We start from the raw sequence: 144179 nt of genomic DNA, 5'->3' as shown, positions 1-144179 counted from the left end.
ATTTTATACAAACAACACAAAATGATATTGTAAAAGTCACAACAACATCATAATTGTTTACGACATTAACTAAAAATGGATACTGATTATTGTTTCGTAGAATTCATGCAACTGATTATGAGTTTTAGGTACATAAAAAAATGTTCGGTGTGCCTATGTGACTGAGCAGTGAGCGCGTGTATCTTTATATTTCATCTGAAACATACTATATATTTTCTTCTGAGCTGATTTGTCGATTACATTAATTCCTTTCGTATAGTGAACATCACAGGGTCATCCTACCGCTTTACATTTGTATCTGAAGGTGTAATGCTGTGTATATTTGTTAGTTTTACTGCTCCAAGTCGGAGACAGGCTGGATAATATCTAAATAAAACTTGGTCTCTTACAAAACGCGAACAAATGCATACTAGGATGATTACAGACTGTGAAGTGTTTTTGCAGTGTTCATTTTCCACAATGTATGAAAAAAACGAGTCCGCTCTTAGTTCGGCTATGTGCGTCTTACAAAAGGTCACAAACTCATTTTGATATCTCCATCAATTTAAGACATTTCACATTAAAGCTACATTCGGTCAAATAGGCACTCTCATGGGTTGGTATTTACAAGTTATTTACAATAAAGCAATATCATATATTCACCTTCCAGGTGACCACTGTGTTAACCACAAGTGTTAACCACAAGTAATAAATCTTGTTCCCCTGACAGTCTCTTTGCTGCGTGAGTGACAAATCTTTTCACGCATAGTAGTTGCGTGCATGTATTGCTGCTCAACCTGTTGAGGTCAGTTCATTCACCTGTCGTTTCATCGTCTTGCCTTTGTATTACCTAAGGCGAATGCACAGAGCATTAAGTAAACAGATGTTTTTTTATACTGTTTTAATGCTGTACGTATGGTTGGTTTTCATTGTCTCTCGATTGTATGCTGAGATATTGCACCAATGAGATGATGTAGCGCCTGTAATTAAACAGTGTGGACAAGAGAAGTCTGGCATACAGGTAAGTATCAATTCCCTCATGCTATGATATGCAGTCAGTCAAATCACCAAACCTGACAGTCAAATCCATCTATTTATGGAGCATAAAGTTTCTTTTGGCGTTTAGTGTAGTTATTGTCTCCTCGGATCCCCGTTTCCCAGGAAGATGTGAACAAATAGACACGATAGCTACGGTGTGGGAAAAAGACATAGCAGATTTTGTTCTAACAGACGCTGTTTCAGGTTCGGATAGGTCCGAGTCTGGAACCAAAGGTATTAAAATTACATGTCATGGAATTACCTTTTAGATCTCCTGATACTGTACTTAATTACATGTTCAGGGCTTTTTCAAACATTGCATATTTCTATGGCAACTAGGTTCAAAGTAAAATATGTGTCCTTCTTTGATAGAACAGTTAGTAGAAAACAATGGCATGATTATACCATTTAAATTTTTAGCGATAATTCTTCTCAAATGAAGAAACCTTTACTATTTCAATCTGGTATATGCTGTCCTAACATTCACTCAAAATTCACAGGAATATGCAATACGCTTACGAATAGTGGTCTAAGAAAAGTTCTACGAATAGTTCAAGAGGTCATTTGTTTCATCGTATTTAAAAATAATTAATTTGGAGAAACTTTGTGAAATAATAGAAACGCCTAGGGTATGGTGTGATCATTGATGTATTTAACAGTATGTCTGACCGAAATATATTTTAATAAGGAACCCGTGAACAGTCAATTATAATGTAAAAAATGATAAGAGTCCATATGTAAAGCATTAGTATTGTCACGAAAGGTATGGGTGTGGTTCACTCAAAGAAAATAGACGCATAGTTATGTGAGACAATGTGTTATTAGTCATTTGGTTTGTCCAGTGTTATCAGGGTTTATTGTGCAATGTCGTCTTCTCAATTAAAGAATTAAACAACGGATGCCTTTCTAAACTAAAAATGAAAGCAAAACATGCTTTTCGTCGTAAACGATAATTTTTTTCAGTTAAGGTGAACACGGCAACGCTGAAGCTGGGTTCTGTCTTTAGATGTAGCAAGTTGTCGCAGCGCACATTGACTCGGGAACCAGACCGGATGCGCGAAGTTGGACCGTCGCTTATATCATTTTAAAAGAAGAGTTATCGCCCCTCACAACAAAAACACCGCCCATTAAGCATCGTGTTTGGGGTAATAAATAACGACCCGCTGACACACGGCTTAACATGATGACAACACAATGAGCCGCTAGCATGTTGCGTTTGTGACATAATGACATAAAACCTCTTCATGTGTTGAAGTAAGGGATGTCTTGCACGTCAACCCGATGAGGTCATTTCACTCACTGGTCAATCTACCTTTTTCTACACTTTGAAACCTAGTTCTTAAGCAATAGTCTCCATTAGTCCTTATAAAACTCTAATTTTCACCACCAGCATAGCTCATATCGATAGTCCAATCAGGAAATTTTGCAACATCAGCATCGAAAAATGTGGTCCTTTGTATGGTTGTAGTTGTCGCCTGTAGCTCTATATGCATTCTCAAATTTCTCAACTCCTTCTTATTTGTTTTCAACCAGCTCGTCCAAATACAAAAGTCATTAATATTGATGCAGAAACATCATTCATCTTGAACGCTTTTTCCTTTGCTATCGGATGGCTGAAGCCTTATCTGTGAATCCATTTGAAAATATAGATGATTATCTGACTGAATATATCGGGACATCAGTCATGATCTCCACGGACTAGCAACATAACGGCAACAAGAGAAATAGAATTGAATTATCAAGGGTAGAACCTATGACTGGCCATCGACGTAGATCTTAGATATCGATAATCACTAACTACATATACGAAATATATATCGATAAAAATATATCGATTATCGATAATATCGAATGCGTATCTTTGATGAAAAATGCCGAATATGTCTGAAAGTAATAAGTATACTTCACATCACAGGTGATAGGTGACATGTTGGTGGGGTTTAAATGTGGCGGATATGTAAAGAAATGTATTTACGGCTGGCAAAATGATGGAACATTCGTTCATTTATTCAATTACTCAATCACAAGCACAAACAGTTCATTTACAAATTGATCGCTTATATTGTACATATATTTCTTTTAAGCATCTTCCACACATACATGACACGCATTTATTTTTAGCCCTTTTCAAACAGAAGATGTACAGATGTACAGCAATGGGAACATCGTTTGGATGTATTTAAGTGCTATGCTGGAGGATTACCAAAGGGGAATGGATAAAATACCTACAGCCTGGGCTGTTGCTAGAGCAACAAGGCATACAGAGCAGCTTTAGTGACGTTGCTGACGTCCACTAAGAACTGTGAAACATAATCAATATTGAAGATTTTTACACGTTCCTATACATTGATGCACAGTGTTCAAATTTAATTTATATTGCATACAAATTCTTCGTAGATTTTAGATTGTAGTACACGTTGGTCATGTCCGGCCCACGTGCTTATTGCAAGGATCCTAATCGCCAGTACATTCAAGCCAGATGCCTAATCCAACCAGGAGCAGCGTAATCGCCTCAACCATCACTCAAAACTCGTTGCATCTTGTCTGCGTGGCATATGAATTTCACTTAATGTAAACAGACATATGCTACGTACCAAAGAGTGTATGAGTGTCTATGTGGGAAGTGCTACATGCCATTTTCTTACAAGATGAGAAATATGTAACATATGTCATATTTGGGATTTCACTTTCTTAGTAAAGTACAAATTCTAGTACTTTTTTTCGGTTGAGTCCCATCCGGGATTCGAACCCGCACCCTCAGAGTCAGGCACCTAATCGCCAGCACACATGGGACTCAACCGAAAAAAAGTACTAGAATTTGTACTTTACTAAGAAAGTGAAATCCCAAATATGACATATGTTGCATTTGACCACTTTCTAAATGGCATCGTGTAATCAGAGAAATATGTGTTGCAAATGAGTTGCTTTACCACGGAATAAGAATCTATCTGTCTAATAAAGAATGAGTGAGTGTCTTTGGCCCCTCCATACTTGGAGATATCAAAAGTGTATTTATCCGATTCGCTTATTATTATAAGTTACCAGCGTTACGTACTATAATACTACAAAAACATTATGTATAATGCGCCTAGTCCATGCCCTAATGCATCTTCAATGCTCTACAGAATATTTACACTGGAGTATTTACATCTGAAATTACAAGTAGCATGGTGAGAAAAGGTGGGTTTGTCTGAACTTTAAAATGTCAACTGCGTCAGAGCTTGTAACTGCACAAGGGAGAGAATTCCAAAGCACAGGTGCAGAGCAAGAGAAGGGTCGGTATGCAAAGGAGTTTGAGCGCAAGTTGCGTGCTATGCCATGCAGATGTATGAGTGCAGACAGGTTGGTGGTAGAAACAGGTAATGTAGAAATGCACTTCAGAATTTGCTGTTTTATATTTTGCTGCAGAGCGTTGTGAGCAGAGCGTTGTGTCCTCAGGCATCTGAGACACCGGCCATGGTGGGAGTAAAATTCACCTACAAGCTCAAACATCTCATTCTCGGCGTAGCTTTAGTGCTGTGACCAAACTAAAGGGAGCAGTCAGTAACTATTCTAAAAACGACAATGCATTTGTGAATTAGAATGGTAGGAAACACGACACTGTTACTGATTGCTAATTAGATGTTCGTTATGTGTCAACGAAGTCTTACCCAAGATATAGAAGACGTTAAATGGAATTACCTTTTACTCTACATCGCCGAGAAAATCAATCTTAAATGTTGTCCAACGAAAAAAACCATTTTGAGGGTTCATTCCTGATCACGCAGCATTGTAATAACGACACTTAACATACATTGCTTGTTCTTAACGCCACACTCAGCAGTGGTAATGATTTTCGATATACAAAATCGAGTGTGGACCACCACTAGTGATCCATAGCACAGTGATCTGCCGAATCTGGATACGATGAAATGACTGAACCTGGCCACTCGAATCAGTCGCCTCTTAAGACAAGCATAGGTTGTTGAAGAATTCTAACCCAGATCCTCACTGGTCAAATAATATACATGAATGCTGTTCTGGTAGTATGAGTATAGAAGGACGACAAAACAAAATATGATAATAAATAACTGGTTTATTTAATATAAAGCTACAGCGTTTTAGACACCACCCACGCCTTTTAGTGTAGCATGACAATACACTACTACACGATGACTAAGTGCTATTTAGCATATTGACCACAATGGACCGGAGAAGGTCGCTTAAAATCCCCTATAAGCCGGGACATAGGCGGTACCCAATGGAGCACCTGCAGCATCGGCACCAGTAGCGGGAGCAGCAGCAGCAGGAACAGCAGCAGCAGCAGCAGCAGCGGAGGCCCGGTGTGCATCGAGATCAACAATGTAATCATGACCTGTAACAGAATACATAACAACTGATGTATCACTTGATACAATATACCCTTATGTCAGTATATAGAAATGCGGTTTTAAGTTCATGCAGGTGCTACCCGAGAAGTTAGGCCATGCTTTTGCTACCGTTAAGTGCCACCAATGTTTTTCTGTGGTTCAAATATGCCAATGCCATTGATATTTTTTCTGAATCAGTCTATGAGCAAAATCAAGACTGCCTGAATGCAGTTTTATATGTCTTAACAGCACTAGAAGTCACTTACCGTAGTCGTTTGAATGAACGTTACCGACGCTCTTTAATCCTGGCTGGACTAATCCTGAACCGATACCATGAGGCACTCCAAGGCCCATATGAGGAATGCCGAGCCCGAATGGAGGCACTCCAAGGCCAAATGGGTGGATACCGAATGGGGGAATACCGATCATACCGATAGGAGGGATACCAATGGCAAGACCATGTGTTGTTGTTATAGCAAAAAGGCAGATAGCGGCAAGAGCAAGAAGCTTCATCTTTCTTAAATCTATGGAAATAGAAAAAGGAACTGACGTTATGTGTTTGATAACAGTTCAAGTGCACAGGACAATCACATTCATTCAGGACGTTATCTTCGTTCTGGGTCTACATCCACTATATCATACCTTGAACAAAAACACATACAGGCAAACACTTATAATTAGTAAGTGAGTTTAGTTTTACTTCATACTCATCAATATTCCGGCTATATGGTGGCGGTCTGTAAATAACTGTGTCTGAACTAGACAATCCAGTGATCAAGGGCATGAGCATCGATCCAGGCAAATGCCATACGATGACGTGTGTCAAGTTAGCTAGTCTGACCAGCCGATCCCGCTAGTCGCCTCTTACGACAAACATGGGTTTCTGAAGACCAATTCTGTCCCGGCAACATACATTGAACTAGTTCTGTTCATTGTTGGGTATTGGCCTAAGAAACAGAACATTTAATAGTATTTGTAATCCTGGAAATTGTAACAAAGTAAGTGTGCCATCCATGTTGATAAACATCTAGGTAAAAATAAATTAAGAGTGAGAGAGTGTAGAAAAGTTTGTACTCACACGTAACTGTAATATGAGATATAGGAACTTGCGAAAAAAATTAATAAAGGAAAAAAATACTTACTTCTGTGTTGAGAGTAGTGAGGTGTACAGGTCCTGACCGATTCAGAAGGTGAAGTCTCAACCTCAAGATTCTTCTTTTATACCAACATGCATGGACAAATGTACAAAGCCGGTGGTAAATTGTAAATATGTCGAGAAAATGACCCTCGGCAACAACATGTGGCAGAACAACGATGGCTGTGTTGAACGGACAGGTGATTAATGCAGGGTGAGCTGGCCAGTGATTACGTTGCACAATAACAACGAACAATGAATTAGATCACGTCTTGGATGTTTATGACGTTCTATCAGTTCATTCCACCCACTGTTCATTCTACTACACCCCAGTGCACAAATCTCAGTTCATCTCATATTTTATCCTCGAGGGAAAGAACAGTCTTACACTGGTTGATACATTTTCATAAAGGATAAAATTTAGACAGGAATGTCGAGAAAAACATCGGGCAATACAGTCAATAAATTTAACCCAAACATGGCATGTGATGATACTGGCTATAGTGCGTGTAGATTCATAGCAGTATTTGCAATGACACATGGATGTTCTCTGTGAATGATTGTTTTAAACAAGGGAGAGGATTCGGTACAAGTTATACAACTTAGAACACCCTCTCTGTGGTATTTACATAATATTATTTACATTCAATATGCAAGGTGTACAGACTAGTACAGAAAGATGGGAAGGAGTGGAACAACTGTACGGTTAATGTTTTGATTGCCAAATGTTTGAACAATTTTAAATATTTTTTAGATTTATATCAACAGTCAGATCTGCATTGCCGTGTAATGTTACATTTGTATCCAAATTGGTAACACTGCATAAATTAGTCATCATGGTAGTTCTCTGTACTTGACAGTTAGGTAGGTAATGATACGACTTGGGTTATCGATCATACCATCACAGAATAGATCAAATGACAACACATGTAACCTAGTCTTGTAAAGATGATATTAGTGATTCTTGGTCCAAATTCAATGTCTTGAGGATCATTTTCATGTGTTAAAACAACAATGAAACGTTTTTTCTCGGTTCAAATGGAAATTCATTCCAAATTCCAAATGTGGGTGGAAACAGGAATTATACGAAAATGTAATCGTTACGAAGTCAGTGAGGAAGATTATAGTCCCTTTTTCTTTCCAGGAAAAAGATCATTAAGGAAGGATGATCCCATATTATGCTGTATTTGGTAAAAGAACGACAACGTTTGCACTTTCTTCTACGTTCTGCTAAAGATTCCCAACCAGTTTCATAATACAGCTGTTCATGATGAGAATATTTAGGTAATCCTGTTACAATTCTTTTTGCTTCTAATTGCAGTTGTCCTAATTTATTTGCTTGATATTGAGCAAATCCTTCTTATGCTTCACACGCATATTCAAAATGTGGTCTTATAAACATTAATTCTATTCAATACAGAGTGCCGTCATACGAAAATGAGTTTACGCAGGGACGATATTAGTTTTGAAGTTATTTTACAATGTTATCAACGTGGTCAGACCATTTACGATCTTTTGAAAATGTTAATCCCAAATGTTTATGATCATTACCTGTTTTTGACAAGAACCCCATGGAAGTCGAGATTAAGTGAAACACTCTTATGCACGGACAAAATAGTTGCCTCAGCAATATCGTTGGCATTAACAAGAAATAGGTAAGGACCGAGGACTGACCCTTGAGGGACACCAGCTGGAAATACCTCGGCTTGGATAGGGTTCCATATACAAAGACGCTCTGCGAACGATTACTTATGTAATCAGCTAGCCAGTTTAACAATGAACCATGAATTCCTTATTTTTCTAAAAAAAATCGTTTGGTACGATTAAGGTGCTAATGTGCAGCTCTTACCCATCCGTAACATTTTAATCTAATAGATGCTGAAGAAAATTTCCTTCATGATGGGTGTATTCCTTTTAATGATTTCCGACAATCAGGCATGTCCCGTCAATCATGTATGTATGTATGTATGTATGTATGTATGTATGTATGTATGTATGTATGTATGTATGTATGTATGCATGCATGCATGCATGCATGCATGCATGCATGCATTACATACATACATACATACATACATACATACGTATGCATGCATGTATGTATGTATGTATGTATGTATGTATGTATGCATGCATGCATGCATGCATGCATGCATGCATGCATGCATGTATGTATGTATGTATGTATGTATGTATGTATGTATGTATGTATGTATGTATGTATGTATGTATGTATGTATGTATGCATGCATGCATGTATGTATGTATGTATGTATGTATGTATGGATGGATGGATGGATGATGGATGGATGGATGTATGCATGCATGCATGTATGTGTGTTTGTGTGTGTGTGCGCGTGCGTGCGTGCGTGCATGCATGTGTGCATGTATGAGGTTTAACAAATAATATGCAAGCTCATACTGACACTTTGGCATAGAAAGCACATATTCAAACGTACAAGCTTACATACAGATTCGTTAGGAAATAGCATAATTGCCCCAAACAGTTAATCCACAAGAATAGGGATATGTGCATTTAACCATGTAGATGAAAGCATTCGTTGATTTGTCTGGTTACACGATGTGAAGTCCATCCTTCATGTTCCATTTGCATATGACATTATTATGAAAGCACCTTAAGCCCAAACTCTAATCTCCGAGATTCTATGGAAACATAGTATATGTACTGATGCTACATGCTTTGGTGTTAGTTCATTATCTTTAAACAAGACAAAAGTTGAAACTTAATATGCATATACATTTTGTATGGAGAGCCCAAAATGGATTCTACACCATAACGTTCGACAGAAACAATAAATACTCATTAACTGCTTCTCTGGTCTGTTCAAATACATGTTTTGAGACTGGGCACTTTGCTTCAAAAGTTGTGTATAAAATAGCAGGAAGTCGTTGAATCAGCTCTTCATATTTTTACTTATGTTGTTTTATCTAAGTTGTGTCACCAGTAATGTGTCTTACAATGTCAGGTACAATGTGTGATGCTTGATGATTTCCTGTCCTGTGCGCGTATCTGTACCTTGAGGTAACTACCCAAGTAGCATGACAGCATTGGCTCAATGCTGGTATTAGTGCCACGAGTTACGCGTGTGCCGGCTCACAGCATTGGCACAGCAGTGGACCACATATGGGGCAGCCACTGTCTCTCAGCCACCAGCTGGTACCAGCAGATTCCCAGCACTGACCCATGAGTTCTAAATTTAATTTAATTTATCAGATCATCTGCTTGCCCGGAGCTACTTTCTGTTGTGAAACTTGAAGATTAACTTATAAATATATCTAAAAACTTGTCCAGTTTCAGACAATCAGTGCACAAGTGTTTTGACGAATGACAAACGTTTATAGTCTAATTATAATTTAATAGAAACTACAGACAATTGGACACATTTGAAACAGACATTTGCTGCAAACTATCAACTGAAGAATTTCTTCTTACACCACTGTTCACTCTTGCACTTTACAGATTTCAAGTCCTTTTTCCACGTGATATACCAGGATTATTTAAAGAATATATAGTGTATAGTCTACCATATTTTCACAGTATTAGAACATGTTACTAAAGGAGAAATGGGTTATTTGGAAATGGTTGCAATTTGATACCTAAGTGTCAGTGAGTTAAACATGGCCATCCTCTCCATTTACTGCAGCATTTCACTACAGTATTACACTTGTCACCGTTTTCTGTAATCAGAAATACATATCCTTTTCGATCAGTACCACTTTTGGTAACAACTGCATACTTGACTGATTGGAATTGTTAAAATTTCAAATTATATTACAAAACGAAAGTGCTTGAAACATACAAACTTGATTGAGTGAAATTTTCTTTTTTAAGATGAAATAAAAAAAAGTATCCGTAGAGGTATGACAATGTTTAATGCAATTGCAGAATTATTAATACAGCAGCTGTAGTTTCTTTTACGTCCAAATTCAATTTCCATTTCAGAAGCACCACCGAAGAACCCTGTGTGTATGAAGACCAGGCGCGAACTGAAAAGCCACATAAAACTGTGGTTTGGGTATGCTCCAGACAGGGACGGTGGGAGGAGGGAAAGGACACTCCTCGCCAAGCAGAAAAAGAGCGTTACTGCTGCTGCAGCGGCGACAAACGTGCAATAAACAACTCCTTCATCAAAAACTGTGTTCCACAGGAGATTTCGCTTTTATGAGACCGTGTGATAGCCCCTGGGAGATTTCGCTTTGACCGTAGATTTTGTACAGTGTCCTGTCAATGATATCACATCATGAACTTGATGACGTCATAATGCTATGGCATCACTGCACTGCAAGTCTAATGGTAATACAGTTTTGAGAGTTGTACATTTTTCACTGAAAACTAATGAAGCATGATTTTTTATGATGCATAGAATCACATTTCGTTACATTATATTATAAAAGAGAGAATTAAGTTAAGAAGATACATTTAATTACTTTTTCAACCGCATAGATTCAGCTATTTACGTTATACACACATTTCACCACTATTGAATTGCATATCTTAAGACAATTCGTGGATATTTGTTAAAGTTCTATTTTTTGTAAGATATATAACGGTATGTGAATACATGTTCAGTTTGTTTAAACGTTTATTTTTTCTTGTTCAGAAACCTTAGAATTTAATTTACAGTGGGTAATTGCTTTAGCAAAAGTGTTTTTACAGTATGTTTACAAATGCTGATTGTCACAATGACAATAGATGGATGGTAGAGAAAACCAATATACGATTTCTTGGCCTTAGTCAATGAAGAATCTTATATGTAGATTAAAAAGCCAAGATGATATGATCGGCAAAAGGAAGGCACAGTATTGGCTACAGACTGGCACGCCATCATTGGACCAATGATGGGCCAGTATTAGCTACATATTTGCCTGCCATCATTATCAACGTTGATCATTAACGTTGGCCCAGCATCGGCCCAATGCTAAAAGCCAGCAGTGGCCCAATTTTTTTTTACAGCAGTGGCCCAATGCTGCCATGTTACCTGGGTACATACAGAACAGGTCTTGGTCCCAAGGTCAGGTTCCCTATGGGTAAATTTTGAACTGCACTATCTTCTTAAGCTCAGTGAAGCTGTGGTATGGAACATAATGTTTCGGAAATGGAGTTCATCCAAAACATTTTTTCCGTTGAGTACCTCCTGCACATTTCACCTCTTACGGTTTCGTAATGGCACGCAAATGAACGGACATAATAATCTGATCTTTACTCCGGAACAATAATACGACTGTGTACACATATACGTGTGTATTCCTTGATTGTCCATTTGTCCAGATTTGAAATTGTCATAAGTGGAAACATTATATGCAGATACATATAGTATAGAAAGCCCAAAATGAATTCTACACGAAAGTGTTCAACAGAAACAATGAATAATCATTGACTGCTTTCCTGGTCTGTTCAAATACACAGATGAAACATGTTATGAAACTGGGTACTACTTATATCCGTTTGCATTAGTTTATGAAACGTTGTCATAAGTTTATCAGTTGCCTTGCTATAATTTTATGGTAACTTATTGACACTATCACAACTTTTGAATCTTGCGATCCTTTTTATAATGTGTAAATACTAGTATGACTGAAAGTGCACATCATGTACGTGCACGTGCGTACACATGAGTGAAAAGTCATGAAACCTTAACATGTGCAGCCGTGTTTGGTAATATTCATGTAAAGACTGGAACTAACAAAGTAAATATCCAATACACAAACATACTAATACTTAATACTGTTCATTAGCGTTATACAATCTTTCACAGATGCAGAAAGAAATGCCAGCTGCCGTCGAGACAACATATTGACTTTTCCATGCCTATCTAAGACACTGTTTATGCCCATTTAGATTGCAATGTAGACAGGCTCATAGGCAAAATGCCCTGCTGGAACAACGGCAGTAGCAGCGATAGTCGTGGGAGCAGCAACAGCATAAGCGTCGAGATGATCATTATCATGACCTGTAACAGAGGAAATACACTCTAGTGTTGGGGCTATGGGGTAACCCAGTCGTTGAAGCCATCAGTGGGGTTCGTTTCCCCACATGCGTTCAATATGGAAAGCCCAGTTCTGATGTTCTACTCTGATATCACTGAAATATTGGTAACAACTCTCATATTTTCCTTGTTTTAATATATCAGATGGACACTGAAGCTTACTAAACTGAATTTATACAAACGAACACTCATTTAATATATGCTAATTTTTATAAAGTACTTCGAGATCGGAATCTGTCGAACAGAAAAAGAATCGTTGAGTTTGGTATTACAAAACGCAACCAATCATATCAATGTCAACGTCATTGTCAACGTGTTGCATTGTATATTGTATTGCACTGATATAGATACCAATACCATGAGAACCAATGACACTGACGCCCTGTGTCCCTGTATGGACTGATCCCTGCTTGACTGATCCTGTGTTGCCTACACCAAGAGAGGAAACACCAAGGCCAGCAGTGGGGATTCCAAGACCAACAGTGGGAATTCCAAGACCGAGATGAGGAATTCCAAGGTTTATTTCTTAGTCTAATCCATATGGACTCCTGAAGATTTCACTATTTCTAAATTTGAATTTAAACGGAAATCATACGAATAATCAGATCTTCCATTTTTGCTGTTTGATACGTTCTTTAAAGATACCATAATGTTTTTTCTTACCTTATTCATCTGCATGTTAAGAGGCACGTCAATGTAAAGACGAGGAACTATTAAAAGGTTTTGAGCCTAAAACACTTCACACTGATGAACGATGGGCAGCAGTAGGAGTACCCATGGGATTCAATACTCGTACTGCAGTCGGTCTATCATCAATGTGCTTCGCCTGGCGAACCTCGAGGACCCAAAATTTTATGACTGCTCTGTGGTGACGCATATACTTTTCCGCCGCTTTGGGGTACATGTGATAAGGTCTGATGTAACCAGAAACGAGCAATATCTGCATGTCATTATTACGTTTATGTGAATGCCATAAACCGTTGTTCATGCAGTTATATTTATCAAGCGCATATCAGAAATATTTTAGCTGAAAACCTTTTCATAGCATTTGTAAAAAAAATTAAATGGGACAACGGACATCGGGTTTCCGTGGTGTGAACACATGCACAGTTAAACTGCAGTAACAAATACTTACTTGTCCGAGGGTTAACGGGGATAGGAAACTGAAGTCTGCACCAAATTGTCCTCCTTATATACATGGATTATTATGGATTATTATGGCCTAGGTTGATATGGGTACATAAATAGTAATTGCCTGAACTACGATGAGTTGTGAAAGTATTATACCACGATGACAAGTCTTTGTTGAATGTGTTACGGTGTCGTTATTTATTGGTCTGTATTCATGCGCCGACAACAATCATTCGCGAGAGCGAGCGATCGGTCGAGAGAGGGACACAGAGCGAGAGAGGGAGAGAGAGAGCGAGAGAGGAAGAGAGAGAGGGAGAGAGAGAGGGGGGAGAGAGATAGAGAGAGAGGGGGGAGCAGAGAGAGTAATTCAATGCACACTCAAAACATCGCCTGACATGCGGTGTCTGTATAATATGTAGCTAGATTTTGTTCAAAACATGATGTGAGCCTTTGCAATTTGCATTATCCCATTGCATTATCCCATTTGCAACGCAAATTAAACTAATTTTCCACAATTACAGTTATTATTTTACAGGTTCGGAGTTCGTTTGGTAGACGAATACACCTACCCTTTTCTAACTGGTCTGAAAGAGGGGCCAAAGTTAACCAAATTGTAAAACCACTATACCTTTAGTTACATTTTGAATAAACCCAAATGTTAATGAAGATGTATTCATCAACCCATAGATCAACGAGTGTGTTGAGACCACCCTCTGATTAGAAACGATTATTAATGCAAACAAGAAAACAAGATGTCAGAATCAACGCGTCGTCAATACAGCGCCACGTATTCACCAAAATGGCAAAACTATACAACATACTAATTTTCCCCAAATCCTTAATCAACACAGGCGTGAGTTTAAAACGAAGTTGAGTCGGACACTACTGTTTCCAATTCATTTAGTACTCCACATTGTGGCAGTATTAATCCCATATGTCCGCGGACCCTTTACAGAGCTATAATAAACAAGCGCAATGGAATAATGTTATTGGCGGAAAATATATTTGTATGCTTGTTATGTCAGTCTCGTTGCAAAGGTAATATCAATTTTATATGCTGAGTGTTGTGTATAATAAAAAAAATCTATATTTTGCATAAAGAATAACATGAGACGGAGAAGATGCCAAAATCAATTTGTATTCCGTTTTTTGTTCGTCGCCCTCGGAAGTGTACCTGGAAGTTTTTCCGTACCGAAAGTTTCTCTATCGGGTTTTAACCTTATAGTTATGGACAAAATGCTTTCAAAACGAAGAATAGCCCTATACAAATGGCATCATCAGTATGTACTAGCACCCAAGTGACCTATAAGTGTCTGAATTTATGGAATCAAACACATACGTGTGAGTTCAACTTGATTACTTTTTATTAAATGTTTATGTGCAGCACAGACAACATATCTCTTCCTTTTATTTACGTACAGGTAAAATTCACGCAACGAACGTACGTCATTCAAAAAGAGTTTTGTATTTATGTCATTTCGGTCTAACGTCCCATCTTTACAATATGATATTTTATCTAGTCAGTTATTTCATGAACCAACTGTCTCCTTATGTTTCGTTATTTATTGCATTTTACTTTCCATTGCTGACGTATCCAGTTCAATAAAGAACCACATCACTGACCTGTCATCGTTGTATAATAGGGTGACAGCTCATATTGGAGACAGTTACAGCTTATGAGCCCGTAAATAGGGCCATCCAAGTATAAATGCGGACGCCTTGGTACAGACTTTACTTTCCGTCTCGAACCGTCCTTGTATAGTTTGGAAAAGTAATCATTCCCCTTTGATAACATTATTTCGAAAAGGAACGTGTTCAAATGGAACACCTTTGCATATATCTTATATGCCGATATCCATGTTCACTTTTGAAACTGTTTACACATGTCCCTCTCTTTCATTGGCGTAATGCATATATTTATGTCTGTTTATTTTTCATTGGTACGAATGTGAGCATACCATGTTATTCCAATCTCAAAAGGTCATACAAGAAACAAGATATTTAATTATCTCCTCATAGATTCGTTTCTTAACTACGAAAAAATAAGACAAATATGACAACGACTGGGCGTTTCTGCATAATTGCCACTTCAAGGGGGAAAAGGTGACTTTTCAAGGCTTTGGCATTCATATCCTTTATTAGATCTTCGTGAATGATATAGAATATAGAGTTAGACTAATAAATAATATTTTCCGAGGCATAGGCAACTAGGAGTAACTACGAAGAGGTTCATACAAAGTTGTTAAAATGTTTATGAAATCGACACTATTTAAAAGTAACCAGCAATAATCCTGTGAAGTGAACATTTGTTTCATAATCAATAAATATATGAGTTTTTTTGTTCTTTGTTAGTATTACTCGTTCATCCAGTAACTGGATATTTCACTTTATATCCTCCATTTGTTTGCATTAGTTTGCAACTATCATCTGAAAAGAAATTGCTGACCAAAACAAGCATATGAAGATTTATCTTTATTACATTTTCTGTTACTTTCCAGACATTTTTGTAAACCAAGAAGGTCCTTGCCGTCACCATTGTTTGCATTGTTGCCATAACAACAACACACGGGTTTGGAATTGGTCTGCCACCTTTCGATATACACCCACTCGGCCTTGGGATGCCCCCTTTAGCACTTGGAATTCCTCCTCTCGGGCTTGGAATCCCCGCTGTTGGTCTTGGAATCCCCACTGTTGGCCTTGGTGTTTCCTCTCTTGCTGTAGGCCACACAGGATCAGTCAAGCAGGGATCAGTCCAGCCCGGAACACAGGGCGTCAGTGTCATTGATTCTCATGGCAATGCTATGTATATCAGTGTTGTGTGATACAAACGCTAACTGTAAATGACAACATGGACATAGGTGCATAATGTTATTGTATTCCTCTTGATGTGTTTGCATAAATGATTTCGGCTCACCCTTGTGAATGTGTAATTTCATTAAAAGAATTAAGAACAAGAAACATGGCAGGTTTTCTCATGTGCTTGTAGAAATTAGAATAACCAGTTCATAATATACTGAACAAAATAGGGATATTGGTATTTTTATGACTGATATTTTGTCAGTGTGTCAATGAATAAATACATCATTATTCTGCATTTCAAAATTTATCTATATCCTTAACTATTAACAGTATATTTTGTGTGTTGCAGGTTATGATAATGTTGATCTCGACGCTTATGCTGCTGCTGCTGCTGCTGCTGCTTACGGCGCTGCTGCTCCTACAACTATTGTGTGTTACCATTAGCCACAGCAAAGGGACTTGACCCTAATAAACTGACCCTAAAAACATAAACACGTTAAAATATGCATTCACAAAATTGTATCCTTTATCGGTATGGTCCCATTGGTCCATGTGGCGGTGGGGTAGCGTGCTCGTCACGCTGAAGACTCTGGTTCGATTCCCCACATGGATACTACTTGTGTCCGCTGTCGTGACATTGCTGGAATGTTACTATAAGCGCCGCAAATCTAAACTCATGGCAATCCGTCCATATATATCTTTGCAAGCAAGGAGGTCATCATGGGCACGGACACGGCATATATACCGTCTTAAACTGAAAACTCTGAACGTATTGTACAAGCATGACAGTGTGTGGTGGTGGTATTGTGTACTGGCCTACGCTCATTGATCCGCAATTGACAGGAGAAACGATCACTGATGTTCCCCACGTTGGTAACGCCAGATACGACACTGACATTCGTAATATCATAACTTTGAATTAATAGACAACATAGGTTAGTACTGGTGATAAGAGCACAAGCATGAGTTCAAACAATAACGGATGGTACATGTACATTTGACTATTTGGAATGGTGTGTAATATACAGAGGACAACACCCTCTTATAAACTAGTGCCGAAGATGAGGTATACCATGGGTTTGCCCAAACCTGAAAAGAAAAGAAAAGCGCATATGAGTAGACATTTGTTTAATGTCAATATAGTATAATTCAATTCTACAGAATGCCAATCAAAGAAGACTATAACAATTTTACACAGTTATATTTCATGCAAACATGACTGACACTGAAAGAATGATATCATTGTCTGGACGATTACACAAATCAACAAGGCATTATTGTTTTGCAAAATGACATCAAATGTTGAGTCATTAGTGAATGTGACCACCAGTGGATTCAATAGACACCAAACCACGTCGACACATTGATGACTTAAGACGTCGAATGACGTTACGCGTTTTTCCAGTAGGAGACATTGCTCCAATTGTTGAGGGGTGACAGGTGGCGTTTGTAGTCCTCTTATCCAGATTGTCCCGTAAGTGTCCTGTCGGATTCATATGTGGAGAACTTGCTGGTCACTGCAAAATGACGATATTAATGTTATGTTACTGTAACAGATATTGCGTTATCATGTTGGTTGACACGTCTCCTTGTGGTGGCTGGATAAATGACAACTTGGCATGAGAACCGAACGCAGAACTTCATCCCAATATCGTCGAGTATTCAAGTTGCAATAAATAATGACAAGTGTCGTTTTGACTTACGTTCGGACTTGCTGAACGTAATTCCACGCTAAACGTCAATCTACACCTCGGTAAACACGAGTCTACTCGAAACTCTACTGTAAAAGCAAAGTGTACTGTCGTTGCGTGTATCGCTTTTTGCAGTTCGTTGTTGACATGCTATATATCTGCAATGTACATATTAACATGTATGGGAAACAGAAGTGTACCAGGCGCAGGTTTTCTTGCACATATATCCGTGTTCATATGTATAACTGTTCACAAGTTCTCTCAGTGACTTTCAGTAGCTTTGGTTTTAATATAACATACACGCCCACGCATGTAGAGTAAAATAACAAATACCTCATTACCAAACTAAAGTGAAGGATTAAGTTAAATTATTATGAATCAAACATGGCCAATATATGTAATGACAACATGGAAAGGAAAATGTGTTTTATACCTGAAATAAGAAAAGATACAAAAATAGAAATGATATATTTCTGACACAGCATTTTGACTTTACTTCTTATAAAATTAAATAACCGATATTACAAAGTTCTTGTTTGTCTTTTTTACACATTAAAACAAAACCCCACTAACTGTACATGGACCCCCTGGAAATTAGTTGTTCGTTTGCATTTGTTCGGAATCATTACCCCATTACCCAAAGAGAAATGATTGACGACAGTAAATGTGTCACGTTTATCATTAATACATTCTCTTTTTCCTCCCAAAAGGTCCATGAAGGTCCATGCTGTCATCATTGTCTGTCACACGGGTTTGGAATTGGTTTCCTACTTTTCAGTATGCACCGAGTTTGCCTTGGGACTCATCCTTTTGGACTTGGAATGCCACCCTTTGGTCTTGCGATACCCCAATTCGGTCTTGAAACTCACCTCCGTCTTGAAACCTATCTCGGTCTGTAATCCCGCCTGCCGGCCTTGGAATCCACTGTTAAGTCCACACACGGTAAAGGCAGTAGGTAAAATTCCTGACACCCGGGAACGATGAGGCTGGTATTAAAGCATGAAAGCAGACCCAAAACAATTGCTGCCAGAATGAAACTGTAGGAGTATACTCGTGTACATCATATGTACTATTCGTAAGATGCCTTTTCAAAACATCCTGTAATAGTAATGTCATCCGAAGGACATTTGTGTTATGGTCTCGTTTACATATATATTTAACAGAATACACAGGCAAATTTCGCGGCCTAATTACTGGCAACAGTGAAATGAAACCAGGGAAGGCACGACTTCATTTGTTTTGCGAAGACATGGAGAATCATGACATCTTTAAAACATACTATTGCATATGTTGCTTTATAAGCCTCAGAAATCACAAAAAAGTTTAACCCATTATATCCTCACACTTACAGATTATCGCATACTAGCAGTATTGGTCAGTACATTGTCCGGTTCACTAGACCTGGCTCAAACTTTGGGGAATCGAAATCAATGTGTATACGCTGTTTAATCCATGTTACTCCTCGTCATAGCTAAGGGCTATGGTTTGAAAATTTAGACAGCTCTCGTTTTGATGGCTTTTATACTAATTAGAAACAGGGGAATGTATTCGTCGAAACAAATGAACTACAAGAAATGAATTAAAGAACCTTTTCACTGTCACAAAGTACTTTGACATTATTTTGCTTATGCCCATAATTGCATTCACAGATACGAATATTTGTTTACCTCACTCGTAGCAAAAATAGATGCTGAAATAGTTTACAAGTTGTGTGCAATGTTTATGAGACAATGAAAACTGTAAACATGTATCCCTCTTTCTCCAGGATAACAAAGAGATTGTACGTCTTGAATAAACTTGCAATATATTGCATGACACAATTTACTGCCGATTGTTGTCGTCGAGTCCAGATCAATAAATAACGACACCGTATGACAAAGACCTGTCATCATGGTATAATACGTTGATAACTCGACATACTGAGTCGAATATAAAAGACAGACGTTTTGGTACAGACTTCACTTTCCGATTCGAACGGTCCTGGAAATGTAAGTATTGTTTTCTTTTTTTGTAGTTTCATGTTGTCATGGTTTATAATTTCGATTCGAAAACGTACATTTTCACTGAAAAAGATTTTGTTTACATTACGCTGCAACCATTATCCAAACAGAAATGGCTGATAAGAGTCTTGTGATTATCATTAAACACATTTTCTGTTACTTTCCAGATTCCAATACACCATGAAGGTTCTTGTTGTCACCATTGTCTGCATTGTTGCCATAACAACAACACACGGGTTTGGAATTGGTTTGCCACCTTTCGGTATACACCCACTCGGCCTTGGGATGCCCCCTTTCGCACTTGGAATGCCTCCGTTCGGACTTGGAATTCCTCCTCTCGGGCTTGGAATTCCTCATCTCGGTCTTGGAATCCCCACTGTTGGTCTTGGAATCCCCACTGCTGGCCTTGGTGTTTCCTCTCTTGGTGTAGGCAACACAGGATCAGTCAAGCAGGGATCAGTCCATACAGGGACACAGGGCGTCAGTGTCATTGGTTATCATGGTAATGGCATGTATATCAGTGCTATGTGATACAACATCGGACTGGCGTCCGATGTCCTTTCGGTGCATAAAGTAATACACCACCTTTTGATGCATTTTCAATTCAACAGATTCCGATGTAGTTGATCAGGATGAAACACTATGGAAGCAAGCATATAATAAATCAATAATACGATGGCATTTTCTTTGTTATCGCCTTAGTCTTTATTTAATAAAATGAAATTTGAAGCTATCAGCGTTAATACAAGTAGTAGAATAGGTCATTATACTTCGTCTGTTACAGGTCATGATAATGATCATCTCGACGCTTATGCTGTTGCTTCCTACGCTGCTGCTCCCACGACTATCGCTGCTACTGCCGTTGCTCCAGCAGGGCATGCTGCCTATGAACCTGTCTACATTGCAGTCTAAATGGATATCAACGGTGTTTTAGATTGGGAAGGACACGACAATTGGGCCCATCGTGGCATGAGTCATGTTTTGATTGCTATACTTGAAATAAATATTTATGATGATCTTTCGTTATGTGTTCTTTCTTCGTTTAAACCATTGAAGCATCATGCATATATATGGTGGCGGGAGAAAATTGATGCCATTAAGTTCTTCATAAACTGTCTTGGGAAATGTGCAAGTATGGATATGACCTACACTTGTAGATCAACACATTATAGGGGATGGTTGTGGTGACGGGTGAAGTGTGACTAGGTGTTTTGAATTATCTGAAGTACGATACCCGAAGTATGATACAATGTATTTCAGTCTGTCTAACGATTTTGCTGTCGTATGGTTGCATCAATACATGCCACTGCACAATGTCACACAGTCGGCCGAATCAGCTTCTTTTTCTTCACTTCTGAAGATCCAGGTTAAAACTGGTCTTCCACAACCCATGCTTGTCGTAACGGGATCGGGTGGCCAGGCTCGCTAACTTGCTTTGCATATGTCATCGTATCCGATGACTTTTATCGATGCTCATGCTGTTGATCACTAGATTCTCTGGTGTAGACTCGATTTATTTACCCACCATCGTCATACAGCTGGAATATTGCTGAGTGAGTGAGATACAACGTAAACAAACAAAGCAAGCATATCTGATCTCCGATTGCTTAGGAATAATCCAGCCAGTAATCGCTACGAATGTCATGTACACAGTTTTTTATATATATGTGGGCATGAATGATAAACTGTCTGTAAATGATAAATGATAAATCCTGTTGAAGAATATTATTCATCATATTGTCTTGCAAGAACAGGTATACTGCTGCTTTTTGCGTCATCACAGATATTTGTACCACTGCTTTTATTTGCACGCTCTATGGAATAACAGTTTTGGTGCATTAAAGAAGTCTAAGGTGCAGAATACATTGTTTTCCGAGTTAGATAGCAAATGTATCCCATTAAATTACATGACTACGGTAGCTTTCGTGGCGCCAATATAACATACCTTACATTTGAACAATGTCTTGATGGGATTGTGTGTTCATTGATTTCGGTATGGGAGATGTGTCAATTTACACTTGACAGAGAGCACCATCATGTACGCAATCTAGAGTACCAACTGTCCGACTTTCTGTTCCTCGGAGATCACGGTGGCTGAGTGGATAAGATGTCTGTCTTTGGCACTGAGAGTGTGGGTTCGTATCTCGGATGGATTTAACCTAACTAAAGTACTCGAATCTTTACTTTACTGAGAAAGTGTAAGCCCAAATGCAGCATAGTTACATTTGACCAATTGTGAATGTCAACATGTGTTCATAAAGTATTGCTTAACGACCGTTTGTAACTTATACACATTTTCATTATAACATACTTTCATACTAAGACACATTCATATGGGCTGACGCGTACACATACACACACGCGAATAATCATACGCACACAAGTACACAATACAGCACACGTACATATACGCATATGCATACATACAAATGCAAATTCACATACATCTATGCGTACTTATACCAAATATATATGTATATAATGGTATAATATACATATAATGTGTGCACACGCACACGCACACGCACACGCACACATTAGTGGTGTGGCAAATTGACAGTGTATCTAATTAGTATTCGTGGATCCGAGCCGAGTATATAGTCTTCTAATATTCAAAAGTCATGTAGCGTGGTTTTCAATATATTTTAATCTTATGGCAATCCGTTTTATTTACCGCTAAATTCTTATTGCTTATGAAAGTGAAATGATATCTGGAAGCGAGTCGTATTGCGCAAAGGTAAATAATTCTCAGCCAACGGTTCCCTTGCGTACCTGAGTCAGCGACTGACTGAAGCAACATAAAATATATGAGCAATGCAATCATCAAGTATGAATTTTGCCACCTTTGTTAAACAATTATCAAACATTTTCGGCAAAAGAAACTGCACAGTAACACCGTGCTGAGACGAGTGACAATCGTTGAAAAGCAAACTTGAATAATTTCTTTGAGACACATGTTCATGTTTGAGGACTACAAGTATAACAGTTATCGATAAAAATAACTTCTTTATTACAATGGGAACTACGTTTCGGTGTACACCGGTATCAAGCACGTGATGAATCACCATGGAAACGTTCATCCTATTGTTACCCTCAGTGAAGACCGCATCAGATCCTAATGTGATGACATGACCCTGCGGTCAATTAACACGTTACGATTGTGTTGACTGTTGACTTCAGGGAAAGTTTTGACTTCGCGGGAGAATATTGCATCACACAGCGCCATTCTTTAACACCTCATATACGCAACATACAAAAACAATGTTCTTGGGCAAAACAATAAAATACGTTTTGCTATTTGGTATACTTGAAAGCTTGTTGTTGTTGTTTTGTTGGGTTTTTTTCTGGATGACAGCAAATGTCCGTAGCTGTAATACGCCGTTCTCATAATGCTATATATCGGGCGGTCGGGTAGCCTAGTGTTTAAAGCGTTCGCTCGTCACGCCGAAGACCCAGGTTCGATTTTCCACATGGGTACAATGTGTGAGGCCCATTTTCTGGTGTCCCCCGCCGTGATATCGCTGGAATATTGCTAAAAGCGGCGTAAAACCAAACTCACTCACTCACTCACTCATAATGCTATGTGATCCTACACTAGGACGCTTAATAAGAAGGGATGTCAATAACTATTAACGTGGGTATACAGTTCATCTGGTGAATATATTTGCTGTACTTGAGACATTTTGTTTCATTTCAAAGACATAAGGACTATTTCCATTATTTTAGCAGTCATGGCTGTCGGCGGTACAGACCAATTTTATGGTGGTGCCCATGGGTACACCTATGGTCCGGGCTTTAGCTCTCACTATTGTCAGGGATTTGGTCTGCGCTTTGGTCATGGACCTGGTCATGGATTTGGTCATGGAGTGAGGTACATCACGCTCCTCATGGCAATCACATCGACACTATCACCAGAGAGGTTCCCCGTGTATATACAGGCAGTGGAGGACATGGTGGATTTGGACACGGATATGGTAGCTGTGGACTTGGATATGATGGCCATGGACTTGGACTCAGTCTTTGCACTACCTCTCTCATACATCACATTGGTTAACATAGATTTTGTAACGTGAAATTGTGAAGCAATCAAAATTTATATGGTATGTAAACTTGCAACATAAGCGACAAAGCGTTTTTGCTGTTGACTAAGGTTTGAGGCCTGTAAACATTCAAGTCTGAAATTTCTTCAGCAAGAGACAGAATTCAGTTACTTACCCCTGAAAACACATGTGACCCGTTTTGGGACACTCTCAACATGACTCTGCTGCTCATGTACATTGCATTACGATTAACACGAACATATAATGATAAAATGAATTAAGCATATAATGAACGCGTTCAATTTTACCTTTATATTTTCACATATTAAAAAGTATTAGTCTTTTGGTATATTTAACAGGTTTTTTTTAGCATGAACACGCAAAAACTGCGAGTCTGGACCAGACAATCCAGTGACCAACAACATGAGCATCGATCTGCGCAATTGGGAACCGATGACATGTTCAACCAAGTCAGCTAGCCTGACCACCCGATCCCGTTAGTCGCCTCTTACGACGAGTATAGTTGCCGTTTATGGCAAGCATGGGTTGCTGAAGGCCTACTCTACCGGGACCATCTCAATTATAATGGTTGTTAAAATTGTAATGGCGGAAATAACTCATATATCTACATATTTGTAAATAATCTTATTTAAGGTATATATCCTTTAAACGTATATTAAACTAAAATATGTTGCATTACAGGCATCCCTGGCGTCCGGACGCGAAACACGATGTCAGGATGACAATGCCTATTAAAAGGCCATATCCTCTTTTCTTTTATTGCGATGATAATAAATGTGTGGAAATTTTGCACGAAATTATGTTTTTCTTAGTTCTCATTAAATGCACCATGAAGTTAAAAATGGAGTGAACAATATGTTTTGGTCACACCGGAATATTACATAGCTGGAAATCTAGAAGTGATACATTATAAGTTGTACTCTCATGTACTCTCGAGGTGTGGAACATAAACAAACCTCGAGTGTACATGAGCCCATGGCCCCCGAGGGACCAGTGAACAACGTATTGATCTTGATTAATTTTGAACTGTTTGAAGCACTTCTGTTGAATTCGAGGCAAATCGCCATTTTGCAGACGACACAAAAAGTAAAACAATTTAGAGTTATCTCCCTTCCATCGATTTTCAATCGCAAAACATCGGTAATTTCCGTGCTTCGTGCGTGAATCAATGTTATTCGAGGCAAAGACGTACTACCACGAAGCACCAGAAGAGTTCGGAATTCCCAGCGATGTACATTGAAAATAATACACCGCCTGTAAGCGGGGTACATTGAAAAAATAGAATAGTGCCTAGCCAACCAGAAAGCGACATTCATGTGTGAGGTAAGATAATTAAATGTAAATAACCAGCGTGAAAAAGAAAGATTCAGGGTATCACATTTTATCATCAACACAGATTCCTGAGCTCGCATTAAATTCGTGACACATTTTTTACTAGAAAAGCGTTAAATTCAAAATACATTCAAGGCCATTCGAACACAGGGGAATAGGTTTGTGGCATACCAAAGGGACAAAGCTTATTGCGGCGCCTTGACCAACTGATCCACACGCTCTGAAGCCTTTTGTAGATTACGTGGTTGCAAATCTACTTCAAAGACTCGACCAGACTACAGACGGGACTCATTTCCTGAACTGGACATGGATACCATTCTTAAAATGTGTGAAACTAGAAATATTACTGTGTTTAAGGCACCGGACATTTGATATTCGGGTTGTGGGTGGTGATACTCGAAATTATGACTAGCCGTCCTTTTCTTAAGAAAAGGATATATCGGATGGTAGCTCACGTTTGGCGGCCTTCGAGTGAGTGAGTCCAGGTATATGGTGGCGGTCAATAAATAATCGAGTCTGGACCAGACATTCCAGTGATCAACAGCATGAACAATGATCTAAGCAATTTGGATACAATGACATGTGCTATTCACTGATGAAGTCTGAATATTTTATAGTAGAATATATTGGAGAAAAGGTGAGTACACACTTTCATCAAACTTGAGCTGCCAAAAATGAGTTTGTTCAAAGTACAGGAGGGATCACAGAGAGCCTCTTCTTCATCAGAGTCAGATCTCCAAGAACCCATATACAGTGACTTAACAGTGTGTGAGTTTAGGTTTACGTCGCACTCAGCAATATTCCAACTATATTGTGGCGGTCTGCAAATAATCGAGTCTGGACCAGACAATCCAGTGATTAACAGCATGTCGAGCATCGATCTGCGCCATTGGTAATCGAAATGTGTCAACCAAGTCAGCTAGTCTGACCACCCGATCCCGTTAGTCGCCTCTTACGACAAGCAATAGTCGCCTTTCATGGCAAGCACGCGTTGCTGAAGGCCTATTCTACCCCGATCGCGTTTCAAAGAGAAGAAAACAAATAATATCTGAAACCTGTAGTATAGTCACAATGCAACGAGTTTATGTCAACATTGAGATAAAGTCTTGGAAACGTCTAAGATGTTACGTCAAGAGTGGAAAGCATTTTATTTACTTGTCTCATATTTTCGACAAAATTTTCGCCCTGCGGAATATAACAAGATGTACAAAAAGTACTTGAAGAACGAATGTTAACATATCTTTGTCACGCCGGGATTCTTAACGTCGTGACATACTGCAATCAAACCAAATACAAGTCTTTTATCAAGTGTAGAGTTTAAGTCTTACACAAAACGTTTTCCACTTTTTTGCATTTTGAACATTAAATGTAGTCCGCATGACTGGATTTCCACATTAACCTCCAATGGCCTTGAGGAACATTTCTTGAGGAGACTTCTTCATGACGTATGGCGGTTACAGAAATGAAAAGTTTCAGCAGAAATTCTTCATGTCACATATCACGCTCTTTGACCAGGTATATCGACTTAGTTTATAGCTCTACCCTTTGACCCCTACTGAGCCAATGTTTAAGTGTTCCTTTTGTTTGGGTTTTACGCAATACTATGTAATGCAATGCAAGGCAATGCAATGCAATGCAATGAAAACGACAAAAACAATGACCACATACCTAACACCTCTGCAAGAAACTCATATTCGTTTGTACTTTTCAGACAACAGCAAAACTCTAATTTTATACATACATTCTAGGATACAGTGCTATGTGTGATTTCAAGATTGCAGCTGTGTTATATGACTTTGTTCTATGGACGTGTCCATTATTTGCGTTCGTTTAGTTATGAGACCAGATGCACTAAAAAAACTAAACACATCCCGTTCCACTAGTGGTATGGTCATAAACACACGCGCAGGCGAATTAATTGTTTAAACACCCGCACAAACGCAAGAACATGTGGTACAAGATCAAATAGGAGACATCTTTATCATAGATCCAGGATGGCATCACCGTAGATAACCTGGAAGTATAAATGTTACATAACTTGATTCATAAACTCCGACAAAGCTTATTGCACATCTGCATGTACTCACTTTTTTAAACATATAAATTGAGATGAACTCGGAAGTCGACTATTGATAAATAACAAATTGAATGCATTTTCACATTGTACATATCTAAGGCATGAAGATAAGGTTATGACTAAATAATCAAATAGCATTTACCTGAGTAATTTCTAAGAGAGTTATAATTCAATTTTAGGCTTAACAGTTACATGCGGTTGCTTATCATAAACGTTCGCAGCTGTTAGGAACTAAAGTTTGTCGGAGAGAGAGGAAAACAGAAAAACACCTACTAGTCAGCGATTGCCAAATTCTTAAAATGGGATATACATGTTATTCGGTACAATTATGTCAGCAAACCTCAATAAATTGTTACTGTGGTTACTGTGCATTAAATTCTGGTGTTTGACAAATTCTTTTAAACATCTGCCTAATTTCAAGAATTTCATAAAAATTGAACCTTGACACTGTTCAATCACTGACATGGTTAGGCCATAAGCTTACTTCATCTATATGTTGCTATTGACAGTACCATAATAACAGGTGACACTGGGCCACAATGATATATACATTGTGCGATTAGCAGTTGACGCTGTGTCACTACCCTAGGGCAATTTGTCGACAGGACCATTGTTGTCTTCTGTCTTGCATTTAACCCCAGGAAGCAATGTCGTAATGGGCACTGACGTCGTGTGTACGTGTGCAATGTGCAGGTTAAATGTTGGATGTGTATAAATATTGCTAAATGCAAAAAGAAGATGCATTCGAAATAACGCTTTTGTCAAAAGGTGAGATTTAGCAGAGTTTTCTTAATACACTCGAAACAAAATGTATCATAGTTTCCCGACAGGTTGTAAGACTAGGAATCGCGTTGGGTTTTTCCGCCTATTTTAACATCATTATATTAAGGTGGGTTTTCACTGTGTACATGGTTTGTGTGGCAGAAATGCCTGAAGACCAGATCAGGGGTTGAGCACGTATGGTTGTGTTCACAGACACAAAAACGCTGAATCCGATATTCAAACCTGATCGTAATTTTCTCAAAGTATAAAAGGCGTCATTATGCACAAGACAAAGACATTTACTGAGCTTTTTGGGCAATGGTCACAGAACACAACTGAATGAACAAAATATATTGTAGTCATGTGACCAGTAGAACATCTGCTTCATTGACAGTTATCAGTTGAAAACTATATTCGTAAAGAAAACTGCTGACTGGTGTTTATTATTATTAGTTTTTCATTGGGTATTTACATAGCCGACATATCCACGTACTTGTGCATGCTCAAGGCGCTGGTATTTGATCATTGGATGTCAGCCTCAACAGCACATCTTATTATCAATCTGAACTCCCACAAGAGTTATCGCGGCTTTCCAATCCTTAAGAGGTATCCATGGTACAGCTTGGTGAACTGGGACACATACTCACAGTTTGCTGCACGTTGCCGATCCCACAACTAGGTGTTTCCACGTATTCGTGTGGCCACCATATGTCAAATGCACAGGACTATAGACTGGGGGCTGGGACGGGTTATTGTGATAACACTGACAGTCTGCACGCAAAGTTGACTCCAAGGCTTTACACCCGATCACATGTGGGCTCTATCCCGGCACCTCAAGCTGTCCACCATGTCCCCAACATAAGGCATTTGATTAAGCCAGCTGTGATTTCCAAGATAAATGAACCGTTTAGAAAAACATTTCACGTTTTGTATGATTCTTGATAATAATTAAACATAAGATTAAGGCTGTTGTGTGTATTGACGCTTTAACAATGTTAAACCAATCTAAATTCCCCACATGGGTACAATGTATGAAATCCATTTCTAGTGACCCCCACGGTGATATTGCTAGAATAGTGCTAAAACCTGCATAAAACCATACTCACTTACTCGTATATTCCACAGATGAGGACCTTCGCCGTTATTCTAGCAGTTCTGGTTGTCGGGACTACATGCCAGTTTCCGGGTGGTGGATATAGAAACATGAGGTTCCGTGGACAAGGAATCAACTATGGTCCAGGACCTGGCATTGGGTCTGGACGTGTTAACGGTAGCCCTGGACTGGGTGTTAATCATGTAGGCCTGGACGTGCCCCATGTCCGGCACGGTAATCATATAGACACCTTCACAAGAACGGTTCATCATGTGTATCAGGGCAATGGAATTCACAGTGGAACTGGATATGGTAATCATGGATCTGCAACTGATCCTGCATTTGGCGGACCTAGCGTCCGGAACTTTGGAGTTCATCCTGGATTTGGTGCACCTGCGATTGGTAACCACGGACGCGGAATTAATCCTAGCTTTGACGGACCAGCTGTTGGTAACCTTGGGCACAGAATTAATTCACGATTTGGTGGACATGGACTTGATAATCATGGGCACGGGATTAATCCTAGATTTGGAGGACACGACCTTGGTAACCATGGACACGAAATTAATCATGCATTTGGTGGACATGGGGTTGAACACCACAGTCACGGACATGCTACAGGATTTGGCGGACACGGGGCTGGACATAATGGCATTGGAAGTCATCATTTTGGAAGTGGAACACATAGACATGAACATGGCACTGACTTTGTCGAGACAAGTCCTGGAGTATATCAGCGTTCGTTGGGACATCGTTTCGTTCACGGTATGTCTATCCATAGTTTTTCAGGAACACGTAGACATGAACATGGCACTGACTTTGTCGAGACAAGTCCTGGAGTATATCAGCGTCCGTTGGGACATCGTTTCGTTCACGGTATGTCTATCCATAGTTTCCTCTCTCATACTGGAATTTGTGTTTACTGCATAAGCATGACACATGTATTACAGTACTTAATCTGTTTAATGAGAGGCAAATCTCAATACCAAATGCAATGCCAGCAATAATATGAACTGACATTACTGAACAAAGTTTAACAGAGAGAGACAGTAATCGACCTAAGTGTTTGATTAATTTACATTTACTTTTAAAAAGCATTGGCAAGGGAACTAAATAGTCTAAAACTTCATTTATGCTTCATGGTTTCATTCAGACGGTATGCCTTAATGAAAACTGCAAGAGATCTTATACTCTATGTATATCCTCCGTTGATTTGTTTTACAGGTCACCATCACTGAGGAACGCGTTCCCAAGTCTCAAGGATTGTGGCGATGAAAACGCGTCTCATGCATAGTGCATTCCATTCAGTCTGTGATGTCAGTGATGAGGTTCTATGTAAGAATAGAAATAACACGTCACAATTTAATTCTGGACTCACAATAGTCCAGAAACTCTCAGCACTGTGGCCACTCTCTCACAAGGGATTTCGCAAAATTAAACAGGCAGCTGTTATGTATATGTGCTAAGGATGAAAAAATGAAAAAAAAATTTTTGGAAAACTCAAAATTTAAACTCGCTCGCCCATGGGCACGCCCATGGGCGAACAGTGACCAATGGGTAGGCCCATGGGCAGGCCCATGGGCGAAAGTGTTTCATTTCATCCAAAATGAATGTTTTGGAGGTTGTAAATGAATGAAAAAATGTTAATAAGTATCATGACACAAATTTCAGCTTGTTGTGACTTGATTCTGCTAACTGACAGCGATTTTAAAAAATCTCGCCCATGGGTGAAAAATATATTGGCCCATGGACGAGAATAATTAATTTCATTGAAACTACATGGTTTGTTTCCAGGCTGTGCAGTTTTTCAATAAATGAACGTGTATTTATTATTGTCTTGACACGAAATTAAGCTTATTTTGACTTAATTCGGCTAATTAAGAGTGATTTTTCAAAAAGACTCGCCTATGGGCGAAAACCATTTGGCCCATGGGTGAGAATATTTACTTTTACTCAAAATACACCTTTTCCCATGTTTTGGAGGTTGTGAATGGATGAAAGTATGTTCATAAGTATCATGTCACAAAATTCAACTCATTTTGAATTAATTCCGTTAATTTAGAGCTATTTAACAAAATCTCACCCATGGGCGAAAAACATTTTGACCCATGGGCGAGAATATTTCCTTTTACCCCAAACACATCTTTTCCAGTATTTGGAGGATGTAAATGAATGAAAGTACATTTATGAGTATCATGACAGAAATTTCAACTCATTTTGACTTAATTCCTCTAAATGAGAGCAATTTTGAAAACTCTCGCCCATGGGAGAAAGACATTTTGGCCCATGGGCGAGAATATTTGCCTTCACTCAAAATACATCTTTTCCTGTGGTTTGGAGGTGTAAATGAATGAGGATATATATATGAGTATCATGGCACAAAATCCAACTCATTATGACTTAATTCTGCTAATTGAGACCGATTTTCAAAAACATCTCGCCCATGGGCGAAAAACATTGGGCCCATGAGCGAGAATATTTCCTTTTCACTCCAAATACATCTTTTCTAATGTTTTGGATTTTGTAAATGAATGAGGATATATTTGTAAGTATTATGGCACAAAATTCAACTGATTTTGACTTAATTCTGCTAATTTGTAACAAGTACAAGAATCTGGATTTCCACTTAAATTTTCATAGTTTTTTTTATTGTCTTGGGGGTTGTAAATTTATGAATGAAAGTGTGTTTATAAGTATCACGACAAAAAAAATGAAATCATTCCGGTCTTAATTCGACTAATCTCTCTCGTGGACAAAAATATATTCGTTTGCTCGTTTTCTTTATTTTGCAAACATATGGTTTAAAAATAGATGAAATTCTAATGAAAATTTAGTTTTATGTCGCGCTCAGCAATATCCCAGCAATATGGCGGCGGCAATCCAGTGACCAACAGTATGAGCATCTACCTTCACAATTGGGAACTGATGACATGTGTCAGCAAAAGTCAGCGAGCCTGACCACCCGATCCCGTTAGTCACCTCTTACGACAAGCATAGTCGCCTTTTATGGCAAGCATGGGTTGTTGAAGCCCTGTTCTACTCCAGATCTTCACGGGTCCCGAACACAGAGCTTTACTTCCAGCAACATATACAATACACTTAGAATACTAAGCCTTGAGATTCTTTTGAATTTAGGTATTCTATAAATATACCAAAATTCAACCTATATCTGTGAAGTTGAAGTTATTTGTGAAAGCCCTAAACAAGAGTGACCAAACTCCAGTGACTATGCTGGGACACAATAATAAACGGTGTTGTGAGATCTTTAAACTGTATTGAAATATGTCTTGTCAATTCCACTGACATTCGCCAAATGTACCTACCTAGTAGTTTTAAGTGTACCTACCCAGTTTAGCATGTTTCGTTTTAATAGTGTGGTCTCCATTTTTAGTAATTCCCGTTTGCCCGTCCCGGCTTTTCTTCGTCCGAGGTTTTATGGGGTATTCTCCTATTTGTCAGACCAGAAATTATCTACAACAGGGGTAGGTCACTCGCTTGTTTTCTTTACCATTTGTACTAATTAGTATGCGCCTCCTCATGCTCCAATGCTCACAGTGACCTGATTCGTCTCCATCGCAACTTAGACTGCATTTAACAGTACTTCAGCCAGTTTACTGTATCAGTCGAAATCTTACAATGAATGAATGAATGAAGAGCAAGAAGTATATGTGAATGAATGAAAGAAATAATAAAAGAAAGAAGTGCATATGTGAATGAATGAAAGAATAAATGATACATCAAGGCCATCCCTTCCAAAACATGCTAAAGAACGCAAAACTATCGTTAGATCACATGTGTTAACATCAGCTTGTTATTGTCTCCCTGGTCAGGCGTAACAATTGTCAGACGGGTTAAAACAACAAACTATCTGGTTGACTGCACAGCTACCTGTTGACGTAGTATACCCACATCACCTACTTTTCCTGCGTAACTTTCATCTACATCACCACCCTTAATATATTGAGCAGAGAGCACAGACGGCCCTATAGCTGTAACCACTGAACCGTGGCGTCTCTCTGCTCCCAAGTTCCCAAGTGGGGGTGTCCTTTTCTACCTATTCCATTGATCTTTAAAACATCTAACAAGCTCAACGCATGCATTTTTTTACTCAAATGTGATGTTATACATATCATAAGAGTATTTCTTATGTATTATTCAGCTGATAAATTATTATTTCCTGATACATATATGTACTATATTTTGCTTCGATTCTGTAACTACCCACATTATGACATTGAGACCATTCTGATTTATCGAGTAAAATACGATTGTATAGTTTTGAGTTTGAATCTTGGCATATTTTACCGGTTTGCCACTTTTGCACTCTACCTTTTTAAAGGGTTTTTTTAGTATTCCATCTATTCATTTGGATTTATTAATTTATTTGTTTTTGTTTTGTTTTTTACTGCTAGTGGGCCTGTTAGTCTGCTTTGATAACTGTAAATTTATTCTGACGTTTGACGAGCGGAACATGAAGTGTTGTTATCATGTATGTTATGTAATTATATTATTGGTATGGAGCGGCATTGATATGCATGTTTGTGCTTGACAATCCAGTCCCGATTACTTGAGGAGATTAGTTTAAACTATACATTAACGTATCCATACTATTAATGTGTAATCATTATATCGGGCTATGAGGAATACGTAATGTAATCAAGATTGACTTTGGGTTTACTTTTCTATTTTTTAAATAAATTTTCACTATTTTTGCTACACTCGAACAGATTTACTTTGGCTTCCGTGATTGTGGTTCCTAAGTATTTTAGAAATTATGTTGTTGAGACAACTGGAACTGCTGATCTGCAGTCTTTCAAAATTCATTTTCACGAGATATATTCTCACTTTTTACCAGTTCTCAGAATGAACATATATCGCTGTTTACACAAAGGTATCTTCCCGTAAAATAAGTAGGACGAAACGTGAAGCATAGCAGCTTTACTGAAGCCATAACTGAAGTTGTTAAAATGATCCTGAAAACTGTCATTTTCAACATTCACTTTGCAAGCAATTTTACCAAGAAACTAAATAACTCATTACTACTGGAAGGAGTGAACTGAAAGCCCATTTTATTAACTGAAGTCACTGATTGAACTCGCTAACATCGATTCACTTACATTCTGGTACACGTGTCTTATTTCGTTTCCTGAGGACACACATTTTACTTTTTTTTATAAAAAATCCGTATAATCCGTAATCTAATCCCATAAAACAACACCGTTGTGACTACACCAAACGATTTTGACCTCGACCCAAAACAAAGGTTTAACTTACAGGACTACCTCGCTGGGCCACTTGCAATAAAAAAAAAACCCAAGCAAAGCAAAAACAGGTAAATCAGTTAATTTAAACCAATAGATGGAATACTAAAAACCACCTAAATATTAGTATGCACGCCCCATTTAAAAAGATAGAGCGCTAAAGTGACAAGATTCAAACTCAAAACTATTCAATCGTATTTTACTCGATAAATCAAAATGGTCTCAATGTCATAATGTGGGCAGTTACAGAATCAAACCAAAATATTTTACATGTTTATGTACGATTTATTTAGCAAAGCCAGAAATATCCCCGACAAACACGGCCACTTCTCCTCAATACGTGGGTTTGTGAGAGTGAGGGTACTCCCTGCAAAGCTCACTCCCATTAGTTAACAAGGCGTCCTCCCATTTTATGTATTTTTTACTCGATAGGTACGGAAAATTAATTAGGCGATGTGGCTATGTCATGACTGGTTGATTTCTCAGGATTAGGTGAATTGGGTATGGCAGAGTCGATATACTATGATCATAGGGGATTTAGCAACCATGTTGGAGTGAAGGAATGACAAAACTCTGCGATAGATTAATGAGTGTCTTTTTTAAGCATTATGAAAATGGGAATGGTAAATTAACACAAAATGCCCTAGACCTGTCCAGCGTGTCAAACATATATATATATATATATATATATATATATATCTGCTCAATATATTAAGGGTGGTGATGTACATGAAGGTTACGCAGGAAAAGTAGGTGATGTGGGTATACTACGTCAACTGGTAGCTGTGCAGTCAACCAGATAGTTTGTTGTTTTAACCTGTCAGACAATTGTTACGCCTGACCAGGGAGACAATAACAAGCTGATGTTAACACATGTGATCTAACGATAGTTTTGCGTTCTTTAGCATGTTTTGGAAGGGATGGCCTTGATGTATCATTTATTCTTTCATTCATTCACATATGTACTTCTTTCTTTTATTATATCTTTCTCATTCATTCACATATGCACTTCTTTCTTTTATCATTTCTTTCATTCATTCACATATACTTCTTGCTCTTCATTCATTCATTCATTCATTGTAAGATTTCGACTGATACAGTAAACTGACTGAAGTACTGTTAAATGCAGCCTAAGTTGCGATGGAGACGAATCAGGTCACTGTGTGCATTGGAGCATGAGGAGGCGCATACTAATTAGTACAAATGGTAAAGAAAACAAGCGAGTGACCTACCCCTGTTGTAGATAATTTCTGGTCTGACAAATAGGAGAATACCTCATAAAACCTCGGACGAGGAAAAGCCGGGACGGGCAAACGGGAATTACTAAAAATGGAGACCACACTATTAAAACGAAACATGCTAAACTGGGTAGGTACACTTAAAACTACTAGGTAGGTACATTTGGTCAGGGAGCCTATATAGAGAGGGGAGTGGAAACTCCTCGAAAAACCGCTGAACGTATGTCTCGCTTTGTCACGTGACCAGTGGAGACAATATGGCGGCAGCTTAGTATTAAAGATTGAGCTCGGTTCATTTTCAACAGCTGATTACATTCGCTGAGTGTTGTGACAACTCGGATCCTACACGTAGAACATAAGTCACCTGTTCTGTTACTTCAGTTCTAGTCACATATTTGTAATTAGTGTCAGTATAAGAAAATATGTTTGTAGTAAAGTTTCAAGTCGGCATCTTGTAACTCTCTGGCTTCAATTATCGGTACACAGCGAAGATAGACTGAGTTTCGTCAATAAAAGCTTCTTTCACACATTCCTTTATGTTTTAGCAGGAAATTGTACCTTTAGTTGAAAGGTATCTGCAAGCAATAGTGATAGTTTTGTGACTTAAAAACATGTTGGGGTTTAATTGGGGTGTGTGAAAAATGTGGCAGATCGCCGATCTGATCTGATGCGCCATTGAAATACTACACGCCGTTGTTTGAAGTGTGTCTAGATATTGCTCAACACCGTCTTTCACATACACCTTTAATTTTTATGAGGGGAATTTACCATCAGGCGAAATGTGTTTGCTGGTAATAGTGATAGTTTCAAAATCTAAAATAAATTGTTAGGACGTACTTGAGGTGTGTGAAATATGTGCCATCTCGCCGACCTGATCCGATCCGCCATTGAAATATTGCACGGCGTTGTTTGAGTGCTTTTGTTTCAGCTTCAAAAACTTCATTCACATACACCTTTAATTTCCATTAGGGGAACATACCATCTAGTGAAAGGTGTTTGGAAGTAATAGTGCTATTTTTATAATTTAAAAAAAATCGGTAGGGTGTTTTTGAGGTGTTGAAAAATGTGCCATCTCGCGGATCTGTTCTGATCCGCCATTGAAATAGTATAACTTTGAGTGTTTCTAGTTATTGCTCCAAAACCTCTTTCACATGCACCTTAAATATTTATGAGGGGAATATACAATGACCCGAAAGGTGTTTGCAGGTAATATTTATAATTTGATAATCTAAACATATTGTTAGGATTTATTTGAGGTGTGTGAAATCTCGCTGATCTGTTCTGATCCGCCATTGAAATACTACACAGCATTTTTTGAGTGTTTCTAGTTATTGCTCAAAAAACTTCTTTCACACACACCTTTAATTGTTAGGGAAAAAAGTTCCATCTGGTGAGAGGTGTTTGGAAGTAATAGTGATGATTTTATGAATTAAAAAAATAATTGGTAGGGTGTATACATTCACAAGTATTTCATGTGTGTGAAAAATATGACATATCGTTGATCTGATCTGATCACTCATTACTACAAGCCAATGTTTGAATGTGTTTAGTCGTCCTAAAATTCATTTTTTTCAAATACACCTCTAAGTATTGAGGGGAATATTCTATCTGGCGAAAGTGTGAGGTATGACATATCTGATCTGTTCTAATCTGCCATGGATGCCTTTGATGCTTGAATGTTTTAGTTCTGAAACTATTGTTGATATTTGACAAAACTGCAAAGGACTTTTTAACGCTTTGTGATGGTTTTAAACTTTCTGTTTTTTTTAGGGGGGAGTGACTGTGTCAGTTGACATTCTGTCAGTATCCATGCAATTGCGCACATGCAGGAAGACATCTGGTCATCTTCGTTAACTGCCCTCTTAAAAAAAATAATTTCGACTTTGCCACGACCGTCCATTTGTCCATTATAGACTGAGTGTCTGTAAGAATGAGAGTGACTGAATCTACAACTCATTAACATGTGCTTAACTTTCCAAACTGTATTCCTGAAGGAAAAAGAAATAAAAATGAGTTCCTCCCTCGTCACATTTTTTCTATCAAAAATTAAAAATCAAAGTCTTACTCGTCACTTTTGAAAAGAATGTGCCTGAGAAACATATTTTTATGCAGCCTAAGCATTCCACACAAACAGAAAACCACTGAAACATAATGAGACATTTTAATTGTGTAACAGGTCATTTCAAATACATATAATAACATAATAACCTTTAGTTTGCCATTTGGCCATCAGGGCTTGCTGCCACTTGCAGTCTTTAAAGTCTGCATACCCATTTTGTTGGAATCAAACCAATAAAATCAAAATAGTCTTCATTGTAGAGAGTTTCACAGTCCCTACAAAATCCATTAGTGAAGTGTATGGAGCACAGAGAAGTTTACAATTAGTCATAGACTGCTGACATTCCTATGCGGCACTGAATATATAATACTATGAAGTGAAACTGGAAGTTATCCTAACATGAGGGATCAAGGATAATTCCTGAACATTAATACAAATTATGGGCACGATGCTAGTTGAAAAGAAATGAGATCTAATTGACAGAAGACCACATGGGCCTGCAGATAACTGAAACTGTTGGCCTGATACATTAACAACCGACGCTGGGCCTCTGGGCTGGCGATCGTTTCGAACGCTGTATCAAAATTGTCACATAAACAGAGAGTCTTTGAACAAGGCAATGTGTAAACACATTCTCAAGTCCTCTCATTAATCCACACATGCATCATTCGGCGACAGGAAGTGTAACCAGCTTGTTGTGACAACATTCAGGGGAGCCTACTCCAATTTACCGAGTATTACTCCGGGAGATGCCGATAGTTTCCGACAGTAAACTGGTTGAAATACTGTTAAGCGCAGCCGATTTGCGCTGAGAACAAACCAAGTCGACGTGTGCAGTGGGGCATGACGAGGCACACGTTAATTAGTACAAATGGTAAGGAAAGCTAGCGAGTGACCAATCCCTGTTATAGAGTATCCCTGATTTGGTGAATGTCAGTGGAATTGACAAGACATATTTCAATACAGTTTAAAGATCTCACAACACCGTTTATTATTGTGTCCCAGCATAGTCACTGGAGTTTGGTCACTCTTGTTTAGGGCTTTCACAAATAACTTCAACTTCATAGATATAGGTTGAATTTTGGTATATTTATAGAATACCTAAATTCAAAAGAATCTCAAGGCTTAGTATTCTAAGTGTACTGTATATGTTGCTGGAAGTAAAGGGCTTAAACAACCCATGCTTGCCATAAAAGGCGACTATGCTTGTCGTAAGAGGCGACTAACGGGATCGGGTGGTCAGGCCCACCGACTTGGTTGACACATGTCATCAGTTCCCAATTGTGCAGATCGATGCTCATGCTGTTGATCACTGGATTGTCTGATCCAAACTCGATTATCTACAAACCGCCGCCATATTGCTGGGATATTACTGAGTGCAACATAAAACTAAACTCACGGCATTAAACTGAATTGTCATAAGAATTTCATCTATTTTTAAGCCGCATGTTTGCAAAATAAAGAAAACGAGCAAACGAATATATTTTCGTCCACGAGAGAGATTAGTCGAATTAGGACCGGAATGATTTCATTTTTTTTTGTCGTGATAATTATAAACACACTTTCATTCATATATTTACAACCTCCAAGACAATAAAAAAAGCTATGAAAATTTAAGTGGAAGTCCAGATTCTTGTACTTGTTACAAATTAGCAGAATTAAGTCAAAATGAGTTGGATTTTGTGCCATGATACATATAAATATATCCTCATTCATTTACAAAATCCAAAACACAGGAAAAGATGTATTTTGAGTAAAAGTGATTATTCTAGCATATTTTTAAAAATCTTCCTGAATTCGCAAAATTAAGTCAAAATCAGTTGAATTTGTGTCATGATACTCATAATGGCACTTTCATTCATTTACAAAATCCAAAACATTAGAAAAGATGTATTTGGAGTGAAAAGGAAAGATTCTCGCTCATGGGCTTAATGTTTTTCGCCCATGGGCGAGATGTTTTTGAAAATCGGTCTCAATTAGCAGAATTAAGTCATAATGAGTTGGATTTTGTGCCATGATACTCATATATATATCCTCATTCATTTACACCTCCAAACCACAGGAAAAGATGTATTTTGAGTGAAGGCAAATATTCTCGCCCATGGGCCAAAATGTCTTTCTCCCATGGGCGAGAGTTTTCAAAATTGCTCTCATTTAGAGGAATTAAGTTAAAATGAGTTGAAATTTCTGTCATGATACTCATAAATGTACTTTCATTCATTTACATCCTCCAAATATTGAAAAAGATGTGTTTGGGGTAAAAGGAAATATTCTCGCCCATGGGTCAAAATGTTTTTCGCCCATGGGTGAGATTTTGTTAAATAGCTCTAAATTAACGGAATTAATTCAAAATGAGTTGAATTTTGTGACATGATACTTATGAACATACTTTCATCCATTCACAACCTCCAAAACATGGGAAAAGGTATATTTTGAGTAAAAGTAAATATTCTCACCCATGGGCCAAATGGTTTTCGCCCATGGGCGAGTCTTTTTGAAAAATCACTCTTAATTAGCCGAATTAAGTCAAAATAAGCTTAATTTCGTGTCAAGACAATAATAAATACACGTTCATTTATTGAAAAACTGCACAGCCTGGGAAAAAAACTTGTAGTTTCAATGAAATTAATTATTCTCGTCCATGGGCCAATATATTTTTCACCCATGGGCGAGATTTTTTAAAATCGCTGTCAGTTAGCAGAATCAAGTCACAACAAACTGAAATTTGTGTCATGATACTTATTAACATTTTTTCATTCATTTACAACCTCCAAAACATTTATTCTGGATGAAATGAACACTTTCGCCCATGGGCCTGCCCATGGGCCTACCCATTGGTCACTGTTCGCCCATGGGCGTGCCCATGGGCGAGCGAGTTTAAATTTTGAGTTTTCGAAAAATTTTTTTTTCATTTTTTCATCCTTAGCACACATACATAACAGCTGCCTGTTTAATTTTGCGAAATCGCTTGTGCGAGAGTGGAGACAGTGCTGAGAGTTTCTGGACTTTTGTGAGTCCAGAATTAAATTGTGACGTGTTAAATACATATATCTACATACGTATATTTGTTGATCTTTTGTCAATGTATCTACACCTTCAGACAATGAGCGAGGTCACGCGATCGATCTTTGATTTTAACATTTGCATGGGGCAGATCAATGTCCGGATCACAAGGATTCTACATCAGTGTTGTGAGGAAATATCAGAAACGCCTGACGACGATTGGCAAGCTCTGTTGGCTTGTCTCATCATACTTGATTGATTACACTATGTCTGTCAGCATTTAATGATACATTCATGCATGCACGCACGCACCTATATACACACATACATACATACATACATACATACATACATACACACATACATACATACATACATACATACATACATACATACATACATACATACATACATACATACATACATACATACATACATACATACATACATACATACATACATGCATACATAGTTTTCTAGCAACTGTATAGAAACGTGTTATACAGCTGTAGCATATCAGCATATCACAGCGTGGCTGGAAGTCGATAAATATCCGAATACAACCTGCAATAGTTCATTATGAAAAATATGAACACATTACTATGAAGTGCAAACTAGGTAGATATTCGTATCAACACGCGCATAAATCCGTTAAAGAAACAATGTCAATGTGTTAAATATTTGCACAGTTCTAGACAGTTCTAGCTGTTTTAAAGAAATGATATTATGTGTTAGCTATTGAACTGAACGTATTCAATACGGTTCGGCGTCCCGTTTCCTCAATGCAATATTCGTGCTACGAGAGTCGTAACTACGAGAGTCGTGCAAAATACATAACATACGGAATGCTGAGAAGGGCATAGTGATGTACAGTCTATGTATAGCATAGTCAGTATGACGCAGCGACCCCAGGTGAACAATGATTGTTCTTTTATATGTATCATGTAGATTTATAATTATGTATCATGTAGATTTATATGTATCGTGTAGATCAAGCAACCCTACAATTTAGCCCTCCCTCTGCAGAGGTTCATGTTTCGATGAATCCACTCGAAGGAAGAGTCAGTTCTCGACTACATTCACAGGCAGACAAAAGCCCAAGTTTGCACAATCCATTACTAACGTAGGAAGTATGCAATGCATCACTGCCAGATAACCACAGTACAAGGTTAAACCGAAACCAAACCAACAAAAATAACCAACAAGCACCATACTTAAGAGCTATTGTTTGATCGGCACTCTAGAATTTGGTGATTCAAAACTCAAGTACACAGTTGTATGGAAGACAACTTCATGTTTACTGCATAGATGTTTACTGCATAGATGTTTACTGCATAGACGTTTACTGCATAGATGTTTACTGCATAGATGTTTACTGCATAGACGTTTACTGCATAGATGTTTACTGCATAGATGTTTACTGCATAGACGTTTACTGCATAGATGTTTACTGCATAGATGTTTACTGCATAGACGTTTACTGCATAGATGTTTACTGCATAGATGTTTACTGCATAGATGTTTACTGCATAGACGTTTACTGCATAGATGTTTACTGCATAGATGTTTACTGCATAGACGTTTACTGCATAGACGTTTACTGCATAGATGTTTACTGCATAGATGTTTACTGCATAGACGTTTACTGCATAGACGTTTACTGCATAGACGTTTACTGCATAGACGTTTACTGCATAGATGTTTACTGCATAGACGTTTACTGCATAGACGTTTACTGCATAGATGTTTACTGCATAGACGTTTACTGCATAGATGTTTACTGCATAGATGTTTACTGCATAGACGTTTACTGCATAGACGTTTACTGCATAGATGTTTACTGCATAGATGTTTACTGCATAGATGTTTACTGCATAGATGTTTACTGCATAGACGTTTACTGCATAGATGTTTACTGCATAGACGTTTACTGCATAGATGTTTACTGCATAGATGTTTACTGCATAGATGTTTACTGCATAGAGCGACGTTTCCTTGTAGATTCTTACATAGAAGACATTTTAGAGAGTGAGTGAGTTTAGTTTTACGCCGCATTCATCAATATTCCAGTAATATGGCTGCGGTCTGTACATAATCCAGTCTGGACCAGACAATCCGGTGATCAACAGCATCGATCTGCCCAAATGGGAACCGAGGACATGTGTCCACCAAGTCAGTGAGTCTGACCATTCGATCCCCTTAGTCGCTATGAAGGCCTATCCTACGGGTCAGAAGACACTTTTGAAAAGCATCAACTCATGATGTAAGGTTGTTGAGTTTTTATTTTTATTTTTCTTCTTGGCACACATACTGATAGCTATCTCACGGCTGACTTTTACAAACAGTAATGTGTAGCGGAAATACTCACTGAACCTATGCGGATGAATCATTAATGTAGAAATAGCAATTTGTATATCGAACATGGGTTTGATGGAGGTATCCGCTCAATAATAGATATATGGAATGCAATGTTTTTTCTGTCTTTCAGCTACTTTATAATGATTTTGTGATTCCAGATCCTGATATTCCCTTCTGTAATAGCTCCTATGGCTTATTGGCATCACACACGGCATCAACATCGTTAGCCAAAAAATGTATCCATATCACAAGCATTAAACTAAATATGTTATCAATAGAAGATTTTAGAAAACTGTCAAAGATTCTTTTTTTTAATGTGGATGATATTTTTTCTAAGAAGAGTGATGATTTGCCCTAATTCCGTGCAAAGTGGTAATATCTGCTCGGTTTATTGCAATCTTAATGTAGTTGTCTCATGTCTTAATCTTGCCTTTTATCAGCACTCATAATACACAATATATCATAGTTTTTGATGAGCATACATGCTATCTTACACATGCTTTAGTACTTTATCCAACAAACAATGTACTACTGCCTTGTATAAATTACACAGAATGGACATTCATACATAGCATGTCTATTGGTACGCTCCCAATAATACATCTACTCAACTTAAATGAGGAAAAAGATTTCCCCAAAACATTAAAGTGACTGCCACCAAACTGACTGAAGTAAACATACATGGTATGTTGAGGCAAAGAACGGATTCTGATTTAAATTCTTATTAATTTACAGGTTGTTGTTGATGTTAATTTGCTGTTCAACCATTCATTTGCATCTCAAAGAAACATGGCATGACAGACATGTTGATCACATGTTGACCAGGGTACATCCCTAATGTTATGTAGAAAATGTTAGGAAAAGAAGGCAACCAGTTGTGTAATGTTTGCAAGCTGTATCCGTTAAAATATTATATATGGCTGTTTCTCTCTCTCTCTCTCTCTCTCTCTCTCTCTCTCTCTCTCTCTCTCTCTCTCTCTCTCTCTCTCTCTCTCTCTCTCTCTCTCTCTCTCTCTCTCTCTCTCTCTCTCTCTCTCTCTCTCTCTCTCTCTCTCCCTCCATCCATCCCTACCCACCCCTCCTACTCCGGACCGGGTCTGAAAATATGGGATACAGCTAACTGTAAACAATATGAGACAGCCTACGATGAACATGACACGGTACATAACGAACTTTAATATTTCTTTAGTAAGCACACATAAGCACAGTACATATTCCACGGCATAAAACAGTATAACATAGCATGGAGCAGCATAAATAAGATGACAAATAAACACATGGATAAATTTCGATAATACTTCTTGGGTAGATTTCAGTTGACGTACCCTTGACGGCCAAAGATAGATGAATGAGTGAGTTTAGTTTTACACCGCATTTTGCAATATTCCAGTAATATTGCGTTGGGGGACACCCGAAATGGGCTTCAGACATAGTGGCCATGTGGGTAATCAAACAGTCGTCTTCGATGTGACGAACGATGTGAAAGTTACCCCCACCGAACCGAGAGGTGAAACTTACAGTTGATACAAAAGTCATAGGCAATCACTTTTTTTCACTAAATGGCAATGTTGGTTTTGTCGTTTTTTGTCCTTTGGCTGATATATCCCTGTCTTATCTGCCAACCTTTCTGTTCTAACCTGTTAAGCGGAAGCAACTCACCAGTAATACGGTGACTGATCAGTTTGCTTTTCAGGTCAATAGTTAGCCGCCGAGCACTCCATTACTATAAAATCCAAGGTCTCGTGTCAATTGAGATTGGTTACCGTCTTATAATTGTCACAAAACCTCCTGCGGCGATGATTTTGACATTAGCAATGACGTCTCACCCACGTAGATGCAAAGAATTTGTAAGCATAAATAGCATCAGAATCACAAATAATTCAGTTGAACACTGGAGTGCAAGAAACCAGATGTGAGTATGGAATGACAATACTATTTTGAAAACAGGCATCGCCGTGCTTGAGCATCAGTAGAACTCGACCATAGGGCTGGTCAAGAAAAGTTGTTAATTTAGTCTTTCCATAAGGCAACGTTGGTATGGTAGTCATTCATGTATATGTCACATATATACCATATATACATATATTGGTCTGTGAAAATGTTGCTCTGTTTGCATTCTTATATCTATATGTATATTTATGCGTGTGCATGTGTGTGTCTATAATATATCTATATATATATACACACACACACACATATACACACACACCACATACATACACACACATATATGTATATGTGTGTGTTGCTTGTCTCGCAATATGGCTCACACACACACACACACACACACACACACACGCACACACACATATAAATATGCATATATATGACCGCGATTGTTTGTCTCGCAATATGGCTCACACACACATATACACACACACCACATACATACACACACATATATGTATATGTGTGTGTTGCTTGTCTCGCAATATGGCTCACACACACACACACACACACACACACACACACACACACACACACATATAAATATGCATATATATGACCGCGATTGTTTGTCTCGCAATATGGCTCACACACACATATACACACACACACCACATACATACACACACATATATGTATATGTGTGTGTTGCTTGTCTCGCAATATGGCTCACACACACACACACACACACACACACACACACGCACACACACACACATATAAATATGCATATATATGACCGCGATTGTTTGTCTCGCAATATGGCTCACACACACACACACACACACACACACACACACACACACACACACACACACACACACACATATAAATATGCATATATATGACCGCGATTGTTTGTCTCGCAATATGGCTCTTGTTCATCATCATTGTTAACCTATGACTTTACTGATGAAACATGTTCGAGAAGGTACTCATAGACATGTCTGACGAAGTAGTGAGTGTTTGGTTAAATATTATAGACATACTGAACTTTGCACTCAAACTGGGAATACTAAGCTATTCACACAGACAGATACATACTCACAGACACAGATCCAAAAATACAGACACTCACACACACACACACACAAACACACACACATCTGCACATCAACCATCCATCCAATTTGCACTTTTATACAGATGTCATCTGATAACAACTTAAATTATTGTCTTTTTGACCATTCAGTTACCACTCAATCGTGCTTAATCAACCAACTACACACTTAGCCATTCTCATGCCCATTTAACCTTTTACATACTGACTCCATTATTCGTCATCCCTTCTAACCTCAACCCCCAAATCGTATGCACTAATCGTAATCTCCCGCTGAACACCAATACCAATCGTAGGAACATCTGTAATTGTTTTTTCCCATGTTTTTCATTCAGACCAAAATATGAAGACTGTCACCTTTGCTCTAGCGTGCCTTGTTGCCGGGGCTACATGTCAGGTATACAACTCGAGATACAGCCATGGCCACCATGGTGAACCTCACGGGGTTGGCGTCAACCACTATGACTATGAAAGACGAATAGGTTACCATAATGGACGAAGGCACAACATCGCAGACCAGTTACCTCATCTCTTCACTGGTAACAGTTACCTGGATGGACATGGACGAAGTCATGGGTACAGTGGTTACAATAGTTATGACGATCGTCTCGGGTATCGAAACGGATACAACTCTGGTCTGGATCTGTCTGGCTATCGAAACGGATACAACTCTGGTCTGGATCTGTCTGGCTACGGACATGACATAGGTCTGGGACATGGCATTGGGAGAGATATAGGACCTCGCTTTGCCAGAGGCCGATGGTAAAACGATGGCAGATATTCCGACAAAGGCTTACAACGGTAACCACTTTTGCAGTGTTATGTAAAAATCTTAGAGAGTTTTTGAAGGTTATATCAAATTATTAATATTGTCAGTTGTGATGTCCATATACATGTATGTAAGTGATTTAAGTCGATGGCTGCGTGCGAGTTTTACAAACCTCTTGTTCGAAAAGAATTTGAATATTAAATGAAATATGTGCAGACGACAGTAACTACTTGGGCGGTGGAGTAGCCTGTGGGTTAAAGCGTACGCTCGTCACACCGAAGACTCGGGTTCGATTCCCTACATGAGTACAGTATGTGAAACCCATGCCGGGTATTCCCCGCCGTGATATTGGTGGAATAAAGCTAAAAATGGCGTGAACCCCATCTCACTCACTCACTCACTATTGAAAGTACCTACAATTATGGCGGTCGCTTAATCTTATCACAATGGATTGTTTGAACTGTACGTGATGCATGTGAACACTGACGCAAAGTGCGTGTAAACGCCTCTTCAAAGACCAATAACGCAATCACAGTTGAAGTAAGCACCAGCATTATGTTAAAAGGGATTTTTTTCATGACTCAAATACAACGATGGACTTGCGTACGATGGGCAGGTTGATGGAGGGATGTCAGTATCACCAGTTTAAATTCTGACGGGAGTGTTTCAGTGTGTCATCGAAGCAACAGGTCTAAAAACATCTGACCACGACTGGTTATTGCACTGAGCAAAAGATACCCATCCGATCATGATTCCAAAACAGTGAGTGAGTGGGTGAGTGAGTGAGTGGGTGAGTGAGTGAGTGAGTGAGTGAGTGAGTGAGTGAATGAGTGAGTGAGTGTGAGTGAGTGAGTGAGTGTGAGTGAGTGACTGAGTGAGTAAGTCAGTCAGTGAGTGAGTGAGTGAGTATGGTTTGACGCCTCTTTAGAAATATTGCAGCAATATCACGACTGGAATTTGCTTCACATATTGTACCCATTTTAGGAACCAAAACCTGGTCTTAGGTGTGGCGAGTGAACGCTTTGATCACTAGGCTTTCCAACTGTCACAGTTTTCAAAATACGCTTGAAATCTAATTACAACAAACACCTTGAAAACAGGGATATGTACGTTTTCTTTCATTTAACACTTTCTGATTTATTCAGCAGGTCATCATCGTGGCGAGGTTGACTGTTCGACGCACAGGTATGCAGGAACAGCGCTTGAATGTTTGTCTTAACGAAACAACAACGATGCACTCATGCTCATTTTTGTGAAAATGTTTTGTATTGACACTTTCAAATAAAAGGTACGAATGACATAGAAACTACTGCTTTATTGTATTGTTATCGCACTACTAACAGGATGGTGTTTCAGGTATTTTAAACCGCGTCAGCTCAGTTAAATTTAATACACGAGATGATATGCTTGAATGCCTCGGGTGCATCTCGGTTCAAGTTCAAGCACATTGTAGGACTCCGAGCTTGTCGGACAGCTTAATTGTTTCAGCGTTTGCTTATCATGTCTTCTCTTCTCTTCCTTATACGAACTAAACTTGTGAAGTCCATTTGGGTTTATCCTGTCGTTATATTGTGGAACTGCTATCAGTAGCTCAGAATCAGACTTACAATAATCCACACTGTCATTCACAACGGCTGATAAATCAACACTATCGCCAACATCACTATCAACAATATCATTTAAACGAACACCTAAACCACCATCTGCACAACAATCTTCGACACCATCAACATCACCATCCTACCCATCATCCACAACACCAACACCCCTCCCAACCATCTACGCTACCATCAACTCCACCATATAAATCACGTAGAGCACCATCATCCGCACAATCACCATCAGCACCTTCATCAGATCACCCATCGTCACCAACATCGTTGCCAATATTATCGCATTCACTCCACTACCAGCACTATCAATACAAAGTTGCAATACCACAATATCATCCACACCACCATTAGCCGAACCATCAACACCATCATCCACGCCATCGTCAACTCCACCATCCACGCCATCATCAACACCACCATCCACGCCATTATCTACTCCACCATCCTCGCCATCGTCAACTCCGCCGTCCACAATCTAACGACCACAACCATCAACTCTACTACCAACATCACCATCAACACTACCACTGGCACCACAATCAGCAACACAGTCAGCACCACCATTCAATCCACAATTAAAGATTTACTATGTTCCACTTGCAGTGGACCTACTGGATCGAAACTTGGCAGACGTATTAGTCCTCCCCTACAAAGCATCCACGAACAGTTACACACTTTCCCCCATCGTTTTATGCAACTATCATCATGGGCTAACTAACAGCCAGTAACTCGGCGATCTTCCAACATGGTTGTCTCTTCTTGACGGACAGTGTCTTGAAGAATGGCTGAATGAGGTTGACCAGGAATGGGAAACTGTTTAACTGTCTTAACGTCCTTCCATAAGATCCTTTCAAGTCATTTTTGCGACCTTATAAATACAAAAACTCGATCATTCCTCGATTGCTCCACTAGCTCCATCGTCATACCTTCAGTATTACGCTTGTCAAAAAAAACCCAAAAAAAACTTCCATAGTTCAATACTGAAAATTACCATATGACCCAGAGACATGTGTGTCATTACTCACATGACGTTTCAGCCACACGTGAAAACCAGAAGTGAATCAGGGGAAATCTGTAATGAACGCCTCTCGCCTAGAGACCACATGTCTGCAGTGACATGTATTTCAACAGGGTTCCCTCTGGCATTTATCACACGTTCCAATTGTTACAAACACAAAGGTGACACACGTAATCGATTCACCGCAGGTAACACAGGCAGCAACGATGAACATCTTCGCAATATTTGGCATCGTTTCGCCTGTAAATTAAAGGCACGATAGTTGCAATTAGGGCATGTAGTTTAGTGTGTCTTCCAAAGAAAGATGATTATGCTTTATGCAAAGAAATCAATCGCTCAACGATAGATTTCTTAGTTTTCTTATTTGCTTATCATGCCTTTTATACGAATATGCACATCCTGTTTTCTTTCTGGAACGACAGACTACTCATGAACATACATGAACGCACGTGCATACCTACACACATACATCTTTCGCATCTCAAACTTGACTGATCTCGAAGACTTGACTGATCACTATAAGATCTTGTATGCGTAAAGGAGATTTTACGAGCTTGTCCATCTGAATATGTTCATAGTTAGTACGTATGCACCTTAATAATTTACATAATAAAAATTATAATACATTACAAATTATGTGTATATAACGTGCGCGATAGTCGTTCACAAGTAGGTATCCGCGTATGATCTCCAACCATACCATACTCACACAGTAGAAATGTCTTACGCTAAACGTATAGCTCAAAAAAGAATGCAGACGAGTAAACTAGGTATCTCACGCTTACTTGTGCCCGTTATTTGTCATGACTTGGAACCAGAAGACAATAATTTGTAAAACAGACAAAGCACCCCGAAACGCCATAATGTACGACATGCACAGACCCAACCCCACACACGTTGTACATACTCTCTTAGACTTACATGGGCACTATTGAAGGAATCCGTGAAAACTGTCTATCAGAAGTCAAACAATGCATCACGGATATCGATATGCAACAGATGCGTACAGTTCATTCAAGACTAAGTTCATAGGTCATCTTCAAGTCATTATGGTATGTGGAATCCTAACTCATCTAGAACACACACAAGAACACGTTTACGGCCAAGCTTAAAGTCGTTTTAGATGTGGTAATCATAATTTATTGGCCTAAGTAAGGCATAGACCTCCTATTGATGTATAACATAGTTTATGTACTCTCCGGTTATGTAATGGATCAGATATGTGCTGTCTGTGTCTGTCTGTCTACCTACACATGCTATAGCTAAGTATTATTTATCGTGACTAGAATGCTGTGATGTCACACATACGGTAGTGTGTGCCGAGACACCTTAGGGCATCTGACTGTCATCAATCAAGGAACATGGTTTCGTCTCACAGGTAAACAATACACTGTCACCCAGAGAGTTATTGCTTTCCCAATTATTGACACCTGTGACGGAAATATGCTCACTATCTATTGTGAAAGTTCTGTATAAATAAAGGCAAAATTTGCTGTTAGCATCATATATGTATTGCTCGTTCGTTGAAGACAAACATCGGAGGGTAAGTTGACTCTGATTGACGGTATTTTTCGTGACCCTCTATTTCTAAGGACTATGTGAATTTCAGCAAAGTTAGTGTATTTTGCAGTTATATCCGTAGAATATCTCAGAATTAATAGGCACTGGATATATTACCAGTTTCTTGCGTTTCTGTAATGGTAAATAGCGTTTCTGTGATGGTATGTGTTAAAATTTAAAAACTAAAAACCGATGGCATCACACCTGTGCTCATTCAAAGGACATTTCTGTAAACAGCGCTTCTTCGTAGAGACCAGTGACCAAAGTACGCATTTGGTCTTTGACCATCTAAACATCTTGATATGATACTTATACCCATCTTCTTTACTTACGTGTACCTCTCTAATGAGTTTTACCTTTCTAATGAGTGAGTGAGGTACTACTTATCGTCACACAGGCTATGTTTCAGCCATATCGTGATTTAAAAAGTTATGAATTGATAATAGATGGAATTAAATTACCAAAACCTCTCTACAAAAGACAGTAAAATAGCAAGATTATCACAAATATCTGTGATAAGTACGTTTTACGGACAGTTTCAGCCATGTGAAGCTTGAATAATGGATATTTTTGGTCAGTTGCAGCTTATGGCATATTCATGATCAATTGTTATTTGGGGCAGTTTATTTAGGTGGGGAATCTTTTTAACTACAAATTATCTGTGGCAATATTTCCTGGCACCATTTTGACATCATTACATCAGTTTTTACATGGAAGTCAATAAAATATTGTTAATGAGAATCAGAATTTATTTAATAGCTTTTACACAAGTTTTTAATATCTTTGTAATATGACTATTTGTGTCTGAGCAATGACCTCAAGCAGCTCATCGGGTTGTCAGGCTGGCTGATGCTTTTGGTGAATGTTGTTGCATCCAAACTGTGTAGATAGATTCTCTTTATACGATCTGGTTTACAAACTGATGTCATGAAATCTGGGATAGTGCTTACCGCGACGTTAAACAATAAAGAAACCTCTTCCTTCACATTCATACTCCTCTCATTTTCTGTGACTCTCTATTTCAGATCAAGCATTATCAATCATGAAATCAACAGTGATTGTCGCCCTTTGTCTTGTTGCCATAACTACCTGTGACGCCTTCCTCGGGCTGCGCCGGCCAGCGATGCTTCCCGGCATGCTTAGACCTCGTCTGGGCATGGGTAGAATGCGCGGTAGTTACGGTTACGACCATGGCTACGACAATGGCTACGACGGTGGCTTCGACGGTGGTTACGACGGCTACGACAATGGGTACCGCAGAATAGGAGGCCGACGCCCATATGGCGGCTATGGAAATGATGATTTTGGACGTGACTCTCCTGACTTCTTAGACTATGGTATACACAATTTTATTTCTAGCGCACTTATTATCAGTGAGTAAGTGAGTAAATTAGTTAACATATAAAGTCACATCACATTTCAACCATATCAAAATGTATCTGTTAATTATGACCAACTTAGATAAAGTAAATGCCTGGTGATGAAAGGCAGTACAATCACTAGATATCATAAAATCTCTTTTGAAGCCAGTACGTGACCATAAAATATATAACTCTAAGCAACAATAAAGAATAAAAATAGGTTAAAGGTTCGCTGACTTGGTTGTCATCGCATCGCATGGGTAGATCGATGCTCATGTAGATCATGCATCACTGGGTTGTCTGGTCCAGACTCGATTGGTTAAGACAGCCACCATATAGCTGGAATATTGCTATTAAACAACAACAACAAAAACAAAAGCGAGGTGAACCCTTTATGTTAATGTTCATAGTATTTTTACTCTATACCGATTTTCATTTAAATGGAGCATTGAAGGTTACGTTATTTATACTCTAACTATTATGTTCTTCATTTCTCAACAGGACGAATGAGGCGTAGAGGCTATTACTGAGCAGCAGTGATGACGATCGAAGATATTGGCCTTGGCTGCTTGTTGGACGTTTGCAACTGGTAACCACTTTCTAGAGGACGCCAGCATCCCTGACAGGTCACCCTGATTGCAGAACGACAAGCAGAACAATGACTCTTTATCGGTGCATGTTTTTGATGTTCCATTACATGTTTCTTTCCCACATCTTTCCCTTTGATTTGTTTTGTTGTTTTTCTTAAATAAAGCAATACAAAACATCCGTGACATTGTTAGTGTTGTGTTGTTTTGACTATGTTCATATGGCATCCCTGAACGACCATTTTTTTTAAAAAAAACGACAACGGAAACAGTATCCCTTCTACGATTCCAAATAGTATAGATATTATATAATAATAATAATTGTCATTTATAAAGCGTCCGTGCCTTCACATTTGTATTTGCTCAAGACACTAACTAATTACTAACTGAGCCGCCTGTGAGTCAGCTAACTAATTACTAACTGAGCCGCCTGTGAGTCAGCTAACTAATTACTAACTGAGCCGCCTGTGAGTCAGCTAACTAATTACTAACTGAGCCGCCTGTGAGTCAGCTAGAAGGTTACTGGTCACTTATTCACTACTGGGTGAAGAGATGCACTTCACGAACAAAGTCACAAGGGCGAGACCATGTGTCTCGCGTGTGCTTCATTGTGGAGCAAGACTGAAGTATACGTCAGGGGACAAGATGTTACCCATTCAAGGAATCTCTGTGACGAACGTTAGCTTTGCTCAACGTGAACTGATTTATGACCTTGAGCTTTTCTCCCACATTATGCACAGGACCACACACAAAATATATATAGCGTCTGCTAGCACAGTACACTAATTGAAACAATGCTCACCGAAGTCTTCTTACATGACGTCCCTTTTTTCTATACATGGGCACAGGAGGTCATCTCCTGATACTGCACCGAATGAAACTCCTGACTGATTCATGATGCTTGATGTGCCAGGGCTTAGATTTTCGAAGTTCTCTTAGCGCTAAGACAGTCGTAAGTGCCATACATTAACATTAACTTACGACTATCTTAGCTCTAAGAGATCTTCGAAAAGCTGGGCCTTGGTAAATATGTTCTCAAGTAGCGGCATTAATTTCACGTACGATTCAAAGACAATCATACATTTTTCTACACTATTGTGGCGGTTGATGTTGTTAAAGGCGACAGACATTTATTCAGTTGCAACCGTGTGAACGCCGGAGCTTGCGACTTTACGGGTTCCAACTGAATGTAGTGATCTCATAGCGGGTATACTGTTCAAACTTGCGGAAAATAAAAAGTTCTAAAATAATTCCATGATTAAATAAACCTAAAAGTCATTATTTATCAATAATAGTAGACTAACGGTCAGTCTCTGAATGTTCATGATTAGATAGAAACAAACAAACCCATTTAAATTGAAAAGGTTCCCCAGTAACACCAGAGATTCTGAAAACGAGGAAATGTAGAATTACTTCATTTAAGGCTTTAGCGTTGCAGTGAGTGCTGGGCAGTAGTCAAATACTGTTTTTAGGGATTGTGAGACACTACAAGGGGAGATGATTTTGTTTATTCAACGTCACAAATGACGTGGCGATAGTTTGAGTCATTGGTATGCAATTAGTTGTTAAGAAATTATGAATTCTGTGTGAACAACATTCAAATTGGAAACTGCAAGATGTGACCCCTCATCAGGCACATGCCTACTTCAAGATGAATTGACGTCTTGAATCTGACGTTCAGCTTGTAAATGCCTCATGACCTTATGCCACTTGTTGACCCTGCAGTGTTCGGCATGAACTAGGATTTGGGGTACGTCGCCAGCCTGGTTTCTTGACTCAACAGGAAACGGAATGTGTCCAAGTATGTTGGTTTCATGTTATTAGAATGTGTAAGCCGGCGTGCTAATGAAACCTTGTGTGAAAATTTATTGTCCGACAATGCCGTTTCTTATGATCGTGGTAAGCACTGGATACAAAGGAGAATTGATATAAATGTGGATTCCGTCATATTATCATGTAAAGGTCAAAGGTGACGATTATACTTTGCTAACGTCACCTTGTGAAGTTGTGACGTTTGTTGAGCTGATTGCGTGATCAGCTAATACACCGATCAAAATAACCAATTAAACTTCACAATAACAATTTATCTGTGTTAATATTTGTCTCGTGGCAGTGTGAACAGAGTGTTCCACTTCTCTATGGATTTCACTATCCTATCGTATCTACATAAAGGGTGACATGTTTTACTGGCCCTCCTTCTATTTCATTTGCATAAACATTTTATTTGCATACATTCTATAGTGTTCGAATATTAGCAAAGTTATCTATTTATTTTTGAGTTTATATTTAAGAAGGGTTGATTAGCGATTAGGATATGTAGATGCGAGTAACTATGACTACGTGTGTGTCTGTTGTATTTTGGACTTCATGCTCACAAAGAATATATTGCTGAAAGTTTGTAAAATCAATGCATAGCTATGAATATGTCAGCAAATGGTATTAATGCATATCAAAATGTATTGATGTTTTTGCAAAATGAAACAATGGTATAATAACAAAGTTTCATGTTATATAACAAGGCTAAATGGCGACTGTATCCTAAAATTGTCATGTAACCTATTAATCATCACAAACTTGTAATGATCGTGGAAATGTTATGTGTTTTGGCAACTGTATTCAAACAAACATGTTTTATAATATTAGCATATCATTGTCTCCAACACATATTTACCATCGTTTAGATTCAATATGTAAATTTCCCCAACATCATCTGCGTGAAGAGAAACGGTTTAACCACGAGGCTCACCAGGAGATACATGCATCAATACTATAAACATGAAAGACTATTAACGCGAATGCTTCTGTTAAGAGCAGACACTGGTCACAGGTCTGTCACATGGTACAGATCACACAACACTTGTACGGTGTCCTCGGACTTTGCTTCTGTTCATACAACAGTGAATGTTAACCCGAGATGATAATTTGAATTTCCATTCATCTTTGGTTGTAGAATCCTTAAGGAACTGAATATGAAATATCTCATACACGCTTATTCACTGACCCGCGAAAGAATGCCAAGCGGATGGAGGTGCACGCTGGTATATTAACGCTGATTATCGAAAATACATTTTCAGCAGGATGTTTAACATTGTACATTTAGAGAAACAGAAACTCAGGATTAGTCAGTGAGTTAAGTTTTAAAGTCACATCGGCAATATATCGGTCATATCATGACTAAAACTAGTTCTGAATTCAGAATGCACACATATAACACATAAATCCGTGTCAACGGACGACAGTAGAAGTACTAGATTATCACAAACTGATTTAAAACTATCACGCATATATGTTTAAAGCTAGAAAGGTAGTTTTGGACAATACAATGTAAAAATGGGCTATTTATCGCCAACAATTGAAGGTCATCACCACATTAGGGTCCATGGGGACTTACAACTGGATTTATACCATCTCTTCAGCTATTGGTGTTTATGATGTCATTTAGCCATACATTAAAATGACAAAAATAATGCGATTGAAGTTTGGTAGAAATAAATTTACATCAAATGTTTTGGGACTGACGTAGCGAAATTCAGGATGAACACAGTCAGCACTAACTTGGGCCCCGTTTCACAAAACTCTCGTAAGCCTAAGATCTCGTACCTTTTCTCGTAACAGTTGCCCATCCTATGTTACTGTATACCAATTACAAAATTAATGCTACGAGAAAAGGTACGAGATCCTATGCTTACGAGAGTTGTGTGAAACGGAACCCAGCATACTAAACTGAATGAGTAGTTTCTCATGGTCGTACAAGCATGGAGATTATATTCTACTTTGCAAGACAAATATATTATTCAAAAGATATCACAATGAGATTCGCATAGACTGATGTTGACACACCTGCTTACTTTTACAAAGAGCGAAGAGGACGTGTGGGTTACTGAAATTTTAAGATCACCACATCAAGACTATAGTTTATGTACATGCAATGCACGATGTAACAACTGGTGATTAATCATGTTTGAGAGGTCTGCAGATGCGTGATTCCGACCAACATACACCTCTCACTGATGGCAGAACGAATTTATTGCCCTCTTCGTCATCTTATGTGTTTGCACATAATTGCTTTCAAATGATTTAGCTGCATGTCAGGTTCTGTGACATTGAATCATAATGCAATCTGACATATTCATTTACCTGCCACTCTACCTCATTTATTTCATTTGCCTCTGTGGTAGAGAAGTTAAAGAATCAGCGACGTGCGTCTTAAGTGCGACGTTAATCCCCATTTCACCTCCCTTCACCTCCTTTAGGCAACTGTGTTGGAATACATATTCATTTACCTGCCACTCTATCTCTCAATTTCATTTGATATTACTACAACCCATTTTGTCTCTCCTACAAGCAACCATTTTGAATTACTGTACTCTGAAATGTATTTAATATAAACCATATAACGTCATTACTTGTCGTTTTGGTATACGCGTGAAGGCTAGGACAAAAGTAACTTATTGTAGCTCCGATTGTGTTTCCCCTGTTCGTCTTAACCGTTATCTTGTCATACATACTGCTTTAGTTTCGATGGACCCATTCATCCTTGGAAGCTAGTATTTTCAAAACCGCCATGACTAAATCCTCCACTAAACGAACATGATCAGTGAGGGGAATCCACAAAACTGCAGATTCGGGGTACTTTCCTGAATGCCGAAAGGTACTCTCTAAGGTAGGCAAAGCAATGAACCGTGCTAATCCTTAGACAGTGGCTGATTGCGGGGATTTGGACTCCTCGTCCTTACGATCCGGGACTTCATGGAGTTTGTAAAGAAAAATTCTTTATGTGCAAGTATATAGTTATATATGTATGTGTGTGTGCGTGCGTGTGCGTGTGCGTGTTTGCATTTGTAAAATATTGTCAAAAATTGAGTTCAGATGGTTGTATGCAAGTGAGGGTGATCTGAATATATGACTGATATTAATCACAAGAGGCACATCTACAAATCCACAACTCTTGTAGACCCAGAATGCAAATTAAAATAACTCGTCCTTACGACCCTGGGTCTTCGTGCATGGACAAGCGTGCGAGCTTATGTATGTACGCGTCCATGCATGAAGGTCTATAATTGAATACAATTCAATAATACAATTATATGCATGTATACATTTATATAATATTATTGAATACAATTATTGAATACAATTATACAGCAATGCAATGTCAAAGTACAGTACATGACCACGAGTTTTGACAATGCTCACTCACCCACATCACGTTCACCCTAGACTATTACTCAAACTACAAATCAGTTTACACTTGATAGATGTCTCTGAGGTTATAAGACAACCGGCTCAAGAGGTACACTGTGTTACATAACTGTTCCTAACTCGAGAGTTGGTATCGTATATAAATACTTCATCCCTTAAAGACAGTGTAGAAACATCCGAAGTCCATGCTGCACCGCGTAAGTCTCGTATTCATTGTCATGTATATGGACGTTTTCAAGATGCAAAGCATGAAGTTCTCAATATGTCAGTAGGGATCATTCTAACTTTAGAGTTCTTCAATCAAGTTTTTAATTATCATTCTAACAAATTCTTAATTTGCTAAACTGATGAAGTGAGAAGAGAGATTTCAACCTTCAATTATAATTGAACTTTATACAACTTTATGGATGACAAATTCGTATTTATGTAGATTGTGACACGGTGAGTTTGTGTTTCAACTTCTAGAATACCGATCAAAGAATTACAAAAGATGTGGTTGAAGAAAACGAATGTAACTCCAGAACATAACTCCAGATTCAAAGACAGGCGAACAGATGATATTTGTCACGTCACCATGGGCAGCAATGAAGGCTTCAGTGCTACTGATGAAGAAGTTAGAAAGCCGTGGTCCATGTTGTCCGAATATCGGACCACCTCTTTCTTTCATTTCAGCAATATTTGTCAGATTTTTCTTATTAACACTTTCCCTCGTTTCCCTCTATTGAATTTAGGTCAGGACTATAGCTTGGTCAGTGTCATAATGTCACAGTTTGGATCCGACACCAGGCCTGTGAATGTTTTGAACGATGTTCACAAAGCTATGATTACAAAACGCCATTTAGAAAATGGTTAAATGTTACACTTGTCAAAGGGGTACACAAAGCCCGCAGTTCAGACTACCAGTCGGCCGGCATTCATTTTTGTGGAAGTCGTGGAAGCTGAGCGGGTTAGGCGGCTGACTTTGAGTGCTGGCGATTAGGTGCCTGACTCTGAGAGTGTAGGTTCGAATCCCGGATGGGCCTCAACTCCAAAAGTACTAGAATTTTTACTTTACCGAGAAAGTGTAATCCCAAATATAACATTTGTTAGATGTTCACAGACTAAGGAAAAATGAGTAACGTTATTGCGACTCTTGAGTGAAACCAAGCACTTGATAGCTAGTCTTGGTTGTTTATACTAGAAATCCAATTAAACATATTCCTAAAATTCTCAATAATTTCTGGTCAAACTATATCAAGGAACTGAAATATCTGCTCATCTTTATCACAGTAGATGAATATATTGTGTGTGTGTTTCTATTTAACACTTTTATCCCATAGTAAGTTGATACATTTCTAAACCTTTTTTTTTTCAGATATATGAGGGAAATGAAAGGTCTCCTAATCCTCATTACTTGTGTGGTTGCCCTGACAACAACTGACGGCTATGTTGTTCGTGTAGTGCCTGTGGCTCCACTATATCGCCCTGTTGTTTTCCGAACACAGCCGGTCCGGGAAAACTACCATGCGGTTCGGCGAACAGTCAAACCGAAAACGAACACCTACCACCCGGTTACCGGCAATGCTGATGCATTTGATTACGGTAAGTTGTAGGCTTGCTCGAACTAAATATGTCGGCCCCCGGGCAGTGGGGTAGTGGTTAAAGCGTTCGCTCGTTACTTCGACGATCCGGGTTCGATTCTTCACATGGATACAGTGTATGAAGCCCATAGCTGGTTCCCCCGTCGTGATATTACTAGCATATTGCTAAAAGCGGTGTAAACTGAAGCCATACCCACTCACTCACTCACTCACTCAAGCAAACGAGTTGCCTTTGCATGTGTTTGTGACGGAAGTCACAAATTGGGAACGAAACACTCGTCTATTAATGAAAGATGTTAATCAATTTTTTTTAAATATAAAGAAAAGGAGTAACTGTGAGACATGCTCATGCTCTGTCTTATTATTTTTCTGCTCTATGTAATTATTTTATGTCCTATTTAGTGAATATTTATGTTCTTTATAATAACTTCATACTCTGTATAAATATTGCATGGCCTGTTTAATTATTTTTTTGTTCTATATAATTATGTTATGGTCTGTATCATTATTTTTTGCTCTTGATAATTATTCTTATGCTCTATATACTTGATTTTATGCCCTAGATAATTATTTTCATACTCCATGTCATTATTTCATGCTCTGTATAATTATTGTTATGGTATTTTGCAGATTATTTTATGCCCTGTATCATTACTCTGTATCATTCGCTCTTAATAATTATTTTTATGTTCTACATAATTCATGCTCTGTAAAACTGTTTATGCTCTGTATGATCATTTCCGTTCCATATACATATTTTATGCTCTATATACTTGATTTTATGCTAAAGATAATTATTGTATCTTCTAGATAATTATTTGTATGCTTTATATGATTATTGTTACGGTATTTCGTTACAGCCGTATCGGGCAGCCTGGGGTCAATACTGAATCTCTGAGCATCTGACCTCCCATGGGTCTTCTTCAAAACGGAGGGCTTCGTTTTATACAGCATGTAACATGAAATAAATATATTTTATTGACGAATTTGTGTCTCATTTTGAAAATGTAGTACACTAGTACCAGCCAGTACACTAAAGCTTATTCTCTCACAGGGTAGCCAAGTGATAAAGTCGTTCGCTCGTCACGGAGAATTCGTGTCCATGTTTTTCAGCCTCACACCTGAGAATGTCTAGTCCTGCCCCACAACGAAGCACCCGTGACACGTGTTTTCTCGCTAAAGCAAGTGAATTCGTTTGAAATTGCCTTTTCACCAAACACTGAATGGGTACCCGATATGATAAGTCATATGACAATTAACCTTCTAGCGGCCTTATAAAACATACGATTATTGAAAGGTATAAATTCGTTCTCTGTAATCCCTCTTGTATATTGAACAGTTCACATTGTGCACTGACCATTTATGTCCTTGAAAATGTTTATTCTTCATCAGTTACTGTCACGTTATCGTAACCCAATTGTGTAGATCGATGTTCATGCTGTTGATCACTGGATTCCAGACTCGATTATTTACACACCTCTACCATCTATCTACAAAGCTACATCGTTAAACTGAAATCGCTCGCTCACTCAATGAATACATGAAATATTTTATGTGCGTTTTATTTACTGGTGCATGTTATTGTCACATACAACAGGACAGTTTTTTACTTGCCAGAGCAGATGAAAGTACTACTGTTTCGCAGTAACTTTCAGTGCATGTATACATGCAATGGAAATACGAACATCTGAGGGACTGGTCAATCATGATAGGTTTTGTAGTTGAGGTTTGTTTGTTGTTTAATGCCGAAAATCAATTTTCCAGCAGTGTTCTATAAATAATCTTACCCCAAGGGGCCGTGAAGGCCCGTCCCGCGTGAAATAGGCCTTCAGCAACCAATGCTTGCCAGAAAAGGCGGCTATTCTTGTCGTAAGAGGCGACTAACGAGATCGGGTGGTCAGGCTCGTTGGCTTGGTTGACACATGTCATCGGTTCCCAATTGCGCAGATCGATGCTCCTGCTGCTGATCATTGGATTGTCTGGTCCAGGATGGATTATTTACAGACCACTGCTATATAGCTGGAATATTGCTATAAATTGCTCGTATATCATACTCTCAGTGTTGTCACGCCTCGAATGAGACTCGATAAGTATATTTTCGTCATTAAGAACGTGCATTATTTCACTGAAGTCATTTATAAGGGACCACTTACAATACAACCCCTCATCAAACATGGTGTGTCGAATGACGCTGAAGGAAAAAATATATGTGATGATATTTTAGACGTCTTTTCAGTACCTACAAATATGCTCTGTCAAGAATCAGGAATCAAAACCACCACCTGCACAGCCGATGCTTGTTGTAAGAAGTGACCAACGGGATAGGGTGGTCAGACTCACTGATTTGGCATATGTCATCGTGTCTTAATTGCATAGTTCCATACTCATGCTGTTGATCATTGGATTGTCTCTTCTAGAGTCAATTGTTACAGGCTGCCGTCATTAAGCTGAAATATTGCTGAGTGCCGAGTTAAACACCAAACAAACCAACCAAACCTTGATTTTATCATTCATATGTACAATATTCCGGTCACGTGAATGTTTGCGCACGCAGCGGTCCGTGTAAAACTAAACTCATTCACGTTCTGACAAGATCAAGGGACACAACTGCGTACGGCGTATTGCTTTATCCACGACAAATCACTCGCTTGTGTTCCCACAGTTTTTATAATTCGCCATAGTTTCGAGGATACTGTATGACATTGTGAATTTCAAAGAAGACGCCGCTCCTCTCGCTTTATGCTACGAGGTGTGTGACGTATCTATTAAGGGGCCTTCTAAAAAAAAATGATTTATGACTTCTTTGGATGAAATCCATCAATTCTCTGACTCAGATTTTGAGTAGCAGGTTGTTGTAATGAGGTGAATTTGTTTATTCTTCTCGAACATGGTGTCTTGTGTCTTGTGGAACCATTCACATGTTTTTTCTCCTACTCTTTCGACTATTATATCCAATGGAATGGCGTTGATAAGCCATGTGTGCTTTATTTATAACGCAAATAAGAACTAACAATTGAACTCGTTAGTCGTTTATTACTCATAATTATTTTTGTTGATAGCTTAAAGGATATGTGGGACGGTGGGGTAGCCTAGTGGTTAAAGCGTTCGCTTGTCGCAACGAAAACCCGGGTTCAATTTCCCACATGGGTATAATGTGTATAGCCCATTGCTGGTGACCCCCACAGTGATATTTCTGGAATATTGCTAAAAAAGATGTAAAGCAGAACTCACTCACTAAAGGATATGTTCATTAATGTTTGTTTGCAACCGGTTCAAACCATGGCCTCATTTAAGTGCAATTTTAAGAGGTTTGTTTTATAAGTTTTCTCAACAGAAACATACTCGCCTGCTTTTTATCTGCCCCACTGAACTTTTGACAAGACCCCAAGGCAAATGACAATAATGAGCAGTGTGTTCAGTCAGCCGTGTCCAAAGCTATGCCCATTGGTGTACTCGTCATAGTTGTTAGCGGAAATCCGTCTTCACGTGTCAGACCAATGAATATTCGCATGCCTTAATCACAAGATTTTCTTGACCATTTTTGCCAGGTGGAATGCACTAAACATATGGAATGTGACATACTTTCTCAATGTGTAGATATTGACCTTTGAATGTATGTTCGCATTATCGCGAACAAAACAATTTGATTTGATCTAATTGATTTGATTGGTGTGTTAAATTATTGATCGAACTCGTCGGAAACTGATGAAAACACGAAAAACATTAGATACACACTTGCGTAACTTTGATTCGTGGATGTAAGGGGAGTGAGGCGGAATTCATATTATAAATGCATGACTTCATTTTGTATACACACATTGATCATTTTATTGATTGATTTAGCAAGTTGTAAATGCCTAATTCACTCATGAATGAAACTTTTGTTCACAGAATCATCATTTGCAATCATCACCCATTCATGTGCCCACAAAATGTGACGTCACCTTGTTTCGTGGATTACGTAGTTGGTTACGATGTACGACTTCCCACTGCATTAAAACTGACACCAAGGAAAGCAGACAAGAAGAAGTGAGAAGACTGGATCTAACAGTGTCTTTTTTAATTGACGTTATGTGAAACTACAACTTGGCAATGATGGTATTAGTGATCTAGGGCTAGTTATCTCAATGCAGGACGATAGTATTTAGTGCACTTGCACGTAATTCAGAGATTTGGAAGTTTTTTTGTCAGCGAAGAGTGGCATTGTATGTACATAAAAAAATACCACGTCAGTCGACACTTGATTTATGAGCTAGTATAATAATTTCCGCGATCAACCAGTCAAGGTTATCCACGAATTTACGTTACGACTCTGTAATTAATAATATAATGATAACATTAAAGTATATACAAACAGTGATAAACTAGTTGAAATGCTATAACCATTATAACTATATTATTACTGCATTAATTATTTATAAAATAGACTAGAATCGACAACAAAGCCTACATAGTTCGAAATGTGAAGTTATATTTAAAAACTCTTCACAGCTCTAGTGATCATGAAAGCAGCTGGAAACTTATGCGTGTTACAATAAATACTGCACAGTACGGTGATGACGTACCACAATAAATCTGTCAGAGTTCTGACGTCATTCAACATTCCTGCTACGCGAGTGCTGTATTAGATACTGTAATTAAAACTGTCGGTATTGTAGCAAATTACCATGTTGTCTGTCTGTGGGAGATGTGGGGTTGCCTAGTGGTTAAATCATTCGGTTCGATTCCCAATATGGGTGAATTGTTTGAAGCCCATTTCTGATGTCCCCCGACGTGATATTGCTGACATAGTGCTGGCATTGCTAAAAGACCACAAAAGACTGGCTGCCTGGCTGTTTGGCCGCCTTAGTCTCTTTCTTTATAATTTTTATGCTCTTAACTTTAAGCAACCCAATTGTGCTGTCGTACCGCAGAAATACTGCAACGACTGTACCTTACTAGAATCTCACAGAGACTGGTCATAGACTGACGCCATACAGCTGGGATATTGCTGTGTTACACATCATTCAAATAAATCAGCGACTGGTAAAGCTTATATAACGACTCCACACTTTATTACAGGGGCTGTGCCGTTTACATTCAAATACAGCAACAGTGATGACGTACACCAGAAAACAACAATGGGCGCTTTGACGTTTGCACCAATGCTGCAATGTTTATTGTGTTAACATCACTAGACAAAGGGTAGTGACCTTTGCCATAATACAGCGACGGTTGTGAATATTCAACAGACATCCACAACAGTACAAAAAAGGGTGTGATGTATATGGCAATTCATTAATATTTGGGACGTTTACAGTAACACACCAATTGTCGTGGCCTTTTAAAATACATAGCAATGTTACGGTTGTGATGCTTTCAACAAATATGCAGCAATGGTTGTGACCTTTCATCCAGCATAGTAATGTTTAAATTATGACGGTTTCAACAATTATGTAGCAGTTGTGGTGATGTTTAAACCAATAAGACGATGCACGAACGTGACGTTTTCGACGTTGTTGTAGCTTTAAATCAACATGGCAACGCTACAGTTGTTACGTCTTTGACGTATTTACAGCAACGTCATTCACAAAAATACAACATAGCTGTTTGTATAAATGTTTCGCCCACGACATATGCCAGTTACACAGCAAGCTATTCCCCACACACGTACACTGTGTGAATCCTATTTCCGGTGTCCCTGCTGTGTTATTGCTGGAATGTTGCTAAAAGCAGGATGAAGCCACACCACAGTCACTCACTCACTACCCAGCAACACCTACATCGTACAATAATGCAGCAACGATGGCAATGTATTGTTCTGGGAGTAACGTATTACAATAATACACAGTTGTCTCCCTTAGTGTCAGGATCCAGTGGTTCGATTCCTTAGTTTGTCAGCACCGTACCCTTCATCGTGGGTTTCATCAAACTATACTGAACAGCAGAGAACTGCAGCCATGGCTTCTGTGTCAAGTTGTTTAATAGAAGATATAAACATGAATATTTACTTTTATGAGGTTTCATTTTTTTCGAAAATTGCGTTTCTCTTGCAGGTCAGCATAGTATGCATGTCCACAGTCAGCATGAGGACATTAGCACTGCGACAACAGTAATAATTTTGTCAATAAACAAAAACACAAATCTTCTGACAACCAAATTTATTCATCATAATCAATATGACAAAGACTCACAACAATAACATATTCCATCTATGTGTAAACATTTTACATTGTTACTAAAAATGTACATGAGATGAAGTTCATGGCAGATATGGATGATCCGTGTGGCTACTGAAATATCACCTGTGTTTTAAAGGTATACACTAAGGTATTTAAGGGTATGTATGAAGGAATGTGTGACAGTATCAAGTGTTCTTACAAAGGACGAAGTAAAACTCTAAAAACAGACATTGGGCGGACAAATAACACCTGATACTGTGATCCTATACTTTTACCAAAAGCGGAAACTTTTGAAATAATTCTTCCAAATTACTATTCCAACCGTCGAGGTATCTCCTCACGTTTCAAAAAATCCACAAGATAAGGATCACTCCATCCACAGAATCTATACTGTCTGCTAGACCCGCTGCACTTACATGAACCTATCGGATCAATGGGACGAAGAGGATCAATAGGGTGCTGCACTACAAAATCATCCAAGGAATCCACACTAATTGCTTCCCTTAACACCGCCTGTCTGCGACCACGCCATAGGCTGTCGCGACAATACCGAGAGCGACTTCTTCTGCCGGACAGACAGCTACTCCATGACCCCCAGCTTGACCAACTTTTGCTACACACGTTACATTTACGTTTTTGAAAGCTCTCACCGGAGCAGCCGCAGGTATTGCAGGAGCGTCTCCTACTCTGTTCGCCGGAGATGCATGCTCCCCAGGTCGACCAAGATCCCCAGCTGACTACTGACGGCTCATTCCAGTGGTTGAGATTAATTTCAGGCAGAGACTTGCATGGAATCCTGGAAAATGGATAAAGTAATTATATTGATACCAGCTGGCAATGAGTGTTGATGGCAGAAAGTGTTATTTGCAGCAATAAATGTCGCAGGTGAAAATAAAGTGTTGAAGAATACTTACGGAGATTTTTTGATGAACGCGTTCGTCTGGATCTTGTAGGTGTCCGTATTGTCGCACACAACCCGGGACAGACTCACCTTCCGGATCTCATTCAACTGGTCTAGTACAAAACACAATTGCACATATCACAAGACTGATACACTGAAATACACTATATAGCTCAAGGGAATTTTTCATTTATTACAGACATACTTGTTCTGAACTGCTCGTAAGTTTCTTACCGAAAGAAGTGATGCCGAACATTCACAAAACATATTACAGGTTATTAAACAGTTGACATCTTGTAACTTATAATGTTGATGTATTATTTACACGTCAATAACAAACTATTTTAGGTAATTACCTGATCTGTAGATAAATAACTGCCTATTGTAACTTTTAATCAAATACTTCATCCAAATGTGTTGCGATTCAAAGCACTGGCATAGTATTATTTTTCAAAAATTGTGGTAGAATTGTTTACTTACTCAGGGTAAATTTGACATAGGCGTTGTCCGCTTCAAACCAGAATCGATCTCCTTCCTTTAGTGCCTGAAACTGTTTCCCCAAGAGACAGGTGAAAGTGGGACCCAGGAGTCCCCCTGGAACAGGTGTTTCTGACAGAGCCCCTGGAAACAGGTCGATATCCTTGATGTGTCTGTAAGGAGACATGTAACTATTGGGATTTCGTGAACCAGAAATTGGCTTAGGAAATTGTACCCATTGTTCCATGCGAACCTGAGCTTTAGATGTGACAAACAACTAGCCCAGTCCTGAGAAACCACAAGCATTATTTTATAGTGCAGATTCGGAAAGATCTGACAATGACCTGATATTCATAATTCATGAGTGGTCGTCGTCCTTAATTTTAGCTGTATTGCAATCACGAGAAACACACACAATGGGTTCACTTAGCATAGTCGATAATGTACATCTGGAAAGTGAGCGAACTTACTTGTACGCTTTCTTCAGAAGGTTTGCTGCCGTTGTTGTGTGAGTGGTGGATGCGAGACCGGAGAAGGATGTCACTGTTGGAACGTTACAGTACTTCCTCCATTCGGTATAAGACGGGAGCCCGTGGTCTCTTCCTCTCTGGATGTTGAGAGCTGCCAAGTCCAGACTGTTGCCTTTACTGTCAGCAAACAGAAAGTCCGTAACCTCCTGTGTCAGCTTGTGATCTGCATTCTGAACACTGTCCTTTACCAATCCTCTACAGTAATGACCAACCTTCCTGTTGTTGGCGTTCAGAATGAGACTCGTGTTACCAAAGGTCTTGCTCAGCTGGTCCTGGCCGAGATAACTATGTGAAGAGCTGTAGCTGGCTAGGTAGCTGTGGATCATTGAGTGTCCCATCCTGAAAGCCGCAGTAGCGAAAGCGTTCCTGATGCTGGCGTCCGTCGTTGTGCTGTACACGTTGGCGTAAGTACTTCCAGATCCAATTGGCAAACCATACTTGGTCATAGCTTGTGGACCCATGATGATAGGCAAGTATTCGTCGTACGTGATTTTCTGAAATCCCGAGTATATCAAGTTAAATTACTTTCAATTTCAGCTGAAAGCCCGACGGACAGATTACCGCGTCCTGTTTCTCAAGTACTGCAGATTTTAGACCCTGTGGTCATTTTCTTGAGGAACATTTTGGTGGTGCAAACGGACCAAAATAATCATGAATCTAAGAGTGTACGTTCGAATTCTAAATGGGACTCAATCCATGAGAAAGTACTAAAATCTGAAAGTGTAGTTCATATGTTGCAAATAAAGCTAGCAGTACAGAAATATCCTCGCAGGCTTGATAAATGTAATAAATCATGAAATATCCATTATCCGAACCTGTACGATGGCGCCGACTATCCTCCTGGTTTCCTGGAAGAGTTTCTCATCGTCCCAGTGACAGTTGAGGTGTTTTAGTTTTGCAGCTATTCGGTTGTGTTCCCTTGCGAAGATGGTATGCAAGCTTTGAAGAGTGGGATTCTCATTCACTCGATGATCACCTTGAAACATGACAATAACACTTGTCTTAGGATTTAAACAATGTTGTTTCTGCTATGTTGGTGTATGTGCATTAGCTGACAAGCCCAGCTGTCCGCTACTGGAACGTACATTTTGAAGTCATTGATCATGAAAACAACAGGCTGTAGCATATTTTGTTGGAAAGCTTATAATTCTGTTTCTTATTTTCAGGGTTCTGAGATTGAATGGAGCATGGGGTTCTAATAACCTGGAACATGACGACAATCTTTGCTTCTTTACATATCCAAACATCTGTCAAGTAGGTGACACATTGGAAGGCATTACATGGTTGAAATTTACATGATTCTATATAATCAAGAAAAGTGCTTTTCCTACCTGCTAGGAAACAGTAGCTTGGACTGTTTGGTGTGGTACAACTTCGTTTTGAATCGCTAGGCAAGTGTGTTGATTTCATCTTCAGCTGACCTGAAAAAAGGTACATCAAATATAACAACTGTGTCTTTAAAAATTGGATTGGTCATGGACAACATGTCTGTGATTCTGTGACCAACCCATTACACCCCTCCCTGTTACACTATAAAGTGAGGTTTTGCTTCTATGGTCCAGAAAAGACACACAAATAATGTCTCATTGAATGGTATGTTCTGTGTCCGATATTTGGCTTGTTGACTCAATCGTTTTAGGCAACACTCAGCAATATTCCAGCTATATGACGGCGGTCTGTAAATAATCGAGTATGTACCAGACAATCCAGTGTTCAACAACATGAGCATCGATACGCACAGTTGGGAACCGATGACATGTGTCAACCAAGTCAGCGAGCCCGACCACCCGATCCTCTTAGTCGCCTCTTACGACAAGCATAGTTGCCTTTTATGGCAAGCATGGGTTGCTGAAGGCCTATTCTACCTTGGACCTTCACGAGTCCCATATGATCAAGATACCCTTGGCTGTAGAATGTGTAATAACTGAGCTGTATCACAGGAATTTATCAGGGTTTTACTCTTCTACGAACTGAACTGTCACATTCGAATGTTTCCCTACCGTCAACAAATGTCCGTAGTTTATTCTGCTCCGCTTGTGATGACCCGTACATCTGTGAAGCGTCTATGTAGGCTGTGATCTGGTTGAGTTGTTCCACGGGAGCTGGAATAGACAGATGTTTACATTAAAACACTGAGTTTGTGTCACTGTATCACACACCTCCCATGGAAGTCAAATTGTGTAAAGTGCCATTATTCGCTGTGAGGAGTTATGATAGGTTTAGGGTTTTGTTTGTATGTTGGTTAACGTACGGGGAGCTTGACCACCAGATCGTCATCGGTTTTCAATGAAAGTACACCTATCATACAACTAGCAAAATTAGATTCCAACTTCAAGCAGGATTAAAGGACGGAGCTACTTAGACGGCTGTGCCATCTGCCAAAATACACTATCATGTTTTATGTACGTATGTTGTGAGATAATACAAATATGTGGGTCATTATGTGATCTATTTGTGTGTCACTGATGACATTATCTACTTATGTGTCACTGGTAATGTTACCTGCTTGTGTGTTATTGAAGATAATACCTGCTTGTGTCTGTCACTGATTAATTTACCTCCGTGTGTGTCACTGATTACATTAACTGCTTGTGCCTGTCACTGGTGATATTACCTGCTTGTGTGTGTCACTGGTGACATTACTTGCTTGTTTGTCAATGACAATACTAGCTGCTGGTATATCTCAGTGATGACACTGCCTGTTTATGTGTCAATGATAGTATTGCCTGCTTATTTGTCACTGGTGATATTATCCGTGTGCTATTGATTATATTACCTGCTTGGCAATCAGCGTTTGCAACTTGGACCGACCGCACGAAGTTCATACAGGTAGACTTGAAGTGTCTGTCGGATTGTGGGATGTCAATGGGAAAGCACTGGGGCCTGAGAGAACATATAGAGAGAGACCGTTGGAACATAACGCAGGCTCAGTATGATGAGTTCAACATTTGAAAGATTAGTTAATCGTAGTAGTAACATCTCAAATAAAGTGAATAACATCTCTGTTTATCGGGATCGAAAGTCACAGTATACACCATTACACAATCTTCTTAACACAGCTTCTCAAAACATATTGAGTCGAGAAAGTGTCACTTTAAGGCCACCATCACTGAAATACTAGTTTTGAAACACTTATATCTGTCATAAAATATCATAGCAATAATATGCTTGGTTTAAGCAATATATAATATAATATGTGAAGCAGTCATTAATTCAGACGGCTCAAAACATTCAACTAGGAGTAACCGCTGGATATTAATACAGGCGAGGTATGCCATTGGTACATATATGTACATAATTTGCTAACCTGCTGAATGGGGTTATTGGAATTCTTCTTCCAAAATCAAGTGGCCCCCCTTTAGGAAAACCAGAACCACAGCACCCAACAGCAAACCCGTAGGGACCTGAAACAAGAAAGATTATTCTATTTATAGCACGTACACAAGATACAGTGGGAACCGAACACTGGGCTTCATTTTTAGCACAGATATGTCTAATTGTTTTAAATGTCGCCTTTTTTCTACGAAAGTTATTTAAACAATATTGGATGGTGTCACATTGTGTACCTTTCGTAATTAATTTGTTCTTATGAACATTAGTTTTCAGTTAGCAGTTCAGTTTGTCTTTTGTAATCTTGATAGATCTCTGAATGGCAAGGTGAACAATAAAAAAACACATGAAATTTATATAACCCACTATACTGGATTCTCCAGTCAAACAAAAAAAATTTTGAAATGCTTGAAATGTTTCCCAAGATGGGTTTCATTAGGAAAATACCCGCAACATAAGGTACAAGCAGTGAGGAAATTCGTTACAAATTGTGTACATATGAATTCCGTTTTATCATTTGGAAATGAAAACAAAAATTACGAAATAAGGTTTAGATATAATATTATTATACCTGCAGACAGTTGCTGTGTGGGTGTGCTGGTGATGTCGTGATCCAGGAACTGACCCCACTGCATCAACATATGGGTGTAGGAGGCGTGGCGGTCAGCGTTTGTTGACGGAGTATGGACAGTCGTGCTAACCAGTCGGGCACTGGGAAGCTTCGAGGAGGACCCTTGGGTGGCTCTTTCTCGTGGGGAAGAGATGCCTAAAACAAATTCCAATTACTTCGGCCCACATAATCAATCAAATGCTTATTCATCCCAAATATTTATTCTGCAAGATCATCACACGATGAAATCACCCTCATAAGATTTCCTATTTTCCAGAATATTGTACAAATTGTAACAGGACATAAACATCTTTCATACAAATTCTTATATGTTTGCGTTGGGAGATAGCCAAGCGTTTATCTGAGTTCGATATGCACAATGTATGAAGCCTTTCCGGTGCCCCCGCCGTTATATTCCCCGATTATTGCTTTAAAACGGCATAAAACAATATTTGCGGTCGGTGACCCAATAAACCTTAGAATAAAGGTTTGAAAAACATTTCCCCTGCATATTCACCATCATCATATGCTGGAGATAACCATCGTCTCATCGGAATTGAAGCCATGCCCCAACTAGTGTGCGCGAGGTTGTTGCAGGAACCATCAGCTGTTCGGTACTTGGAGGACGAACTACACCTTATGTTGGAACCGCAGTTCAGCTTTGGACCGAAGCCTGTTTTCAGCACCGACGGAATGGCCTCTCGTGACACGTTGGCACTGCATTAGTAAACCATGTATCCATTCATTGCTATGAATAACTTGAACACAATCTGCTTTAAACATAGTTTTAAATCTACAACGGGTTGCTATGGATGGGACCCGTGAAAATCCAGGTTAGAATAGTGATCTTCAGTCACCCATGCTTGTCATAAGAGGCGACTGACGGGATCGAGGGGTCTGGGTCTTCCAGCGTTACGACATTCGTAAGCCTACGATTACGTATAGAGTTACGACAGGTCGCAACGCTTTGTGGATCGGCACCCAGGCTCGTTGACTTGGCTGACAAATGCCATCGGTTCCTAACTGCGCAGATCGATCCTCATGCTGTTGATCACTGGATTGTCTGGTCCAGATACGATTATTCATAGACCGCCGTAGGTGAAATGAAAATGTTTCTTTACTGAGAAAGGTGTTGGTTAAATTATATCTATTTACGTTTCCGAGAAATGCGTAGGTTAAATGAGAAATATTTTCCTTACCGAGACAGGCGTAGGTTTAAAGGAGAAATATTCGTACGGATTATTTCACTGAGAAATGCGTAGGTTACACGAATACTACTTTACTAAGAAATGCAAAGGCTACAGATAAATGCGTAAGTACCACGAATCTGTGCAACTCTCTTTATACACGTACATGAACATGTTTAAAATATACACACATGACTATTATTATTTCTAAAACAATGGACGTATTATTATAATTTACAGGTACTCTTAAGTCACATCATCAGTCACATACAAGCTTCATGACACGTGGTGACACTGGCTGCCATACGGAATATAAGTAAGTAGAGCTAGATGCTAGAGCAAAGATAACGAAATGAGGAGATGTGGGGTTTTCATATTTAAAGTGTTTTGTCTTTATTTACACACAAGGTGCAGTCTCGCTGAACATCTTCAGTATGCCTGTCTTTATAACAGATCCTTGAATAAATAACGAAATTCAATTTACCTAGAGTGTAGCGGATAAACGTGTTTGGTTACTAGAGGTAACGAAGGACAATGGTACATATATACAAAAGCAATTAACATAAAACAGAAATTAGTATTCACAACCAAGCTGTAAGTTTTTAGGCTGAGTTACATTCGAGATTCGAACCCACACCCCCAGAATCAGGCACCTAAACGTACAGGCCTAACCCGCTGAGCCAACGTTACTTCTTGGTGTGGGTTCGACTCCTTGTTGCGACTGTTAAAGGGCTAATCCCAAATATTACACATATTAAATCTGACCACTTTATAAATGGCATTGTTTATTCAGACCTTTAAACATTTAATCTCGTGCTTTAAGATATCATACAAAGTAAGGATAATACTGCTGTTTCAGATTGATTATACAAGCGTGTCACCTTACATATAAATAAGACTATCCTCACTTTATTACATTTGAACTGTGAAGGTCCGGAGCAGAATAGGCCTCAACAGAGCATGCTTGCCAGAAAAGGCAACTATGTTTGTCGTTAGAGACGACTAACGGGATCGGGTGGTCAGACTCGCTGACTTGGATGACACATGTCATCGGTTCCCAGTTGCGCAGATTGATGCTCATATTGATCACTGGATTGTCTGGTCAAGACTCGATTATTTACAGACCGCAGCCACATAGCTGGAATAGTGTTGAGAGCGTCATAAAACTCAATTCACTAACTTATTACATTTCATCTCATAGTAATTCTAATGAATGCTTACGCCTTCAGCAACTCTGTAACTTGAAGGACATTGAGGCGATGATTGTTTCCCTTCTGAATGCTCTCTGGTGATGTGAATGTGAACTTGTTGAGCTGATCCGTTGTAGAACCTACCTCTGATGCAGCTAGGTCTGTGAGAGGAATGGTCATAACTCGTATGTAATAAAGAATAATGAAGATGTCAATTTGGAAGATCCAGGATGAAAACACCTTCTGTTTCTTTTTCGGAAAAATATTTTTAACATCCATAAAACATGAAACATTACTGGCACCCCATGATTCTTTAATGAGACATGTTGTTGGTCAACTTTGCAGTGAACGTATTAAAATTATATGCATTATGTACCTGGGTGAATGAGCAAGTCAATATTGATTAACGCACCATCCCTTTGCAGTTATTCGCGTGAGATATATATTGCTTGACAGGGCTGTCTCATAAGGTTTCTACAGCGAAAATAGCAATACAATGAAATAAATAAAGGTTAAAGCACACAATGTGTAATCAAGAAATTGTACTGATCTAAGAAGTACATGTTTAGAACAAAAACAAAAACAGATGGATTTATGAGAATAAACAAAATCACAGACCCCGACCCAAAGCTGCCACAGTAACTATGCTTGTAAGAAACACGCTTAAACGAACAGTCAGATATAGCGAATCGGGTTATTTAATGTCAAGGCCACAGGCTTCGTTGATGTTGCCGATACTTGATTTGAAAAAAAAGATGTAGTTGATCGAACGTGGATGCGACAAGTTTAAACAGTGACGAGACAAGCTGAGATTTTGAAAGATGACAACGCCGTTGTATGAACAAAATCTCACCCAACGCTTGAAAGGCACTTTCTCGACCCCGTTCTGCCTGAAGTTGAATTTGTGCCTGAGAAACTGCAGTTAGCTGCTGAGGTCTGTTAAGTCCGATACTGCCGGTGTTGATGTTGCTTAAACTTGCTTCGTTGATGTTGGCGATACTTGCTTCCTTTAGGATGCTGGTTCCCTCAAAGTTAGCGTCGAAGGCGGGCAAAGCAGCCTCAGCGGTTGTTACCATCAACAACAGCATCAGCTGCGAACTAAGCCCTGTCGGCTTCAGCATTGTGGTTCTACGTACTGTTAAGAGAAAAACAGTTACACTTCAAGTATTGTTTGTGTGTTCTTTAATGCTGTAACAATCATTATTCCAGCTACATGGCTGAGGTCTGTAAAATACCGAGTCTGAACCAGACAATCCACTGATCATGCTTAAGGTATATGACACGATACGGTTCTCCTGGTACAATTTCTTTTAGATTTACCTGTGTAAACTACTCAAATGATATAGATGTTGTTCAAATACGCAGCTTATTACATAACGTCATGCAATATTAAAAAATGAAAACGTCGATGGAAAATATTATGCAAAAACATGAAAGTAAATTTGGGAAAGCAAATGCCTTACAAGTGTATTAATACATAATTTAAATGAATTCTTTGACCCATGGATAGTAAAGCATGTCTGTTCTTTATTGAAGCCTAGTTGTTAAAGCGTTCGCTCATCAAGCTAAAGACACGGATTCGACTCCCCACACGGGTACAATGTTTGAAGCCCCCCATCGTGATATTGCAGGAATATTGCCGAAAGTGGTGTTAAATGAAACTCACTTACTTATAGAAACTGTTTCAAGTTTGTTTTGGAGCATAGCTTCGTTTCAAAATATGTTGTGATATAAATGGGTGTGTACACTCAGAGATTTTAATTACACATACGGAACGATGATGACCAATGGCATATTTGAGAAAATATACAACATATTCGCATAGGATTTGATTGATTACTTTGTTGTTGAACGCCACATTCAGCAAGAATTCCAGCTATAAGGCGGTGGTCTGTAAATAATTAACTATGGACAAGACAATCCAGTGATCAACAACATGAACATCTTTCTACGTAACTGACAACCCTATCCCTTGTAGGACAAGCAGGGGTTACTGAAGGCCAATTCTAACCCATATTTTCACGGGCATATTCCCATAAGAAAGGAAATAACGTTTTGAAAAGAATGACAAAAAAAATATTTTCAGTGTTTTGTAGCCCACGGAATTGAAAAAAAAAACATGTTCAAAGTAACCTATGTTTGTCGTAAGAGTGAGAATTGTTTTACGCTACTTTTAACAAAATTCCAGCGATATCATGACGGGGCACACTAGAAATGGGATATACACTTTGTATCCATGTTGGGAAACGAACCCGGGTCTTCAGCCTGACGAACAGACACTTTAACCACCAGGCTACCCTACCGTCCCTTGTCGTAAGAGAAGAGCGCATAGATGGGGCTAGGACAGGCGACTGACACATGTGCCTTATAATATCAACCACTGAACTATAAGGTCCTCATACGATCATCTGTAATCATGACGCAACTTGTCCAGTTACATAACAACCGTTCTAATACGTTTTCCTATATACGACATGCTAACAGACACTTTGAAGTCTATGTTGAAGACATGCTACAGACAATATTACCGATTACCTTAAACTCTAAAATTCTGTTAATTTCATTAAATTCTTTAATAACTTATTGTATAATTACTCCGAGTTACTCCTCAGCAAAACTTACCTCAGAGAGATCAACCTTTGAAAGTTATGTTTCGGGTGGTAGTCTTCTTTATTAGCTTTTCCCTTGCGTCAAGAGAATTTATATCTCTGTAACCGCCCATCAAATAGCCCATCCTCCGTGCTGTCACACATCCGCGTCTGTGGACAAATCAGCGGCCACTACACAACAAAGGGTTTCATGCTGCACAGGTAGAGAAAGTGGGTCACGTGTTGTAAGAGACAGGAAGGTACCTGGTACAATTACGTCTAAACGGAATAAACCTTAGGAGAAATTCTTAATTTAAACTAATTTGGTGACATGTTTGTCCGTGTGTTTACCGACCTTGAGAGAGAGTAAAACGTCACATGACGGTGTGCCTATCCCTCGGATAACTTGGGGAATGCCTTGAACCTTGAAGCAGTGTACGTCACAGCATAATATCAACAACGTTACATTACGTCATACCAGCTACTCAGATACATTTCATATTTTCATTCCGTTCCATATATGCCCAATGTTTGTTTGAAAGCGGTTAATTCGGTTTTACATGCGATGTAGCGTGGTACGATACACTTAGCTTTGATCGTAATTCTTTGTATGCACGCTTATGATAAGTCGCAAAACTGGTATTTGTTATTAAGGAACTATGTTTTGCCGCACAAGTATTCCCTGTCTGCTAAAATTTCATATATCGTTACACATAAATCTATGTTTAAACAATTCCATCTATTAAACAATATATGGAACAATATGAAACAACAAGAAAAATATGAATAACACAAACAATATGAAAATAATACAAATCGATATGAAACAGTATGGATCAATTTGAAAGAATATGAAAAATATGGAACAGTTCGAGACAATATGAAATAATTATGAAACAATATGGAACGTTATGAAACAATTGCATAATGGAACAATATGGAAGAAACCTGGTAAAAAAACATTTAAATCTCCGAGGATATTCTATTTTACTACAGCAAATAGAGGTAGAATTGCTTACTATAATGGTGTTGATGACAATGACGGCTGCCAGTCTTCAATACGCGATGTCTCTCATCAAGGGGCGGCGGGATAGCTCAGTGGTTACCCATATAGATACTGTCGTTGAAATCCCAATCTGGTGCATCCTGCTGTGATAATTCTGCAATACTGCTACAAATGGCGTAAACCCATTATCATTCACTCCTTTACTATGTACATGTATATTTTATTACAATTTCAAGATGAACCATGTACAGTAAGAAGGTCACATGAACACATGTTCATCTGTTATTCACTCGTTTGTGAATAATACAGATGGTTGATAGTACACCTACCACTGAACGAATTTGAGGATTCGAAACCATACAATTCAAGACAGGTACTGCACGTCACTGCACACTACACGTTTTGTTACCAGATGCATAGTTTCTTAAATGTACGTGTATAGAAAGAACTCGTATACGTCACTCCGTACATGTGTGCTAGCGGCTGAACAGGTAGGTTGGTGTGTATACATGTGAAATGAGTGATTGAGTTTTGTTTTGTGCCGCTTTAAGACAATATTCCAGCAATATCGCGTATGGGAACACCAGAAGTGGGCCTCCCATATTGTAACCATATGAGGAATCGAACCCGGGACCTCGACGTGGCAAGCGAAATCTTGAAAAAAAAACATGGGCTACCGAACCACTCCTCAGGTATAATGAAGGGAAATGTGGCGTTATCTCGTGTTCAAGATTGCTGCACTTCTATAGCGTGCCTGGTACCTTGCAGTATTTGAACCAGCAAACCTAATCCAAACACATTACACTTCGACTACGAGTGAGCGAGAGGCGGGTCAACAGAATGTGCCCACATTTCTCTGTACATTGATAACGTTTTCACATTTTGTGACTGTTATCCTGCACGATGCACAGCTGTGAATAAATTCAAGCTTATCAAAATATGTCATCGGGTGTGAGGATATCTGCCGTCCACTATGCCTGTTGATGATGTATTATGCATATATAACTTGTTTTGTTCACAGGTTAAAGGATGTCTCCTATTGACTTAAAGCTACATGCATCATACCGATCAATTACTCGCACTCAATACAATAACTTGAATAGACCAGTTTATAACTTGAAATTAAACATGTCTCCAGCTGTGTGCACTTAGTCACCGATAGCATTGAATATGTCGGGTTTGAATAGTTTTCAAAAATGACGTGACAAGAAAACGAAACATCCTCTTTCGATACAACTACAACCAACCCATTCCCTGGCTCATCGCGACCAATAAAACTTTCGGTTTAGTTACAAAACACTTCCCGGAGGTGATTTTGTATGCCTCTAACTGAATACGGACGCCTGTATCCAATGGAACAGCGATCCGGATATAAGTTTACAAAAACCAGGATGTGACTCTGTTAGTAAGGTCCACACAGACGTGGAGGCGAAATGCTTTTGGAGCTTATATGTAGTTCGTCGTGATATAATGTTATCATGCAAACCTGTAAGACTTATATCTTCACAAGCGTGTGTCTTGTTATGTGAACGTGATGGTTATATCGTGCATGTTGCAAGTCTGTTGCGTTGAAAACTAAATGCACTATGTAAACCCAAGACAAGCGTATTGCCTTTGTACATATGTATTTACGCATCGCTGACCAAAGCTGTCTGTGTTTGAAACGTACCGCTGTCTTATTGCTGATACTAAACATACTGCGCATGGCGTTGCCTTTCGTGGAAGGAACATTTCACACTCTGTGCCCTCCACCATCATCCTTCAAGTTCTCATAAAAACAAAATGTTTCTCGAATGTTGTCATGCTATTTATGATTTTATTCTATGGTATTTCGTGCGAATGGATGAAGAATTAGTCTTAAATTAAACATGTTTATTTTTTCCTGCCAAGCGGTTAGATTCACACACCTGACACTTCGCCTGTGCAGAATGTATGACATGTCGAACAAATGTATCATTTCTTGTCAAGCCATTAGCTATATACCACTGATGTTGGAGAATTAGTGACTCTTCTAGCAGGCGTAATATTTTTCTTCAAATAATGATACATCACAGGTGCCTGAATGAAACGGGAATCATTTACTTGCTGTTTTCTTGATCGCAGATAGGTATTGTAAATGTGTTTTGTTTTCTTGATCGAAGCTATATATTGTAAAATATGTTTTGTTTTCTTTATCGCAGCTAAATAATTACTGTAAAATGTGCTTTTTCGCTATTGCAGCCACTTGTAAAATATGTACTGTGTTGTTATCTTGATCGAAGCTGGATATTGTAAAATATGTTTTGTTTTCTTTATCGCAGCTAAATAATTACTGTAAAATGTGCTTTTTCGTTACTGCAGCCACTTGTAAAATATGTGTTGTTATCTTTATCGCAGCTAGATAGTTACTGTAAGATGTGCCTTTTCTTTCTCGGCGCCACTTGTTGTAAAATGCGTGTGTTTCCGTTTCTTTGTCGCAGCTAGATACTTATAGTAAAACTTTCTTTGATTTCCTCATCACAGCTAGATGTGTAAAATGTGCTTTGTTAATATTTTTTTTGTTTTTGTTATCGCAGCCAGGCGTAAAATGTGTTGTCTTTTTGATCGCAGTTAGATGATTATTGTAAAATGTGTTTTGGGTTCATTATCGTAGCTAGATGTTGCAAATTTGTTTTGCTTTCTATGACGCATCTAGACATACAATTTGTTGTGTTGTCTTTATCGCAGCTTGATGCTGTAAAATTTGTTTGGTTTTTGTGTAAACTGTGTCGTAGGATTGGGTTCAATCCATTGGTCGTTGGGACAATTATAGGTTGGTCCATATTCATATTTGCCTCTCTATATCAAGGGCAAATAAGTATGTAGTCTTTCAAACATACGCAAATACAGTGGGCTCTGTCAATACCGGCACCACTCGGGACCAAATAAAAATGCCGGTTTTGACAAAGTGCGTGAGTTGACACTCAGTTTGCGTCATGACGCCGACGCACAACGGAAGTCGTACTGTCTTGTTAGCTTTGATAACATGTTTGAATAAGGAAAAAGGCAGTGCCAGAATGCTGTCATTTATTAGACATTCAAATAATAACAATGTTGTTCACACTGTAAAAAAAGTCACTGATCTTGCTTTGTATTTTCTATGCCGATGCATCGAAAGCAATGTCCTCCTCTGCACCTTCCAAGTTCTGCACATGATGTAGAAGTCGTACATCCTGGCTAGATACGAAGTGTTTAATCTGAGTGCACATGCTTTCTGTGTGGGTCGAGGCGTTTCATCAAAATCTTCTATCAGCTTTACTTTTTGTTGAAGTGTCAACTCACATCTTGCACATTTTGCGGGCCGAGGCAATACTGACTGTCACACTACTGACATTATACGATTTCACCTTAAATGCCCTCTAATTACTCTGTGCATGTGACACGTACCACTCACTAGATACTGATGGACATTTCCCGTTTCTGAATAATCTCGGGTAATAACCGCGAATTGTGCCGTCTTTCATGTACCATTTCTTCGTTGGGACTGAAAAAAATTCCGATATCCGGAGTAGACAGAAGCCGATGTTTACAGATGTTTCTATATGATAAATAAGTGCATTTCTGACGGGACTGAAACTTCGTGCCGTTGTAGACAGAATGCCAATGTTTACAGAGGCCGATATTGACAAAACATGTTTGATTTTATTAGTTTTTGAATAATTATTCATACAGGATTTGGTTACAAAGCTAAAAATGCTAATTTCATTAAGCCCCGAAACAGTCAATCGAGAGTTCGAATCCAGGATTCGCCCTGATGATAACCCTTGACATGAGTGGTCAACGCCTGTTGTCTGAGTCACTTGCAGTACACTAACAATTTGCAGGACTTGACATTAGAGTTTAAATACACGCAGCGTTAAATACGAATTCTCGGACGTCCTTCTTGTATCTTAACTGCCCCATTTCAAAACACATAGCAAAACAAGAGAGAAAGAAACAGAATAAAAACTAAAAGGTGCAAAAAGTCTACTTTAGAAGAAGTGGTTATGTAAGAATTTTACTAAATACTGACTGTTTATGCATTTTGTACCAGACGTGGGATTTACATAGACTACATGTGACAAATCATTCCATCTCATCAGATTATTTGTTAAGCAACATCAAAGATTTGAGGTGCTGTATCAACTCGGCTGGTATGCTTTGAGATGGTGTCTGGTGCGATACTCAAACAGTTTGAACAAATATGGAATAGTAGTACTGTATTTTTGGGCAATGCAAGGAACATAACATTATTCTGTGTAGCAACTTTGTTAGTACATGTTTCTAAACATCTGTGTGAGTGTCCAAGTGACTGATTGACTGATTCCTGATTGAATGTCCGTGTATGATAGGCCATATGTCATAGTCTGATGAAACTTCATCACTTAGGGTTACTTGAACCTTATAGTCGAATCCAACATTCGTTCACTTAACATTTTTCTTTGAGATTTATGTCCACTGTATCTTTTGCTTCGGGTTTTAACAAGTGGTGAACACATAGCACTTTCTTCCCATAAAAGCCTGGGATAGTCAATATTTGAGAGTGATTCATGAAGACATGATTATGCTACAATCGACTTAGAGGCTACATTTTAATATATTCTTGTGATTTTCAGCATTTCAGTGTTTTTTAAACATGTCATCAGTTTCGATATTAATTCATTAAAATATCAAAATGTTACTAACCTTCTTTGTGAGTTTTACAAATTCATAATAGAGTAGTTAATAACTAAATTTACATCGCCTGAGAATTATTAAAAACTTTTAAATGGTTACCGCAAAAATACAATTGTTAAGAAACGTCGAATAATACCCATTTGACGGAATATTTCCACTGATATAACTGATTAAAGGACAATCGCCTTTACAAGCTCATACAATTCACAAACAGCTCTTGGGATAAACACCGCAATATCACTTAGCGGGAAGAATGGAAAAAAACATCACATCACTTTATGAATGTCAATATGTCCTGTCCTAGCAATGGAGTACGTGCAAATACCAGTTCAACACATGTCTGACATATTTACACAAGTGTCAAATGATTGAAAACATTAAAACGTAAATAAAATATATGAAAATATCAAAGATCGAATATCAAAAAACCTATTAATGCAGTTTCTTCTTCTTGCAGTTTTGTCCGTCAGCGTGTATTTGCCAACCTGGGCGTGTGTCAGCTAGCTAAAGTGTATGAACGTTTCTTGATGTTTGCTGTCTGGTTTACACATATAAATTGAAAATTATTTATGCAAGGGATTCCTATACATGCAGTTGATGAACATAAACACTTAGGTCTTATATTTCAAAAGGATGCTAATTGGGCTGCTCAAATTAATAATATTGTAGATAGAGTTACTCCTATGATAAACTGTTTGAGAAGTTTGAAATATCGTTTATCACATAGGTCACTTCAGATTATATATCAGTCTTTCATTCTGCCGTTATTTGATTATTGCAGTCACGTTTGAGACAACTGCACCTCTGCTCAGGATACCGCTTTAGAAAAATTACAGTTAGATGCATTAAGGACAATTACCGGGGCGACAAGAGGAACAAGCCATAACAAACTATATGCAGAAACTAAGTTCATTCCTCTTATTGAGAGAAGACGTATACAAAAATTAACCCTCTTCCATAAAATGATAAACGACAAAGCACCAGACTGCTTATGTACTCTTGTCCCAGACATCGTTTCGGCCAGTACTTCATACAACTTAAGAAATTCACCAAACTTACAAAACAGTCGCATAAAAAAATCCTTTATTCAAGATCCTTTTTACTAAGTACAGTAGATCTTTGGAATGCTTTACCAAATGACGTTAAAATGATACAATCCCAAAAACCATTTATTGAAAAAAGATCCCCACAACCTGCACCTACATTTGCATTTGATGTGAATTATGGAAGTCGATTTTGTCAAATTCACTCCATTGATACATTCCTAATCAGTAACACACCGTGATGTATGGTGATTAACAATGGTACTACAAAGTAAAGTAATGCTATGTATCCACTATATTGAGAAAATAAAGTAAGGAGTATATCCCTGACAATCCCAGCTACAATATCGTGACTAACTCAGACTCTAACCTGCCTCAGAGGTGTCAAATTCAGTTGCCATCGACATGAATTAACTCCAGTCTTCGTTTTACCTATAATATCCACATTCAAAACTTTACCGACTTCCCCATTCTATTATAACTGCACACAATCTATTCTAAATAAACAGTGCTTAAACCGAATTAATACAACGTTAGAATTTTCACCCATATTTGTACATCATTTGCTTGATGTAGGTGTTTAGACCTACACCAAAACGTCGTCACTAAATGCATGCTCTTCCACAAATCCTATTTCTTATTCTCATGCCAAATTCTAAATACCCCTCTGACAGTGAGCTTAGTTCAACGCTGTTTTTAGCAATATTGCAGCAGTATTGCAGCTGGTTACACTAGAAATAGGCTTCACACATCGTACCACTAGGCTACCCCTACCGCCGCCTCACAGAGTGGATACTGGCATAAGCCTCGTACCAATCAAACTTTTACACCTACATTAAAAACAGTGATATCACAGGGTACTAACAAAGAGGGAAACATGTCGTGCCATACGCGAGGCAACCACCTTTCAGATAATTTATGTGGATAGGTAAGTGTCGAAATTTAAAGGTGTATGCACCTGTGGGGCGGCGACATTTCTTCCACATTCTACCTTCTCCAGCGCTTGTGAGAGATTCTATCTTGTACTGACACTTCTTTTTGTCAGCCCGGGCAGTAGGGTTAACGTGTCCTCATTCCGAATGCCATGGTTCGATTCCCCAAATGATTAAACCAATTTCTTGGGTGTCTCCGCCGTCACGTAACCGGAATGTTGTTATTTCAAACATCAGTGCATAGTAACAAGTCAGTGGTTTGGGACTATTTCCACATATTTTACCGCTACTTCGTTCAACCTCGGAAACTTTAGAGTAAACAAAGAAAATGTAGAATGAGTTGGAATCCACAATTAGGTTTTACATCCATGGCAAATGGAGTATAAAGTGTACACATGTGCAGTCTCCTGGTAGGTTGACTAGTAGTGAATATTAATGATCTGCTGTAACTCAGGGCAGTCCAGTCGTAGGAATCCCTCACAGTCCGGAAATATCGAAGATTTCATCGTTCCGCTGAAGGAACAGACTTTGGCCTTTTGAGAAGCGGAGTCGGTTAATGTTCCATGCTGTTTGCATTATACTGAGAGTGATTAACACATGATCACGAACAAAGTCTGCAGGCCTACACAAAATGTGAAGTTGGAGTGTATTTGGATTCAGAAGCATTAGTGTTAGTGTTAATACCCAAAGTAACTGGACATTGAACAGAGTATTCAACGGAAGAGGAAACGTAGCATAGCTATATTCCCCATCTCTATTTCAGAGGGAAATTTGACAGTATTTCAGTACATGTTGCCTGCAATCATCGCCTCCTTCACAGGTCATCAACAATGTTCTCTGAACCTGCACGTTGAAATGCTTCCCTTTGTCCAGTGCACTACTAAGGCCTGATACTGTTTTAAAATGGAATGTCATGACCAAAGTGCTGTTTGATTATTCGATATTGATCGTTTTCTCCACATTTGTCCTATGAATCGGAGATATTAGTGTCCGAATTCCATAGAAGATATAACCAGTTGATATTAAGTACCTGTATCAACATTGTATATATCAATATTGTACTCTTTTATGCATGCTCAAAGCATAGCTTTATGGTGGCTATATTTCATTTTCATTTGTTGGTGTTTATCCAAAACTTAATGACATTAGGTCTAAGTCAGAAAAAACACTGAACAATGTTTTCAAAAGTCTTTTATTGGCGCTTCCCTCGATACAGGAAATAAACATCAAATATTTATGCTGGGTATCCCTGGCTTGAATGAAAAGGATTGATACATGATGGCGTGTTTTCTTGGAGATCGTTAAATAAAGTTCGTATGTCTGCTTCTGAAAGCATTACCTGTGAAATGCACAAGTCACACCTGTATATAACGGTCATGTTCGTTTGGTCAGTACGCAAGAGAACATAACCATGGTTCTTAAAAAAACACCCTTCGGTCCGGGTTCGATTGCAACATGGGTACAATGCATGAAGCTCATGTTTATGTCACCCGTGTGAAATTGCTGGAATGATGCTAATAGCAACCCAAAACCCAAATCACCCACTCACTTCACTAACCATCCAGTGTTGGGATTATCCTTACAAAGATGTTGCTTACAATGATGTTCAAGGTACAAGTACCAGCGTGTTGATCGTCTATATACGAAATTCGACTCCAAACTACACTAAACCTTTTCCTGTCTCCTGTTTCACAGGACCACCTCACACGCCGCATAATATGGAAAGGTACAGTATCCGTTATGCCAGGTTCTTGGAACTACATCATACAGGACGACACATATGAAGGATGGTAGAACAAGCGGTTGCCCTGGATACCAGGAGGAATAATTCATCAGCGAGCCGTCGGTCCATCGGAACTCGCTCCCAGTGTAATGCAGACCCGTCCATATTTCACCTGATGACATATAAACGATTTGAACCATCAGGTGAAGTGAGGTTTAACGTTGTACTTAAGAATATTTCGCCCTGTTTAACCAGACCTTGGGATCACCTCACCTATAGCACTCCTATTGAACAGTACACGCGATGTCCTCATTTACAAAACAAAAAAGATTTAGAATCTTTCTGTATCAGAGTTCGTCCCGCATTTCCTCCCTTCATTACCTCATGTATTGGATACGAACTTTTGTTCTTGGCCGCTGATAATTTCTTATAAATCCCTGATTTGGGAAGGTGAGGGGATAACGTCATCTACTTCTTAGTTTTTACTCTCTTTTTGTGTTTGTTTTGTTTTTAGTTTGTAAAGCTAAAAATGTTCCCATGTGTTATGTTTGTTAGACACTACATTTACCATACTCACCTCTCATGGTATATATGCCACTTTCTTCAAACATACTGCATCCAATCTCAAACTACCATACTACTGATCTGTTTATATTCCCATCTTAGAGCCTTGTTGTCCCATATCAAAATCGCCATTTGAAATGACTCAGACTAAGAAGATTAAAATGATTTCATCAAATTGCAGAGGGTTAGCTGATAAAAACAAAAGAAAAGAAGTTATGAACCTATCCAGACGAAAACCTCAATTATCTGACTACAAGACATTCATATTTCACCCGAAAATGTTATTACTATGAAAAATGAATGGGGTCTACAGTGCTCGATATAAATCCAACGCAAGAGGCGTTGCTATCCTTTTTAATGATAATATTGACTACACTATCCAAAGAACAATTATCGATGAACACGGAAATTATATCATTACAGATCTAACTGTAGGAGATGAAAGAATTACATTCACTAATCTCTACGGACCAAATAACGATAACCCAAATGTCTAAAGACATATTTGAAAAAAATCATGATTTTGGAAATCAGTTGTCATTGTTGGTGATTGGAACTTAGACCCATCAATGGATATAGAGAATTACAAACACATAAATATACCCAAAGTCCAGAGAAGTGGTATTGAACTCTTTGGAATATTACAACCTTTTTTATATATGGAGAGAATTATTAAAAGTGAAGAATATTTCGTTCACTTGACAAGGTGCATGCATGTGTATGTGTGGCTTCTGGCACTGGCTGAAACTTAAACTGGTTTTATACTAGTCTTATCTAACAGCTAGTCTCTAAAATTTTAAAGAAAATAAACGTTTTTAAGTTAAGACTAAAAATACAATAAAAAGGTGACTTTCTACATTTTCAGGAGCTGTGAAAACCCGGACTTGGCACATTGTTAGACTTGTGTCGTTTTTTATAATATAGATGTCTGTATGACAAACAATATTAGCGCTAGCGTAAGGAGACACTATGCCTCAGTTAGGTATGAAAACCCTACACAGACACATTATACTGACTCTCTACCATATTGGAAGTGGCTACGATAGCTGCCCTTCGGCTTGTCCTTGAACGACACGATAGTGCAAAAGTTGACTCACCAACTTCAGAGGACATGTAGGCCATCTGCCTCTGTTTCGAGCCTGTGTCTATCTTGACCAATCTCTCCCCTCTGTCAGCGCACGTGTCACTGGCAACAAACCAGTCAGTTTGTCCGCCTATTTTGACGCACAGATAGGCCCCTCGGGAGAAGACGTAATCACTTGGACATTCAGCTGAAAAAAAATTACCCAGCAAATTCTAAGTAAAACTGTTGTTTCAATCAACATTTACTTCCCAACACAGGAGGCCTCGTGTCTATGGTACAAATACTGGAATCATTTGATCAGTTAGTAGAAATTTGGAGAATGTGTTTTTTTATATAAAAATTGGTGTAGTAACGTAATAGATATACATAGATTTTCTTTCTAAATGTACAAAATGTACTGTACTAGAATTGATTAAAAGGGATATGGATTTGTAAATGTCACGATGTACAAAGTAGTAGCTCTTAAGATAGTTATTTCTCAATATATCATAGCCTGGACATATACAACGAAAGTGGTACTCGTCTTCTATTACATTCCCATTACACATTTTACTTGTCTTGTTCTTTTATTAAGCCTAAATACCAACCAGATTCTACTAGCAAATCATGTACGAAAGTGAAACATTGTTTGCTTTTTCCATACTGCACAACTAGACAGGCCTTTCGTCCATTAAGATTTGCAACGAAAGATATTGAGGAAGTAGTAGGTTTGAAACAGACTGTCCGGGATTATGACAGTGAACCAAAACTCCTAAGTCCAATAAAGTCGTTTCTGAGAATAAGCCTAGGAAAAATGGAAATTCAGCATATTTGATGCAGCTCGAAATGACTAGTACACAAATGCAAGCTATACCAAGCTGTTTAACCTTTCTGCAGCTCTTAATGACTAGTACACAAATGCAAGCTATACCAAGCTGTTTAACCTTTCTGCAGCTGCTAATGACTAGTACACAAATGCAAGCTATACCATGCTGTTTAACCTTTCTGCAGCTGGAAATGACTATTAAAGAGAAATAGTATGATATTACGAAACCACGAAGCTTATTCCATATTCCAACTGTTAACTTTAGCTTTCATGACTTCTGGTGTTCTTTCCATCTACTGCTTAGAAATCCTCTACGCTGATGTCCTAAAATTGAATACATTGTATGTATGTATGTATGTATGTATGTATGTATGTATGTATGTATGTATGTATGTATGTATGTATGTATGTATGTATGTATGTATGTATGTATGTATGTGTGTGTGTGTGTGTGTGTGTGTGTGTGCGTGCGTGCGTGTGTGTGTGTGTGTGTGTATGTGAGTGAGTTAATATTTAACGTCACATCGGCAATGTCTCAGTCATATCGTGACGAGAACATTTAATTCTGAAATGAAATATATGTATAGTATAAAAACCTGTCAACGAAGGACAGTAAAACAACTAGAATATCACCATACTAGGGACCATTTACAGTGCCTTTGCTACCTGCATGGACCCTAGTTGGATTTACGTCATCCGATCAGCTATTAGCAATTTAGACACATCTAGCCAAAAATTAAAAATACACATATGCTACGACTAAAAACAGTGGAAAGTTTAAATTTACTGTGAATGTTTTTGGGCTTACGTACCCTCTCTGGAGGACTATAATTTTATAATACTTCAACCCCCATTGAGGGTACAGTCACTAATAACTCAAGTTACTAATCCAAACTACCAATAATTAAATTACATCTATTTACAGAACATATTATTCAAAATTCAACCAAAAAATCAATTTCTTTTAAAAAAAACATTGATTAAATGAGAACTAACGCTGGTAAAAAGATCCTAGATTTGTTGAGTGCTGCCTTAGCAGCAAGATCGGACATTGCGTTTCCGGAAATGCCCATGTGGCTGGGTAACCAAAAGAAGACGATGTCGTATTGGCCAGTAGCAAGATTATTATACAATCTCAGTTAATAGTGGGTGTTCACAAGAAATATTTTTAACAGCCTAGAGGCAAGAAAGAGAGTCGGAATAGATTATATACAGTAACTGTTTATGTTGAGGATGTCTTTCAATATATTTAAGAGCCGTTAGTATGGCGTTAGCTTCAGCTGTAAAAATAGAACTGTTGTCTGTTAGTCTAGAAGATATTGTTCTGAATCCAATGACAGTGGCACAAGCCACTGCGCAACCGTCATTGGACCCATCTGTAAATAAGAATTAATTTTATAATTACTATATTTATGTTTTAATTGAATATATTCTTGTTTGTATTGTAATAATTCATTAGTTTCTGATTTTTTAAATGTGGTCAATGTTAGGTCCACTTGGGGCCTAACCAACTACCAAGGAGGAGAAGAAATAAGTCGGGAAAGAACTATATTTTCCAGCTCAATACTAGAAGCAGCAAGAAATGGCTTAATTCTGAGCCCAAGAGGCGGAACAAGGGAAGACTTTTTGTTATACAAATCCTCATAAAGAGGATTAAAGACACAATTAAATGCAGGATTAGACTCATTAGAAGCTAATGTATTGTAAAGCTAGTTTTATACGGCGTTGGTTGAGAGAAGGCTCATCAGCTACGACGTATAGACTGTCGATAGAAGTTCTAAAAGAACCAAGACAGAGTCTTAGGCTTTAGTGGTTCACAGAATCAAGTAGTTTTAGGTTGCTTTGACAAGTTCCACCATATACGTTGGAGCCGTAATCAAGTTTAGATCGCACCAGTAATTTGATGCCCTCCCCATTTTGAATTAGAAACAACAACCTTTAATAAATCGAGTGCCTTCCGGCATTTGGCTTTAAGGGATTTAATATGCGGCAAAAAGGTCAAATGTGAGCCGAAAATGAGTCCCAGGAACTTGGCCTCCTTGACCACTTTGATTGGGGTACCAGTTAGAAATAGTTCTGGGTCTTTATGAGGTTTGCATTTACGACAGAGGTGTATACAATTGGTTTTTGATTTAGAAAATTTGAAGCCGTTTCTAAGACACCATTTATCTATTTTATTTAAACACAACTAGTTGCCTTTCAATAATATGCATTTTTTTCCCACGACAAGCAATATTAAAATCATCCACAAATAACGATCCAGCATTAAATCTTTTAAAACTTTAGATAAACTCTTGATCTTGATGCTAAAAAGAGTGACAGACAAAATACTGCCTTGCGGAATACCCTGATCCTGATTGTAATGATCAGACAGGGTAGAACCCATGCGGACCTGGAATTGTCTGTCATTTAAAAAGTTGGCTATAAATTGAGGCAAACGATCTCGCAAGCCGAAGTCATGTAAATCTCTTAAAATGCCATATTTCCACGTAGTGTCATATGCTTTTTCGAGATCAGAAAAATATAGACACAGCATGTTGTTTATTAATTAATGCTTTTTTAACAAATGATTCCAGACGCACTAGGTGATCGACAATACTTCTGTTTTTACGGAAACCACACTGTATATCTGTTTTGAGGTTATTTAGTTTCCAAGTACCAAACAAGTCGATTATTTATCATGCGTTCCATGGTCTTGCAAACACAGTTAGTTATTGAAATAGGTCGATAATTGGACTGATCGGTATGATCACGTCCAGGTTTAGGTATTGGTACTACTATGGCGTCACGCCATGAAGGAGGAAAATTACCCGATGTCTAAATATCATCAAACATTTTGAAATTTCAGAGTTTGAAGACAGGATTCTGGTAAGTGCTTCAGGAGTTGATAATGTATGTTATCAGCTCCTGTAGCAGTATCGTGGGCTTGTTCAAGAGCGGTATAGAGCTCATGAATAGAAAATAGTTCATTATAGTCTTCCCCATTATCAGAACTGAAGTTAATAGTGTTCTTTTCTTGTTGTTTTTGGTATTGCTGGAATTTAGGTACATAATTAGAAGCGGATGCGTGTTTAGCGAGGGTTTCACCAAGTTTATGCGCAATATCTGATTTATCAGTAAGTAATTGATCTCCATGTTTAAGATGATGGACACTAGATTTAGTACCTTTACCTTTGATTTTCGTGACCACGTTCCATACCTTGGACATGGGTGTCCGAGAATTTAATTTGGATACATAATTTTGCCAACATTGGCGTTTGTTCTGTTTAAAAGTACGCCGCGCTGTAGCATTTAAATGTTGAAATTTATTTCAATTACGCACCATGGGATGGCGACGGAAATACGTTTCTGCTTTTTCCTTCCCTTCCTAGCTTGTTTGCAATCATTGTTGAACCATAGTTTTCGAATATGTGGAACTGCAGAGGAATTTGATATACACTCATCAGCTATGGAGCTCAATTCATCAGAAAAGTATTTAATAGCATCAGGAACGTCAATGAAAAGTTCAGGTTTAAGTTTTGCAGAACACGGTGTTTCATATGACGCCCAGTTAGCCTTTTTAAAATCCCGCCTTGATGATGGAGGAACATCAGATGGAGTTACAGATTTAAGTATGGTAGGAAAATGGTCACTTCGACAGAGGTCATCGTGGACTGACCATTCGATTTGTGAGAGACAAGTCGAGAGCAGAATAGGTCCGTGTACCAGGGTGTAAATACGTGTTGGAACCATCATTATGAATACATAAATCATTGTCAGAACAAAAGTCCTCCAACAATTTACCTTTAGCGTTTGTAGTTACACTACCCCAGTTTGGGTTGTGCACATTTAAATCTCCCATTATAATGCAGGGATTTAGAAAGTGACTCTGGCGTTTGAGTAGATATTGTAGGTGAAAAAATCAGAGGAGCTTCTGTCAGCTTGCGGTTGATTTTGTTATACTTGTTTTAGTTATGGGCGCATAGCTTTCTTTAGGTTCAGAACTTTGGACAAGTTTTTTGGCATCTGCAAAACTAATGTTTCGGGTGAATTTTAGTTTGCTGATCTCCATGTGATACTTCCAGACAGGACATTCTTTAGAAAACGATGAATGGGCACCAGTGCAGTTTGTACATTTCTTAACGTTACTGTCACAATCTTCTGTTGTATGTGTCTTTTCGCCACAGTGAGCACAAACAACAGAGAATGTGCAGTTATTAACCCCATGGCCGAACTTTTGGCATTTGAAGCATCGAAGAGGGTTTGGAATGTACATTTCAACGTTGATGTTACAGTATCCTGCTTTTAGTGATTTTGGAACATTTGGAGAAGAGACAAAGAACAAATATGTATTTGTGTTTATCACGGGTTGTAAAACGTTTGCCATAAAGGACACCTCGATCCTTCATCTCTGAGGCGATCTCAAGTTCTAACATGTCAGCAAACAAACGTTCACGGTCCCTGACAATTCCTTTGCTCGTGTTAAGTGTTTTGTGAGCCAAGATCGTAACTGGAATGCCGACAAAAGATTTAGTACTCATAAGATTGGTGGCTTGCTGCCTTTTTGCACACTCAACCAGAAGAGCACCGGGACGTAATCGCCTAATGTTCTTAACATCACCGACGATGCCTTGTATACCTTTACCTATGGCAAAAGGATTCAACTTTAAAGGTGTCTTGTCAATAGTCTCAACAACAAGAAAACGTGGCCAGTAATCAATTGAGTTGGGCTGTCTGTGATCAGTTTCAGCGGGGTCAGTATCAAGTTGACGCTTGTTCTTTTTAGAGTGGTTTCGCAAGCCATGTTTAGTTAGTTTCATAATCTGAGCTCCCCACCCACCACGGAGTATCACAAGGACAATGCTAAACGTAAGTGGGTCTCCGACTGGGTTGGCCAGCACTTAGCGTTACCCAGATCCCAGCACGAGGAGATGGCTCGCCACGGGTGCCTATGTCTGTCTGTTTGTCTGTGCGCGCGCGTGTGTGTATGTGTATTTTTTTAATTTATGCATATGTTGTTAATTGGATATATAATTCGTGATATATGCATAAATTCTGATGCACACTTAACCGATAAATGTGAGCAGAGGATGGAAAAATGTAATTTCAAGGGGTGACTGTAAAACAGGAATCATGAAAATAAAGTTAAACTACAGAGAAAAGACCGGAAGCTGAAAAATGCCTATTGCTGAAATAACGTTAAATTCTGGTTTGAAAAATATATCATGACATCAAAGTGGCATCATCAGGCTTTCGTACTTTATAAAAGTACCAGTATCTTTCTGAAGCTAAAATCGTTTACAATTGTTTCTGGACTCTCAACGTGAGTGAGTGAGTGAGTTTAGTTTTACGTCGCACTCAGCAATACTCCAGCTATATGGCGACGGTCTGTAAATAATCGAGTCTGGACCAGACAATCCAGTGATCAACAACATGAGCATCGATCTGCGCAATGGGGAACCGATGACATGTGTCAACCAAGTCAGCTAGTCTGACCACCCGATCCCGTTAGTCGCCTCTTACGACAAGCATAGTCACCTTTTATGGCAAGCATGGGTTGCTGAAGGCCTATTCTACCCCGGGACCTTCACGGGTCTCTGGACTCTCAACGAAGCACAAAGGAGGAAGAGACCAGCAAAGCAAGCACTCCTCGACAATGGAAACACCCTATATAGCAAGCCTCAAACAATAGAAGCAATTAAGTTACAGGTTGAAACATCCTCCAGGTTCAATACTTTGAAAAAGCGTTTCTCTAACAACATCTCCAAACTGTGTTGAAAGAACTGCTTACTTCAATACATACAGAATACAGTGTGACATGAATGTAGATGAATATGAGTGATCAAAAAAGAATTGTTAATTGCTTAAACATGATGTTTTTGTTTCCAACTGAATAAGTGTGTACTTGTGGAAAAGATTTGCAAAGGATTAGAAAAGATCGATGTGGAAAGTTTGCCATGGCTTTTAAGATGTTACACGATGTTAATGTTTGGATGTAATATTTCCTCACTTTTCAGGCAAAATGCTACATGCATATATCTACGGCAGGTGACATGGTCTTTTGATACCATTTAACAGAACTCCTAAAATCAAACATTAAAGAACACTTTGTGTAATTAATGATTTCCCCAAAAGCATCTTAAACATTTAAGCGATGATCATTTATCTAGGACAAATTAAAATTGTGGATGCGTACAGATTTAATAATACGATTCATTTTCACATAATGTATGAATACATTATAACTAAAACTATAAATTGTGCTAGATCCTTTGTGATTACCATTTTAACAGTAAAGGTCTCAATAGAAATGGTTCTAAGCATGGTTTCATATTTGGTGACAATCGAAAAAAAATTAAACTTAATTCAACATTATGTGTTCAAAAGCATTACATGTTCAGCATTACTAAACTCATCTTTTAAGAAAAGGACACCAAAGCAATGGTTTACATTTTATGGTTGTGTCATTTTCATGGCATTTTCCTAAATGTTACTGTATTCGAATATTAAGGTGTTATTGAGAAAGTGGTCTTTTATAGTCTAGTAAAGTTATATTTGCCGGTCGCACAGTTTGGAATTAGAACTGGTTCTTGAAAATACGCTTGTCTGTACTGGGAGTAAGCTGGACCCCGTCTCGCATATCGCAAGTTGGTGCGCGCAAGGGGAGCCAGAAACCGGCTATGTGCCGGAAGTAGTGCCTCGCCCGTACAGGCCCTCTTCTCCGTATTTGTTTTCTTTCTGATCATGGTAAAACTGAAAGCGGGTAACTGGTTTGCCATTTTGGCATTTAGATGATGAAATTACTCTCTTCGGAGAGGGAGAGTAAGGTTGGAAAATATACCTGGATGTCGGAACATTAAAAACTTTTAAAACATGCTTCGCAGTACCAAGACCCCAATAGCACATTAATATTCCAGTACATCAATATTAATTGTTTTTTTATTGTTTTTCAAATGCTACACTTTGAACCACCTCAGGTTTTGCTACGAACATTTATGTGAAGTGTTAGTATCTTTGCTTAGTGCTCCATGCATACAGTCGATCAAGTTGTTAGGTCACCCTGACCTGCATTGCACATTCATTTGACACAACATTTCCAGTGCTAAGTGCTGCTTGAACTTAAACGTTTTGTATGTTGAGTTAAAAGCATTGTGACCTCACTATTGTCGTCATTGTTCTCATCTGTGATTTTGGTTGTCTGTACGGAAAATGCCACAGGTCTGTAGTAGAATTATAATAATTTTGGCAGCAGGAATTTGACAAAGTAAATGTACTACAAACAAAAAGTACAGGAACACCCTAAAATTTCATAGCCACTTTAGACACTTTAAACGAACATGCAGTGAAGCAACTGATTCCGTATTCGTTAAGTTTACATGAAATGAAACATTGTCGAAAAACAGCGAAAAACAACGGTGCTGAAAAAACACCAGCACTGTGTTTGATTCAAACACAACAAACATTTTGTAACAGTGACAATTATTTAAGAGAGATAAACGACCGGTCCAATTCTGAGTATATATGTGTGATTCTATATCCTGCTAAGACTATATATTACCAAATCCAGTAGAGAATACTACAAGTTTTAATCTGTTACCCATTTATGCTTACGCTACTTACGATGTGCCCAAGAGTAGTACACCACCCCGGTGACATTTTCCATTGCCGATGACGTCGTGATGTAGACAAGAGTACTGTGGTAACATCGTAGATGTTGACGTTGATAGAAGAAAGAGGAACAGGATGAATCAGAGAGACAGGTGTAGGCACAGAATGCGAGACTCGGGGACGATGAAGACAAAGGAATCAGATCCTGTTGCAGAAGGTTCATCGCCATGAAGGACGCGATTAGCTGCAACATCTTTCTTGTCCTCTACAGTAAATCACTTAACCACAAATGAGTGAGCATATGAAACACTGTTGGTATAATAAACGCAATTATTTGTTAATTCCATTGGATATAAAGCTCACCACAAAACCGTATTGATTGAATCTTACTGTGACGTTCCCATTGAACACTTGTACAATGGTACTTGTAGGGTCCTTTTCATTTGCTCAGCATCTTATTTTTAATGTTCCAGACCAGTGAAGCAAAATAATCCTTAAGAACAAATGTTTTCTCTTTTCATTTCTCAGCAAATCGAACATTTATGGGGCACGTCACCGAAAGTAGCATAACTGTAATATTTCAGGGATTTGTACAGTCTAGTATTTCACACCAACACATCAAAAAAAAAGATTCTTTAAACTTTACTTTACACCGCATTTAGAATTATGCAGTTGACACATAAGTTGTTCTTGAGGTCGTCCTTTTGGAGAACTGAATTGCAGAGAGTAAAAGTAACCGCGAGGTTGTCGAGGTCATCATGCCAGACCTTCATTACAGATATTTGTTACGTACTGTTCTCCTGGTGCATGCTCACCAACCTATCAATTGTCTCTTGAACCGCAAACTGTCAACAACGATGAACGGTAGTTTCGAGTCGAAATACGCAACAGGGCTGCGAACTTTTGTCAAATATTCTGAGGCTGGAATCACCATGTGCAGATTCTAACTCGTGGTACAGAGTAGCAGTCAAGTTACACAAGGCACTGTATGGAGCCTGTAAGTGTTTCACGACCCTTTGCGAGGTCTTACGTTGTTTAGTACTTCCGGTGACAAAAATGTGTCAGTGGTTTCCTGGCTGTTAGCTGACAGTGCGCGCAAAGGGAGCTGGAAACCGGCTTTGTACCGGAAGTAGCGCCCTCTTCTCCGTTTGTTTTGTTTTGTTTTTTTGTTTTGTTTTGTTTTGTTTTTTGGGTTTTGTTGTTGTTTTTTTTGGTTTTTTTTTGTTTTGTTTTTTGTTTTTTTTGTTTTTGGGGGGGGGGGTTGTTGTTTTTTTTTGGGGGGGGAGGGGGGGTTGGGGTTTTTTTTTGTTGTTGTGGTTGGGGAGGGGGTATCTTCTTTCTGGTCATGGTAAAACTGTAAGCGGGTACCTGGTTTGCCATTTTGGCTTTTCCTTGTTGTTTGTGAGAGAACTGGCGTGGCTGACCTGCAATGGTTAAAACCGCCTTGACCTTCTACATCCGTTTACCTTGTATAGGTTTAAGATCTATCGATTCACATAGACATGGTAACTTACTTGCATATCGTTTTCAATAGGTACCAATTTAGATGGACAGACAATAGTGTTTGGCTCTGCTAATTGTAATACGTAAGTGTGTATTCCTTTTAATGTACACATGTTATTTCTATGCGTATTAAAATGAATAACCTGATTTCATTTCCATCTACGCGTTTTTCAGTCTGTATAATTCTACTTTCAGGAGCAGTTCTCACTTACACATGAACGAGGTTCCAAGGACTGCCACAACTACGTCACATTTTCAAAGGCGTTTGGTTGTACATACTCGAGTCTGAGTGATCGCTGTCTCCCTGATATTAAAGTTTCTTTCTCTCAACTCTTATGCTCTTATATAATTATGGCAAAGAATATAATCGATAAACACAAATACCTTACTCAGCTGTCTTGGTCACCATTAAGATGTGCACACGCCCATCTCACATGGAAGAGATAGAAAATCTTCTTGCGCTCACATATGCTCCCAGACGGAAAGGCAGACCCCTTAAACATATTTACAACTCACCTGACTTGAAGACTAACGATTCACAAACAGGTTACCAGCATGAAAACATGACACATTTACAAACATTACATTCGCCACTACCAGTGGCTGCAGCTCTTTCCCTGGAGTAAGCACAAGTATGTGTGTTGTGTTAGTTAATGTGTTAGCGGTTTTGGAGTTTTTGCGGTTTTTGAGCAACTACCTTTGCACTGGATTCACATTTGTTATACAACATATAACGATGTAATGCGTAATTATCCATCATTGTCTTTATGACCATTTTCACCAAAGGAAAAAAAATATGAGGCAGTTTGTAATGGTATTGTTTAGATAATTTATCGTGTAAGATTACAAAACCCACTTACCTTCAGGTCACCCCTCCCTTGCCTCTTTGTTGTACATAAAATCGGGATGGCCCAAGGCTGTTACTTACTCCACTTTTGTCTATGTTGAACACAAAAACATGGATTATTTTATAAGCTCTTCCAAAGGCGTCTCAGACATCATAATATGATCATGATGGTGCCTGTGGTAACACACGTTTGTCATTGCTGAACGGAATGTATGATTGATCTTTTGAGATACGACGCCTTAATCGCTGTATAAACGGTAACGCGTGTCTGTGACTCAACGATAAAACAGTGTCACAACTATGAAACAACAATATTACAAGGTGTGACGAAAATGCTAAAAAAGCCAAACTAAAACACACTGCTGATGCATGGTGTGGTGGCTAAGTCCATTCTCGCGAGTTGACGTGCCAGACATAAATCATCGTAGGTTCGAATCCCAGACTCTCGTTTTTTCGGCATCATACTTGTACCTCCATTACCAACCTCAGTACTCTATGTAACACACAAATGGCAGATACTGTCGCTTTCAAACGTTTTCTTTGAGCAAGAGAACGCAAACAATTTACATGCTGCAACTGCGAATGAACTGTAAAGTTTGCCTGTCTCGTAAATATTGGCCTGCACTGCAAGGACACTGCCAGTATATGCTGTCTTCACGTCATTCCAGTGACCCGTGAAGGTCTGGGGTACAATAGACCTTCAGCAACCCACGCTTGCCATAAAAGGTGACTATATGCTTGTCGGAAGAAGCGACTAAGGGGATCGGATGGTCTGGCTCGCTGACTTGGTTGATACATGTCAAAGGTTCCCGATTTGCGCAGATTATGCTCATGCTGCTGATCACTGGATTTTCTGGTCCAGACTCGATTATTTATAGACCGCTATATTTTCCATAAAGCTGGAGTATTGCTGAGTGCGGCGTAAAACTAAAGTCACTCACTCATTCATTCCTGTAATTCAGTTTAGCTTATTGTAAAAGTTGGTGAGTTAATATAAGACATACAACTATATGGAGGACAACATTTACCTTATTGTATTTAGAGGCGACATGCAGGTTCTTTATGACCCTCTCATTACTACATTGTAGACGCTCCTGCTTAACAACGGTGTACTGAAAAGCAGCTAATGTAATAAACCAGTTATTTATATTTATAAAGTTGTAAGTTTTCTGGCCAGATTTATGAGCAGACTCTTAATTTATCAGCAAGAGATTGTACAATCGATGTTCTTTTAGCAGAGATATCTGACGGATTTGGAAAGCATGTTTTGTAATATTTCTGTTTTAAACCCATGTCATTTTTAGACAAACTATCTATCATTAAACCAGCGGAATGTTTTTTTAAATACGATCTATTTTTATAAGAAAACGATTGATGACGGGGTTAAAGGCATCTCATTGACGCCGCCCATCACAGAATCTTCCGTCATTGATATAAGCGCTATGGAATTCATGTATGTGAAAGAAAAACAGATAGCCCTGTTGTAAACTATGGAATGACGCACTCTAGGACCAGACCTGTAAGACAGTAAGAGTGAGCGAGTTAATAATATTAAAGGTCACATCGGCAATATTTCAGGCAAAATGGCGGCAAAAAGGTATTTACTAAGAATAGATATATGTTTTCCTGTTTAAAAACCTGTCAGCGAAGGACAGCATAAAGACCAAAATATAATAGATCGCCAGCAACTATTGAATGTGGTAGTAAGAGGGGTATTCTCTCAGGTTACTAATTTGTTCCTTGAAATGATGTGGAAACTCGGGCGATTCCTGTAGATAGAACCCTGTCAACTTGCATACACTTCTTCCCTGATAGGTAGACAAGGACATCACACAAGGACACAAGCAAGGAACAAACACAAAGAAACGTGGATACATACACGCATACACATGCACGCACGCACGCACGCACGCACGCACGCATGCACACGCAATCACACACCACTTTGGCTCCGAGCTGCATTTGCCGAAGCAATTGATTCATTTGGACGAATATTTTTTTAAAAATGTTTCTTTGAAATCGCCTGGCTTTGTAACCTTTGTGTTGTTCGTTGTATGTACAACGTTAGTTAAAGAATGACTTGCATTTGTCATATCATAACACTGACGTGGACAACTGACCTGGTCTCGATTGCTTGAAAAGCGGCGTCGTTACAAGGTGATTGTTGCAAAACGCACAGTAACTGGGTCCCTCTTATATCGAGCTTATAACGTTGGTATTGGACAAATAATAAGCGCAGTTATTACCGAATTAACCAAAGTCACAATCTGCATACTTGAATGTCAATATTAAAGCATTCTTCGTTACAGGTGAGAACTGTCATACCATGCGAACGCATAGAGCATTTACGGTGTATATTTTAACAACGTTTTCTACTGTGATTTGCCACGTGTGTCTAATACCATACGTCAACACTTGTCATTACCTGATATATTGTCATATAATCTGAGATTATAGAAGTCTGTTAATCTATCAAAGTTATTTGTCCCCACGAACAAATACCACCTGCGTCATAACGCGCCTGTCACTAAGATACGTACTACCGAAGGCGTTGCCCACGGGTGAAACTTCTACAAGTCAGTCAGTGTTTTGTACATTGGCACAGTCATGTAACGCCTGAGTAATGGCTCCATCATCACGGTGTCACTTCCCGGAAATGCTATACCACTGTTCACAGATGCGGAGAAGTGTCTCACGTGTTCACTCATTGTGTTTATAATGGCGGTGAAAAAATTCCGGAAATTGAAAGTCTGTTCTAATTTCTGTTGGTGGCTCAAAGTACATGTTAACCAAACAAGAAATGGGTATTCGTTGTTTTATATATATTTGACAAGAGTATCAACATTAATGCTTTGAACTTAAGATTTGCAGGCGATTGTTTTCGAAAGTTATAAAAAAGTAATTATGGAAAAAGTAAAGAAGCAAAACATTGCTGTTATTATTATTAATAATAATAATATATATTATTAATACACGACATATTAAATGAACAAATTAATAAAAATCATAAAATAAATCACATATGCACATTTCATTAATTGAGTACATATAGTTCTTATGATAATTTTGCGACTATGCTTGTTGTAAGAGGCGAGTAACGGGATCGGGTGGTCAGGCTCGCTGACTTGGTTGACACCTGTCATCAGTTAACAATTGCGCATATCGATGCTCATGTTGATCACTGGATTGTCTATGGTAGGACTGCAACATTAAGAAATACCGATAAAGTCCTGTGTTTGCTTGTGAGCGTATACTTAGACAGTCACCAACACATGCAAAGACATGTGAATTAGAAACCGGACCACTTTATTTATAACAGGGTATTTATATAGCTCACATATCCATGCAAGTAGTGCTTGCACAAGACGAGGCGGTATTATTGACATCATTGATCTCGAACATTGGACGTCAGTCTCAACGGAACATCGTCTTACCAATCTCAACTCCCATAACGCGCACCAAGTTATTGTGGCTTTCCTGTTTTTACGAAGTACTCATTCACGGCTTGGTGGACTGGTACATATAGTCGTTGTACTTTGCCCAAGTTTACTGCATGTTGCAGTACCCGGTGTTTGCGTATTCAGGTGTCCACCATCTGGTCATATAATAACGGTTTCGTGTTTTTTCTTAGTGTATTGGACACTATGGGTTGTAACAACACACTGAATCTGCAAACTCCAAGGTTTCTGCAGGTAGGCTCGATCGCGGTACATCAAGCTCGCTCGCCTGTCATCTTAGACAGCTCACCCAACATGCCCCCACATGGTACAGGTCAAAACAGGGATCTGCATCCAACTAGTTATGGCATTGAATCATTACATTTTAAAATATTATTCACGCTTGCAACACGGTTTAGTTAGGGCTTGGCCTTGCAGAAGTACTGGTACTGCTAGTAAGATGAAGTGACTTTCAGGAATATCATTACTGATCATTTCTTGTACATGTCGGTGCACAGTCCTTCACCCCAAATGTCAGGGGAATGACACAAAAAAATTCAGATACTTTCTTTCGTGAAATTTACGACTTTACGGCGTGTTGATCATACATAATAGGTTGACAAGTGCATATTCATTGAACCAACCAGAACTCAGGGGCGGCGGGGTTGCTTCAAGCATTCTCTCATCGCGCCTAAGGCCCGGGTTCGATTCCCCTCGCGGGCACAATGTGTGTCTGGTGTCCCCCGCCGTGATTTTGCTGAAATATTTCTAAGAGCGGCGTATAACGAAAATCACTTGTTCACTACAAGAACTCTAATCGCTATTAAACAGATAAATTCAACTTTGACACTATATTCCCTTATTATTTTAAACAAACATAACGCTATCGTTCTCATCTGCATAATTCCTAAATAAACATGATACAAGACAGATTCCAGTATTCTACTACTTTCACTTCATCGTGCGGCCATAATGTCATCGCATGGTGCTGCATCGTGCTCTGAATATCAATCACTGGTTCTGTCTGACCTCATATTGCTGGAATATATTCAACACTAAACAACAAATTATTGTTAAAAATCCACGATTTGCATTCACAGAGTCTAGTAAATTCAGGTATACCAAGCGTTTTATTCGAGGTATGTTTGTTAAAACTAAAAATACGTACAATCGCCGGCGGTTAGTAGTGTAATCCCAGTTAGGACCCATGCAGGTAGCAAAGGTAACGTAAGTCCCCATGGTTCCTTGTCTGGTATTTTACCTTCAGGTGCTTGCGATAGACAGTCTGTGTTTTTAATGTATTGTTCAGGCAAATATATTTTAACTCACTCACTCACGCACTATTTTTTGCAATTATGAAAACATCGCGTGATCAGCCATCATATAAGGCCATAGCAGTGACGAAGGAGGATGTACTCAATGCACTTCAGCGTAACGGAGCGAGGGCAATGCAAATGTATTGCGAGATGACCTCATTTCCCTGTTCGACAGGTTGTCAAATAATTGAGAGTAGACATGATCATAAAAACAACGGAACACTTCTTTCTTGACAGCACGTTTCTTGTCAATCAATCCAGCAGAAAACGTATATAAGTGCCCCAAACTTTGTCTTTCAACATCATCGACTGACCAGAACCTTTTTGCAGGTACAGTATTTCAATGTGTGTTCTTCGTTATCCGACCCGTCAAGCAACCCATGCTTGCCACAAAAAGCGACCATGCTTGTGGTAAGAAGCGACTAACGGGATCGAGTAGTCAGGCTCGAGTTTGTCCACACCTGTCATCGGTTCACATTTGCACATGTCGTTGCTTATGCTGTTGATCACTAGATTGTCTGGACCAGACTCGATTATTTGCGGACCGCCACCATACAGCTGGTATATTGATGAGTGCGGCGTAAAACTAAACTCACTCCTCGTTACCCAATAAGGTTACGTGTTTCTAGAGTTGATATTGTTCTGCACTACACTACACTATTGTGTTACTTTTTGGTTGGTCGTTATTTAATGCCGCACTCACAGCTACATGGTGGCGGTCTGTAAATAATCAAGTTAAGACAATCCAGTGAGCATCGTCCTAAGAATCGCTCTACACAATAGGAATACGATGACATGTGTCAACCAAGTCAGCGAACGTGACCACCAGATCCCATTACGATCTTACGACAAGCACGGGTGGCTGAAGACCAATTCTTACAGGGATCATCACAGGTCAAGCACTGATAGAAGCATGGCATAATATGCTTTTGAAGAGAGATTTCTCCCAACATGCTTTTATTCATTTACAAACATTTATGCATTTACGAAAACAGTGATGAGTTGATGTCTTGTCGGAACACATCATTTATGAGACACTCGTAACCAAGGAACCATGTGTTAATCTTTTATTATTATTTTTTAATTTATTTAATCCTATTAATCTTCATTTAACAAATGTTCGTTCCCGCTTAACAGGAACTGCAACATGGCCCACTTAAATGTTTACAAACACACACAAGGTTGTATCAGGTTTTAATCGTATCTTAGGAACTAGATATTCATTTCATTTTCTAGTGCTGACTGTTTGCTGTTTTAACAACGTAGTGCACAGTCACTGAAATGTGATTTGAAGCTGTTAAGACTTGAGCCTGTCAATTATTCAATCACAACGAAGAATCTGTGACCATTACATTTGAATATAACCGCACAGCGTCGACAAAAACAAACAAGGAACACATTGACTTCAAGGTGTTTTCTGTCTTTTACTTAAAAAATGATAATCACATTTTGATATGCATTAAGACGGATTATAACAGGGACGTCAAGAAATTATCATAATGTGTTATATGTCAATGCTATGCAACAATCATTAACGATTATCTGTCAAAAAGGACCCCAATAAGCTAAAAAAATAGGTATTACACAGATGATGAATTAAAAAACGTTTACTATTTACCACGTGCTTCAATTAATCAGACCAAAATAACAATCACGTGATGCACCATAGCTGAATAAATGCACGATCTCACATCTCTGTCAGGTACTGTTGAAGTTCTGTTCATGTTTGCAGATACCAGTTCGCCAAGGAGAATTCGACAATGAAGGTCCTAGCTCTTGTACTTCTCGTCTGCACGCTGGTTGCTATGGTATCGTCACACGTCCTCTACCCTCGAGTGTTCCCAGAACCATTTTTCTTCCCTCGGCCGGAACCAATCTTGTTTCCAATCGCCGAGCCATTTGGACTTTTCCACCGCCGTTTCCCAATCCTCGGATGTAAGTAGATTTGGTGTCCTTAGATCGTTTATTCGTAACGTTGTCAGCATATCCAAGACAAGAGGGTAACTGGACAAGAATAATGTATTCTCATAGCCTTGCAATCGATTTGTCTGGTCAATACATTTCGAGTTAATGAGGATTCGTTTTATGTCCGTTTTCATTGATGCCGTAGCACCAGACCTGCTTTGAAGATAATAATGTTCATGATGGTCATGCCTTTATACCATGTCACAGGTAGGCGTTTATAGTGTTATTAATCCGCTTTAAGGTGAAAAGCTAAACGATCGAACAATTAGAGTTTTCAATCGATGTTATTTGATTGCACTATGGAGTAAACACCACTCACGTTGGCGGTCTGGTGGTCAAATTTTTGCTTACTGCGCCTTCGATTCCCTACCAGGCTGAACATGGTATATTATATATATATATATTAAAAACACCCTTGCCTATAGTCGTCCCAGGTCTAGGATGTACCGAGTGACCCCTTACTCCGTTTTCTCCCTTACACCACAGTGGTTCTTCGTTCTGTTGTTCGTAAGTTTATGACATCCCAAAGTCTCTGCCATGTAAGTCTTGTAGTGGTTGTATGGGTGAGATATGCTTTACGTTGCTTATAGCAATATTCCAGCAATATCACGGATGGTGACACGAGTAATATTTCACACATCCCATGTGTGGAGTCGAACCCGATCCTCAGTTAGGCGAGCGAACGTTTAGTTCACAAGGCTACATCAGTTCCCCAGTTCTCTAAAGGACGTGACAATGTGTGACTCAGCCATGATGATACAACTTGAATTTCGCAGAGTCTACATAGGCGTTGTTCTCCTGATCACATTTGTCAGGACCAGAGTTGATGTTTCCACCTTATCTGTAGTATTATAATATTATTATTACTATTAAGATTCCCCATCAGGATGGAGCTTATTCGCCCCAGGACCCATATATACTGAACAGTAAGGAAGAAACACATTTTGTTAAATAGAAGTCATTAACATGACCGCATACTTTTAGGAGATTTCATTTTTTCTAACCTTGCGTTTCTTTTGCTGTTCGGTATTGTGTGAAATCTGATGTTGAGGTCCCAATCAACCTGTTAAAATGCACTGAAATGTGGTCACATCCTATAAGACCTATATTGTTTAACTATATCGTTGAACTATGCCAATCGCTTCGCGATTCGGCCATTCCTCGATCACCGACTGAGATGGTTTCAATACTTTTCTGGTTTTAAAACCAGGACTTAATGTCATCGAAGTCATTTGCCGCAGGGTCTATCCCTGGACCAATCTGTCTCCATAATTTTCCTCCGCTTTTATTGGTCGACTCTGACAGTATAATTCATAATATTGTTTAAACATGTGTCATGTTCGTAAGCGTACCCTATATTTGATGAACTTCCTCTTTCCAGAATTTCACAGCCTGACAGAAAACAACCAACACTTGTCTCAGGATGTCTCTTTTGTGAAACGAGGCAAGGTCAAAACCTGAATAAATTATTTGCTCATTTGTACTTCTTTTTTGGTTTTATGTGAAGTGTTGAAGACGCGAGTATAGTGATATTCCATCGATGTTGCAAAGGGAGACACGATAAATTGGTTTGATACATCGTGCTCAAGTGACGACACGAACCGGAGTCTTTGTTGTGTCGAGCTAAAGACCAAACCACATGGTTCTTCCATCGGCCCCGTTTCAACATTATACCATATCAATATCTCTGTTAAGAAGGACACTTTTCAGAGATGAAACTTTGAGCAGAATTAGCTATACGACTACGGTGATTTTACTGGTTTCTATTCGGTGACGAAACCATACAGAGCTGCTGTGTGGCAGCGTCAGATAAGCAACAATAGATATGACACAAGGCCTTATAGCCAGTGTATGTCACGCACAATTACTACAGTTGGTCTTAACGTCTATCACGAGCATCACTACAGGAGACCCTAAAAATGGGCTTCACACATTGTACCCATGTGGGGAATCAATCCTTCGGCATGGCGAACAACTCGGCTACCCACCACCCGTCCTACCACTGGAGACTATATTGTAGTGCATTGGTACCAACATTAGGTGCATCGGCATGGAACCTGCTCTAATAATCAAGCTTGGATGTTAGAAGGGAGAGATTCAGGGTGCTAAGAGATTTTTTTCATCAATTACTTTATCGATGTTAGCAACATTACTCAGATGAAAAGAGCAAACTATAACGATATGGCTGACATGTTTGTTTAACAACAGTTCCGAGTTCAGTCCAACACCTAGGTGCTTAACAGGCGAACTGAATAGAATATTGGAAGCACTAGTCTGTAATGTGGAGAGATCTGAACTGCATCTTGCAACATTGACTCCGAGCATGCATTCCTTTCGTCACTGAGTTTCCTGGTGTCATCAAGCTCTTTATCCGTTTTCGGTTGTTACCTCTGAAGGAGCACTGTGTTTGCTATTGATATCTGGGCTGCGTATCTTCAACATTGAGATCTCTTGCCACCTTGTACTGGGCCTCACTCACCTCCTTTGTATAAAGGGTAAACAATACCGGATCAAAACATTATGGCACACCGCGGATGAGATGCACTTGATCTGAAAAGCAGCGCTCTCATCCAGGAGAACAAGCAGAGCAATCTATGATACACCTTAGAGTTTTGATAACTTTGAGTGGACTGAATTGGATACACATACTCACTAACGCACGCATGCACGCACATACATACATATACACACCCGGACTACATATTCTTGAAGCTTTGACACTGTGCGCATTGGCTTGAATACGAAACAGAATAGACAGTTTAGGGTGATGGTTCTAGGGTGAACTAATTAGTAGCTGGAAAGAAATTAGCTATTTCATGATAGTTGACTCTTGAAGGTCAGGGATGGAATGAGTGCTTGTCGTAAGAAGCGACTACCACGATTGGGTGACTTGGTTGACACATGTCATCGGTTCCCAATTGCGCAGATCGATGATCATGCTGTTGAGCACTGGATTGTCTGGTCTAGACTCGATTCTTCACCGACCGCTGCCATAGAGTTGGAATATTGCTGAGTGCGGCGTAGAACTAAACTTACTCTCTCACTCATGATAGTTGGACACTATCGTTGTTGCCAATCCAAGCAGAAATCCTATATCTATATACTGAGACATAACACAAGATAGCTAGGTTAGAGCTGATCTTCAGCAACTTATGTTTGTTTCGGAATGGGGATTGGGTGGCCAGGTTCGCTGTCTTGGTTGTTTCATGCCATCCTATCACAGTTGCGTAGATCGATGGTCATGACATCAATCGTAGAATTGCCAATCATGTATATTTACAGACTACCGTCATAATGCAGCGTTAAACAACAAACACGAATCAAATATAAATCAGCAGCAAGGGTCGCACATTGGGTGCACAAAGGGATACATGGTCTAAATGTCTTGTGCACATATTCCATATACTTGTTGTGGATGTGTAAGTCCCGAATTTCACAGATCATTGTCTTCATAGTTTACGTCAAATGACATATGCCGTCATCTGAACCTCAATTCAGAAAGTCTCGAGATATAGGAGTCAATGTTGTCATGGCGTTTAGAACCGTGCGAAACATGTATCACTGAGTGACATTTATCTTAGTTTTATTTTAAGGACAAAAACCCATATGGACAAAAAAAACCCGTAAGAACAGAAAAATCGAAATGGGGACCTTTGGACAAAGCCCCTAAACATGTTTGAACTACTGAGTGATTGACTTGATGTGACTTGAATCAGAAATAGAGATTACAAGGATTAACAGGCTTCAATGAGTAACTTAGCGTTTCGTTTGTAAACATTATTAAGGGTTTATGTCCGCACACCAATTTTCTTCCCGTTTGTTTGTGACGGTGAACAAATTGATTTTGTTCTTAGTATACTCCGGCAATTCCATCGTAGAGTTAGCGATGACATTTTGTCACTGATCCTCACCGATGGAATGACAAACATCAAAAGAAAGTAGAAAAGAATGAAATGTGATGATCGTGTAAAGAGACAAAGACGTGTAAGAGTTTCTTAACAGTGTGGTGCGAACTCAAGTAAATGTGTCTGTTACCGATCATACAAGTAACTTAAATAGTTTAACAATACAACGACTATAGATGTTCCAAGAGGAGTGACCAAAGCCCACTGACCATGCCGGCATTGCCCATGAAGGGTCAGTTTAATATCGCGCGAATCCGCCTATATTCCCAACCCAGGACAATGACACATACTCCTGACTCGATGACACATACACCTGATGAAGTAAGAGTGTCTGTCCATTACAATCTCTCTGCAGGGCAGCCCAAGTTCATTAAGAATGGCACTATTTGGACGATACAATATAAAAACGGGCAATAGATCGCCAACAACAGAAGGCAGATCACCATACTTGGTACCATGGAGACTTACAGTACCTTTGCTATCTGCATGGGTCGCCTCTTACAAGCTTGAGTTGCTTAAGGTCAGTTCTTAACGGGACCATCACGGGCGTGATGGCCATGGTTAGGTGTTTATGTTATAGGAGCGCTGTGTGTTTTTACGTTGTCATCCTGAAACAGAATATAAGAACCAAGTCCAAAGTAAACTTTCATACACCGAAAACATAACGTCAGTCGCTTTTGAATACCAGTGACACTGTGCAGTAATGTGACAGCACATCAATTGAGGGGGGAAACGTGGACGCAGACAAATTCCCTATGGGCAGCCGATTACTAACTGTCCGGTCACTCTAACAGCCTCCCCTGAAGCTCTAATTGAAGAACCAATTAAACAATTGTTTCGTAAGAGAGTCTTTCGGATGAAACATGTCTCGTCAGCCAGTTGTCATCCTTGTGCGGTTAGGTCGACGTCTGTCATCAACGTCCTTTTGTCTGTCCATATCGTGATTATAATCTGCTACTTACTGACTGCGAGATGCTAAGAGCTCATGTAAGAGTGATGTATGTTGTTCCAGCTCCCAACATGCCAATAGCCCATCGCCGTTCCTGACGCAACAGATGCCGGACGTCAAACAAGGTTTAACTGATGTTAAAAGAATATGAGATTGACTTTCAGTTACTTTTTATCAGCGAAATGAACAGAACACCCGTTCACGCAGTAAATATCATTAAAATCGCTTGCAATACATTTGTGTGTTTGCACGTATTTCACAATACGTTGTCAAGTCATAACAGTTTCTTTGGTGTGTTTTTTTTGTTTGTTTGTTTGTGTTTGTTTTTTTATGCAGTCTTCTAGCTTGGTTGCCATAACATCACAAATAAAGGAATACCTACTACGTCTTTTTAATGGAACATTTTGAAGCGTTGTTCAGAAATTTATTTCATATCTGCCTCTGTAGATAAAGACACCGTGTAGATATAGTTCATCTTAATGCATCATACACAGCCCGTGGGCCAAGCATGCCTTATGCAACCTCGTCTATAATTGATCAAAATACAACGAAATGACAAGCACTGTCTTAAGCAATGTATCGGCAAAGCCGTACCATTCGGTAATGACCTCAAGCTGTAAATACATTTTTGAGAAATTACATCTTTGAATTTTGAAGTCATTATTTTCCCAGTTAATCAACTTGGCATTTATTGTTTAAGTCATTAAGGAAAAGACTATAAAAGGGATTTGCTAGATGATTTGAAGACCAGTTAAAATTATAGCAATTGAGGTAAGTATTTGGTATTCAATTTTAACATGGAACATCTAACAACGCTATTTGATATAAAGCATTTCAAATATGCTATAGCTGCAAAAGAAAATAATATGTAATACATGTGTCTTTTACTTCAATACCAACTTCTAAATGCCTCTCAAGAATCTCATGCTATATATATAGCAGGTTTAAGTATGCAAGCACTGCATGAATGGACACAAGCAAGATCATGGCTTTGGCCATGTCAAACGAAACATTTTCAGTACAGTGCGAATCATGGACTGGAATATTAGAATGTGTATTTTATGATAAATATCCCCCTACCATAGGGAATAAAATGTTTATCGAGCCTTGGCGACCCTTACAATATCAGGTGTCGTTGTCGTTTTCAACTGAATCGCTCTTAACGTGTCTTTCTTCTTTCATACATGGTTTCAAGGCATTCATATTGGTCATTGCTTTGTCAGTGGAAAGTGACATTCTTATCCAATCTTCGATTTTCAGTTTATTGAACTGCTTGAAATTTAATATATCAATATATGTAAGTTGTCTTTTTTTGTTCCTGAACTTTCTTTCTTTCTTGCACTTTTTTATTTATTTCACTCTTTCTGAGATATTCACATAGCTAACCTTTATACAATGCTCTGGGTTCTTTTTAAACTTATTCATGTATCTCAGGACATAAGCACATATACATACACACGCTACTCATTTGTAAATAGTCGCTTTGGAAAGTGATAAACTCGTAAAGCCTGTATTGGAACTACACGTTAAGTTAGATGGCAAATGTACAATACAACAGTTATGCCGTGCTTTTACGCAGAGGAACTTGTTATTGAAAAGGTGGTCTCGTCCTCACTCCTTAATACCTATAGCAACACTTGTGTGGAGAAGATCGAAACGGAACAGGGCAGCGGACGAGCCACTGAATCATGTCATGACTGTTCCGTCGTGTTGAAAGTCAAAAGATGAATGAAGAATTTCTTACCCAGTCAGTGGGTCTTGTATTTTACATCTGCTGAAGAAACTACTATGATAATTTTAGAAATTAATCCTCTTAGATGTCCATGTAAATCAGGCAAACATTTACAATTTAAATACACGCAACTTCATGCCTATGTAGTAAGCTATTTCAGATAAGAATGTAAACTATCATTACAATAATTTGATACGGAACGAAAATTCAGCTGACAGCATGATTTTGCAAACAGTATTATGCAGATTAGTTCTTTGGCTCCTGATCCAGTATTAACTTATTCTGGGTTCGTATTTTCATTGTTTTTGATGCCCACAGTGCAAAAGTCAATACATCGAGCGAGTGATCAATGGAAGGATTATAGTGACATCATCCGCATGTATGTATTCATGTATTCACTACAACCTAGTCTTAATTCGTTAATACAGAAATTGAATCATACTGACAGGACGGATTTTCTGTCAGTGTATCAATACTCTTTCCGCTATTCGTGTTTCAGAGTACAGATTTTAACATAAACATAGCATCACCCTCTTGATTAACCTCTGTTAACCTTTACACACAGTTTAAACCACAGGGCTGCCCTCAAAGAATCGCTTGTTTTCCTGATTGTGCTTTCCAGTATCATATAAATATGAGCAAAAATATTTGATTCGGTAAACTCTGCAAGGGCCTTCTTAATTCGTTTCTGAACCCATTTCTGTCAGTGTTGCAGATTGTTTATATTTAATCAAACATTATGAAATTCGAATTTTCTGGCATACATTCATACTTGCAGATATATCCGCAATGAAGGCCCTCGCATCTCTCCTGGTTCTCGTCATCGCTTTTGCAGCGGTCATGGCGCATGTTCCCTATTTCCGTCGTGGCTACCTTGCCTATCCAGAACCGTATGCCGTCGTAGAGCCTTTCTATCAACCTGCTGGAGTGTATTACCCACGTGCGGAGCCATATTATCACAAAATCGGCTTCAAAGGGTGTAAGTATGACCTGTGACATAGCATCTGATTATCTTTCAATCCAATCCTGTACCCTCTGAGACCTCTTACATCTGATTATCTTTCAATCCAATCCGGTACAACCAGAGACCTCTTATCGTTCAGTATTCGCTCAGCAGGGTTCTGTTCCCTTGGCACGCCAGACGTGCATGGTGGGTCCGAATCTCCTCTGGCCCGAGTAATTATCTAGTTTGAGCAGCGCCAGGGTTACATCATTCTTGTATTATGCCTCAACGACCCACATAACTTCGAGATTTCCTTCCCCATAAAGAAATCACTCACTTGTGATCTAATGCAAAAATGGCATCGTTCGGGAGGATTCAAAGTTTACAAGACACAGTTCATTGTTATCATTTTCAAATACAGTGAGTGGATGTAGTTTTACGCCGAATATTTTCATATACAGAGATAGTTTACCATTACAGATATAATTTGCGATTACTGCCCTTGGTGCATTTCAACTTTTGGGACGAAATGAAGCATAGGCGTCTACTGACGTGTGCGTCCTCGTACGTCCTCTGTGCGCGGTGTGTGGATCTGTATTTAGAAAACTGTCCCAAAGGATTTGGTTTGTCGTGTTATTTTACGCCATTCTCATAAGTCTTCCAGCCAGATATGTGACCAAGCCATCCAGTGATCAGTAGCATCGATCTTCACAACTGGGTTGCGATGACATGTGTTCATCAAATCAGTGAGCCTGACCACCCTCTTGCGAGAAACATGGATTGCTGAAGACCATTTCCAACCCATTTCCATATCTTCACGGGTTTGCCAAACAGGAACCATTGCTTGTCATAAAAGGTTTGATCATTGGATCAGATGGTCAGGATCGGTGACCTGCTCGTCTAGTAGTCTACCTACCGCAAATACGTGGCTATACTGCAATACCGATGTGTCCACTATGCACAGGAATGTCCTCGTCTGTTTGGGATTGGGTTCAGTATGACGTCCAGCCACGTACTAACTTTGGGGAAATTTAACTTCGGGAACGATTAGGTCAAGATTGTACTTGCATGTAGATGTGTGTTTATCCTTCCCCTCTGAAGCACTTAACACGGCTTTTATCTTCATTTTCAGAAATGGTTGAACGATGAGGCAGTCGCCCAGCGTTTGTTGGCGCTTGTTTTGGAACATGTGATGTTTTGAATAAAACAAATCAAACGATAAAATGGTTATGATTTTATTTAAATGGAAACATAGAATACCCATGGTCTGCTTGAGTAGAAAGATTTCTCATCGCGGGTGGTCGAATTGTTCTCATCCCTGTCAAGTCACTCTTCGCCATAGTTGTCTGTCTGCACCAGTGACCATAGATTTCCCCCAATAGTTTGAAATAACTACTGTCGGGCGGGACATCTTAGGGATGGCCAGCCAGTCCTAACTTGACACACAAAAGGAGGCATGCTACAAAACTGCTACACATATTTCTTGTATAATATCAGCGGAAAGATCTCAAGAGATAATCCAAAAATAGCATGTGAAATTGTATTCATGTGTTCATAAGTTCACAAATTTGCTCGAGGAAAATGCATTTTTGCAGCAATATCTGGCAGTTCTATTTTACATTACTTTAAAGTATTGACTCTCTCAAGTATACTGAACATCAAAATAAACGCAATTTTTGAAAAAATGAAATCTCATAAAAGTAAGACAAACATTCAGAATTGCTTTTCTTTTGTTGTTCAGAATAGTTAAACACGACTATGTAACACATATATTAGGGGTTAGCCCCTGTTGTGTTTCTGGGTTTGACAGCACAGCTCACCTTGTTGCACGTAGAATATTGTTCAGAGCGGGTTTAAGCCCATTCCTTCAATACGGCCACGAGTAATGGCCAAGGAAGGACACTAGAAATATGTATTTGGTTACACCCGACTCCTGTTTTACCTCCAATTTTGTTCCACAATATCACATTTTGTTCCTTACCTCAGGAGTGTATAATAATTAGATAGTATGTTTGGCACGAACCTGGAATATGCATTAATATTCAGAACACATGATCTCTTGTCTGTGTCACGTGGGCAGCTTACTGTTCAATATCAGCTCTGTCCGTTCAATACCCGAAGTACCAGGACAATACAAAATATTCAACCTTTAAACCACCAATTATGTGCTTGGTAACACGTTTGCACTATTACGCCAGATGACATTTCTTAAAAGCACTTCAAGCCCTTTGTACAATATTTGGACCTAGGATGGCGATGTTTTGGATGACTCCACGTTTGGTACAAAGATCGTTTGCAAGCCTGGAGTTATAAAAATGGCAATACGCATTTGAATTCGTAACATTGTCAGTTACGGTGACAACAATGTATTGAACCATAATATAACCAAACCAAACCAGTGTCCACTATGCGATTCCGACTAAATCATCAATATGTGTTTACAGGTCGAAAGGAAATATAAGGAAAGCGATATTTAACTGGCACGTATGGACACACATGAACGTATGGTACATGGTGCTTCCTAAATAAGGATCTGAATAGTATTTGTCGCTGATGTGTCATGTGTGGAAATATCATGAATATGAAGTTGTACTAATGCCTGAAAAATTTTTGAGCAAGAGGTTTTTAGAAGTTCAACTGTTTCTACAACTCCTCTCAAAATAACTTTTCAGAATAATTGTGCACATATTACGGTAACTCGGTGTCTTAAATTATGCAGATCTCATTGGGTTGATGGATCTTATACACCCTTGCTTTGTCTTGATCGTGAAATGAAAGCCTATCACAAAATGAACAACAAGGTATTCATGAATGTTGAGCAATACTCAAGATTGCCCCTAGGCTACGTCCATCCATCACAATAAAGTAGAACGTGATCATCTGTAATACGTCACATATCCAATCATGTGTCGGATACGTCATAAGGGTCACTAGTATAAAAGGACTGACACGTGGTTTTCCGGCCAGTTCTACTTGAACCTATCGAGGTAAGAAATCTTTTGTCTCTTATTCTGTTCTGGTTTCAGCCATATTTGCAAGCGCGAATACAGCGTTAATTTATCATAGCCAGAGTATTGTCAGGGTAGTATTGTCGATAGCCAAAATATACGTACGTGGATACTGTTTTTGGGTTTATCATGCTGATGGCGTTGATGCGACATTCTGTGCATGAAATAAATCCCAATGTCGTCATCGCTCATTAATAGTAACGAAACCTTTTTCCTGGAATGTGTTCGTGGATATATACAGTATGGTTCAAAATTATTGAGAATAGCTAAAGCATTTCATATTATTAAACGAGAACAAATCAGATAAAATTGAATGTATTGTAAAAGTGAACTGACCTTTCCATGTTGTGTAGGTAACAATTTAATATTTTATCAAGTCTCCTTGAGCTTCACGGCACAGTCTAAGACGGGTAGGCATACTTTATATCAGAGAGGTTAGTGTCTCGTGAGTTATGCTGTCCCAGTATCGGACCACTTCTCTCTTCATGTCTTCAATTTGTGTCAACCCCTTTTGATTCACACATTCCTTCATCATCCCCCAAATGTTCTCAGTGGGATTTAAGTCAGGACTATATGCAGGAAATGGTAATGCAGTCACATTTTTCTCCTGAAACCACTGCTTGGCATGTTTTGCGGTGTGTTTAGGATCATTATCTTGCTGCAAAATCCAGTCATTTCCATAAAACACATGTGCACTTGGAAGGAGAAAATTATCTAATATGTTAGTGTAGCGTTGACTTGTCAGATTTCCCTCAAACACACACAGCGGGGTCGTTCCTAATAAGGATATCCCTCCCCATACATGAAACTTTGGGCTGTATTTAGGTCGTCGATACAACGGTGCTGACGCAGACTTTGTCCATATTTTCACATTATTGGGATATACCCATATTGAGCTTTCATCAGTAAAAATCACATTTTCCCAGTCAAAGTTTTCATGTGCCAAACACCACTCAACACGCCTGTCTTTATGTTCTTGTTTCATGAGAGGAGAAGGAATTCCAGTCTTTTTCTCCCATCCAAGATCAATCAAATTTCTTCTAACTGTAGATTTTGATACAACTGTTGATCCCCTATCTATCATTTCATACCTGATGTTGGAGATACTTGCCCTTTGCTTTTTAGACGCTAAAATTCCCAGCCGAACGCGATCTGAGAAGTCCAATTTTCTGGGTCTCCCTGTTCCTTTCTGGTGCCCCAAATCCTTTTCCTCTTTAAAAGTCTTCCTAATCCTATACACAGTAGAAAGAGGAGTTCCTGTTCTCTCTGCCAATGTATTTACATCATCAATTCCTTGATTACACAACTCAAAAATCAACCTTCTTTTATCTTCAGCAGACATTGTTGACAGTGCTGAGGAAAATGACGTCTGCTACAAATTCAGGGGAGGTAACTCTAATTGTACTATACTCAGTAGGCCAAGATGAGTTACCTCCCTTATACAATTACTTAGTTTTAAGTATCAGTGAATCAGTTGAGGTGTTAGGATAGCTCAAAGTAAGAAGAAAAATTCTCAATAATTATGAACCAGACTATATCTATCTATCTATATCCATATATATATATATATATATATATATATATATATATATATATATATATATGTATATATATATATATAGATAGATAGATAGATAGATAGACAGATAGATAGATAGATAGATAGATAGATAGATAGATAGATAGATAGATAGATAGAAGATAGATTACTTTGCACGGTCCTTGCCTAATTGCAAATTGTTTATGTGGACATATATGGAGGCGCGTGAAGATACTGGCTCCTGATAAGCAAACCTGTGAAGATCCGAGGTAGAAATGATCTTCATCAATCCATGATTGTCGTATGGGGCGACTAACGGGATAGGGTGGCTGACATCGTATCCCAGGTGCTTAGGTCAATTTGTTTCCTTACACGACATCAAGCAAGCAAGCATCCCGCACTTAACTGTTGAAATAAGAGCTACACGTTATGTTCCACTTCCATAAGAAATCCTTACTATAAGCAGACTTGACTAAACAGTTCCGACTATATTGTCAGTATGTGTTTGTCTGTTCCTTTGGTTAGACCCGTGAAGGTCCAAGGTAGAATAGGCCTTCAGCAACCCATGTTTGCCATAAAAGACGACTGTGCTTGTCATAAGAGGCGACTAACGGGATCGTGTGGTCAGGCTCGCTGACTTGGTTGACACATGTCATCGGTTCCCAATTGCCCTGATCGATGATCATGTTGTTGATCACTGGATTGTCTGGTCCAGACTCGATTATTTACAGAGCGCTGCCATATTGCTGGAATATTGCTGACTGCGGCGTAAAACTAAACTCACTCACTCACCTGTTCCTTTGTTTACTGTTTAGCAACATTACAACTGTATTACAACGGTCTGTAAATAACTGAATCAAAACACGACAATCCAGTGGTTAACATTATGAGATTCCACGACAGAGTATGTTATTAATATATGCTATCATACAGTGATGATACCACGTGTGAACTGTTCGACAAAATTATAGAAAATATCACACAAATGCACAGGATCACCATTTGCTCAAATGAAAACGACCAGCGTATTGTACAAACACATGTAAAGGCTCAGAGAAGCGTATTGCCAGTAAAAGACTGGATGAAAGACTACTGTACTGGGAACATGCTGAAGCAACTCAATTGGTTGAGTTTGTAGATGTAAAACCCCCTTTAAATATCTATCTAATATACATTTCTATATCAAGGTTTATATGAGTGTAGATAGTAAAGCGAGTACCTGCCATTCTTTTTGTTTCCAAATATGATGAGTTGGAAGTGTGATTTGATCGAATTTGTTGCAATTTAATTCTGGTTGTGCAGTGTTTGTGTTTTTGTAGCTTATTGTATGTTATGCTCTCACATTTGCAGAAAAAAATCCACAATGAAGGTCCTTGCATCTCTCCTGGTTCTAGTCATCGCCTTTGCAGCTGTCATGGCATATGTTCCATATATACGGTCCGGCTACCATCCCTATCCAGAACCTTACCACCGTGGTGCTCGAGTGCGGTTTCCACACGCTGAACCATTATATCCACGTGCTGAACCATTCTATCCACATGCTGAACCATTCTATCCACGTGCTGAACCATTCTATCCACGTGCCGAGCCACATTATCCACATGCTGAGCCATACTATCCACGAGCTGAGCCGTATTACCATCACCGCAATGTCATTGGGTGTAAGTATGACAAGTAGGATATTCTTGGGTGGAAGTATGGCATGTGACATATCCTTGGGTGTGGATATGCCATGTAGAATATCATTAGCTTTACGTTTGACATATAACACACCCTTGGTTGTAAGTATGACATGTAACACATGACAACAATCGTGTAATACCTTTTTAACTGAAAAAAGTTTAGCGTCCCACTGGCATGCAGAAAGTCAGTGATTGTTGTTTCGAATCTGCCTCGATCGTGTTTCTGGGTACCATGTCCTAACACCAGCATCACTTTGGTTTTTCCGGCAACGCTACGAAAATATAATGACATACTTAGGGAAGGTTTAGATTTAATTCAGGGGGATCGAAACCTAAGTCACTTACTTTCTCTAATGTTAGATTTTTTTCAAATTCTTTGGACGATAAGGAGATGGGGTGCCATCACAGAAAATCAAAAAAAAATACGATAAGCTCAAACCTCAAACCTAATTGTATTTCCACCTTTTGGAAATTAAGAGCATGAGGCGTCATTTACTTCATGTGTCATGTGAACTACAGTGCTTGTGCTTTGTGAGGATTCATGGTTAACACATAATTACCTCCAAACATTATCGTTGGAGGCGAGGCATGGGTCACGTGTCAGGCTTGGTAACCTGCCAGACTGGGCGCCATTCTTCATGATATCAACCATCAGTTTATCTAGTTCAGAGTCAGTTATTTTTATTTCATTATGGGGAAATATACAAAACCAACGCTGATGATATTTGATCTTAAGAAAACTTTCAACCTCAATACTATATTATCTAAGTGACAGAGTTTTCTGGCAAGCCTCCACTTCTAAGCGTTCAACACTTTTTCTGTGTCTTTCTTTGCAGAGAGGGATTATGTCAGATGAAGTGAAGCAGTTGCAGATGTTGCTGCATTTGAGGGAATGCTTGTAATGCTTTGAATAAAATGTTTTAATTCTTATTGCTGATCCATTATTCTTATTGCTGATCCAAGTATCCATTGCTTTATATGGACCTGCTAGCTTAATGATATGACTTTATTGCAACAGATGCCACGTTTGGGTGTCGATGCCAATACTGTTGTCAAGCAAATATTCATTGCCTTACATGGACCTGCTAGCTTAATGATTTGATTATATTGCAATAGATCCGACGTTTGGTTGTAGATGCCAATACTGCTGTCAAGCAAGTATCCATTGCTTTATATGGACCTGCTAGCTTAATGATATGACTTTATTGCAACAGATGCCACGTTTGGGTGTCGATGCCAATACTGTTGTCAAGCAAATATTCATTGCCTTACATGGACCTGCTAGCTTAATGATTTGATTATATTGCAATAGATCCGACGTTTGGTTGTAGATGCCAATACTGCTGTCAAGCAAGTATCCATTGCTTTATATGGACCTGCTAGCTTAATGATTTGACTTTATTGCAATAGATGCCACGTTACGTGTACATTGTAACGTTTCATCCAGAAATTGCTGTCAAACAAGGACCCATTGCTCTCTACGGGAGAGTTAGGCTTATGAGACAGGATGATCGATGATGAGATGATGCTGATCAGTCATGTTTTCTAACTTTGTCAGAAACGCAAGTTAAACAGATTCGTGTCTTTGAAGAGAATTACATGTTAATGTTAAGGGACCTAACTATGCACGGTGTATTTCCCCGATTCTGATGGCTTAGACATGGTGCGTGCAGTTCTTGGTATTCTTAGAAGGAACTGACGCAACTGATAAAATCAGAACAGATATGAAGCTGATATAGAAGATTTGCTTGTATCCTCTGTCATCTCAGTCAGTACTCCAACAAATGGACCCGTTATTGATCTGAAACCTGTTTTTCAAAACTCATACATGTATTTGAAACGTTTATGTTAATGTCTGAAATTGTTACTTTCTACTTCAACGTGTAAACATTATACACATATAATGTGTGTGTGTGTGTGTGTGTGTATGTGTGTGTGTATATATATGTATTCAGGGATTACATTTCATAGTGTTTCATAAACAAAGCGTTTACAACACATACCCTCCTAAACGTGCTGTTATTGAAATTAAGATCTAGTTCTCTTTTAAAAGAACACCCTTTCCTTAAAATATTTTGCCCCGAAGACCCAAATAATTCATGAAAATAATGATAATCTATGACGTATGACTTCATACCTCGTTATTATTCACTATATAATCATCCTTGAGGTCTGTTCATCCTATCAATAATATACCCTTTACACGAGAATTCATCTCTTCTTATTCTGGTATGCATCGGTATTACAGAACATGTCCAAATTATAATCCGTTCTCGTGATGTTTCATATATGACATCGTTGCAAATAAGGCTTTTGTCATTCTATTCTCTGTTTGCCAAGACAATTGATGAAATATCTGTCACTGTCACCTACAATCTGTAATCACAGCTAACGAATAGCCGTAACGTCCTTACATAGTACACGGAGCCTCCCTGCAGATCAATTACATATACTGTCAGACCTTGGTGACGTTTGTGTCATACATTACTGTACATGTAGTTGCCTCAGGCTGATTAATTCATGTTGTGTCACGTTTAGATTTACTGTTGTGTTTCCTTTGTTCTTTACCTCCGAACTGAAAAATATAATTTATCATCTTCAGTATGTCGGATGAATATTAAGGCCCGTAACTTAAAGTTTTCTTAAAGTTCCTAGCTTATTGGTGTTAAAAAGGATATTCATTTTTTATATATTTGGTCTAATATAACAATACTTCTGAATATATTTTTCTCTTTCTAATTCTAATTTGGGACACATAAATAAATAATGAATTCATCACCAATATCATATAGGTTACACAAGGTACACTCTCTATCATTTGCTGGGATTCGTCGCCATCTACCCGTCTCGATTGGAAGAAAATGATTTGAAGTTCGGAATTGTTTCCTCATTTACAATATCATAGTCACATAATACAAAAATCTTCCAATATACCCGTAGGGACATTTATATGCATATATATTCATACAACACATACTACCAAATATACTACTCACACTTTGCCAAAGATCAAATCTTGGATTCAACAGAAAACTGTTATGTGGGGTCAAATTTGGTTTGAAGCGAATAACCTAAGCGAATAGTAAGCATGGACCCTGTGTGTCAGTCTCTAATTGCATCTTGTGGATCCCATACCTGCTATTGACATGTGTTGTTTATTTGTCATGGACTCGTTCTATAACTTTACAAGATGGCTGATTTGTGCCACGAAAACCATTTCCTTGGTTACTGATGTATCAAGCACATAAGGCTAGATTAATGTGGCTGTTTGCCTAAAGAGGGGTTAACATATAATTTATCCAGTTTCAAATAGAAACAATTTCCAGTTATAAGCCTACGTTTAAGTAAAGTTGTGAAATTTTGTGATACTTAGCAAACTGTTAGTAGTATGAAAAGAAACGTCGGGCAAAGGAAGAACATGCAGATATGCATCATTTATAAAATAATCCTAAACTAAAACGTCTTCTATGGAAGATTTCAGATTTGCTTTTTCGGTCCTGTAAGCAAATGTTGTTGTTTAATGCCCCACTCAGCAATATTCAAACCATATGGCGGCTTCTGTAAATAATTGAGCCTGCACCAGACAATACAACGATGAGTGCCATAACCATCGATCGATTGTGTTACGATGACGTGCCAAACAAGTCAGCGAGCCTTTTACTACAAGATTTACTACAGATTGTGGGATACCAGTTCTAACCCGGACCTTCGCGGGTTTGAAAAATTGAAACAGATGGGGCTTTACAAACCTAGTATCCCTCAGAATAGACACTACGCGATGATATACGCGAAGCAGTAGGTATTGTATTTTTATGTCCCCGTTACATATACACTGCCAAACACCCACTGGAGTGCTTGGACGGGATCTTATGGGAAAAGACAGGCATCTTTATAAAAAAGCAGGCAGTAATGATCTACATAATTTCTATTACTGAGGTTCCATGTTAAGGTAGAGTGAGTGAGTGAGTTTAGTTTTACGCCGCACTCAGCAATATTCCAGCTATATGGCGGCGGTCTGTAAATAATAGAGTCTTGTTAAGGTCTAAGGCTGAGGACTTAGATATAAATTTTAAGAATAAACACTGACACTGACACTCATTCACACTCAGGTTCACTCACGTTCTTCACTACATTATAACAAGCATAAAAAGGGTTTAATATAGCCACCTCAAAACATTAAATGTAAGTAGCTTGTTGCTTTTGGATATAAAAAATATACGCGCAAACTGTGGTTGAAATCAGTTCGAGAAACACCCACAAAGCGGATGTGCGGATCAAGTGATAACATTCCCTATATGACATCGTTCTCTGTTTTGAAGCTGTTTGCCTCGAAGTTTCAATTATCGATTTCAGGTAAGTCGCAATGGTTAATACCATAACGTTTTTTCATTAGGAAGCTAAAGTGAGGTGAGAGCATATGCCTCAATTAACTTAACTGACTGTAAGTTATGTTCTTTTTGTCAATGTGAAGTTGAAACAAAAGACCATTTATGCCGGGAGTGTAAACAAATTTAGGACTTGTGGCAATCATTGTCAAGCTTACTTTATGAAAAGTGCTCACATATCCATAATTTGAAATTTGAGCTTCAGCCTATTCTGTTAATTTCCTACTCTGACGGAAAATGAATATACTTATGATGCATGTGACTGTTGTTTAAGCTTCATTTTTTGTCGATATATGCAAAAACTGAAAATTACATTTATATAAAACATAAAAAGGCTAAACAAACAAAACAAACATCATTTAAAACCAAAAGTAGCCCAGAACAATTCTTAAATTCAGACCAACAGCTGAGGCGGGTGTAAAAATTCTAGACTTGAATATGACCTCTTTCTCATCTTGTGTCACGGAAATGTAGTTTTGAAATTCCCCATCTCCTACTGCTAAAAAAATAAATGCACTGACTGGCAAAAGACAGAATATAAGTTTTTCAAGAGGTCATTATCATTGACCCAGGGTACCAAGACACACAAACCTAACACAGTGGTGTTAACAACATCTTTACCCAAACCTGAGCTAAAAATCACAGACATACTACAGAAACACCCGGAGTCAGGCATGCGCAAGTTCACTGGAGGTCCTGAAAAACAGTTCTCAGTCATATAGAGGATAGGAAGGTACTGAGTTACGCGTAATAAATGTATGTCCAGTGTTTGCCCTGGGTTGTGCAATTCGCCCTGGAGGGTTTGTGCAAGTTGCTGTCAATTCTGTTGTGGGTTAGGGCGTTTCCACACGCTGAGTGCATCCTGTATGTGGTCAATCGGGGGACATGTCTAGAGAACATGCTGGCCTCTGAGGATACGTCTTTTTCAGGGGTCAGCACCTGCGCTTAGAAAGGTCTGTAGGCTCTAACACCTGCTGCCCGAAGACCTCTAGTCACTGCATATCGACTGATATGGTGATCAAATAAATTCTTCACTGCTGCTGACGTTACCGTCAGGAAACGATTTCTCATGTGCCTGTCCTCTGTCCGGCCCGTCTGCTGCTACGTTGCAGTCTAGAGACGGTTACACGGGTGCAACCGAAAGTTCTTGCAACTTTGGCGTGTGTCGACTCCATCTGGAGCACACCCTCACGTTCAACTACTGATAATCGAGGCATATTTGTGGTGATGTTTTTTTTCAAACTGCATGTGTAACCTGTCTCCATACTTTTATACCATTACTGCTAGGTTGGGGAGACATGTTTCAGTTTATAATTTACCAGTGAAAATATTTCTTTAAAATTTGATATGTTTTGGCATACTTTCTTCTACCGGTCCGTTTAGTACTGAGAATCCGCTGGGACTTCCTGAGAAGTGAAATCACTGACAGGACAACCCGAAACTTCCTTGAACGGCTACAAGTGCCTTACCCCTGAGTCGTTGTGCTGAGTTGAATCACAGCCAGCTATTGATTACCATCTGACTTCCAGTGTCGACAGTTGGCCACTGTGTGTCAGGAACAGGTCATGCCAGAATACATACATCGACAAAATCACAATCCATCAGACGCGTTCAAGTGTGCATTTTACTGGTGATTCAGGCATATCGCAATAGTCAGAATCTGTTGCGTGAATGTGCTCATTTACTGCTTTCATCAAGTGTTGCGTAATATCGCATTGGGGAAATCCAGACACATGCATCACATGTTGTATCCATAGAAGCATTGAGCCAAGAGTAAACGTAACTCTTTGACCACTAAACAGTCCCTCCATCCACTCATCCGTACGGTTTATTGACCAAATTGAACTGAAGTAATAAAACTGTACTAGATGCAATATGGTCAGTCTCGATGCAGATTATGTTTCAGAATGTGACATGTCACATTCCAGACTGACAACGGAACAAGAATCTGTATTGAAACACTCAATGGCATCCCTGCATGACAACTGTACAAGAATCTATGTTGAACTTCCTTGACATTCCTGCATGATAACTGTCCAGATTGAGTACAGAAACGTTTAATGATATTTCTGCATGATAACTGTGAAGAATGAGTATCGAAATGACATTCCTGCATGATAACTGTGAAGAATGAGTATCGAAATGACATTCCTGCATGATAACTGTGAAGAATGAGTATCGAAATGACATTCCTGCATGATAACTGTGAAGAATGAGTATCGAAATGACATTCCTGCATGATAACTGTGAAGAATGAGTATCGAAATGACATTCCTGCATGATAATGTTATCCATGAATATGTTCACTTGCTCTTGAGACTGTTGTATTACTTCAGTTAAATTCACATGGTCGAGTTTCCATATGACCTAAGGCATTTGTCATTAACGTCATGTCACTGACGTCGACAGTCTGCGGTGTCAGACGTGGCACTTCAAGGACGTTCTCATATGTCATCCCTATAATAGACACGTCCTAATTTCACACATAATTCAGTTTCCTTTTCGCATTTTCAGTGAAATGTACAATCAGCATCATTGTCTTTGGCAATATTTTGCACTAAAGTATTTTACGTCTTGTCCGTCAGTTTGAAATGGTCATAGGATTGATGAGAATGAACTTTATCCTCAGAACTGATGTATACCAATCCATGCTGCCGTGAGTACATATAATCTTATGTGGCAGATATATATTATGTGTCAAACTCCTCGTTTTAGTATACCTAAACTGCAGTATGTATAATTAATGCTTGAGTGATTCACATGGGTAAACGTACTGTTTGTTGACAATAACTCTTAGCGGATTATGCAGAATAAACCGCATTTACTGCGTGACAGCTACATGTTTGAGGACGCCTTAATGTCAAACATGTCATGGAACGCTGGAAATATCCCACAAACACGGGTATGGTGCTGACAAATCTAGTAACAAGATAGGAACCCGAACGTTTCAGCCGCCTACACCTCCTACTAAGTTCGAAGAGGAGGTCCCCAGTATGTCTGATCCGAAGAAGTATTATAATCGGTTGTATGCCAGTATAATGATTCGGATGTTGCTCACGACACAGTCATGTAAGACTGTATTGTATTGCTGATATATTGTTAATGGAAACAAGCGTTTTTGCGCACCCTTTCTCTTTTCTATCTCAAAATGAAACATCATTAAAATTGAGTATCAATTTTCGACGTTACTTTCTTTGTGCAAAGAGAAAGGTGCACCCGTAATAACCTTTACTTTATCTTAGTTGATCAATTGGCATTTTTACTTTGAATATACGTTGTCCTCAATAATTCATATACCTTGGAAATTACATTGAGCTTTATCAGAAACGTTTCTCTAAAGTTACCTGTGTTAAAACAATTTTGAATGACGACCCCAAGGAGATAATTCGGAAACACACTCATCAAGCTAGGTCGGATTACATCAGTACTGCAGCAACAGTAGTGCTTGCTAATATAAGCACAAAGAATGTGTTCATATTTGCTTCATGCTAGTTAATTGCTTCACAAATCAGCTCAGTCTTACAAATAACAAAAAAGTAAAATTTGGAATTCCTCCGTATTAAATAGTATTAATCAGGTTCTGGAAGACTGAGATGTGAACGTGGTCCTTGGTTTGTTTAACTGTAATTCCTATTGATGATTACAGCAAAAAGTCTGCAAATGTAGTGCTGGGTGGCATACATAAACACAAAACACATGAAAAAAATGTTGATTTACAAGAATTTACCTTTTGGAAATATCACATTTCAAAAATATTCCAAAATTGCAAAGATGATATTTACAAGGCATTTTTTAGTGAAAAGGGTAATAATAATTTGTCAGATGCTAGTTTATTGTTTCAACAAAACAACTTGATACGACTTGGAACATCTGACAAAGTTTATGCAAGAACGTACAATGTGGACCTCCTCTATACTAGATCATCGTTTTTGAAAACTGTGATCTGAATGGTGCATGGTTTCATAGGACATTGTCCTAGGACGGAAATGTACGCACTGGATAGTTCTATATGTTGTGCATATACCGAACTAGGTCAGTCGTCAGGAAGACCTGTCATGTAAGACTAAATGAAACAGCTTTAAGTCAATTTTTTTTTCTTATGCTTTCACGAAGATTGCACGTGTATAATAAACTGGCTCCGCCTGGAGTAGACAAATGCAGCGATTTAGCACATGCTAGAAGTATATCCGTTGTAGTTCCTTGATATATCTCTATCACTCCATCATAAAACATAGACAATGTGTTTGCCTCACCGGATGCTGTGTGTACTGTGGGTGTATTAAGATATAGTTTTCATCTATGCTTTCTTGGTGCGAGACACGCTATAGGATCATCTGCAGTAATATCATGAGTCGATACTAATACTTCAATACGCATTCTGCTTTTGCCCGAGTCCCGGCCTCATGCCTTTTCGCTATAATGTCACGAATGATGACCTTTGATCAAATGGATCAAAGCTTGTTGTCATTTTGTTAGAAATCTGGATACACAATTACCCAACGCGAAAGCATTAGTACAGTCAAACACCGAAACTATGTTGACCATCTACATGTCCAGGAAGAAAGCTTGGTTGTATTCTATGCTCTTTTAGGATGTTGCTGATCCTCGGATAGCTCGAGGTTCCATGAGCGTTGACCAAACGATGTCTGACTGTAAGTGACAGTAATGATTACTAGTCCTAGAACGCGTCCTCACAACAGAGCCAAAACAGTAGGGTTGTGTGTCTGATATAAAGACAGGGAAGATGTATGTTTTTCGATACATGCTGTTTATTGCTTCAAATATACACCAATCAACTCAAACTAGTTCTGCTTTTTTAAATATTAAGCAAATTAATTGCATCGTCTGTACTAAATGGCGCCGATTATCTTCGTGAAGAGGCTGTTGTCTGGTTGGTGTCATTCCATGACGTACATCGTATCCGACATCCTAGAGGATCTATCACAGAATGAAACCAAGTTAAGCCAATTAAGTCATGTTAAACTCATTCGTTAATGAAGAGATGCTAAATATGACATAATACCGGTTGCTATTTGACGTCATACTCAACAACATTTCATATGTAAAACGGCGGTTTGGATGGAATCGAATCCGGATCAGACAATCAAGGGCTGATGTCATGACATACGATCCACGTCTAGGAACCCAATTTCTAATACCCGGAATCCAAAATTATTGCTGATTTTGACCTTACACTATAAGCGGAAATGTCCTGCTAACACAATGAAATCAGAGTAGGTTCTTGCAACAGCTGAAGGACTGTTAGCAAGAATGTTACAGGCATTCGAGGAACAGACAATCGATATTTCGTTTTAAAATCGCACTAACTCACCTGAATGTTGTACGGGTGTTTAGAGTATGCATCCTTTGTGATGGCGACTGAGTAATGTTTCGTGTCCATGAGACCTTTTTTCTTTAAAGACACAAATTCCATTACTCTGAAAAATAGAAGGGAAAACAGACCCCGAAGGTTGTAAGAGCACAATAACTGTCTGAATCCTACCTTTGCAATGTAAAATGTACAATGATGGAACATTTATCAGTAAGTCATTCTCAGACCTCAAGTACACTAGCCAATATAGGTCGTCAGATAGGATATATTTCAGGCAAAAACAACTATCATATTTTGGTGTAGTACTTTGCAGTTTAAAAACAAAACCATTATTGAAAATTTACTTGAAATAGGATGTATGTGCTTTAGCAAAACAAATTTGTTATCCTCAAACATCTTCTTCTTTTGAAATGTGAAAATCAGAAATGACCATGGTCATATGCTTGTCATGTTAGAAAAGTGAAACCTAAGTATAATATTGTTGTATAAACATAACAGAAATGCGTAGTTTGCTTTAAAACGTAGTACCATCATATCTTTAACAATATTTCCTTTAGTTGTAAATACTGATGATTATTATTATCCCTAAGTCAGTTACTTGATAAATCTTCTTTAAACAATTGATTTCCCTATTATTTTAGGCTAATATTTCCACAGATTATCTTAGTTTTGAAATAGACAGACGTTTAACTTGCTTAGAATTTGCAATGTTCTACAAACTTAAAGAGGGAAGTAACATTTGATTTGAACCATTACATACCCTTTGTTATTAACCATGAAGAGGTATTCCCTCCAAGCTGTCATTGACATACACTCCTGCCATTTTTTTCGACCTCCAAGAATCACACTGGACCTGCATCCGTGTCTTATTCCGCCACGAAGAGTGCAAGTGTAATACATACCTGGAGTAGACAAATGCCACAGTTAAGTAAACACAAAAAGTATTTTCATTCTACCATTTTGACCTAACTGTATTATTCCATCATCAAACAATTAACTCTAACACAATAGATTTCACTGACGCTAGACTGTTTGGATGAAGATTGAGTTATCTGTTACGGTTTCTGGGTTCTCAAGACAACATAAGAGATGCTGTTGGTTCATCTGAAGAGTCTTTGAGAAGGTATTCAAATGTTTTCAGGAATGGTAAACTTTTACCGATATATTTTTTATCTCATACTACTCGATTAGTTCATATTCTAAAATCACCAATTCTTGATAACAGGGAGATTTACACATGAAAGTGAAGGATGGGTTGAGCACGCGTACACAAACATGATTATTTGGATCGTACACGGACCAGTGCATAACAAACGAAGGCTCCAACCACTCGACCACATGAATAAGCATCAATGCAGAGCCACATTTGAAAGGCTACTGCAAGGATACGCCATTTGTTGACAGTTTACCTCCTCCGTTAACAGCAAGTCCCAACATGCTTCTTGATCCACACACTGATGTTGGAGGGGATCCTTGATAAGTGGAAAACATCAACTGTTCATTGTGGTCACCCCCTATCCAGTAAATACGCCTTGAAAACAATGTAATCGAATAGGTTACTGATCAAGTGAATGAATTAGCTTTGATGAGTGAGTGAGTTTAGTTTTACGCCACACTCAGTAATATTCCAGTGGGTCTGTAAATAATGATATAGCTGCACAAACAACAACAACAATTACTACTACAAAACAAAAACAAACGGCATAAAACATGTAATTTTCTTTGGGAAATGTACAGAAGCATGACAAGAATATTCAAATTTCATATTTGTTGTCGGGCTCTTTGTGGTATACACGTCTACACATCTTACAGGCTTTTACTGAGATAAACATACGTCAAGAAATATGTAACTTTCACCAAGAACAAATGTGAAAAGAACCTATATGCATATTTGTGGATAAAGCCCTAGCGCGACTGGTCAGTAGATTTCACTTCATTAATCCGTGTAGTTTAGTTTTAAAAAACCCTCTTTATGACGGAAATCGTTCCAAAGCCTCTTACTTAAACTATGTTTGTTTAGTTTCGAACAATGATCAAGACCAAACAGACATTTCAAATAATTCAATATGTAACGTTTAAAACGGTTTATCTTAAACATCTCGTCATGTTCCTATAGGCTGAATTGTACAATGGAATGCAACGATCCATGCTTTAGCAACGGAACCTGTGTATATTTCAATTACCACTCACATTTTGGGAGTATACAGTTGCATCCGCCAAGGCCGTTTGCGCTCAATTATCAATTTTTGTGGAAGTGTGTGGTTCCACAAACAGATACCTTTGTCTGTTTCGAAGAAGAACCCCTGTCCCCGATGGTCAATATGCAGACGTTTAGCTTTTCCTGAAATAATGTATAAAATTACCCATTTATTACAGGGCTCGTTTAACAACGCACACCGCAATATTCCACTTGTAATCGAGTCTGGACCAGACAATCCAGTGATCTATGGATTGATCATCTCCGTAACTTGGATACGATGATATCAATAAAGTCAGCAAGTCTGACCACCCGGTCCCGTAGGGTGCCTCATATGACAAGCATGGGTTGCTGAAGACCAATTCTATCAAAGGAACTTGAAATCCAGAAGATATGTCAAAATTTTTGTTCCATAAATTACATGCGTGTATGTACAATTCTGCTTAAAACTGTTTTGCTGGTTTACCTGCATTCTTTAGAAACAGTCAAGCAGTATGTGTTGAACAAACAGGATACGCTTTGAAAATACAAGAACAAGAACTTTGTACTTAACGTTGTATGATCATTAAATAAAGTTAAAAGATATGTTTTTGGAAATGATTGATCACTAATGATCCTAATCACTGGATTATCTAGTCCAGACTCAGTTATTTACAGGTCGGAGTGCTGCGTTAAGAAACAAAAAAATAAAACAACACGTACACACATAATGTACATATAGAATCATTATGGCGTTAGTGCTTGTACAGGCAGAATGCAGCAGAATATATTGTGTATTGATTATTATCACAATGACTGTGGTATGTGTTTGTTTTTATAATTTCAGTAAAATATGTTTTTCTTATTATCGCAGCAATGATGCAAGTTTATTTATACGACTGACAAAGACAGGATAACCATCCAACCCCGTTGTATCACATGTTAAATGTGTTGGTAAATGATAAATGATAAATGTGTTGGTACCAACACTGGAACATTGCAATTAAGAAGTTGACCATCAATGTAAGTTTTTTTCTTTTACAGTAGCGTGATTCTGATTGTTCATAAAATACCACCATACCACATATGGTGCCGTTTAATCTTGTTTCCAGGACATCGGTGCCTTGTATGCCCTCTCTAGAAAATAGCTCTTGAGTACTTGGACGATTATAGATGATGAACAGCTTGTTGTTGCCCTTGTTGTAACTCACTGACTCCGCGTCAGGTATCAAAACTTTTGTACTGAACGTTACCTTTGCCGACAGCGTGTCTCCGTTCAACAGTGCAATATGATGCCAAAATAATACCAGGGTCCCATTCTCAGCGATAATATGATATAGCACAATTGCTGTCTCTTCTTTGGAAGGTGGATGCTTTTCTTCCACTGAAACAGTTCATTCGCTTCAGTGAGTGAATGAGTTGCGTTGCGTTTTAAGCCGCTTTTTTATGAACATTACAGTGATATCAAAGTGGGGGGACATATGGGCTTCACACATTGAACCCACATTGTATGGAGAGTCGATCCAGGATCCCCATCATGACGTACACTTTAAACACTAGGCTACACCACTACCTCATTTAGGGTTGAGAAGACGACCCTTTGTTTGTAAGTTGTTTACTCGCTCGAAGACCAAAATAAAGAAATTCAACCCTTATACACGAGGGGCGTTGACGTAGCCTATTGGTTAAAGAGTTTGCTCGACCCGGGTTCGATTCCCCACATGAGTACAATGTTTGAAGCTCATATCTGAAGCTCCCTGCAGTGATATTGTTGGAATATATCTATAATGGCATAAAACTAACCTCACTCACTCACCCTATGCACGATGAAATTCATAACTGGTCTGTTGATATTATATGTCAATATTCTAATCACATATTGGTTAAACGGAAGGGAGAATGGTGGTTTAGAACTTGAAAAAAAACACTGACCTTCCAAATCTACATTTTTTAACCAGAATATGTGTACGTTGCTTAAAAGGAAGTACAGAACATATGTAGAAGTAAAATGCAGTCAACAATAAAGGTAAAAAGATAAATTGAATCAAGGAACATCATGACATGAACCAATTCAAAACCCACTTAACATGAGCTTATTCATCACCAATGTAAAGTTTAAAGTTTACTGAGTTTTATAACAGAACAAATCAAATCTACTTTCTGTGTGCTTTATTGTAGAAGCAGTCATATACAAGTTTATCAATCTGGGAATAAAGTATTTTGCGTACTGTTTCAAAATATGTGGGGAGTAGGGGATAGGTGCAGTTACTACTGCACTTTGTGATTCTTTCCTATAAAAGGACATGATCCATTTAATATTATATTCACCGTAACGACAAGGCACACAGTGGTGTGCAGTTGTCATGAAGAAAAATAAGCCCCAGTGTGTATTAGAACAACAAATATATGGATTTTACACTTTTGTCAAATGAGGAACGTCAGGATCGTATATATTTACCTTGTTTCACGAACGCTTTCGGTTGTCTAACATATAAACGCCACCTATCTTCTTCAGGTACAACATGGTCCGAGATCGACCCTTCACCATGTGTACCTACGGCGCATAAACGTAAACGATGGTTGTAACTGAAGAACATCACTCCGTTAAGTGAACTGCTGGCAGCACATTCGAGACCACTTTTCACCGCCTTTCTTAGAGCCTTGTCAAGTCTTTGTTGGCTCAAAAATCGAAATTGTGTACATGTTAAGGAGCCACAGGTGATACAACATTGTATCATGTAAAACATATATACGACGACTGCTGAGATACGTAGCTTGATCATTCTACTAGCTTCATCATTCTACTAGCTTCATCATTCTACTAGCTTCATCATTCTCCCAACCGAATGACGGCTGTCATCCGTGTAAGACACAGAATGTTACGTTTCAAGATTGTCTTATTGGACTACTGGGACTAACTGAAATCTAATCCCTAGAAAAAGATAACACTCCACGAAAAAGATGATTTCTTGAGGTTTGGAAAAGTGAAAAAAGTACTAGAATCTGTACATTACTCAGAGAGTGTAATCCCAAATATATAATGTGTTACATTTAACCACTTTCTAAAGATTCTGTGTGTTCATAAATGCATGACTGCACATGCCATATATAATTCTCTGTAGATTATGCCGCAAATGGGTATAGAATTCAACAACTGGACACCTGATTCCAAACATGCAGGAACATTTCGAAATATACTGTTTCATGCAGTGTATATGTACAAGTGAATGCCAGTACAAGCCTTCAAAAAGTTATGACAGAAATGCTCTAAACATTTTTTTCTTTAAAATATGAAGTCAAACACAAGGAATCAATCATGAAGGTTTCTGTTTACATGCACACATTAGATACTGAAGGTAACTTCCCATTTATCTCAAAATGGTTTGAACAAACTGCGAAAGATTCGCCTAAATAGTGCAGACGCCACAAGATTGTGACGCCATGTTGGGAAATAGAACTTCCGATATTCTACAGTCTGTTGCTTCCTCAGTGGCAGTGGCACATATTTAGATCTATGATCCATCTCACTGGTGATAAATTAGCAAATTGTTTTCATTGTGTCACTCAGTTTTATGTAGAAAGTTAAAATGTGATGGCTTGGGCGTCATATTTCTTTGAATGAATCGGATTTAAAATATATTAAGTCATAAATATATTACGAAAATCATAAACAAAATCCTACATTGTGTAGCCTGGTGGTTAAAGCGGCCGCTCGTGAAGCCGAAGACCCAGTTCTTTTCCCCACAGGAATACAATAATTGAAACCAACAGATGGTGGTCCCCACTCTAGTCTCACTGTACAGTCGCAAATATGTGCATGTATGACACGCTTAATATCATAAGGATCATATTCATGTACTGGTTTTTAAATACCATTTACCTGTCTGAATATACTGACATGGCTTAAACTGGTATCCACGTCAAACATGGTCTCCGGATCATCAGCTTGTTACCTGCTTTTTTCCTAAAACGTTTCATGAATATAAGAAATGCTGATATCTGTGAGTGCAATGTAATTTCAGGACAGGTTATATGATTATTAAGTTTTGGTTATTTAGTTTTTATCCTTACCCTTATGGATTATAGATTAACCTTCTCTGAACGTTTCAACTGCTGCAAAAGGTAAACTCTAGATCTCTTTGTAATTTTAGCAAAAAAAAGTTCAATATCTCTCAAACAATATGAATGTTGAATTTCAGCACTACTTGTAATGTTTGCTGACATGGTGGTAAATATTACCCATCACAGAAAACAACCCTACATATCCCTACCATGTTTACCTCATAACACAAATATGATCATACGTCGTCGAAAACATTGGTATTGAACTGGCTCTCGGGTATTTATTGATATATGTATACACACAATATAACTGTTATACATATTTAATGTCACTGATATTCAAATAGAAATAATAGTACATGGTACTTAACATGTCATGCATAATGAATGAAACAGTTTACTTTGTCAAAGTATTTATATTAATAGGTAATTTCTGTAAAATATATATCTCCCACCGGAGAACAAGTGTTACGGTTAAAAATTTGCCGTGACGAAAGCTATAGGAAATCCCCTCAGAACCAGCAAAATATAACATTGTGAAGTCTACATTTTTCAGTAATATTGTATTCAGCAAAACAAAACCAAGACACAAAAAATATTGTCAGCCTTTTATGGTATGATTGTTTTGAAACTGAGGATGACGGTAATATTGTTGGCTTTGTGTCAGCCTTTTATGGTATGATTGTTTTGAAACTGAGGATGACGGTAATATTGTTGGCTTAGTGTCAGCCTTTTATGGTATGACTGTTTTGAAACTGAGGATGACGGTAATATTGTTGGCTTTGTGTCAGCCTTTTAATGATTCATTTCTATACTAGAAGATGCAGCCAACCATCTACCAAATGCCAAATGTCGTCCTCCAAAGTTTACATTAAAGTCATTGCTGAGTATCTTTTTCAGTAATTGCAAGTACTGTGCAGAACCATAGGTTGAATTGATTTAGTTGGTCCTGAACTACTCAGAAAACAGCATACACTACCATGTAGAAGTTTACAACCGATGATACGTCAATTTAGTTACCATCAGTATCGCATAGTGATTCATAAACACATGCTCTGTCATCGTATCGTATCGTATCACTGGCTTGCCGGCTCCAGACTCGATTGTTTTCAAACACGATCATACAGCTGTAATACTGCTGAAACAGATGTAAACACATGAATCACAATTGTACAGCAAACATTTCTTAAAAATGTAGAAAGGCTTTTGTCGCTGTTATTCATATAAATTCCTCAACGAGTAAAAGTCGAACGAAATGGAATGTACAGGATACACCATCTTAAACAGTTTGAGTTATGAAGTATTACCCTTATGTCCAACAGCGCCATTGCACTTCTGTAAGATTGCACTATGATGAAATCATTTTCGTCTTTTTCCTACACATTTTGGTCTATACGGGTTTGATAATAACAACGGGACAAAGAGGTTGATTCTGGATATGCCACTTGACATACACCGTGATGCACGTTGCTGGAGTATCTGTGTACCTGCGCACCTGTGTAAATTAAAACAATTTAACATCGTAAAAAAGCACAGAACAATTCTTTTTTTCAGAGGTAACGAAACGTCTAAAACGTCTAGACCAAAGATTGACTTCTTTCTTTTCTTGACTCCCGTGTCACGGAAATGCATTTTTGAATTTCCCCACCGCATTGAACAATGCGGACGCATCGGAATGTCCAAAATTTTGTTCTGTTCTTGTTCGCCGTTTTCAACAAGATTCTCGTATTATCGCGTTAGGGAACTCCACACACGAGGATCACATGTTGCGGCCACCCGTGATGGTTCGGGGTAGAACAGGCCTTCAGCAACCCATCCTTGCCATAAAAGGCGACTATGCTTGTCAAAAGAGTCTACTAACGGGATCTGGTGGTCAGACTCGCTGACTTGGTTGACACATATCATCGGTTCCCAATTGCACAGAGCGATGCTCATGCTGTTCATCACTGGATTGTCTGGTCCAGACTCGATTATTTACAGACCGCCGTCATATAGCTGGAATATTGCTGAGTGCGGCGTAAAACTAAACTTACTCACACGTTGCAGCTATGGAACAACTAAGCTGAGATTTCACCTTAACAAGCGAACTCTTTAACCACTAAGTTGACCCCCCCTCCCCCTTTCACACACACACACACAGAGAGAGAGAGAGAGGGAGAGAGAGAGAGAAAGAGAGAGAGAGAGGGGGAGAGAGAGAGAGAGAGAGAGAGAGAGAGAGAGACCCAATCGTTCATCCACTTAATTGATAATTATGCTTCTTTTATTTCGTTTCAATATAGATTCCAACCTGACAACGGTTCAAGTATCTGTATCCATGTTAAGCATACGTTCAATATTGCGCTTGAAACACTCGGTACTTCAAATCAATGTTGCTATATTAATTAATTTGACAAAGGCCGGCAGCAGAAGAGCGGGCAACAGAAGAGCGCAATTGCATCACGTGTCGTGCCGCCAGTATCTGAATTATGCAGAAGTCGACAATCTCGATGATGATTTAGAATTTTCACGTTCGCTCGCCGACATGATGTGCATTTTGCATGCAGCTTTCAAACTAAATCAACATTTTTGTGACAGTCACACTGCAGCTGAAAATGGCGTGATAGCTGACTGTGTTGGGTGACAAATACAACCATTCAGCATAACGCACTATGTGCACAAACATCTAAAATGGCAGTAAAATACTAGTATATAGTCTCACTACTGAGTAAGTAAGTTACTTGCAGTCACATCGGCCATATTTCAGTCATATGGTGATTAAATCAAAGCTGTTTTGAATTCGCCATAGATCACCGCATGTGTAAAAAGCAACTACAGTATCACGGTTATGAATATAAACTAGTATGTAAATCTAGAATAGTTTAACTACGGAAGACAAAACCAGGTCATAGACTGCTATTCATAAGGATAAGACGAAAAAAGTTACATTATAACATAGTTATTATAATAATGTTGTAGGGCCAAACATGGTGCCACTGTTGAAAGAGATTTACTCCAACGGGGCATTTTCTCCCAAGTTTTACGGCACTCTCGTGAGTGAGTGAGTGAGTGAGTTACGTTTTACACCGCACTCAGCAATATTCCAGATATACTCTGGTGGCCTGTAAATAATTGAGTCTGGAGCCATCAATCCAGTGATCAACAGCATGAGCATCGATCTGCCCAACTGGGAATCCATGACATGTGTCTGACCATCCCATCCCGTTAGTTGTCTCTTACTACAAGCATAGGTTACTGAAGGCATGATTCTATCATTGGTATGTCGAGGAAGAAGGTTGTATTTAACTATGTAGTCATGCAAGATAAAGCTGTTCACAATTCGTTTCTAATGTTCGATGTCATAATTTTAAGCAAAGAGATAGTCTCTCATAAGTAATGATGCTTTTAGTTACATGTCGATCAGCTATCTTTTTGAAGGGATTGGATTTCTAGTTTGTCCATTAAGAAAGTCTTGAAAAGGTTAACGTCATTCGGAGCCTTACATGGACTGAGAGACTTTCAGTTAGGATAATGATGAAGATACACACCTCTGTTGTCGTGCATATTTTGTATCTGATACATTGTTGTATCAGCAATGGTTCTTTAGTATGTACACAATTTCGATATCATATGGATCAAAGGTGTGACAAAGCTACAAAAAAGGCGGTGAAAAGTGTCCTCGAATGTGCTGCGCGCAACTCAGCTGAAGGAGAGATGCTCTTTAGTTACAATCCTTATTTACGTCTATGCGTAATTGGTTCACGTGGCTCAGGGTCGCTCTCAAAAAGTGTAATAACCGATAAAGAAATGAGGTGGCTTTTATATTTTAAACAACAGAAAGCGTCCACGAAACAAGGTAAATATATATGTTGCTGATCTCTCCTCATCTTGTGAAAATTTATCTTTTTCTCTCAATAGGTCTTCACCTAAAATCTATGTATTTGTTGCTTTAACACTCAATGTGGCTTATTTGTTTACATTCTAATTGTGGCCTACTGTGTGTTTCATTGTTACGCTGACCATAACGTACAAGAATAATGTCTTGTTAAGGGAGAGAATCACAAAGCTGTAGTGGTAACTGCCCCAACGTCTGGATACAAAGCTTTTACAGATGAAGAAAATAGGTGGCTTTTATAACAAACAATGGAAAGCTTCCTTAAGACAATCTAAATATATGTATTCATGACCTGTTTTCATATAAGATCCTGTGCAATATAGAATCTTATTTGTGTTTCAGTGGGTTTATGTTCAAGTGTAAAATCATAACATTTCATTTTTTCACACTAAATGTGGCTTGTTTTATGTTTTGTTGTTAACATAATCATTTGTTGTTGATGTTGTTGTTTTTGAAGGAAAGCCAAAGCACTCACCACATTTAGAAACAGAACGAATAATTTTGTACTCGATTGACGAGCCTCTAAATGACAACAAAAACAGCGTATATAAAGCTAGAAACTGAGAAGGTTGAGTATACGTTTTCAGCACACTGGAGGATGAAAGGCGAAACAATAAAGTTGCTGAGCAAATCTGTCCACGTCGTTTCCACATCTTCACAAACCTCGCCTAAAGCAAATTCAATTCCGACTGTATCTTGGCCCTGTATTTACAGATCACCATAAAATAGTAATGATAACGGGTATTGACTGAAAAGTTAGCGTATCCTGCTATGTCGGTGGTATGGTCAAAAACACATGCAAAGACTAGTTACTGGATCGATTTTCCACGTAGAAATTCTGACTACCTTCTTCGTACATATGGCTAAAACCAGTGGAAAAGATTGAGCTATGATTTAATTGTACTTTATGAATCAAGGTGATTCGTGTCTACGTACGAAAAGAGCGAACCCGATTAGATGAACTTTATCCACATTTATGAAAGAGTTAACTGTGTGGGTGGAGGGTGTTGCAAACTAGCCAGGGGTAATCTTTAAACGGATCACCTGGGTTCATGTGTACAATCTGTGGAGACAGATGTCAAATTGATGGACAACTGTTACCATCGGCGTAAAATCACTCACGTTCACAAATCCACGAACATCAATATGTGTCTTCAGTGGGATGGGTGTGGGATGGGGTAGGCCTCGGGTGGTGTGGAATCGATAAGTCGGTTTTAATATACTGATAAACCTTTCTGATCAGTAGGTTATATCGTTTATACTTTCTGTAATGGAAATTACATTACAGTTTAAATAACTGACCTTTGCTACACTTCTATATGTGAGGAGACACTGTTTATGTGCTTATCATTATGTGTCATTATTGTAACTAATGCCGGGAGGGCCACATTCCATGTTCACGCAACCGTAACTGTTGCCGAGAGGGCCACATTCCATGTTCACGCAGGCATAACTTTTGCCAGGAGAGCCACATTCCATGTTCACGCAGCCGTAACTATTGCCGAGAGAGCCACATCAGTTGAGGATAACTGTTTCGGAAATGTGGCTTTCCCGTCCTGTAACCACCCATACATGTCGTAAGAAGGTGATTAACAGAAACGTTTGGTCAGACCCGTTGACTTGGTGGACAGTTATCATCGTATCCAAAAGGGTAGGTCGATACTCATGGTCTAGATGATGCAGGCGATGACTACTCACTTTGACTTTTTACCTGTATGGAATCATCAGCTTTCGTTTTGTGCATGTACTTATAGCGCATATTTTTGAGAATTTTGTATACAATCTTATTCATTTTATAACCACATTTTATACAAAAAGAACCTCCTTGATAATATAGTTATATCTTTTCTCATCTTACATTGATAGTCATAAATGGGACATAGGCTCATCTTCTGAACCATGAAGAAGTGAATGATCTATTTCAGTGGCAGAACAACCTCCAGGTGCCAAAGAACAGACAGTAGATGTGCTGTATCATGCTATTGCTGATAATGGGACGTTGGTGGTATTACGGTATCATGTTACAATGTTGAACGGAGACACGCCGTCGGCAAAAGTAACATCCAGTACATCAGTTTTGATACCTGACGCGGAGACAGTGTGTTACAACAAGGGCAACAAGAAGCTGTTCATCATCTATAATCGTCCAAGTACTCAAGAGCTGTTTTCAAGGAATGGTATACAAGGCAGCGATGTTCGGAACACAAGAATAAATGGGGCCATATGCGGTACATTTTTCTTCCATTCATTATTCTGCTATTTCTCTCTAAGTCGGGACTGGAATTGTAGAAGCATATTGTTCTGTGGACTGACAAGATTTGCTGAAAAATAGATTGTTCTGTTGATATATACCAGTATACGGACATACACCATTGTATCGAAAGGACCTACGAAACTGCTTCACGTTATCCGAGCTTAGAAAAAGATAAAAAAAAATGTGTGGAATGATCAACAAATACACAGGGACCAAGTTCGTGACAATCATTATTTCATCTCATCAAAGTTCGACACAATGGTATCAGGTGGTTATAAGTATGCTTGACTTAAAATAGTCCGGTACCCACTGCCCTTGTAATCAATCACAGAAAAAACGTTTTACGAACAAACTTTCTAAAAGCACCCTATTTACTTGGAAAAATATCAATACGTACCTTTGCTATTTGTGTCGAATTTGACGTACATAGATCGACAAGTGTGATCCAAAACCCTTTTTTCAGATTATGTTAATAATCTCTTATGATATGTTTCTGAAAACCGAAGATTGGGTCCTAATTTATGTATACTAATTACATGATTATATTACCACAATTAAAATTTGAAGGTGGAAAATATATACCATATTGTAATTGAATCTGCTGTAATTGTTGTAAACATTCGACTAATGTGCTACATTTTCCATCAATATCACGAATGGGCTTCACACACACTGTACCGATGTGGGGATCGAACACGGGTTTTTCGCGTGACGAGCGAATGCTTAACTACCAGGTCACCCCACGGCCATACTCTTATGACTAATAATTTCACAATTAGCTACACGTTTTCTTCTTCGATATATCTTCTTCCTAATCCAGTCAGAGTCAGACAAACCTGTGACTGTCATCGTGAGCTGTGACAGAACACGATACGATGACATGTGTCAGCCAAGTCAGGGAATCTGACAACCCGATTTTGTGGTTGCTGAAGATAGGTTTGAACCCGTTTCCTAACGGGTAGTACAGGTTGAACATACACGCCATTTCATGACTACAACGTTTGCATTTTAGATTATTATGTATCTCGTATACTACTATGATTCCAAATACTTTCATTATGCAGGGGTATCTGTAAATTGCTAAATCCTGATGCTGTTTCTTCACATGTTCTTTTTATCTGAAACAATGTACTGAGATAGTACATAAGCATTTATATGTTTGTTTAATTCAGTAACCACTGGGCATTAACTTCACAAAAATACTTGTTAAGTCAACACCGCAGCACGTTAATTCCAGAGCGTAGAAAGTTATTTTTACAAACTTCACCTCTTACGACAAGCATTTGTTTCTGAACACCAAATTCTAATCCGGAACTTGATGGGTTGTACCGATGAGGACTTCCGGATTTCAAATCCCTTCATCAAGCGATGTTTCCATCTGTACACAGGCGCCGTCTTTATCATTTGTTAACTATTGTCTTTCTGTGTATCATTCCAGGAACAGTTACATTTCTGCGCATTGATCACCGTAGACAGAAATTCTTCTTCGTAACAGACAAGGGTATCTGTGCCTGGGACCACACATCTCCACAAAGACTGATCATACAAAACAGACATATTTGGCGCATAGAACTTGATACTAACAAAATGTAAGCTGTGATAAAAACATGTAATCTTAGTTGTTGTTATGTGTTATAGTTATTTATTTCATTCTGCAACGTGAAACTATACATGCTTAAATTCCATTGTAAAACGTCCAATTTATTTGAAGAAAATAAGAGTATGTAGTACTGACGATCAAATGTGTATACTTGTATATCTCTTGTTTGGCAAAGGGTGAGTGTGTTTGCCCAACCTACATCTTTCCCGATGCCAAACATTTTTAAATACCATTCATATATCTAACTATTGTGAATGGTGCCGTAAGCGTAAACTTATTTTAGTGGCATCTATTCTTACAAAAAAGTTGTGTGTCGTTAGAACTTTTTCCACGGTTTCTTGTTCGCTGCTCAAACCTGAACATTGATAAGAGTATTTCTAAGGACGAGTGAGTGAGTGAATGAGTTTAGGTTAGTTTAAGCAACATTCCAGGAATACCAACTTTCTCTTCCAGTACGACAAATCGGGTTGGGGCTTATCACATGGCGGGACAGGTTTATATGTTGTTTGTGAGACGGGTGTAATTCAAGACTTTCAATACACTTTTTGTTATTATGTCTTTTCATAATCATAATAACAGTACAACCGTGAAACTCCAATGTTCTTAAGACCACATACGTGAGCTAACTCCTACTTACAGTTAGTCAAACGAACTAGTCTGCAATATGTCTGTTCATTCCCTTAGTGAAAGTTGCATATTTTGTGATATATATACTAATTAAATGACTTCGAAATGAACCGATGGACGTATACGATGGGCGTTCACTTAATAGTTACTGTTATTACAGTCACACATTGCGGTATCAAAATCGAAGGTGACATATACTTCCGAGTTAGAAACGAGTCAGAGGTAAAACGCATAGTTACACAAGGGCTCTGTTTACGGTGGTGCATAATCAGACACACTATACTACTAAACTACAATAGTGAGGTCCAATGTAAGACAGCTTTACACACAAAGTGTCCATATCGCTGACTAGGTACCTCCACGAAAAGTAAATTAATGGAATAGTTTTGGTCATATATACATATATATATATATATATATATATGTGTGTGTGTGTGTGTGTGTGTGTGTGTGTGTGTGTGTGTGTGTGTGTGTGTGTGTTATATAGTTTTTTGTATATAAACTCAATGAAAGTTACACGTATAAAACAGTCTGGACGAACCTGACGAAATGACAGAGATAGAAGGTGAAGATGCGAAGCAT

The 144179-nt window shown here is 38.7% G+C and overlaps 5 protein-coding genes and 4 long non-coding RNA genes across 9 annotated transcripts; 7 read left to right on the top strand and 2 right to left on the bottom strand.

Moving 5' to 3' along the window:
• Positions 1-20310: 20310 nt before the first annotated feature.
• LOC137264933 (uncharacterized) lies at positions 20311-21042 on the top strand. Its single transcript, XM_067800285.1, has 2 exons — positions 20311-20632; positions 20915-21042. Exons 1-2 carry the CDS (start codon positions 20311-20313, stop codon positions 21040-21042), a joined length of 450 nt encoding a protein of 149 aa, XP_067656386.1.
• Positions 21043-29487: 8445 nt separating this feature from the next.
• On the top strand, positions 29488-30730 carry LOC137264931 (heterogeneous nuclear ribonucleoproteins A2/B1-like). Its single transcript, XM_067800284.1, has 2 exons — positions 29488-30183; positions 30680-30730. Exons 1-2 carry the CDS (start codon positions 29488-29490, stop codon positions 30728-30730), a joined length of 747 nt encoding a protein of 248 aa, XP_067656385.1.
• Positions 30731-45255: 14525 nt separating this feature from the next.
• LOC137264889 (uncharacterized) lies at positions 45256-48456 on the top strand. The gene is made up of 3 exons (XR_010954924.1): positions 45256-45286; positions 46717-47182; positions 48299-48456. It is a non-coding gene; the product is annotated as an uncharacterized lncRNA (long non-coding RNA).
• A 2817-nt stretch (positions 48457-51273) lies between these two features.
• On the top strand, positions 51274-53467 carry LOC137266381 (heterogeneous nuclear ribonucleoprotein H2-like). Its single transcript, XM_067801879.1, has 3 exons — positions 51274-51324; positions 52367-52678; positions 53204-53467. Exons 2-3 carry the CDS (start codon positions 52384-52386, stop codon positions 53230-53232), a joined length of 324 nt encoding a protein of 107 aa, XP_067657980.1. The 5' UTR covers positions 51274-51324; positions 52367-52383; the 3' UTR covers positions 53233-53467.
• Positions 53468-66196: 12729 nt separating this feature from the next.
• LOC137266155 (peroxidase-like) lies at positions 66197-77216 on the bottom strand. Its single transcript, XM_067801645.1, has 14 exons — positions 77080-77216; positions 75311-75592; positions 74489-74618; positions 72598-72797; positions 72042-72236; positions 71448-71544; positions 70917-71023; positions 70141-70242; positions 69472-69561; positions 68956-69116; positions 68081-68634; positions 67614-67783; positions 67147-67246; positions 66197-67028 (listed from the first exon to the last, which is right to left on the bottom strand). Exons 2-14 carry the CDS (start codon positions 75576-75578, stop codon positions 66545-66547), a joined length of 2658 nt encoding a protein of 885 aa, XP_067657746.1. The 5' UTR covers positions 75579-75592; positions 77080-77216; the 3' UTR covers positions 66197-66544.
• Positions 77217-86389: 9173 nt separating this feature from the next.
• LOC137264820 (lectin BRA-2-like) lies at positions 86390-96716 on the bottom strand. Its single transcript, XM_067800152.1, has 3 exons — positions 96476-96716; positions 88085-88258; positions 86390-86595 (listed from the first exon to the last, which is right to left on the bottom strand). Exons 1-3 carry the CDS (start codon positions 96714-96716, stop codon positions 86390-86392), a joined length of 621 nt encoding a protein of 206 aa, XP_067656253.1.
• Positions 96717-105258: 8542 nt separating this feature from the next.
• Positions 105259-107010, top strand: LOC137266240 (uncharacterized). Its single transcript, XR_010954969.1, has 2 exons — positions 105259-105501; positions 106913-107010. It is a non-coding gene; the product is annotated as an uncharacterized lncRNA (long non-coding RNA).
• Positions 107011-111140: 4130 nt separating this feature from the next.
• Positions 111141-114284, top strand: LOC137265801 (uncharacterized). Its single transcript, XR_010954943.1, has 4 exons — positions 111141-111156; positions 112436-112496; positions 112896-113096; positions 114193-114284. It is a non-coding gene; the product is annotated as an uncharacterized lncRNA (long non-coding RNA).
• A 4678-nt stretch (positions 114285-118962) lies between these two features.
• Positions 118963-120220, top strand: LOC137266399 (uncharacterized). Its single transcript, XR_010954979.1, has 2 exons — positions 118963-119269; positions 120127-120220. It is a non-coding gene; the product is annotated as an uncharacterized lncRNA (long non-coding RNA).
• The last annotated feature ends 23959 nt before the right edge of the window (positions 120221-144179 follow it).

This window comes from Haliotis asinina, chromosome 15 (assembly GCF_037392515.1).
Source record: "Haliotis asinina isolate JCU_RB_2024 chromosome 15, JCU_Hal_asi_v2, whole genome shotgun sequence".
Lineage (NCBI taxonomy): Eukaryota > Metazoa > Mollusca > Gastropoda > Lepetellida > Haliotidae > Haliotis > Haliotis asinina.
The sequence above is the reverse complement of the archived record's forward strand: the minus strand, read 5'-3'. Positions and strand labels throughout refer to the sequence as shown.

Excerpts from the sequence above, each read along its gene's own strand:
- LOC137264933 (XM_067800285.1), top strand. The coding sequence starts at position 20,311 with ATGAAGGTTCTTGTTGTCACCATTGTCTGCATTGTTGCCATAACAACA. Across the intron at positions 20,633-20,914 it reads CAGTGTCATTGGTTATCATG|GTCATGATAATGATCATCTC; the intron begins GTAATGGCATGT and ends CGTCTGTTACAG.
- LOC137266381 (XM_067801879.1), top strand. The coding sequence starts at position 52,384 with ATGAAATCAACAGTGATTGTCGCCCTTTGTCTTGTTGCCATAACTACC. Across the intron at positions 52,679-53,203 it reads TCCTGACTTCTTAGACTATG|GACGAATGAGGCGTAGAGGC; the intron begins GTATACACAATT and ends ATTTCTCAACAG.
- LOC137264931 (XM_067800284.1), top strand. The coding sequence starts at position 29,488 with ATGAGGACCTTCGCCGTTATTCTAGCAGTTCTGGTTGTCGGGACTACA. Across the intron at positions 30,184-30,679 it reads TTGTCGAGACAAGTCCTGGA|GTCACCATCACTGAGGAACG; the intron begins GTATATCAGCGT and ends TTTGTTTTACAG.
- LOC137266155 (XM_067801645.1), bottom strand. The coding sequence starts at position 75,578 with ATGCTGAAGCCGACAGGGCTTAGTTCGCAGCTGATGCTGTTGTTGATG. Across the intron at positions 71,545-72,041 it reads CACACAGCAACTGTCTGCAG|GTCCCTACGGGTTTGCTGTT; the intron begins GTATAATAATAT and ends TTCTTGTTTCAG. Across the intron at positions 69,117-69,471 it reads AAGCTACTGTTTCCTAGCAG|GTGATCATCGAGTGAATGAG; the intron begins GTAGGAAAAGCA and ends TCATGTTTCAAG.
- LOC137264820 (XM_067800152.1), bottom strand. The coding sequence starts at position 96,716 with ATGTTGCAGCTAATCGCGTCCTTCATGGCGATGAACCTTCTGCAACAG. Across the intron at positions 88,259-96,475 it reads GTACTACTCTTGGGCACATC|CTGAATGTCCAAGTGATTAC; the intron begins GTAAGTAGCGTA and ends ATTTTTTTTCAG. Across the intron at positions 86,596-88,084 it reads CTACATGTCCTCTGAAGTTG|GTGAAATATGGACGGGTCTG; the intron begins GTGAGTCAACTT and ends ATATGTCATCAG.